Genomic DNA, 133,939 nt, shown 5'->3' with positions numbered 1-133,939 from the left:
AACCACAGCAGGTAAGGCAGCAACTGAGGAGGAGAGTCGACGTTTCGGGCATGAGCTCTTCATCAGGAAAGATGTGTGGATGGACAAAGGGGCCTCAGCGTCCTTCGAAACCAGTTACTGCCAGTTGTCAGACAGGTGCAGCAAGCAATGAGCAAAGCAAGTGATATATTAGCAAGAGGAATTGAGTTCAGAAGTGTGGATGTCTTTCAGCAGTTAGGCCGGTCATTGAATGTATTCAAGGCTGAGTTCATTTGACTTTGATGAACAAAGAAGTGGATGGTTTTGGGGGAAGGCAAGAAAATGGTTTTAAGACCAGTATAGAACAGTTACAGAGATGGAAATGTGTTGCTGGAAAAGCGCAGCAGGTCAGGCAGCATCTAGGGAACAGGAGAATCGACGTTTCGGGCATTAGCCCTTCTTCAGGAATGGCCGAAACGTCGATTCTCCTGTTCCCTAGATGCTGCCTGACCTGCTGCGCTTTTCCAGCAACACATTTCCATCTCTGATCTCCAGCATCTGCAGACCTCACTTTCTCCTAGAACAGTTACAGAGTCATACAGCACAGAAACAGACCCTTCAGTCCAACTAGTCCATGCTGACTATATTCACAAACTAAACTAGTCCCACCTGCCAATGTTTGGCCCATATCCTTCTGAAACTTTTCTATTTGTGCACTTATTCAAATTTATTTTAAATGTTGTTACTGTACCTGCATTCACTACTTCTTCTGGACATTCATTTGACACACACTCCACTCTCTGAAACGAAAAATGTGCTCCTCCTGTCTTTTTAAAAATTTTCTCTTCTCACCTTAAAAAGATTGCTCCCTGTTCTTGAAACAACAGCTGATATTGACCTCATCTATGCCCCTCGTGATTTTATAAACCTCAATAAGGTCACCTCTCAACCTCCGATGTTCCAGTGAAAAAGTTCCAGCCTATTCACCTAGATGTAAGTAGATCCATATTCAGTTATGATCTGTTCAATGCTTGTGCAGGCTTGAAAGACCAAATGGCCAACTCCTGCTCCCAATTCTCTCACTGTGGCCAGGACAGCAAGAGACCATAAGACATAGGAGCAGAAATTAGGCCATTCAGCCCATCAGGTCTGTTCATACCATTCAATCGTGGCTGATAGGTTTCTCAACCCCATTCTCCTGCGCTCTCCCTGGAACTCTCGATCCCCATGATACTCAGGAACCTATCTACCTCAGTCTTAAATATCCTCAGTGACCGAGCTTCGACAACCTTCTGTAGAAATGAATTCCACTGATTCACCACTCTTTCACTGAAGAAGTATCTCCTTATCTGCGTTCTAAAACGCCTTCCCTTTACTCGAAGGCTGTGCCCTCTGGTCCTAGTCTCTCCTACCAATGGAAACATCCTCTGAAAGTCTACTCTGTCCAGGCCATTCAGTATTCTGTATGTTTCCATTAGATCCCCCTGAGTGTGGGCCTGTTAATCAGCATGAAACAGACCCTTCAGGATGAGGTACAGCAGGGATTAGGTTCAGCAATGAGAGAATGGAGGGAGGTATGTGGGACAGAGATTTTCAGCTTCTAGGGAATAACAGAGGAAAGAGAGTTTAGCATAAATTAGAATTGATTGGATGGGCCAAGGAGTAGCAGATGGGGTTTAATTCAGAGAAATGTGAGATGTTGCATTTTGGTCCAGCAATCCAGGCAGGACTGACACAGTTAAGGGGAGTGTTGCAGAACAAAGAGACCTTAGAGTGCAGGTTCATAGTTCCTTGAAGGTGGAGTCTTACTTAGACAGAATAGTGAACAAGGTGTTTGGTATGCTTTCCTTTATTGGCCAGAGCATTCAGTATAGGAACTGGGAGATCATTCTGTACAGGACATTGGATAGGCCACTTTTGGAATACTGCATTCAATTCTGGTCTCTCTGATGTAGGAAAGATGTTATGAAACTTTGAGAGGGGTCAGAAAATATTGAGAAGGCTGTTGCCAGATTTGGAGGGTTTGAGCTGCAGGAAGAGGCTGAATAGGCCAGGGAGATATTTTCTTTGGAGCATCAGAGGCTGAGTGGTAACCTTTAAAGAAGTTTATAAGGGGCATGGATAGGGTGAATACCCAAGGTCTTTTCTCCATGGTAGGGGAGTCCAGAACTAAAGGGGCAGAAGTTTAAGGTGAGTAGGGAAAGGGACCTGAGGGGCAACATACTTTCAGACAGAGGGTGGAACGTGTATGGAACGAACTGCCAGAGGAAGTGGTAAGGCTGGTACAATGACAACATTTAAAAGCCACTGGATGGGTACTTGAATAGGAAGGATTTAGAGGGATGAGTCAAATGCTGGCAAATGGGACTAGATTAGTTTGTGATATATAGTTGGCACGGATGAGTTGGGCCAAAGGGTCTGTTTCTGTTCTGTATGACTTTAATCATCTTCAGTGAAAGCAGAAGTGTTGTTGTAAAGACTGGACTTTCAGAGAAGCTTTCAAAAATGTTTTGCCCTTACTCAGAGCAGAAGAAGTTATAATGAAATCTTTCATTTGTGAGACAGCAACTGAGTGAGTACATCTGGGATTTGGTGGAAAGTGGGAATTCATTGCACTGTGGGGATGAAACCCTACCCTATCAGGTCATTTCTGCTGGTAGATAAGACTAGGCCCCAAGATTAGGGAGGTAGATTTAGGACAGAGATGAGGAGGAACTGCTTTTCCTGGAGAGTAGTGAAACTATGGAAGTCTCTGCCCAAGGAAGCAGAGAAGGCAGCTTTGTCAAGTATATTCAAGACACAATTAGATGGGTTTCTGCATAATTGGGGAATTAAGGATAGTTGGGACATTGCAGGGAGGAGGAGCTGAGATGATGGATAGATCAGCCATAATCTTAATGAATGGCAGAGCAGGCAGGACGGGCCAAATGGCTGACTCCTGCTTCTATTACAATGAACCTATAACTCTGCATTTCCCATGGCTAACCTAACTAACCTGCACATCCCTGAACACTATGGGCAATTTAGCCTGGCCAATCCAAATCAAGGCTGGTGAGCAATGTCGTGATGTGGAAATGAACATCAGAGAATGATAGAAAGGGACAAGGAGAGTAAATACACCAGCAATCAAAACTGGATTCAGAAGATCACAAAAACTGAAACTAAAAACTGAATGTGAGCTGCATTGTAACAGAAGTGAATGAATTGACTGAACACATTGAAGAGAATAATTATGATCTGAGACTCCTTACAGGGACATGACTTCAGGATGGCAAGGACTGGATCCTGAATATCGAGGGGGTAGTCAAATGGGAAGCTCAGTAAAGGGAGAGGATTGGTGCTGCTCATCAAAGCACTGATCACAGGGTAGTCTGGTGTCAGCTTGGATTTCAGGTCCGGATTTCTCTGTCCTCTGTTGATCTCCCTGTTCCCACAGAGTAAGATGTTGGTCTGTTCTCAGCTCTGCTGGATTTCTGCTGAAGCTTTAATGCCCCCTTTTACACGTTCGGGAAAAATAAAACATTTATTCAATCGAGACCCAATCCATAATCTCCCAGACTGTCAACCAGTCCAAGTAAATCTGAAGTAGGGGTCTCCCAGGATTCTGATAGTGCTCTACCTGAGGAATTCTCTCTCTCCCTTACATCTAACTATTAATATCCAGCTATGATTTACAATCATACTTGCACCAACAAAACTAAAGCATCTGTTATCAAATAGACATATGGATATACAGCATGGAAACAGGGTTTCTCTATTACACACACAGAACCACACTCTCCATGGGGATTAATTTGAATTTGCAGCATTACATTTGCAGATACATTCTATTTTGCTCAAAAATTCTAAATTTGACGGTGTTAGGCAAGAACTTTCAAAAGCTGATTGTGCGCCAATGTTTGCAGGTAAAGGGACGGCTGGAAAATGGGAAGCCTTCAGAACTGTGATAACTCGAGTCCAGAGAAAGTATATTCTTGTTAGGGTGAAAGGAAAGGCTGGTAGGTATAGGAAATGCTGGCTGACTGGAGAAATTGAGGGTTTGGTTCAGAAAATGAAGGAAGCATATGTCAGGTATAGACAGGACAGATCGAGTGAAGCCTTACAGTATAAAGGGAGTAGGAGTATACTTAAGAGAGAAATCAGGGGGGGAAAACAGGGGACATGAGATAGCTTTGGCAACTAGAGTTAAGGAGAATTCAAAGGATTTTTACAAATACATTAAGGACAAAAGAATAAGTAGGGAGAGAATAGGGCCCCTCAAAGATCAGTAAGGTGGTCTTTGTGTGGAACCGCTGGAGGTGGGGGTGATACTAAATGGGTATTTTGCATCAGAGTTTACTGTGGAAAAGAACATGGAAGATATAGAATGTAGGGAAATAGATGGTGACATCTTGAAAAATGTCCATATTACAGAGGACCAAGTGCTGGATGCCTTGAAATGAATAAAAGTGGATAAATTCCCAGGACCTGATCAAGTGTACCCGAGAACTCTGTGGGAATCTAGAGAAGTGATTGCTGGGGCTCTTGCTGAGATATTTGTATCATTGATAGTCACAGCTGAGGTGTCGGAAGACTGGAGGTTGATTAACGTTGTGCCACTGTTAAAGAAAGGTGGTAAAGACAAGCCACGGAACTATAGACCAGTGAGCCAGACGTCGGTGTTGTTGGAGGGAATCCAACTGAGGGACAAGATGTACATGTATTGGAAAGGCAAGGACTGATTAGGGATAGTCAATATGGCTTTACGTGTGGGAAATCATGTCTCACAAACTTGAATGAGTTTTTTTTGAAGAACTAACGAAGGGAACTGATGCGGGCAGAGAATAGATGTGATCTATATGGACTTCAGTAAAGTGTTCGACAAGATTCCCCATGGGAGACTGGTGAGCAAGGTTAGATCTCATGGAATACAGGGAGAATATGCCATTTGGATACAGAACTGGCTCAAAGGTAGAAGGTGGTGGTGGAGGGTTGTTTTTTCAGACAGGAGGCCTGTGACCAGTAGAGTGCCACAAGGATCTGTGCTGGGTCCACTACTTTATATCATTTATATAAATGATTTGGATGTGAGCATAAGAGGTATAGCTATAAGTTTGCTGATGACACTAAAATTGGAGGTGTAGTGGACAGCAAAGAAGGTTACCTCAGATTACAACGAGATCTTGATCAGATGGGCCAATGGGCTGAGAAGTGGTAGATGGAGGTTAATTCAGATAAATGTGAGGTGCTGCATTTTGGGAAAGCAAATCTTAGCAGTACTTATACACTTAATGGTAAGGTCCGAGAGAGTGTTGCTGAACAAAGAGGCCTTGGAGTGCAGTTTCATAGCTCCTTGAAAGTGGAGTCGCAGGTAGTGAAGAATAGGATAGTGATTGGATAGTGAAGAAGGCATTTGGTCTGCTTTCCTTTAATAGTCAGAGTATTGAGTACAGGAATTGGGAGGTCATGTTGCGGCTGCACAGGACATTGGTTAGGCTACTGTTGGAATATTACATGCAATTCTGGTCTCCTTCCTATCAGAAAGATGTTGTGAAACTTGAAAGGGTTCAGAAAAGATTTACAAGGATGTTGCTAGGATTGGAAGATTTGAGCTATAAGGAGAGGTTGAATAGGCTAAGGCTGTTTTCCCTGGAGTGTCAGAGGCTAAGGGGTGATCTTGCAGATATTGATAAAATCATGAGGGGCTTGGATAGGATAAATGGACAAAGTCTTTCCCCTGGGCTGGGGGAGTCCAGAACGAGAGGGCATAGGTGTAGGGTGAAAGAGACCTCAGAGGCAACTTCTTCACTCAGGGAGTGGTATGTGTATGGAATGAGCTGCCAGAGGAAGTGGTGGAGGCTAGTCTGGATGGGCATATGAATAGAAAGAGTTTGGAGGGATATGGGCAAGTTGCTGGCAGGTGGGACTTGATTGGGTTGGGATATCTGGTCGTCATGGATGAGTTGGACTGAAGGGTCTGTTTCCATGCTGTCCATCTATGACTGTATAACTCTAAATGCACAATGTGCTGGCAGTCAATGCAGGCAGCCAATACATGTAATATTTTGTAAATTTCCGAATCTTGAGTCAGCGGGCTGACTCAAGATTCGGATACAGACAGACTCTGACCTCACTCCTTTCATGCATTATGTGAGCTGAGATGTCACATTTTCTTATAAAACCTTAAGTTATCTTGAGAAGGAGCCTGACAGGAAGTTCTGGGACTTGCGTATTATTGATACCTGCAACCCATTCTAAAAGATGAAAGACTTAACAATCCAGGTTTGTTCAGTATATAATTTCAGTGGCAGGACACTAATGTTTTTCCATAAATTCTGTGTCTTATGATCTTGTACTCCACAACCAACTGAATAAGAAGCAGCACTCCGAAAGCCGGTGCTTTTAAATAAACTTGTTGGACTGTGACCTTTTATTATGTTATATGTAACTTTGTCCAGGTTGGGGTGGATTCGCCATGTTAAATGACCCATAGTGTTCTGTTTTGGATGGGTTCAGGTGGATTGGCAGTGTTCAGTTACCCATATCGTCGAGGGATGTGCAGGTAAGGGTGGATTGGCTGTGCTAATTTACCCATAGTGCCCAGGGATGTGCAGGTTAGCATGGATTGGCCGTGCTCACTTAACCTACACACCCCTGGGCACTATGGGTAAGATGGATTCACTGTGCTAAATTCACTCTTTCATTAAGAGAGTGGTGCATGGAAGGAATGAGCTGCCAGAGGAAATGGTGGATGCTTGTACAATTATGACATTTGAAAGGCATCTGGATGGAACTATAAAATGGAAGGGTTGAGAGGGATATGGGCCAAATGCTGGCAAATGGGTCTTGATTAATTTAGAATACCTGGTTGGCATTGACTAGTTGGACTGTTTCCATGCTGTATATCTCTGACTCTGGCTTGCCACATCTGTACGTTCAGTTTCTCCCTGGTGTCGGCGTTAATGCCTTTGATGTCTCATTTTGCTCTCTCCTTTCCAGGGATGTTAACCACTTCATGTCTGGTTGTTCCTCAAGAACTTGCATTGCAGGTTCACCCTGAACTGACACTATTTTTTGAGCTTCCCAAAATCAGACCTGCTCACTCTCAGCAGTGGAGTTATCCAAAATTCAGAGAGATGTCAGTCTTGAAGGTTTTGCTGTTCTGCCCCTGTAAGATCCTGAATCAACACCTTCAGGAGAATTAGCTAGAGCGGTGTGAGAACAGAGGGGGAGAGAGAGTGGGATGGTGCTTTCAATTTTCAGTGTGGAAAAACAAAAGAAAAGAATGTTCTGCAGAAAGTAGAATTGCTTGTTCTGAATTTCTACCTTGCACTGACAGTCATGACTTTTGTAATCTCTTTTTACAAAGCATTTGATGATCTGAAGATGGAAGTTTCAAAATCAACAGATGAAGGGCTGATGCCTGAAATATCAACTTTCCTGCTCCTCGGATGCTGCCGGACCTGTTGTACTTTTCCAGCGCCGCACTGTTCAACTCTGACTCTCCAGCTTCTGCTGTCCTCACTTCGACGTCAATGTCTGACAGTCACTCAATCCATCAGGACTGCAACAATTTTTGACTGTGATTCTGTGAGAAGGAGCAAAGCCTTTTGCTTCCTGTTGGAGCACGTCTTCAGCATCAATGGGACTGGATGAGAGACCCTACTGTTGCTGCGCACTGATTGTGGAACCTGAAGCAATTATACGGTCTGGAAAGAGGAATTCACGGCAGGGAGGGGCTGTACATGCGTTTGTGTGCAGCTGAAACTTCAGCCATGGAGAAACCCAATGGATCCCGCCCCGTGCAGAAACCGTGGAAGTGTGGCGTCTGCGGAAAAGGCTTCTGTGTCCCTTCTATCCTGGAGACTCATCAGCGCAGTCATACTGGGGAGAGGCCCTTCAGCTGCCCCGAATGCGGGAAGGCCTTCAGCAATTCCTCTGACCTGGTGAGGCACCAGCTGCCCCGAGTGTGGGAAATGCTTTAACCAGGCCTCCATCCTGCTGGCCAACTGGCAGGTGCACACTGGGGAGAGGCAGTTCACCTGCTCTCAGTGTGAGAAGGGCTTTACCCGCGCTTCCCATCTGCGGAGGCACCAGCGAATTCATGTTCCATCGCAGGGGGATTAAAGGAGGGATAGCCAATTGCCTTATTAACTGGACTATCAACCCAGTTCCAGGGACTGCCAGGTTTGAATCCTGCCAAGGCAGATGGTGGAATTGGATTTTGGTCAGAAATCTGGAGTTCAGAACCTCATGAAGAAATGATTGTTTGGGGGACATCACCCATCTGATTCACTCACATCCCTTTTTAGGGAAGGAAACTGCTGTTGTAGGGAAGGATTCACTCAGTTGTCCCAGCTGCATCCTTTACCCGGTCTGGCCTACACATAACTCCAGACCCACAATAGCATGGTTGACTCTTCATTGCCCACCACTGCCACCGGTCATTGAGTGGGTAAACACTTTCTTGTTTGAAATTGCTGAGTGAGGCAATACTTCCTACAGTTAAGGCTGTACCAAGGATCCAATTACAAACTGACAACTCGGTGATGACCATAGTAAAGAAGGTGAGGTGGTGTGGGGTGAGGGTGTACGCTTTGACGTTGAGCTATTTAAAAAGCAGCTACTTTTTCTACACCTTTATGCTGGGGGGGATCTGAAGCTGTAACAACGTTGGGTCACAATAAAGGTTACCTGAACTTATCGCCGGGTTCAGACTCTCATTGAAGGCTTTGAGCTCCAAGAGGTTTTTGGTTTAAAGTTGCTCATTTCATTTTAGCCTCCTGCACTAAGTTTCCAATGTCATGTATCAGATGGAGCAGTGAATGAGTAGCTAGTATCGTTAGAAGTTGTAAATTTTTCAGAAGTGCAGGTACTGCACCGTTTCATCAGCATTGTATAGTTTACTGGCAGCAGCGGGAGATGTGGGCTGCATTCACTGAAAACGGTGTGGAGGTGCCGGTGTTGGACTGGGGTAGATAAAGTTAAAAATCACACAACACCAGGTTATAATTGTTTTAAAAAAAATTCTCAAGGTCAAGGACCAGGCTCGCAGGAAAGTAGTCTGACACAGAACAAACAGCCAAGAGGCGAGTCTGCTAGAATATAAGTGTTTTATTCCCCGCAGCGTCGCCACAACCAGGTCTCGTACTTACAACGGGTCTGGTTTATACTCACTCTACGTGTTACCGGAACTGGGAGCCGTCAGTTCTCGTCGAGCGGTTGCCAACAACCCACGCTCGGCGGTTAAACGCAACCCCAGAGCAGACTCTACCGAACTGGAGACTTTTCCAGCTGATATACTCTTTTCGAGATCTAAACATTCATGTGAACAGCAGAGCAAGGCTGAAAAACACATTCCATTCTGGTCACATGCAGATAAGAAGATTCACACGGGAAGGTGTGTAATAAGATTCACACGGGACTAAGCGACACCTTCCATTTTTGGTTAGATTCACACATGTATTGGGACACAATTTTAACCCTTTCACCACATTCCACTGCTTGGCCCAATACATGTGTTACATTATGATTCACACATGTATTGGGACATAATTTTACACCACATTCCACTGCTTGGCCCAATACATGTGTTACATTATGCCCATATGTATTCTTTCTAACAAGCGCCTACGTACACGCCAAATATACAAGCAAGTCAGGACATTACAGCATGTTAAAATCACCAGGACCGCTACCAGGATCGACAAGTGTGGGAACAGGAATGTCCCCGCAGTGGAGGACATACCACTCAATATGTCCCACCAATGATGAGCTGACTCCACGTCCACTACACGGGCAGCATGTACTACCTCCTGTCCATGTATAAAGGTAGACACCGTAACCTTGGTGACATTGGTTTGATGCTTTCGTAATATCTGCTTAAGCTCCTCTGATCGGTCCAATGCTCGCTTAAACCGATCCAGGGAAATGTTCCAAGGATTCATCAGCACTTTCCACTGCACCTTGGTAAAGTGGCGAGCACTGCTATAAGTGGTCAACAGATAGGTCTGATTCTGCCAGTGCCACTGATAGACATTTGAGAGGCATCCCGAGAACGGTGCTGAGGGAAGCATAGGATGTGGATTATTGGTAGCCACACAGAGCGTGTGTGGCCCAATCTGCCACATCATGTCCCTTGGAGTTTCAACAGTCCATTCGCACAGGGCCGTTCCCTTAGTCAAGCAAGGGTCCCGATACCTGTCCATCAGTAGGCAAGTTTTCCCCTGATCAGTCTGTTCACAAGCGGACAGATCATAGGTAATATTGGTATCTGGGCTAAACCACTGTCCCCTTGTCTTCAGAAAATAATATCCAGAAGATGTAATCACTGGTAATACATAATATCGACAGACCGTAACAGTGTGGGTTACATTCATGGTAACAAAGTATCCGTTACACATAGTTGCGTTACACCATGTTCGTTCTGGATGGGTTATCATCCACAATTTCTCAGATACATTCCATATTCCCCTCCACGCTTGTACATTGGGGGATGTTACCACACGCAAAAAGCGTTCTTTCTGTATTTGAGCATGCAACATTTGAATATGACAGGCAGTCCAATTTAACTGAGCCGTAATGTTCTCAAACAGTTCCTGAGTGGCACCCCAGACATCCAGTTCCCATTGCAGAGATCGTATCATTATTTCAGCTGTCTCTCCTTGAGTCATCATTACGGATGGCATCCACCTTCCAATAGTATGTAGTCCTTGTGAGGTGGCCTGTCCCGTGTTAGATAATTTAGTACGGGTTACCTCAGAGTCAATGGCATTCGAGATACCCATAACAGTTCCTGCGCCTCCCAGCAGGGTGTCGTACCACGCTCGTCGCCGCCTCTTGGTATGACACTCGGGTATGAGGGGCAACTGTACCCGCCAATGAACATCAGTGTGCAGTACCGCCCGGGCCATCTGTTGACAAGTTGACATAATAGGGGCCAACTGTGTTCGATGCGACCGCACGCCCCCCGTGGCACCCCTCTTCGGTGCTGGCCCGCCCCGCGTGGGGTTTAATAACGCCTCAGACGGGGCGTTCGTCGAGGGCAGTACCATTATTAACCACATGAATCGATGACGATTTCGAATATCGGTGGCATTGCGCAGCCACAGATCTTCCCCCTGAGCTGTGATGCTCCAATGAGTCCCCGTTGTCCCGCATGTCTGGGTGCGTCGGTCCCACAAACACGTCTTGACTTGGGCATTCACCACCAGGGTGCAATTAGGCGGTATGAACGATATGTCATATTTTTCCCCATCCCGGCGCATGTAGCACTGTGCACACGTATACAATTGACAGTCGCTGGTGAGAGTCAGAACAACGCACTGCTGACCGGGTTCACATGTAAAATTGTCCTGCGTCCGTCGCTGGCTACTGGCCTCCCACCGCACCTCATGGCGGGCGACCGGTACCAGCGTCCAGGCCGTGATACCGATGCCCTGGAGTGGCCATCCGATCGCGAACATCGCCAATAGGAGTCGCAATCCCCATGACCACCCCATGTTCAAGGCGGAGGGCCAGCCTGCGGGTGCATAGCAATTACAACATTATTTAGGTCTCACGTAAGTAGCACTGGTTCGCCGGGACGTTTGCCCAGGTCGGGTCCCCGGGGTACATAATGGTGACCAGACTGTCCTTCCCCTGTGCTATGATTTCGGCCGGCCTGGGGGGGCCGGTCGTCTGGCGCACCCATACCTTGGCCCCCTTAGTGTCAGTAGACCCAAATCCCCCCGTCCCACGCTCAGTAACCGTAACGGGAGCTCCCGTCTCTTCCACCGTTGTAAGGTTACATGGCTTAATGACCAATTGCGCTATTCTGTCCCCCTTCTGTATCACGTAAGGTTCAGCAGTGATGTTGACCAGGACCACCCCCAACTCCCCTTGGTAGTCCGCGTCAATTACGCCTGCCATCACATCAATCCCCTTTAGTGACAGTCCCGACCGCGGGAGGATATGCCCATAGGTTCCAGGGGGACAAATCAATCCTAATCCGGTCTTAATCACCGTAGGTTTCTGTTGGATCAAAGTCTGGGCAGTTAGTGCTCGTAGGTCCAGTCCAGCCGAAGCCGGCGTGGCCCTTACGGGAATATCAGCTTCCTCAGCGAATCTCCACATTTTAATAGGCTGAGTCTTTGGGGTATCACATACTCGTATCATCCTATTCAAGGGTGTTACCCCATTTCCTAATGGGCGGTTATTAATTTGTTTCACCACCCGAATTAGTTGCTTCTTCCAACCTGTTAAGTCATTGCAACCTCCTGCTTTTCGTAGTGAGGACTTCAGAAGCCCATTCATTCGTTCTATAAGTCCCGCAGCTTGTGGGTGATAGGGTACATGATAAACCCATTCCACGTGGTTATCGTGACACCACTGCTTTACCGCCCTTCCTGTGAAATGGGAGCCATTGTCACTCTGGACCTGTATGGGCAATCCATAAAATTGTTCAATCAAATCTAAACATCGCAAGGTAGCCTGTTGATTGTTGTGACGACAGGGATGGGCTACCAAAACCCCAGACATAGTGTCCACAGCTGTACATATGTGGTTACATCCTTGTGAGGAGGGTAAGGGACCCACAAAGTCCATTTGCCAGCTCTGTCCCGGACCATCCCCCCGATGGATATGTCCCATCATGTGTTGGGGCACTCCCTGCCGCTGATGTTGACACTGCTCACACTGGTTTACTGCAGTCTTAACATCATCTACCATAAGATCTATTCCTCGGTCTCGAGCCCATTGCAAGGTTCCTTGCACTCCCCAGTGCCCAGCCTTAAGGTGTGCCCATCTAGCTAGGTCCACTGAGGTGCCCCTTTGCACAATCATGGTTCGGACGATACCATCCACATATCGGTTATGTAGAGCTTCCACATCATTTCGAGATGTATGGGCATCTACGTGGGTGATGTATATGACCAGGTATTGAGCTTTCTCCCATATATCTTCCCATAACTGTTTACCCCATACTTCCCTATTCTGGATCATCCACTGATTGGCCTGCCAAGTTGGCATCCATTGTGTCATGCCGTTAACCACTGACCACGAGTCAGAGAACAAACAAACTCCCATGACCCCTGCTTGCATGACTACCATATGCACTGCTTTTAATTCTGCCCACTGACTACTTTTTCCCTCCCCTAATTCTTCTAGGGTAGTGCCTTGTTTTGGGTTAAAGGCGGCAGCTTTCCATCTACGCTGTCCCGCTTTCCATTGGGCTGACCCATCTACGAACCAAGCCGTGGCTTGTTCATCCGGGGTCAGTTCATCATACCGTTTTCCCATCTTAACGGGTGATTCCTTGTATTCAATCACCTCAAACCGTTTTTCCCCTTCCTCAGGGGCCTCCGCCACTTGCTCATGTAGGACTGACACTCCTTTCTGTCCAGTCCGCACTCTCTCCGACACATACCATTTCCATTTAATGATGCTGCTCTCTTGGGCAGTTCCTATTCGGTGGGTAGTGGGGTCACTAAGTACCCACGGAAGAATAGGGATAGCTGTTCTCATGATCACTTCATGTCCAATGGTCAGGGCTTCGGTTTCCACCAAGCCCCAGTAGCATGCTAATAACTGTTTCTCAAAGGGGGTATACCGTTCCCCTGCCGGGGGTAATTTTCGGGACCAAAATCCCAATGGCTTACGGGTTCTTCCCTGTTTTTGCCATAAGCTCCAATTGGCATAATCCCCCTGTGCTGAGACTTGCAGTTCTACAGGTCCTGACTGTATCTTTCCCAAGGATACAGCTTGCTGTATCGCTTGCTTGGCCATTTCAAATGCAGTTTGATGGACCTCCGTCCATTCGAACGCTGCCTTTTTCCTCGTAACTCGATACAAAGGTTTTAAAATTTGTCCTAAATGGGGAATATGCTGTCTCCAGAATCCGAATAACCCAATAAATTGCTGCACGTCCTTCTGGGTGTGAGGGACGGCAAAGACCTGAATCTTATTTTTAGCTTTCGCAGTGATTTCCCTTTCCCCCTTGTTCCACACGATTCCTAAGAATTTTACCGTTTGTGAGGGACCCTGGATTTTGGCTGGGTTGATCTCCCACCCATATCCTCGCATATGTTGAACCAGTTGGTCCAGCAATTCCTGAACCTGCTTCTGACTTGTCCCCTGTATCATCATATCGTCAATATAGTGCGAGATCATCACTTCGTCAGGCACTTTAAAGGCAGCCAAGTGTTCTGCAACTATCCGGTGGCAGATAGTAGGGCTATGCAGATATCCTTGGGGCAATCGCGTGAACGTGAATTGTCTACCCTCCCAAGTGAATGCGAACTGTTCCTGCCTATCTTCGGGAATAGGAATTGTGAAGAAGGCATTAGCCAAATCAATTACTCCGTACCACACCCCTGGATGATGTTGGATTCGTCCTATAATAGTGACGGCATCCGGGACCGCTGCCGTCAAGGCCGGAGTGTGACGGTTTAGTTGCCGATAATCTACCGTCATCCGCCATGACCCATCGGCTTTATGTACGGGCCATAAGGGGTTATTCCACGCCGTGGTGCATGTCCTAAGCACTCCCGCTTCCAAATAATCCTTAATTGTGGCGGATATTTCTTTATGTCCGCCGGGAATCCTATACTGTCTAAGACTTATTACGCGATCGGGATGGGGAAGGGGTCCATTTTAACCTTTCCCACTAACACCGTCCTACAGCGCAAAGCCATTTTCGTGATTCCAAATTCAAACTTCCCTTGTTGGAGGTGAAGTGTTAAACCGGCCAGAATGTCCATTCCCAGGATCCATTCTCTAACTGGTGTAATGATAATTGAATAAGTTTTAATGGGCATTGTACCTATCTTTAGGGGCAATTGTACTGTTTTTCCTTCAATCAGATTACCTCCCAGCCCAACCAGCGTGACTGGGGTTCCTTTAAACTTATGGGGCGTCCCATAGATTAAGGTGGCCTCCGCCCCTGTGTCCACTAGAGCCATAACGGTTTGGACGGATTTGCGCCAATAGATAGTCAATGATACATGAGGTCGAATGTCGTCTGCTGACCATTGGCTCGCTCGTGGGCAAACCCTTGGGGCTTGGCCCGATTCCTATTGTTCCTCCCATTCATCTTCCCCAGACAGCACTGGGTAAAGACGTTTGCCTCGCCCTTCTTTGTTCTTGCCTTTCTTACTAGGTTTCCGGCCACGCCTATCCACTTTATAACACTCTCGGAGGGGAGGCCGTACCTCCTCCTCCTCCTCGTCCTCCGAGGATTCCCACCGCTGGGAAGTGGAAGTTCTACCCCTTCGAGGCTCATTAACAACCGGACCCCGTGTCTGACATTTTTGTGTTAGTAATTCCACTAGGTCTTCCATAGTGGGTCGGGACTCCGTCTCTACCCGGGACACCTTCAGTCCCTTTCGTCTGCATAAGTCTTTTAATTCCGGTGTAGGTAGGCCATCAATCTCCGATGCTGGGACCTGCGCCCGTATCAAAGCTTGCCACAAAGCACGCCGTGAGGGGCCTTGGTTACTTCCTTGATTAGGGTTTACTTTTCCCCCTGCCCGAGCCTCAGGGCGACGCCCCTCCGTGCCCCCCTGAGAAGCACGGGTTGTGGGTCCCCAATCCCCCAAACCACCCATCTCCCTCATCATACTACGGGCATCTCCTAGGGTTTCTCCCCGTCCACTCAACATTATGGTTAATAACAGTGGTTTATAATGGGGGGGGGCAGTCTTCACTAGGTGGTCTCTAGTCTGTCTACTAACATTTGTGTTATCTACCTCGTCCAGCACTCCCAGCAACAGGGCATCCCGCACACACAAACGGGTTAGCCTCTGAACCCCTTCCTTAATTGTTGTCCAAGTTCCTTCCAAGGGGGGCCAATCGGACGGGAAGGGATACTGTTCGGCCACTGCCCTGGCATACATCCCAAATAAGGTCCCCATACTGCGATCTATTACCATATCCTTGGCTTGTCTGCGGTACCCCAGGTCTATGGCAGCATCCTTTGCTAATCCACCAAACTTGGGAGCATCCTGATAGTCTACCTGCACTTGTTGCCCCCCTTCCTCGAGGAGCCGAATTAGCCATAGCTCTAACGGCTCCCCAGGATTACGTCGGGTTTTCTGGGTGATAAACAGCACCTCATCGGTAGTGAAGTCTTCCGTTAATTCAGAGAATTCTGCAGGAGGCTGAGCCCGCGGTAATTCATGCATAATTGCCTCCCCTTGTTCATTCCGTATAGGGTTTCCTTCCTCATCTAACATTACCTCCCGTTGCACTGGGAGACGTCTCTGAACCTGCTTTCTCCTAACCACTGGTTTAGCTTGGAGTACGGGTGGGTCCTCTTCGTACTGATCATCTGAATCTCCCCAAATGTTCCCATCCCAATGATCGATATCCCACCGATCCCCGTTATTTAACTGGGCTACAAACGCCCGTACTTGTACTGGGTCCGGGGTTCGAGGGACCTTCCTTTTCTCTTTCCGTTTCTTAGCAGACAGATACATAATAGTTCGTCCTGCTAGTTCAGTAAATGCTGTCAATTCAGCTTTTAACTTCATAATTTCCTGCCTCAACATAGAGGCATCTCCCGAACTGAGTCCCTGCTCATGTTTCAGGAGGGCTAATTCTGCTTCAGCTTTTTGGCGCTTGTCTGACTGTTGTCTACAAGCCGCCGCACAGGCCCACATCCTACGCTGTACCCCAGGCAAGGGGTTCTTCGGCAGGACTGGGATCCTCTCAAGGGTGGACAGCAGCGACCCTGGGGTTCCTACGCCCTCGGCCTCCCAGTTCTCCGGTCGCCCCCCACCATTTCTCAAACAAACTGCCACGCCATGCCACGGTCCATGCCATCCCGGGACGGTCGGGACCTCCACAGTTTGTTCCTCTGGTTTCTTAGCCTTTTTCCAAAACATTGTTCTGTATCAAAATCTTTCCTCAATTGCGATTGATCCTGCCGACTACGCCAAAATGTTTTAAAAAAAATTCTCAAGGTCAAGGACCAGGCTCGCAGGAAAGTAGTCTGACACAGAACAAACAGCCAAGAGGCGAGTCTGCTAGAATATAAGTGTTTTATTCCCCGCAGCGTCGCCACAACCAGGTCTCGTACTTACAACGGGTCTGGTTTATACTCACTCTACGTGTTACCGGAACTGGGAGCCGTCAGTTCTCGTCGAGCGGTTGCCAACAACCCACGCTCGGCGGTTAAACGCAACCCAGGAGCAGACTCTACCGAACTGGAGACTTTTCCAGCTGATATACTCTTTTCGAGATCTAAACATTCATGTGAACAGCAGAGCAAGGCTGAAAAACACATTCCATTCTGGTCACATGCAGATAAGAAGATTCACACGGGAAGGTGTGTAATAAGATTCACACGGGACTAAGCGACACCTTCCATTTTCGGTTAGATTCACACATGTATTGGGACACAATTTTAACCCTTTCACCACATTCCACTGCTTGGCCCAATACATGTGTTACATTATGATTCACACATGTATTGGGACATAATTTTACACCACAATAATCCAACAGGTTTATTTGGAAGCACTAGCTTTCAGAGTGCTGCTCCTTCATCGGGTAGCTGTTGGCCGGGGAATAATACACCGATTGTATAGCGAAAGATCACAGTGTCATGCGACTGATAGGATATATTGAACAAACCTAGATTGTTGTTATGTCTTTCATCTTTTCGAATGGGTTGCAGGTTTTGGTTCATTAATATGTAAATCCCAGAACATCTTTAAAGTCACGTTCTTGAGATGACTTAATGTTTTATAAAAAAAAAGTGACATCTCAGCTCAGACAATGCATTAAAGATGTGAGGTTCGAGTCTGTCAGTATTCCAATCTCGAATCAGACTGGTTCTATTTCCCAAGTAGGAATTTATAAAATATTGCATGGATTAACTGCCTGCAGATTGTGGGCTTTTTGAGCAAAATTGAAAGTATCTGCAAATATAATTCTGCCAATACAAATTCACTCCATAGAGGTGTGTGTGTGTTTGTGTTTGAGTTTGAGTGCGTGCATAAGAGTGAAGTGTGAGTGTGATGGAGTTTAAGCCTGTGAGTGTGCGTGGGGTGTGTGTGTGTGTGTCTATGAGAGAGGTATGAATAAAAGTGAGAGGTTGCATTTTGCTAAACAAGGAAGGGCTGGACATAGTGAGTTTTGAGAAGATTTGTAGCTCAGGTTGAGTTTTTGGATGTAGGTTTGCTTGCTGAGCTGCAAGGTTCATTTCCAGACATTTTGTTACCTACTGGGTAACGTCTTCAGTGGGCTTCAAGCGAAGAATTTTCAGCTTTGCTATGTATAGTTAATGGTAGGTCCCTGGGTTGTGTTGTAGAACAGAGACACTTTGGCGGTGGCGGCGGGGGAGGGGGGGTGGAGTTAGGGGGTTCAGGTATATAGTTCTTTGAAAGTTGCATCACTGGTAGACAGGTGGTAAAGAAGGCATTTCGCACCATTCCCTTCACTGTCCACCCCATTGAGTACAGAAGTTGGGACATCACGTTGAGGTTGTACAGGATGTTGGTGAGGCCACTTTCTGGGTACTGAGTACAGTTTTGGTGGCTCTGTGATAGGAAGAATACTATTAGAGAGGGTTCCGTAAAGATTTACCAGGATGTTGCCAGGACTGGAGGGATTGAGTTATAAGGAAAGGTTGGGACTGTCTTCATTGGAGTGTCGGGGGTTGAGGAGTGGAGGTAAAGTGAATAGCAAAGAGGTCTTCCTTAAGACCATAAAACACAGGAGTGGAAGTAAGTTCATAAGTCCACTCCGCCATTTAATCATGGCTGACGGGCATTTCAAATCCACTTACCATACTCTCCCCATAGAGATACCAAGATTCCTTGCGATACCAAGAATTTATCAATCTCTGCCTTGAAGACACTTAATGACCCGGTCTCCACTGCGCTCCATGGCAATGAATTCCACAGACCCACCACTCTCTGGCTGAAGAAATGTCTCCTCATTTCCATTCTAAATTGACCCCCTCTAATTATAAGGCTGTGCCCCTGGGTCCTAGTTTCCCTGCCTAATGTAAAAAAACTTACCAGCATCCACACTTTTTAAGCCATGCACTATCTTGTAAGTTTCTATTAGATCTCCCTTCAACCTTCTAAACTCTAATGAATATAATTCTAGGATGCTCAGCTGTTCATCGTCTGTTAGGCCTATGATACCAGCGATCATCTTGCGAATCTCTGCTAGACATGCTCCAGTGCCACTATGTCCTTACTGAGGTGTGGGGCCCAAATTGGACACCGTATTCTAAATAGAGCCTAACCAGAGGTTTATAAAGTCTCAGTAGCACATCGCTGCTTTTACATTCCAACTCGCTTGAGATAAATGACAACATTATATTTGCTTTCTTAAGCACGGACTCAACCCGCAAGTCAACCTTTGGAGAATCCTGGACTAGCAGTCCCAGATCCCTTTGTACTTTGGCTTTATGAATTTTCTCACTGTTTAGAAAATAGTCCATGCTGTATTCTTTTTTTCCGAAGTGCAAGACCTCACATTTGCTTACATTGAATTTCATCAGCTATTTCCTGGAGCACTCTCCTAAACTGTCCAAATCTTTCTGCAACCTCCCCACCTCCTCAGAACTACCTGCCTGTCTGCCTAACTTTGTATCATCAGTGAACTTCATGGGAATGCCCCCAGTCCCTTTATCCAGATCATTAATATATAAAGTGAACAGCTGCAGCCCCAACACTGAGCCCTGCGGGACACCACTTGTCACCAGCTGCTATTCCGAAAAAGAACCTTTTATGCCAACTCTGTGCCTTCTCTCAGGCAGCCTATCCTCAATCCATGCCAGTAGCTCAACTCGAATACCATGGACCCTCACTTTACTCAGCAGCCTCCTATGAGGCACCTTATCAAAGGCCTTTTGGAAATCTAGGTAGATAACATCCTCTGGGTTTCCCAAGTTTAACCTACTTGTTAACTCTTCAAGTTTGTCAGGCACAACCTCCCCTTGCTAAATCCATGCTGACTTATTTTAATCCAACCATGCACTTCCAAGAATTTAGAAATCTCATCCTTAATGATAGATTTTAGAATTTTATCTACAATTGAGGTTAGGCTAATTGGCATATAATTTTCCAGCTTTTGTCTTGATCCTTTCTTGAACAAACGACTTACAACAGTGATTTTCCAATCATCTGGGACTTTCCCTGACTCCAGTGATTTTTGAAAGATTACAACCAACATCTCTGCTAATTCTTCAACCACCTCCATCAGAACGCTAGGCTGTAGCCATCAGGGCTAGGAGAGTTCTCAATTTTTAGACCTATTAGCTTTTCTAGCACTTTCTTTTTTGTAATGGCTACCATACTCAACTCTGCCCCTTAACTCTCCTTAATTGTTAGGATATTACTCATGTCTTCCACTGTGAAAACTGACACAAAGTATTTATTAAGTTATTCAGCTATTTTCTTATCTCCCATCACTAACCTTCCTGCATTAATTTGGGGTAGCCCAATTTCTACTTTTGCCTCTTGTTTTTTTTGCAATACATAAGAAACAACTTTTACTATCATTTCTAACATTACTGGTCCGCTTACCTTCAGATTTGATCCTCTCCTTCCTTATTTCTCTATTTGTTATCTTCTGTTTGTTTTTGTAGTCTTCCCAAGCTTCTGATTTCCCAGTGGTCTTGGCCACTTTATAGGCTCTCTTTTTCGTTGATACATTTCCTGACTTCCTTTGTCAGCCATGGCAGTCTTCTTCCACCCCACGCTGCCTGATAATCTTTATTTTTTGGGGGATGAACCGCTGTACTGTGTCCTCAATTACACCCAGAAATTCCTGCCATTGTTGCTCTACTGCCTTCCCCACTAGGCTCTGCTTCCAGTCAATTTTTGACAGTTCCTCCCTTATTGCCCTTTATTTAACTGTAACACCATTACATCTAATTTTGCCTTCTCTCTTTCAAACTGCACACTGATCTCTACCATATTATAATCGCTGCCTCCTAAATGTTCATTTGCTTTAAGATTTTTAATAAAGTCTGGCTCATTACATAGCACTAAGAATTGAAAGATGCTCAGTTAGGCCACAGTTGAGGACAGTGTGTAGGGGGCGAATGGCCAATCCTAGCCTTTTGAAATTGGTTCTGGCTCTGTGGAAATAGAACCATTGAGTTGTAGAGCACAAAAAAATCAATCCTTCGGTATGTGCCAACCATATAGCCTAAACTAATCTCATCCCATTTGCCAGCACTTTGTCCATTTCCCTCTAAAACTTCCTATTCATGTACCTATCCAGATGCCTTTTAAATGTTGTATTTGTACCAGCCTCCACCATTTTTCCTGGCAGCTCATTCAGTTCACACACCAACCTATATTTGAAAAAGTTGCCCCTTGGGGCCGTTTTAAATCTTTCCCCTTTCACCCAAAAACTAATGCCCTCTTGTACTGGACTCCCCCGCCCCAGGGAAAACCTTATCTTTTTCTCATATCCATACCTGTCAAGATCTTATAAGGTCACCCCTCAGCCTCCAATGCTCCAGGGAAAATAGCCCCAGCCAATTCAGCCTCTCCCTGTAGCTCAAACCCTCCAACCCTAGCAACATTCTTATAAATAATTTCTGAACTCTTTTATGTTTCACAACATCCTTCTTGTTTAGTGAGTAATAGGCTGTGAACAATCTATTTTGTTCAGGTCGTAAGAGGGGGCTTTTCTTGAGGCGAATTAACTTTCACTTTTTTTTTAATCCTTGGGTTCCTTTTAAATCTTTCCCCTCTCACCCTAAACCTGTGCCCTCTCGTTTGGGATTCCCCCTCCCCCTCCCCCTCCCCCTCCCCCTCCCCCTCCCCTACGGGAGAGACAGGCAAAAGGAATGAGATGTGCAGTCACAGGGGAAAAGAATTGTGGCTCCCGCCTTTTTTAATCCCAAATTGGCAATTGGACACAATCTCTGTCAGTAACAACCAGCGCCGGTAGCCATTGGTCATGTGGAGTAAGGTGCGCTCTGATTGGGCGGAGCGTGGATGACGCGCGTCACAGAAGGAGGAGACGGAAAGAAGAAAAACAAAGATGGCGGCGCGAGGCTGCGGTTTTCTCATCGAGTCAGCGGGCGGTTTCTGACGGAGGGAGGGGGGCAGACAGGCATCGTTTACCTCAGAAAATACCTTTAAAATACATTTCACATTAAAGCCGGAACTTTTCAAACAAAAGTTGTGAAGAAAAGGAGACAGTCCCCGGTGGGGTTTATTGTTTATTTGTGTATAATTCCCGGGGCCCGGGAAGGGGGAGGTGACGGTTACGGGTGAACGAGAAAACAAATTAAAAATGTCGGCGGTGGAGGAGAGAGAGCCGGCGCCCGCGGCTTCTTCGGCGGCGGGAGGTGGAGGAGCGGCGGCGGGGGGTAAAGTCCGGTGGAACACAAGCTGGAGGAGAGGCTGCACTCGGTGCTGTGCTGGACCGTGAGCCTGGAGCTACCCGCGGCTTCACTCTACCAGGTACCGGGCTGGGCTGAGGGGGAACCCGGGGGATAAGGCGGATCGCCATTAGCCTGGAGCCACAATCACTCCCATTCCTAAAACAAACATAATTTCTATTAGAATCACCATCTAATCCTCCATACACCTTCTATAATCCATGTAGGAGGGCAGGCTGTACCATCTGACTGAACTGTTCCGATATTCAATTGTGTATAATGTATAGATATCTTTTTTTTATAAAATATACAATGTTATTTAACACATTGGATATGAAATACTGTCATCATGGGATTTGCAGCACTTTACAGCGCTGTAGAAGGTCACAGGCAATATTGTGTACGAGAGCCTGTGTAAACCTCTATGGTTATGTTTTATAAATGTGATTTGAGGTAATTGCACGTAAAATGTGGTCACATGCAGTCATTGGGTAGGATTGTGTGTGTGTGTGTGTGTGTGTATGTAGGTATATTATTTAGATCCGAGGGTTTTGTCTTGTCCAGTGATGATTCGGCTGTGGAGGGAGGGGAGTGGGCATACTAATTAATCTTTCTACCAAATTCAGCATTTTGAAGACCGTCACTTCTTTGCGATTGTTATCTTCCAAAGAATCAACCTACCCAGTATTTAAATGGACATGTGCATATGTATCGTTGTGCCTGAATGCTAGAACTCTTTAAAAAAAAATCCTTTAGTATATTTCCTGTGCTCCATGCATGCCAATGGACGTGTTTGATTTTTTTTCTTACAAGTGTTGTGAAAAGTAGTCTGATCATGTAAAAGTCGACCCTAGTTCTTCAAAGACAAACAGACCAATATTTGTGAGTCAGTGATGGCCGTCATGTTCCACTCCAGCTTTGTAGTCTGTCGGTTGTTCGGCTCTGCTCCCGTCTTGTCAGTATGTTCCACTCAGTTTTCAGAATTACCATAACTTTTTTTTTGCTTTATTCATCATTTGAGCTTCTGCTTATGATACGGTATGAATCTTGACAGGCATGAATTTCAGCCCCTCAAGTAGTATCCAAGTAACAGTTGACCCCCTAAATTTAACCTTGAAAAGTAGTCAAAACTTTAACTATTATTTGAGTATATACAATATAAATGAATTAATGTTCATTGCTTCTTCACTTTACGCTATTTTGCCTTATGAAAGGTTTCATATGAACGCTCCACTTTCGGATAGTGGGGAAAACCTGTATCAGTACAATACAGCACAGTCACAAGCCCTTCTTATTTGGTTTAGGCACCCCTGTCAAGCCTGTGCCAATTCTTAATCCTCACTTGGACCTGCTATTTATTGCCCATGTGCGGTTTCTATCCTTCTGTTCATCTCGCGTTCATGTGTCTATCAAGATACACCTTAAACATTGCTAAGGTGCTTGCTTCCACCACCCATCACCCCTCTGTGTGAAAAACCTTCCCCTCCACTTCTCCTGTAGACTGCCCTCTTCTTGCCTTGAACCTGTGCCCTTTTGTAGTTGACCTTTTCACCCTGGGGAATTAAAAAAAAACCTCTGAGTAACATAGAATCCCTAGTGTGGAAAAGACCATTCGGCGCAACATGTGCACACTGACCCTCTGAAGAGTAACCGACACAGACTTATTCACTTACTCCTATTATGCAACATTAGCCATTGACAAAAGCACCCTCTCCCAGAGCATCCACATCCTCCTGATAGGATGGTGACCAGTACTGCATACAATATTCCGAATGTGGTTGAAATAGATAGCTGTAACATAACTTGCCAACTCTTACACTCAGGGAAGGCAAGCGTGCTGTGTGCCTTCTTGACCATCATACCCACCTCTGTTTCCACTTTCAGGGATCTATATGCCCAGATTCCTCTGCATGCCAGTGCTCCTAAGAGTTCTGTTATTTATTGTACAGTTCTTGTATTTCTTTCTTCCTTGTGTCTGTATCCAGCTTCCCCCTAATTCTACTCCCCTCTTGATCTCTTTGCCCACTCATCACCTCTCCACACATCAGCATATCATAAGACCATAGGAGCTCAAATTAGGCCATTCACGCCATTGAGTCTACTCCACCATTCAATCGTGGCTGTTAACTTTCTCAAGCCCATTCGTCCCAGAACCCTTGATCCCCTTTAATACTCAAAAACATTTCTGTCTCCATCTTAAATATGCTCAATGACCTGGCATCCACAGCCTTCTGTGGCAGTGAATTCCATAAATACACCACTCTCTGGCTGAAGAAGTTTCTCCTTATCTCCCAACTAAAGAGTCTTCCTTTTCCTCTAAGGCTGTACCCTCGGGTCCTAGTTTGTCCTAACAATGGAAACATCTTCCCAACATCCACTTTCTCCAGGCCGTTCAATATCCTGTAGGTTTCAATTGCAACCCCCCTCATCCTTCTAAACTCCATATAATCCCAGAGTCCTCAAAAGTCCTTCATATGTTAAAAGTTTCATTCCTGGGACCATTCTTGTGAACCTCCTCTGAACATTCTCCTGGGCACATCCTTGCTAATGGGAGGCCCAAAACTGCTCTCAATGCTGCAAATGTGGCCTGACCAGAGCCTTATAGAGTCTCAGAAGTACATCCCTGCTTTTGTATTCAAGTCCTGTCAAAATAAATGCCATCATTGCATTTGCTTTCCTAACTACTGACTCAACCTGCAAGTTTACTTTGAGAAAATCCTGGACTCGAACTCCCAAGTCTCTTTGCACTTCGGATTACTGTATTTTCTCCCCATAATCCTTCTGTTCCAACAGTGGCTGCCTAGTGATTTCCTGACATATGGATTGTATTTGGGGATACCAAGGAATGTCAGGAACTGCGAGTATCTCGGGAGCAATCGTTATTCCTGGGGGAGACAGAGAGGAATGTGATGTGGTCCTGTAAACTCCAGAACTTTGATAACTTCATGAGTCAGCAATAACTCTTTCTGGACCAAGAAACGAAAGGGCCAATGAGAAACTGCTACAAGGGAGTTAACAAATAACATACATTAACTATCGCTGGGAAGAAGGAGGCAAAACAATGAGCTATTTCTTTGGACAGATGAGATAATGATGTTTAATAACTGTGTGACAAAAGGACAATTAATTCTGCCTGTAGAAGGAAGGCCTTGGCGTAAAGGGGTTAATTGCAGGACAGGCTGTTTCAAACAGGTGGAAAACCCTCAAGGATAAGAAGGTAAGCTACAGACCTGAGGTCTCCAGAAGTGTAGGGAGGTAGTGTCAGAATCTAAAGAAACGTTACACCACAAATCTGAAACTGACGGAACTCCACCAGAATTCAACTCCAGAATGATTTAGCAGCAGTACTTGGAAGAACAACACTGCATCAAACCCCTGTCAACTTCCAGAGATGGGCACTGTTGGTAGAAATAATGTTAAATTCCGCCATCACTTGGGCGATAGCCAAGATGGGGGGGGGCGGTGGGGGGAAGAGGCTGAACTTGCTTACTTGAGGGGTTTTATTTTTTGGTTGCTACCTACAATAAAGTGTAAATCATTGTTTCAACAGTTGGTTGTCTGTGCAGTTTCTGTGTCAGTATTCAAATTAAAGCGATTCACTCACAATCAGAGTGAGGGGCTGGGATTAATAATGACTCCTTTGCATTCAGCAGGACGGCACATCAATACTGTTATAAAGCGAATGCTGAATCCCCTCTCCTCTCTGAGATCTCAAACCAAAACACCAAAAGAGGAGCGCGTTGCCCTATAATCTATAAAATTAGTGTGAAAAGTGGTGTCATCTGCTCTAGTCTTAAAAACAAAACTAAACCCTGACACTTTAAAATCAACAAAAAGCAATTTTCATATCCAACTTGAATGGTGAACAACTGAACTAATTTATTAACAAACCGAATAAATCCCTTCGAACTACTGACAATTCTGGCATAAAACAGGATTTTTGTCATATGCTGTTCCAATAAATACAAGACCCACTAATATAACAAGAAATAGAATTTAGTCTCTCTGATTACAGCCAGGTTACATGTCTTCCAGAATATTCTGTGCATCCTTCTATTGAATCTTTTGTCAGGAATGTCTCCTCCAATTCCTGCTCTTCTGGTTTTTTTGTAAATGATGCTCTCTCATTCACAAATGACTGTCAGGGCTGATTTCTCTCTCTCGTGCTGAGGACTCTTAGCTCTAGCAATGGGGAGTTAGCACTGGGGCTCTGTTCAACTGTCCCCTTTTATACCCTTGATGCTATATTGAGTTTTTACAATAGGATTGGTCCTCTGTTGTCAGATTTAAACTTAATAGGTTTTAGTAGCCAAAGGACCTGATTTAAATTAATTGGCTAAATTGAAAAGTCATTATCTCGGCCTGCTAACTGTACGACCTTTTGATAGAAATGTTTCAGCTTGTGTGCTCTCTGTTGTGATGATGTTACTCCTTTAAGAAGATTATGTTGTTCTTGATTTTTTTTCCCCAACAGGGGTTGTAAAAGGCAGAGGGTCTGATTCATTTGGGCTAAGGGACTTCACTAATGGCCAACAGATATTGGCAAAGGCAACAAAGGTTTGAGATTTTTTTTCTAAAACGCTTCTACCGCAAAACCATCTGCAAGGTCACCCCTCAGCCTTTGACCCTCCAGGGAAAATAGCCCCTGTCTATTTCAGCCTCTTGCAGCAGCTCAAACCCTCCAACCCTGGCAGTATCTTTGTAAATCTTTTCAGAACCCTTTCATGTTTCACAACTTGTTACAAACATGTCGACTAATTCAGAGAAGCCTCTCAATTACAGCTGTAAATGGAGAAAGTGTGTTTAATAATGAGTCATGAATAAAGGCTGCATTAATCTTTTACCATGAAGTTTTACTCCTACATCTCAAAACAGAGCATACAAACCTGGTCAAAAGCAGTCTATGGGATTTAAGACACTATTGGCGGTTTTCCAATGAGGACTGACTTTGCACAGAAACCATAGATATTTTAAATGAAGGGGTACCATTCGTTTTAAGGTCAGGTAAACTTGAGTGGCACTGCATTGGTTTAGAAATGAGAGATCCTTGACACACACAGCTGAAATCATCACCGCACCATTATTAACAAATTGGAATCAAGGCTGGAATGTTTTCCCTTTGGAGCAGAGGAGGATGAGAGGCGAAGTTTATAAAACCGTGAGGGTTACAGATAGGGTTAAGGATTGTTGTCTCTTCCCAAGTATGGCGGAATTTCAAGACTGGAGACACATTTGTATGGTGAGAGGGAAGAGATTGAAAAAATATGTGGGGCAAAAATTTTAGAGTGTGGTTTGCGTATGGACTGAGCTGCCAGTGTAAGTGGTTAAGGTCGGTACATTAACAACATTTAAAATGCATTTGGTCAAATACATGGAGAGGAAAGGCTTAGAAGGATAGTGGCCAATTGCAAGTAAATGAGGTTACTTTTGATGGACATTTTAGTCGGCATGGACCAGTTGGGCCGATGAGCCTGTCTCCGTGCTGTAGCACTGACTCGTGTCTTTTTGTCGCTCCAACAGTTTTGAGTTTTCAGATGAGCATCTCACTTAATCACACTGAATAAAATCTGATCTCATTAGTCAACTCTGATGTGGAAGTGCTTGTGTTGGATTGGGCTGGACAAGGTCAGAAGTCAAATGGCACCAGGTTAGAGTCCAACAGGTTTATCTGAACTCACGAGATTTCGGAGCACTGCTCCTTTGTCAGTGAAGTGACGAAGGAGCAGCATTGAAGAGGAGCAATGCTCCTAAAGCTTGTGATTTCAAATAAACCTGTTGGTCTGTAAGCTGGTGTTGTGTGACTTCTGATGTCTTCAGCTGTGGGTTTGTGTCGAACTTAATGGGATATTTTGTCCAATACGGCATTTTTAAACAGTATCATTTGGAGGGATTCATTTGAAACCTTTCAAGAGGTGAGTTCAACAAGACTGAACTATTCAAAGTTACTTGGACTCCATTGTAAAACTTACATCAGGACCGGTCGACATAGAGACTTACAGCACAGAAACAGACCCTTTGGTCCAACTCATCGATGCTGACAAGACATCCTAAATTAATTTGGTGCCATTTGTCAGTATTTGGCCCATATCCTTCTCAACCCTTCCTATTCATGTCCGAAACCAGATGCCTAAGTGGTATAATTGTACCAGCCTCCACTTTCTCTGGAAACTCATTCCATACACACACTACCCTCTGCGTGAAAACATTGCCCCTTACGTCCCTTATAAATCTCTCACCCAGCCAAATAGCCTCTCCCTGCAGCTCAAACCCTCCAACCCCCGGCAACATCCTGGTAAATTGTTTCTGATACAAAAGTCAATGTTTCGGGAAGAACCCTTCTTCAGTCCTGAAGGAGGGTTAATACCTGAAATGCTAACTTCGTCTCTTAATGCTACCTGGCTTGCTGCGTTCTCCCAGCCTCCTGCTTGCCTACTTTGATTTCCAGCAACCACAATTTTTTTTTGTTTCTAACAAATGGCGGAGCAGACACAGTGGGCTGAATGGCCTAATGTCTGCTCTTGTGGTCTTAGCTTTCTGTGGATTGTTTCAGTGGGAACGTGCAGTCCCAGACTCCGAGTAGCGTTGCCCACTGGAAGCAAAGTTTATGGATCACAGAATCCCTCCAGAATGTAAACAGGCCCTTTGGCCCAACAAGGCAACACCAACCTTCCGTAGAGTTACCCACCCAGACCCATTCTCTTAACCCTATTACTTTACATTTACTTGGAGAAAGTGAGGACTGCAGATGCTGGAGATCAGAGTCGAGAGTGTGGTGCTGGAAAAGCACAGCAGATCAGGCAGTATCCGAAGAGCAGGAGAATCAATGTTTCAGGCATCATTGCTGAGGAAGGACTGATGCCCAAAACGTCGATGCTCCTGCGCCTCAGATGCTGCCCGACCTGCTGTGCTTTTCCAGCACCACAGTCTTGACCAGTCTACATTTACCCCTGACTAATGCACCACGCTGACACATCCCTGAACACTATGGACAATTTAGCTAGGCTAACTCACCCTAACTTGTACATCTTTGTATTGTGAGAGCAAACCGGAACACCCTGAGGAAACCCACGCAGACATGGCAGGAGAACGTACAAACTTCACACAGACAGTCACCCCAAGAGTAGAATCAAATCCGGTCCATGGCTCTATGAGGCAACTGTGCTAACCACTAAGCCACCATGCCGCCCTGAGCCACTGTGGGGTTGCAGTTGGGGGTGCGAGGCAGTGTGCAGTCCAGAATTTTTTTTTTAAAAAAGCCCACCAACTTTCCCACTGCATCCATTGCAAGAATGGGGCAAGATTTAGTCCACAGTAGCGTCACTGACTGAATCCGATTGTTGGGAGCACTGGTGCCCCCGCTGGTGTCTTCGCAAGTTGCTGGAAAATGTGAATCTCTTACCACACTCAGGGCAGCAGAATGGCCTCTCCCCTGTGTGAACCTGCCGGTGGGTCAGCAGATTGGAGGAATCGCTGAAGCCCTTGTCACACTCTGGGCTGCTGAGTGGCCTCTCCCCTGTATGGACCCACCAGTGCGTCAGCAGAGCAGAAGAATTGCTGAAGCCCTTCCTGCACTTGGCAATAGAATGGCCACTCTCCCGTGTGGACCCGCCGGTGGGGCAGTAGGTGGGAGGAGCGGTTAAAGCGTTTCTCGCACTCTGGGCAGGAGAACGGCTTCTCCCCCGTGTGGACCTACTGGTGGGCCACTAGGTTGGCGGAGACCGCAAAGCCCTTCCCGCACACTGAGCAGGATAATGGCTTCTCCCCAGTATGGACCCGCCGGTGGGTCAGCAGTTGGGAGGGCTGGGGAAAATTCTTCCCACACTCAGGGCAGGCAAACAGCCTTTCCCCAGTGTGGACCCGCTGGTGTGTCAGCAGGAAGGAGGAACTGCTGAAGCCCTTCCCACATTCAGGGCAGGGGAACGGCTTCTTGCCTGTGTGGACCCACTGGTGCCTCAGCAGGGCAGAGGAATCGCTAAAGGCCTTCCCGCACTCGGGGCAACTGAATGGCCTCCCCCCCCCCCCCCCCCCCGCCCGTGTGGACCCGCTGGTGCTTCAGGTCAGAGGATTTGCTGAAGGCTTCCCACAATCAGAGCAGGGGAAGGGCCTCTCCCCGGTGTGGACACGCTGATGCGCCAGCAAGTGGGAGGAGTGGGTGAAGCTGTTTCCGCACTCGGGGCAGGTGAATGGTCTCTCCCCAGTGTGGACTTGGTCCAGCAGGTGGAAAGAGCGGATAAATCCCTTCCCACACTCTGGACAGGAGAACGGCCTCTCCCTGGTGTGACTGCGCTGATGAATTTCCAGGGCAGATGGGACACTGAAGCCTTTCCCGCAGTCACCATACTTCCACGGTTAGTCCATGGGGTGAGATTCCTCTGGTTTCTCCGTGGCCAAAGCTTCAGTTGCACACAAACGCATGTACAAACCCTCCCTGCTGTGAATTCCTCTTTCCAGGCTGTATAATTGTTACAGGCTGCACATTCAATGCGCTGCCACAGTAGCGTCTCTCATCCAGCTCCACTGATGCTGAAAGCGTACTGAAACAGAAACCAAAGAATTTTGCTCCTTCTCACAGAATCATAGTCGAAAATCGTTACAGTCCCAATGGATTGATTGACTGTCTGTCATTGACATGAAAATGAGGACTGCAGATGCTGGAGAGTCAGTCAAAATGTGTGGTGCTGGAAATACACAGCAGGTCAGGCAGCATCCAAGGAGCAGGAGAGTTGCTGTTTCGGGCATAAGCCCTTCAACTACTGAATTTGAAACTTCAGTCTTCAAATCTTCAAATGCACTGGAAAAAACAGATTATGAAAGTTATCACTGTCAGTCAGGGTAGAAATTCAGAACAAGCAATTCTACTTTATGCGGAACATTTTTTTCTTTTGTAATTCCATGAAATTGAAAGCACCATTACCCTACTCTGATTGCTCTACATTTACACCTGATTAATGCATCTAACCTACACATCCTGGACACTACGGACAATTTAACATGGCTAATTCACCCAAACCTGCACATCTTTGGATAGTGGGAAGAAACAGGTGCACTGGAAGAAATCCGCCGCAAACACCAGACGGAGAATGTGCAATATCCACACAGACAACGGCCCCGAGGCTGGAATTGTATCTGGCTCTCTGGTACCGTGAGGCAGCATCACTAACCACAGACACCGCACCTTCCTTTTCCAGTCCCGCCACCAAGTCACTCAGCTTGAGCTCAAGCAAAGCACTACGTTTAATTTTCACTTCACACACACTGAACTTTCGGCCCGTCCCCACTTCCCTTACAGGAAATGCAAACAGCTGGGGGGTTGCCACATCGAATCCCTACAGTGCGGAATGAGGCCATTTGGCCCAACAACTCTCCATTTACCTCCGACTAATATACCTAACCCACACATCCCTGAACTCTATGGGGCAATTTAGCATAGCCAATTCACCCTAACCTGTACATCTTTGGACTGTGGGAGGAAACCGGAGCATCTAGATGAAACCCACACAGCTACACGGGGGGGAGGGGGGGACAATGTGCAAACTCCACACAGACAGACAGTCACCTGAAGCTGGAGTCAAATCCTTGTCCCTGGTGCTGTGAGGCAGCAGAGCTAACCACTGAGCCCCGTGCTGCCCGTGTGTGCTGAAAGAGATGCAATGTGGAACTTTATTGACTGTACCGCACAGTGGATTGTTGAGTAAGGTTGAGTCTCAAAGGATCTGGAAAGAGGTAGCCAACATTTAGGAGCGCATTGCGACAGATGCTGGAATCCGTCCTGAAAACAACAAATGCTGTAGATCACAGCTGGTCAGACAGCGTCCACATAGAGAGAGCAAGCTAACATTTCAGGTCTTCTTTGAGATTTATAAAATCTTGCTGGATACAGAGAAGATGAATGCCAGGAGTCATTTCCCTGGAATGAGGGATTTCAAGACTGGCAGACATATTTTTAAGGTGAGAACAGAAAGATTTAAAAACAAAATAAGGGGCAACATTTTTACACAGAGTGCTTCACGTGTGGAATGAATTTCCAGAGGAAGTGGTAGATATGCCTACAGTCACAACATTTAAATGACATTTGGATAAATACATGAATGTTCAGAGGGATATTGGGCCAAGTACATGTAGGTGGGACTAGTTTAGTTTAGGATTATGGTCAACATGGACTGGTTGGACCGAAGGATCTGTTTCCGTGCTGCGTGACTCTGACTGGATACAGTGGATGTGGGGAAGATGTTTCCACCAGTCGGAGAAACGAGAACCAGAGGACGCAGGCTCAGGGTGAAGGAATGCCTTCAGAACTGAGATGAGGAGGAAATTCTGCAGCCAGAGGATGGTGAATCTGTGGATCTCATTGCTACAGAGCGCTGTGGAGGCCAAGTCGTTGAGGGCATTTAAGACAGGGATAGATAGGTCTTTGATAAGTAAGGGGATCAAGGGTTACGAGGAGAAGGCAACAGAATGGGGTTGAGAAACATATCGGCCATGATCGACTGGTGGAGCAGACTCAATGGGCCAAATGGCCTCATTCTGTTCCTGTATATTGTAGTCTTAAAACTGGGCAGATTACTGAAGTGGTTTTCATCAACAATTTCAGAGTCCTGAAGTAAAGTCGTAGAGGTGTACAGCACGGAAACAGACCCTTTAGTCCAACTCGTCCATGCCGACCAGTTATCCTAACCTAATCTCGTCCCATTTGCCAGGACTTGGCCACTATCGCTCTAAACCTTTCCTATTCATATACCCATCCAGATGCCTTTTAAATGCCTTAGTTGTACCATCCTCCATCACTTACTCTGACACTCATTCCATACATTCATCACCCTCTGCATGAAACACTTGTCCCTGAGGTCCCTTTTAAAATCTTTCCCCTCTCACTCTAAACCTATGCCCTCTAGTTCTGGACTCCACAACCCAGGGATAAGACCTTGTCTGTTTATAAAATCATGAGGATTATGGATAGAATAAACGTGTCGAAGGTCACCCCCACCCCCACCCACAAAAGCTTCTGACGCTCCAGGAAAACAGCCCGAGTCTTTTCCTCCTCTCCAGATAGCTAAAATCCTCCAAACCTGGCAACATTCTTGTAAATCTTTTCTGAACCCTTTCAAGTTTCACAGCATCCTCCTGTTAGGAAGGAGACCAGAATTGCACACAATATTCCGAAAGTGGCCTAACCAGTGTCCTATACAGCTGCAACGTGACCTCTCAACCTTCCTACCCAATGCTCTGACCAATAAAGGAAGGCAATACAAATGCCTTCCTCACTGTTCTATCTACCTTCGACTCTACTGTCAAGAAGCTATGAACCTGCACTCCAAGGTTTCTTTGATCAGCAACACTCCCTCGGACCTTACCTGATTTGCTTTTCCAAATGTAGTACCTCACATTTATCTAAATTAAACTCCATCTGCCATTCCTTAGCCCATTGGCCCATCGGATCAAGATCCCATTGTCATCTGAGGAAACCTTATTTGCTGTCCACGACACCTCCAATTTTGGTGTCATCTGCAAACTTACTAACTATACCTCTTATGCTCACATCCAAATCATTCATATGAATGATGAAAAGTAGTTGAACCAGCACCAATCCATGTGGCACAACACTGGTCACAGGCCTCCAGTCTGAAAATCAACCCTTCACCACCACTCTCTGTCTACTACCTTCAAGCCAGATCTGTATCCAAATGGCTAGTTCTCCCTGTATTTCGAGATCTAACCTTGCTAACCAGTCTCTCATGAGGAACCTTGTTGAATGCCTTTCTGAAGTCCATGGAGATCATGTCGACTGCTCTGCCCTCGTCAATCCCTTGCTGCTTCTTCATAAAATTCGATCAAGTTCGTGAGGCATGATTTCTCACGCACAAAGCCATGCTGACTATCCCTAATCAGTCCTTGCCTTTCCAAATACATGTAAATCCTGTCCCTCAGGTTTACCTCCAACCACTTGCCCTCCGGCAATGTCAGGCTCACTGGTTGATAGTTCCCTGGCTTTTCCTTGCAATCTTTCTTAAATATTGGTACCACGTTAGACAACCTCCAGTCTTTCATCACCTCACTTGTGACTATCGATGGTACAAATACCTCAGCAAGGGACCCTGCAATCACTTCTCTAGCTTCCCACAGAGTTCTTGGGTACAACTGTTCAGGTTCTGGGGATTTATCCACTTGCATGCATTTCAAGACATCCAGCACCACCTCCTTTGTAGTATGGACATTTTTACATTTTTCAAGATATCATCATCTGTTTCCACACATTCTATTTCTTCCATGTCCTTCCCTACAGTAAACACTGATGCAAAATACTTGTTTATTATCTCCCCCAACTCCTGCAGCTCCACACATAGGCTGTCTTGCTGATCTTTGAGGGGCCCTGTTCTCTCCCCAGTTACCCTTTTCTCCTTAATGTATTTATAAAAACCCTTTGGATTCTCCTTAACTCTACTTGTCGAAGCTATCTCATTCCCTTTTTGCCCTCCTGAGTTTACGCTTAAGTATAGTCCAACTGCTTTGTACTGTCAGGATTCACTCGATCTCTCCTGTCTATACTTGTCAGATGCTTCCTTCTTTTTATGAACCAAAAGCTCAATTCCTCTAGTCATTCAGCATTCACTACACCTACCAGCCTCCCCTTTCACCCTGGGTTCCAGATAAGAGTGGTGCTGGAAAAACACAGCAGTTCAGGCAGCATCCGAGGAGCAGGAAAATCGATGTTTTGGGCAAAAGTCCTTCATCTAATCTAGAATCTCGTTTCCAGCATCTGCAGTCCTTGTTTTTACCTAGTTTTTCCCCTTTCACCCTAACAGGAATATACTGTCTCTGGACTCTCAGTTTCTTATTTTTGAAGGCTTCCCATTTTCTAGCCATCCCTTTACCTGCGAACATCTGCTCCCAGTTAGCTTTTGAAAGATCTTGCCTAATACCAAGTTAGCCATCCTCCAATTTAGATCTGGTCTATACTTTATCATCACTCTTTTGTAGCTCATAGAATTATGGTCACTGGCCCCAAAGTGCTCCTCCACTGACAGCTCAGTCACCTGCCCTGCCTTATTTCCCAAGAGTAGGTCACGGTTTGCACCTTCACTAGTCAGAACATCCACTTACTGAATCAGAAAATTTTCTTGTACACATTTAAATTCCTCCTTAACTCTACTTGTCGAAGCTATCTCATGTTCCCTTTTTGCCCTCCTGAGTTTACTCTTCAGTATACTCCAACTGCCTTTGTACTGCCTTTAAACACTATGGCAGTCCCAGTCTATGTTGGGAAAGTTAAAATTCCTGACCATAACCACCCTATTATTATTACAGATAACTGAAATCTCCTTACAATATTTTTCTCAATTTCCCTCTGACTATTCGGGAGTCTGTAATAAAATCCCAATAAGGTGATCATCCCTTTTTTTATTTCTCAGTTCCACCCAAATAAGCTTCCTGCATGTATTCCCAGGAATATCCTCCCTAAGCACAGTAATATATCCCTTATCAAAAAAGCCACTCTCCCTCCTCTCCTGCCCCCCTTTCTATCCTTCCAATACCATGTGTGTTCTAGAACATTAAGCTGTCAGTGCTGTCCATCCTTGAGCCATGTTTCTGTAACTGCCATGATATCTCAGTCCCAAGTTCCTCACCATCATCTGCCTTCCCTATTCGGCCTCTTGCAATTGAAATAAATGCAGTTTAATTTACCAGTCCTACCTTGTTCTCTGCTTTGTTACTTCCTGCTCTGATTGTTTAACTCAGTCCCTTTCCCAACTGGACCAGTCACAGACTGATCTCTTTCCTCACTATTTCTCTGGGTCCCAGCAATCCCTGCCCCCCACCCACCCCTACCTTACTAGTATAAATCCTCCTGAGCAGCTCTCGCAAATCTCCCAGCAATATATTAGTCCCCTTCCAATTCGGGTGCAATCCATCCTTCTTGTCCAGGTCTTTTCTACCCCAGAAGAGATTCCAATATTCACATTTTTGGATCCTTTCTCCCATGCACCAGTTCCTCAGCCACGCATTCATCTGCCCTGTCCACCTATTCTCACCCTCACTAGCAACATTCCCCATTAACTGGTTAAGTCCTGGATTGCTTTCCTAAAATGCAACACCTCACGTTCGTCTAAATTAAACTCCATCTGCCAATCCTCGGTCCATTATTCCATCCGATCGATTATAATTTATAGCAAACTCTCTTTCCTCCCTTATTCCCTAAAAGCTGAAAATCTCCATCCCACACACTCTCCTTTCATTCTCATTTTACTGAACCTAATCCCTGCTCTGCCTCATCCTGGAAAGTCTGGTTCATGCTGATTAACAGGCCTACACTCAGGGGGGATTTAATTGAAACATAAGAATGCTGAATGGCTTGGACAGAGTGCATGTTGGGGGAGATGTTTCCAGTGGTAGGAGAGATGGGGACTCGAGGGCACAGTCTTCGAGTAAACGGAAGATCTTTTCGAACGGAGATAAGGAGAAACTTCTTCAGCCAGACAGTGGCGAATCTATGAAATTTACTGCCACAGAAAGCTGCGGTAGCCAAGTCACTGAGTATATTTAAGACTGAAACAGATGATAGGTTCTTGAGTATCAAGGGGAGAAAGCTGGAGAATGGGGTTGAGAAACTTATCAGCCATGATTGAATGGTGGAGCAGAGCCAGTGGGCTGATTGGCCTAATTTCTGCTCCTGTGTCTTATGGTCTCTTGCTGTTCTGGACACAGTGAGAAAAACTTGGGAGCAGGAGTAGGCCATTTGGTCTTTCAAGCCTGCACCAGCATTCAACAGATCATGACTGGATATTAATCTACCTACATCTAGGTGGATACACTGGGATTTTTTTTCACTGGAGCATAGAGGTGACCTCACAGAGGATTATAAAATCACGAAGGATAGAGATGTCCTTTCGCTCAGATGTGAGCATCAAGATTAGGGAGCACATTTTTAAGGCGAGAGGAGAAAGTTTTTAAAAAGACATCAGAAGCACCCTTTTTTAAGTTTGTATGTGGAATGAATGTCCAGAGAAAGCCCAGAGGTCAGATCAGTTTTCCTTCGTGTGAATCCAAGGAAAGCGATGGGATCAGACGTAGGACCAGGCCGTGCACTCAGAGCATGGGCAGATCAACTGACAGAGGTCTGGTATGGCAACTGTACCATTCAAGATTGGAGACGGTTACAGAGAGTGGTGAACTCAGCCCGGACAATCACAAAGGCCAACCTCCCATCTATAGAATCCATCTACCAGGCCTGCTGTCAAGGGAAGCCGCCAGCATTCTTAAAGATCCATACCACTCTGGCAATGTTTGTCTACAACCTCTACCATCAAGGAGAAGGTACAGAAGCCTGAACAAACGCACCAGCCAGTTTTGTAACAGTTTCTACCCTACTGTTGTTAGAACACTGAATGGACTCTCAAACTCTCAGGATTTGCCTGAACCTTTGTTTTTGTTTTTGCCACTGTTTACCTATTATTTACTATGCTACTTAACTATGTGATCGCAAGACAACGCTTTTCACTGTGCCTCAGTACATGTGACAATAAATAAATTCAATTCAGTTCAAGTGGTGGATGTAGTCCAGTTAAAAGGGTTAAAAAGCATTTGGATCAGCACATGAATAGGAATGGTTCAGAGAGATGTGGGCCAAACACTGGCAGGTGCAACTAGTTTAGTTTGAGAACATAGTCAGCATGGACTAGTTGGACAGAACAGTCTGTTTCTGCACTGTCTGACTGTCTAACTGTTCTATACTGGTCTTAAACCCATTTTCTTGCCTCCCACCATGACCATCCACTTCCTTGTTGTCGAAAATTCAAATGAACTCAGCCTTGAATATATTCAATGAACCCCCCCCAACTGCAGGAAGACTGAATTCCTCTTGCTAATGTACCACTTGTCTTGCTCATTGCTTGCTGATATAGAAGGACGCTGAGGCCTGTTTGTACATCAACACATCATTCCTGATGAAGGGCTCAAGCCTGAAATGTCGAATCTCCTGCTCCTCAGATGCTGCCTGAACCTGCTATGCTTTTCCAGCGCTACACTTTTCGACTCTGATCTCCAGCATATGCAGTCCTCACTTTCTTCACATCCCAATATATCACTATTTAAGGAATGCGTCTCCTTTCTGTTTTTTTTTAAAAACAGCAAATGCGATAACTTCACATTGTGCTACTACATTTGCCATGTGTTTGCTAACTGAGACATAATCTTGGACCAACTTTTCCAGACTCTCTCCCCTCGCCGGGATTCACTCCCTTTCCTTTCAATTGCTGCAAAACAAAAATTGAACCCCAGAATGAAAACAAATGGAAAAGGGGGTAAGAAAAGAGAGTGCCGTACTCACAGATGTTCGACAGAGGAAAGAAGTTGCAGTCTAGGGTGAAGCTCAATCTTCATTCAGAGAGGAACAACAGCAGTAGCAATTTCAGATGCTCCTGGGCAAACTTCCGTATTCAGACAATAGCAAGGCTCTGATTGACAAAGGAACCAGGCTCCTTCCGGTCATCCCGAGCTCCCCATTGGCCCATCAGAAGAAGGTCGCGGTCCGTAATTGCGGACAGCGTGGGGCATGCGCAGTTCTTGTTAACGCCGCCGAACATGCGCAGTACTTACTGACACCGAGGCGTATGCGCAGTGTGGTCTGTGGCGATGCTGGTGTTGCTGACAAAATTTTGTACCCGAATGTCAAATGTCAACAGGAGTTTAAAAAAAAGCTGAAGCCACATTTTTTTAAACCTGTAGCTCGACATTTTATTGCGTTTGCATTTTGTGTGACTCCTCAACTTTTGAATGTCTTTTCCCCAGGGTAGGGGAGTCCCAAACTAGAGGGCATAGATTTCGGTTGAGAGGGAAAAGATTTCAAGGGACCTCAGGGTCAGAAAAAAACACTTTGAAAGTTAATTCCCCTCAACAAATGCCCCCTCTTATGCCCTGAACAAGATAGATTGTTCACAGCCTATTAATCATGAGTAGCAATGATGTTGTGAAACTGAGAAGGGTTCAAAAACGATTTACAAATATGTTGCAAAGGTTGGAGGGGTTCAGTTGCAGGGAGAGGCTGAATAGCCTGGGGCTGTTTTTCATACAGCGTTGGATGCTGAGGGTTTATAAAACCTTATAGAGATTTATAAAATCATGAGGGGCATTGATAGGTTAAATACACAAGGTCTTTTCACTGGGGTGGGAGAGTCCAGAACTAGAGGGCATTCATTTTGGGTGAGCGGGGAAAGATATTAAAAGGACCTAAGGGGCAAATTTTTCACGCAAAGGGTGGTGCATGTATTGAATTAGCTGCCAGAAGAAGTGGTGGAGGCTGGTACAATTACAAAATTTAAAAGACATTTGGATGGGTATATGGGCCAAGATTAATTTAGGATACCTGGTCAGCATGGACCGACGGGTTTGTACAACTCTATGGTTCTATTTCTGCATAGTCAGAATTAATTTCACAAGACTAGGCATAGGCCGTCCACAAATTACACCCTGTCCTCAACTGTGGACTAACTGGACATATTTGAATGCAAGTTTCAGAAAGATGTCTGCAGCTTTTCTATAAAGTTGAACATGCTTTCATGATATTTCTGAATATATCATTTTAGCTATTCTCAATTTTAAAGATCAGTCATTTTTCGTGCAGCCGTGTCTACCAGGTAGAGTCATCAACATCCATTCTCTTTCTCTCTTCCTAGAAGGGTTTGACACAGCGATCGAAGAGGGTTTGAGGCATCCGCAAGGACAGGGAGTGGGTGGAAGAGAAGGAGAGAGAATGGACAGAGGGGGACAGAGGGTGGGAGGATGAGAACACTGGGGGGAACAGAGAGTGATGGGAATGGAGAAGGTTGTGGGGACCGATGGTGAGGGAAAGAGAAAGACTGGTGGGCAGAGGTGGGGAGGAAGAGAATGCAGGGCAGAGGGTGGGGGTTGAGAGAGAATGGACGGGGACAGTGGGTGAGGAGAGATTGGACAGGGGGGCAGAGGGTGGGGGGGAGAGACTGCCCAAATCCCACCTTCCCCAGGACCGGTGTTGATATCTGACGAACTGGAACCCACTCCTCCCACAGCAGACCTGTGTCAATCATTTCTCAATATATACGTGGCAAAAGCAGTAGAATCATAATTCTGACAGGCCATTCGGCCCATCGAATTCACACTGACATTCCAAATAGCATCCCACCCAGACCCATCTGCTGACCCTACAGCCCTGCAGTTCCTCATGGCTAACCCACTCTAATCTGCACACTTCAGCATGGCCAATCCACCCTAAACTGCAGATCTTTGGACTGTGGGAGGAAACCAGAGCACTCGCAGGTAACCTACACAGACACAAGGAGGAGGATGTGCCAAAGTCCACACAGACAGTTGCCCAAGGATGGAATCAAACATGAACCCCTGGCACTGTGAGGCAGTGGTACTAACCACTGAGCCACTGTGCCGTCCAGAGTTAGCTTCTAATTTTTCACGCAGCCTCAGCAGAGGCTCTCTCCTGACATTTGTGGACCACACCTGCTGTAACCTCCCTTTCCCACATCTTCAGCCCTGAACACATTGGTTCCCGAATCCTGGCACCAGATAGACACCGATGTCATCTGGCCTCCTGCTACCAATTGCGGAGACCGGAGACAATCCCTGTCACTATTCTGTCCCTTACCACCACCTCCCCAATGTTGTTCGTACTCCCAGCACCCAGCCAGTTCGCTCTTCCACTCCCTTGCAGCCCTCTCTCAGATCCCCTTTACCTGCCTCATCCACGCTCACACCTCCTGAGTCAGTGGACAGGGTCAATCAGAAGGGTCTGTCCGGAGAGGAATGACCAACTCCTGGAATAAAATGTCTGGTTATCTTTTTCATAAAAGGTCTGCAGCCTGGCTTTCAGCTCCATTCTCTGAGCCAAATGTCCACCAGCATGTGTTTGCCCTGGATCACAGCATCCAGAGCCTCCCACCTTCTGCAAATCAAAAGACAAGTCCCACCTTACACTCTCCAATGTGTGTTGTGTAACTGCTTAATCATTTCTGGTGGCCGAGCAGAGGCTAAGTTCTACTTGGATTCCAAACTTGGGTATCAATAGCCATGAGGATGGCTTCAAATGGACCTTGGGTTGATGTCACACTACATGTGACTCCACTACACTATACAGTCTCTCTCTCTCTCTCAGACACACACACACAGACACACACACACACACACTCATACACACACACATGCACGTAAATCAATAGGGTGAATTTGCGGAATTATATTTGCAAATACATTGTATTTTGCTCAAAAAGTGCACAATCTGCAGGCAGTCAATGCATGTAATAATTTTATAAATTCCTACTTTGGAAATAGAACCAGTCTGACTCAAGATTAGGATACTGACAGACTTGAACCTCACACCTTCCATGCATTGTCTGAGCTGTCACTTCTTTTTATAAAATAGAGTCATAGAGTCTTAGAGATGTACAGCATGGAAATAGACCCTTTCGTCCAATCCGTCTACGCCGACCAGACATCCCAACCCAATCTAATCCCACCTGCCAGCACCCAGCCCATATCCCTCCAAACCCTTCCTATTCATATACCCATCCAAATGCCTCTTAAATGTTACAATTGTACCAGCCTCCACGACATCCTCTGGCAGCTCATTCCATACACGTACCACCCTCTGCGTGAAAAACTTGCCCCTTAGGTTACTTTTATATCTTTCCCCTCTCACCCAAACGGAATGTCCTCCAGTTCTGGACTCCCCGATCCCAGGGAAAATACTTTGTCTATTTATCCTATCCATGCCCCTCATAATTTTGTAAACCTCTATAAGGTCACCCCTCAGCCTCCGACGCTCCAGGAAAAACAGCCCCAGCCTGTTCAGCCTCTCTCTATAACTCAAATCCTCCAACCCTGGAAACATCCTTGTAAATCTTTTCTGAACCCTTTCAAGTTTCACAACATCTTATGGGCGGCACAGTGGCACAGTGGTAAGCACTGCTGCCTCACAGCGCCAGAGACCCGGGTTCAATTCCCGCCTCAGACTGTGTGGAGTTTGCACGTTCTCCGCATGTCTGTGTGGGTTTCCTCTGGGTGCTCCAGTTTCCTCCCACAGGCCAAAGATGTGCAGGTCAGGAGAATTGGTCATGCTAAATTGCACCTAGTGTTAGGTAAGGGGTAAATGTAGGGGTATGGGTGGGTTGTGCTTCGGCGGGTTGGTGTGGACTTGTGTAGACCAGAATTGCATGCAATATTCCAACAGTGGCCGAACCAATGTCCTGAACAGCTGCAACATGATCTCCCAATTCCTGTACTCAATACTCTGACCAATAAAGGAAAGCATACCAAACGCCTTCTTCACTATCCTATCTCCCTTAAGTTATCTCGAGGATATGACTTAAAAGAAGTTCTAGGATTTGCATATTAATGAACTGAAACCTGCAACCCATTCTAAAAGATGAAAGACTTAACAGCAATCTTGGTTTGTTCAATATATCATTTCAGTTGCATGATACTGATCTTTTGCTATAAATTCTGTGTCTTATGATCCTGCTCCACAGCTACCTGATGAAGGAGCAGCGCTCCGAAAGCTAGTGCTCCCAAATAAACCTGTTGGACTATATCCTGGTGATATGTGATTTTTAACGTTGTTTCTCATGAACACAGCCACAACACTTCCTGCTGCTGCCAGTAAACATTACAATGCTGATGAAACGATGCAGTACCTGCAGAGATGAAAATCTTAACAGTTTCTAACGATACTTGCTACTGATTCACTGCTCCTTCTGATACACGACTTTGGTAACGTTGTGCTGGAAGCTGAGTGAGCAGCTTTAAAACAGAAACCTGTTGGATTTTAAATATTTCAATGTCTGAGTCCGAATTTAGGTAACCTTTATTGCGACCCAACTTTGTTACAGCTTCATGATCTCTCCAGCAAAAAAATTACAAAAAGTAGCTTTCCTTTTCTTCAACAGCTGAAGCTCAAAGCACACACACACACCCCTGACCTCCCCTGATACCCCAGTTGCTTTATTATTGGTAAGCACTGAGGTGTCCCTTTGTAACTGAATCCTTGATACAGTCTTAACACAGAGGAAGTAATGCCTCACTCAGCAATTTCAACCCATATACTGTATCCAAGTAAGTTTCTCCCCACTCATTTTCCGGGGGCAGGGGTGGGGACGGGGTTTAAAGTCGACCATATTGCTGAGAGTCTGGAGTCATGTGTAGGCCAGACCGGGTAAAGGATGCATCTGGGACGACTGAGTGAATCCTTTCCCACAACAGCAGTTTCCTTCCCTAAAAAAATCATGAGTGAATCAGATGAGGATGTTTTCCCCCTGAAAATGGTTTCATCATTAGATTCTGAACTCCATATTTCTGACCAAATTCCAATCTGCCATGGCGGGATTCAAACCCGGGAATTCCCCAAAGTTGAGGTAGGAATCCAGTTGATAATACCACTCGGCCATTGCTCCTTCGATCCCAGTGATGGCACATGAACTCACTAGTGCCTCCGGAAGTTGTCCACCGAACTAAATCCCTTCCTGCACTCAGGGCAGGAGAACAGCCTCTCCCAGTGTGGACCCACTGGTATGTCTGCAGGGTGGATGAACTCATGAACCTCTTCCTGCAGTGACAGTAGGTGAACGGCCTCTCCCCAGTGCGGACCCAAGGATGTTTCAGCAGGCCAGGAGAATTGACGAATGTATTCCTGTACTTGGAGCAAGTGAATGGCTTCTCCCCCGTGTGAACATGCCAGTGCATCAGCTGGTTGCACAGCCAACTGAATCCCTTCCCACACACAGAGCAGGAGAATGGCATCTCCCCTGTGTGAATGCTTCTATGAGTCTCCAGCACTGACGGGGAAGGGAACCCTTTCCCACAGTCCCCTCATTTCCACAGTTTCCCCATGGGGAGAGCTTTCCTTGTGTCGCTCTGGGTTTGAAATTACCAACAGAATGGGTACACAGTCTCTCTCCACCGTGAGGGGTGAGACTTTGATTCCCCAAACTGAGTAACTGGTTTCAAGCACTTTTCACAGTCAGTGCACTGAATCTCCCTCACTTGGGTGTCTCCGTATTCTTCCTGCCAAAGTGTCCAAAATCTCTCAAGCAAACATTTCTTCTCAATTGGAATGGTTGCTGATATTTAAGTCCCAATGAATCAAGTGGCTCTGTCAGAAGTTGATGTATCATTTGCTTTCAGATTTCTTTCTACATGTCTTCCTGCAAAAATAAATTCACAAAACACGTGATCACAGTCAATACTGTTAAATGAACATAACATAGGTGACAATTCCTGTAGTTTGCCAGATGCCTGATCACATATTATCCAGGATACAGAAACCTGAAAACCCTCATGCAGCCAGATAGCCTTAAGTGTGTATGGAGGAAATCTTCATTTCGGTGACAATAACCTGGAACAAGCTGCCGACAAAGGCGCTGGAAATGGAGCTGAATCAAGGACAATGAAAATGAAATGTCAAGGCTTTTTGAGAAAAATAAACCAGTAAAGTTGCTGAATGACTTTCTGCTGTCCTATTCAATAAACAAGATGACAAGAAATACAGAACATCACTTCAGTGCTAGATTAGAATGTGAAAAATAATAGCCACAAGGCTTTTATAACAGCGAATAATATCAGATATACACCATATGAAGCAACATATGTCTACATTTTATATCAACGTGCCAATCCCTTAGATTCTGCTCCATCCCATGAGTAACTACCCTTTTAATTCTGAAGCTATCTTTTACCACAATGCAAATTGTATTTAAATAAACCTATCAAACTGAGGGGAAAAAAATTAATATACCGTTAAGAAGGACAGAGAGCATCTGACACCTTTGCAGAGTCTGCTCCCTCCCTGGATTCACTTCAGTTGCTACAAGTGAATAGTGTTTCCTCCCTCTCTCTCTCCCTCCCAGGATGAGGAATGGAAAGGGCAAAGATATTGGCTCTCACGATTTCTCCATTATGTGGGAATCCTTGTCTCTCTCCAGCTTTGACAATTGGTTGAAAGACCACTCATGTATGGAACGTGTTCCATCTATTGCTGTTGCAAATGGGGTGTTGCTATTTCAGGCTGTGTTCCCTCTTAAGGCTCTTCCCACAGTCAGTTCATTGGAACACTCTCACTCAGGTATGCATACCTCAGTCTCACTGATGTTTGAAACCTTGTGAAGCAGACAGGACAGGAGAGAAATAAAAAAATTCTACTAGATTCAAAGGCCGATGATATTCCCGTGCCAATGAATTGATTGTCTCTATCAGATCTTGTTTTGAGATTTCTGGCTGTAAATCCTCCCTTTCTCGTATCCTGTAAAAGGAGATTACAGAAGACATTGCTGTCTACACAGTATAGAAATTTAATACAGACAATTCTGGTTTCTGTGGAACATTCTTTCTTTTCTCCTTCCCTCAAAAATGTGAATCGTAATGCTACAGTCTCCCTCCATTCTTACTCTACTGTGGCTATTATCACCCTCATTCCCGTTCTCCTAAAAATGCTGAAAAATGTTGACTGACAGATCCTGTGGAACCCTAGGTCTGAATATCATACATAAGTTGAAGCATTTTATCCATATCTCCCCTGTCAAGGTCCCACAGGATGTTTATAAGCCCTTCGGCCAAAATAATCCATTCACCCCATCGAATCTGCTCCACCATTTATTACCATAATGATTAATATTATAATCCAAAAATCCACATTCATGCCTTATTATTGATTCCCCTATTGATTAAAATTCTGCCCAACATCTGCCTTGACTATACTTAGTGACTGAACTTCAATAGCCCTGTCATTCATTACCCTCTGAGAGAAGATATCCACCTCATCTCCATCATAAATATGCAAACACTTAAGATTAGAGGCTATTCCTTCTGGTCTGAGACTCTCCCACAAATGAACACTACCTTTTTGGCAACTAACCTTTCAGGCCCACTAAAATTCTGATATTTATTCATTCAGATCTCCTCTCATTCTTCCAAACTCGAACGAATGCTCAGCTAAGCTACTCAACATTGCATCATTAGCAAACACGTCAATTCCCGGGATTAATTTTGTGAACGCTCTCTCACCAGCTTCCAATGTTTCTGTCATCTCCTCTACTTCGAGGGACCAGAGTGCAAAACACGCAAGTTACAGCATAATAAAAGAATGATAAATAATAGACATTTTTCTAGCAGAAATTCGAAAATGTGCAAAAATAGTCAGATGGAAAAGAGTCCAATCATGTAGTGGTAAGGAGCCTGATGGCTTGGGGGAAGAAACTGTTGCCTAGTCTGGTCGTAATAGATTGAATTGGGAGGTGGGTGTGAGGATCTAAAGTTGGAATTTAGGCAACAAAATATGTACATTTTTATTTCAACAAAATGGCTTCTCGATTTAAAAGAATACTACAAAATGGCCTGTGAACCATACTGCTGAATCGCAGAATTAACTTGCAGTTCAAAGATAAGAGGACAATAGAATTTTCATAAGATGAATACTGACACATTATTTGACCATTTGAACTAACCTTGAACTAATACATGGCATGACACTTTATGTAAATTAGATATCCTTCTTAAAGAAAATATATTGGATTATTTTGCTGTAAATCATGTCACCTTATTATATGTGATTGGTCTTTCTCGTAATTAAGACTACTATTTCTTTAAAAATATATAAATCATGTGCAATTTTCAAATGTAATTGTGCAACTTCATCACGGAACACAGAAGCTTCAATCTCTGTGTTGCTGGATAGAATTGCGTTAAGATACCTTAATTCAATAAACTAATGAACCTTGCTTTTCGAATACACCGCATTTGTCGATTCCTTTAACCGATCTCGAACCAAGAGGCCCCTCTTGAGGAGACGCAGATCTTCATTTTGGTGCCCTGGCACGTTTCGGCTCGGACAGATTGTGAACAGCAGTGTACGAGTTAAATGTCCCTCACTGTTGAGTGTTGAGGAATTCGGCCTGCCAGACGTGATTATTTAGAGAACGTTTGGTTTTCCTGTCAGTCAAGTGGTGTCTAACGCGACCAGTCCAGCCCGAAAGGATCGATCTTAGCAATGGTTGAGTCTGGGGGACTTGTTAAATGTTTAAAAAGGGGGGAGAGATTAATTGGAGTTGAGGGTGCTTTGGTACTTACGGATAGTGTTCTTCGAAAATTGCTGAACTCTGAGGGGAGGGTTGAAATCTGAATTCCCAAGCTTTATTAATTTTTGGTTTTTTAAAAAAATTCTTTCTCCCGAGCTTCGTTGCTTTCAGAAATAAAACAAAATCAATCTCCAGAGATTGGTTATTTTCTGGCGTTATCTTTTTAATAGAAAAAAATTCGATCGCTTAAACTTCATTTATTTTCGGTTCGGGTTGTGTTAACTTTGTTAGTTTTCGGTTTAAAAAAAAACTCCTATTGCCTAAACTTCGTTTATTTTCGGGTTCGTTTCATTTGAACTTCGTTATTTTTCGGGTTGTAGCTTCGTTTATTTTGGGGTCGCGTCACTTAAACTTCGTTACTTTTCGGTTTAAAGAAACTCCGATTGCCTTCGTTTATTTTCGGGTTCGCGTCGTTAAACTTCGTTATTTTTCGGGTTTTAAAAAAACTCCGATTGCCTTGATTTAGAGATGCCGCTGTTGGACTGGGGTGTACAAAGTTAAAAATCATACAACGCCAGGTTATAGTCCAACAGGTTTAATTGGAAGCACACTAGCTTTCGGAGCGACGCTCCTTCATCAGGTGATAGTGGAGGGCTCGATCGTAACACAGAATTTATAGCAAAAATTTGCAGTGTGATGTAACTGAAATTATACATTGAAAAATTGATTGTCTGTTAAGCCTTTCATCTGTCAGAATACAGTGATAGTTTCACTTCTTTCATGTGTAAATCACAAAACCCTTTTTTTAAAGTTGCATTCTCGGGTTAGGTGTTAACAGTGGCGATAGCTAGATAATATTTTGAAGGAGTTAGCCCCCTGTGTTCTCTGTCTATGACCTGATGTTTAGATTGATTCTAATCTAAAAAGTGATATAACAGAGTTTTACATAAATTCATACAGTTCTACATGAATGTATGCAGTTTTTGAGCAAAGTACAATGTAACTCTGCAAGTACAAATTCACCACACAAAATCGATGTGTGCATGTGGGTCTTTGTCTGTCTGTGTATGTGTGTCTGTCTGGGTTGGGAGTTGAGAGTGTGAGAATGTGTGTGTATGTATGAGTGTGTGTGTGCGTGTAGTGAGTGCAGAGTGTCTTAAGTCTGTGAGGGGGTGCATGTGTGAGTGTGTGTGTCTATAAGGGTGTGTGTGGACGCCTGTGTGCACGTCTGTGTGTACCTGTGCCCGTGTGTGTTTGTGTAGGAATATATGTGTGTGTGTGTAGTGCAATGGTGATCACCTGTAATGTGACATGAACCCAAGGTCCCGGTTGAGGCCCTCCCTATGGGTACCGAACTTAGCTATCAGCCTCTGCTCGGCCACTTTCCTCTGCTGCCTGTCCCGAAGTCCACCTTGGAGGATGGTCACCCGAAGGTCCGAGGCTGAATGTCCTGGACCACTGAAGTGTTCCCCAACTGGGAGGGAACCCTCCTGTCTGTTGATCGTTGTGCGGTGCCCATTCATCCGTTGTCGTAGCCTTTGCTCGGTTTCCCCAATGTACCATGCCTCCAGGCATCCTTGCCTGCAACGTATAAGATAGACAACGTTGGCTGAGTCACATGAGTACCTGCCATGCACAAGGTGGGAGGTGTTCCAACGCATAATAGTGGTATCTATGTCCACAATCTGACACGTCTTGCAGCGTCCACCGTGACAGGGTTGCATGGAGTTGTCCTGAGAGCCGGGCAGTTTGCTACGAACAATGATCTGTTTGAGGTTTAGCGGTTGTTTAAAGGCAAGTAGTGGAGGTGTGGGGAAGGTCTTGGTGAGGTGCTCATCTTCATTGATAATGTGTTGCAGGTCACGAAGAACATGGCGTAATTTTTCAGCCCCTGGGAAGTACAGAACAACGAAGGGTACCCTGTCAGTTGCAGCATATGTCTGTCTCCTAAGGAGGTCATTACGGTTCCTTCCTGTGCCACAGACTCCCCTACCCTGGGGAAAAGACTTTAAGTACTCACCCTATCCATGCCCTTCACAAACGTCTATAAGATCACCATGCAGCCTCCGATGCTCCAGGGTAAATATTCTCAGCCTATTCAGCCTCTCCATGTAGCTCAAACCCTCAAAATCTGGCAACAGCCTTGTCAATCTTTCGAAGTATCACACATGTTTCCTACAGCAGGGAGACCAGAACTGAACACAGTATTCCAAAAGTGGTCTGACCAATGCCCTGCACATCCACAACTTAACCTCCCAACTCCTGTGCTCTCTGCTCTGACCAATAAAGGCCAGCATACCAAACGCCTTCTTCACTATCCTGCCTACCTGCGACTCCAATTTCAAGGAACTATGAACCTGCAGTCCAAGGTCTCTTTGCTCTACAACACTCGCCTTAACTGTGTCAGTCCTGGCTGGATTCACTTCTCCTTATCAACAGCTCAAGGCCAGGAGCCTGGAACATTTGAGGTCCTTTTCATGTATGGAGTTGTTTTTCTTATTCCTTGACTGTTGATATGGTAGTTTACTGGCCTTGTAAGTCTGCTGTTAGGTCGGTTTAACTTTACATTTTTTTTCTGCCTGTCTCCAAAGTCAGGCCCTTATTTCTTTGTTTCCCTGTGCTTTTATAGATTTCACAATAAATGTTAATTTTCCATTACACCAGCTGGGTACCTTTTAAATGCTGTAACTGTACCAGCCGCCACCACTTCCTCTGGCAGCTCATTCCTTACACGCATCATCCTCTGAATATAGGAGTTGCCTCTTCGGTTCATTTTAAATTTCAGTTAATTCATTCACTTTTGTTACAATGCGGCACACATTCAGACACACCATGTATCGTTTCAGTTTTTGTGACATTAGTATCCAGTTTCGATTGTTGGTCCATTGGTGACGCTGTTGCTTGGTGACGGTGAGGCTCCCCCGGCCCCGCCCATCCCTCCGTGCAGACGTCACGCGGGGGCGAAGGCGGTTGGGAGGACAAGTCGCTCGAGCGGGGAAGCGGCGGGAGGGCGGCTGTTAGGAAAATGGCGCTGCGCGGCCCAGGGCAGACACCTGTCACTAACCTTGTACTTGTACTTTTTATCGTCACTGATTTTTTTTAAAATCCTTGTACTTTTCACCCTTGCGGACTAATCTAATTTATAGATTAAGGTGTAGGTTATGTTGGATTAGCCATGCTAAATTACCCATAGTGCCCCGGGATGGGCAGGCTGTGGTGCATTGGTCATGTTAAATTACCCATAGTGCCCTGGGATGTGCAGGTTAGGGTGCATGAGCCATGGGAAATACAGGGTAAAAACAAGGACTGCAGATGCTGGAAACCAGATTCTTGATTAGAGTGGTGCTGGAAAAGCACAGCAGTGCAGGCAGCATCCGAGGAGCAGGAAAATTGACGTTTCAGGCAAAAGCCCTTCATCAGGAATAGAGGCAGAGTGCCTGCAGGGTGGAGAGACAATTGAGAGGAGGGTGAGGGTGGGGATGGGGGTGGTGGGAAAGTAGCATAGAGTCCAATAGGTGAATGGGGGTGGGGATGGAGGGGATAGGACAGGGAGGAGGGTGGGGGGAAGGTAGCAAAGAGTATGATGGGTGAATGGGGGTGAGGATGAAGGTGATAGGTCAGAGAGAAGGGGGGAGTGGATGGGTGGAAAGGAAGATAGGCAAGTAAGACATGTCATGGGGACAGTGCTGAGCTGGAATTTTGGAGCTGGGGTGAGGTGGGGGAAGGGGAAATACAGAGTGAGGGGATGGATATGGGTGGGACACTCTTCAGAGGGCCAGTGTGGAATAGATAGGCCGAATGGCCTGCTTCCACATTGTTGGGATTCTATTGACTCTCCCCAAAAAGGAGCATTTTATCGGCATCTATCTTATCAAGCCCTTTTCAGAATTCTATTGGTTTCAATAAGATCATAGACGTATACAGCACAGAAACAGACCCTTCGGTCCAACTTGTCCATGCCGACCAGGATTCCCAAACTAAACCAGTCCCACTTGCCTGCATTTGTCCCATATTTCTCTAAACGTTTCTATTCATGTACCCATCCGAATGTCGTTTAAATGTTGTAACTGTACCTGCATCTACCACTTCCTCAGCAAATTCATTCCACACACAAACCACCCTCTGTCAAAACAGTGCCCCTCCGGTTCCTTTTAAATCTCTCTCCTCTCACCTTGAAAGAATATGCCCCCTAGTTTTGAGCTCCCCTACACGAAGGAAGAGCCCTTTGCTATTTACCGAACTTCACTCCTTATGATTTTATAAATCTCGATGAGGTCACCCCTCAACCTCCTTGTGCTCAGTGAAAGATGTCCCGGCCTCTCCTTATAACTCAAACCTTCCAGTCCTGGCAATGTCCTAGTAAATCTTTACCGAACCCTCTCTAATAGTCTTCTTCGTATTACAGGGCCACCCGAACTGTACCCAGTACTCTAAACCACCCTGTCTACCAGTGATACAACTTTCAAAGAACCACATACCTAAACCCCACCTCCCCATGTCTCGGCTTTGGAGAGATACGGGCCGGGTGCTGGCAGGTGGGACTAGATTGGGTTGGGATATCTGGTCGGCGTGGATAGGTTGGACCGAAGGGTCTGTTTCCATGCTGTATATCTCTATGACTCTATGTCTCTCTCTTTTACAACATGACCCAGGGTCCTACAATTAACTGTACACATCCTGGCCTTTCTTGTTTTAGTAAAACATAAAGCCTTGCGTTCATACCTGTCTCATACACACATACACCCACACTCTCACAGACTTATACTCCAACACACTTTCACTTTACCAAGCATGCACACACTCTTACATGCACACTCACGCACAAACTCACATGCACACAATCACAGCAATCTAGGTTTGTTCAATATATCCTATCAGTTGCATGACACGGTGATCTTTTGCTATAAAATGTAATGTCTTTGATCCTGCTTCACAGCTACCCAATGAAGGAGCAGCACTCCAAAAGCTGGTGCTTTCAAATAAACCTGGTGTTGTGAGAGTTTTTAAATTTTATCCACCCTAGTCCAAAACTGGCACCTCCACATCTAGTGAACACAGTCCCAGTGCTGCCAGGAAACTTTACAATGCTGATGAAATGACGCAGTACCTGCACTCCTGAAAAATTTACAATTTCTAACGATACTAGCTACTCATTCACTGCTCGATCTGAAACACAACATTGGAAACTCAGTGCAGGAGGCTGAAAGAAATGAGCAGCTTTAAAACAAAAACCTCTTGGAGCTCAAAACTTTCAATGAGAGTCTGAGCCTAGCAGTAAGTTCAGGTAACCTTAATTGCGATCCAGCTTTGTTACAGCTTCAGATCCCCCCCCAGCAAAAATGCAGAGAAAAAGTAGCTACTTTTCAAACAGCTCAAGACCAAAGTGCACGCACATCCCCCCACAACCACACTTTCCTTAGTATTGGTCACCACCGAGTTGTCCCTTTGTAGTTGGATCCTTGGTACAGCCTTAACCTGTGGGAAGTATTGCCTCACTCAGTAATTTCAACCTGTATCCAAGTAAGTTGGATGGGCAGTGTCGAGTCAACCACACTGCTGTGGGTCTGGAGTCACGTGTAGGCCAGCCTGGGTAAAGAATGCAGCTGGAACGACTGAGTGAATCCTTTCCCACAACGGCAGTTTCCTCCCCTAAAAAGGATGTGAGTGAATCAGATGGGGGTTTTCTCCACCCACCCCCCCAACAAAAAATGGTTTCATCATTAGATTCTGAACTCCAGTTTCTGACCCAATTCCAATTCCGCCATCTGCCGCGGCTGGATTCGAACCCAGCAGCCCCGAAGCTGGGTTGACAGTCCAGTCGATAATGGCATTCGGCCGTCGCCGCTTAAGTGCGTCCACAGTTGGGAGGAGCAGGTGAACGGCCTCTCCCTGGTGTGGAGACACTGGTGGATCAGCAGCTTAAATCGAGCAGGTGAACCCCGTCCTGCACTCGGGGCCCCTGAAGGGCCTCTCCCCCTAGTGGAGCCGCTAGTGCCTCTGCAGGTGGCTCACCTGACTGAACCCCTCCCCAAACTCTGAGCAGCTGAAAGGCCTCTCCCCCGTGTGGATCTGCCGGTGGGTCAGCAGGGTGGAGGCCTGGGTAAAGGTCTTCCCGCACTCGGGGCAGCTGAAGGACCTCTCCCCCATGTGGATCCTCCGATGCCTCAGCAGGGCAGAGGCCTGGGTAAAGGCCTTCCTGCACTGGGGGCAGCTGAACGGCCTCTCCCCTGTGTGGACCCGCCAGTGCGTCAGTAGGTTGGAGGAATTGCTAAAGGCCTTCCCGCACTCTGTGCAGGGGAACGGCCTCTCCCCAAGTGGATCCGCCGGTGCCTCAGCAGGGTGGAGGCCTGGGTAAAGGCCTTCCTGCACTGGGGGCAGCTGAACGGCCTCTCCCCCATGTGGACCCACTGGTGGGTCAGTAGATTGGAGGAATTGCTGAAGGCCTTCCTGCACTCGGGGCAGCTGAAGGGCCTCTCCCCGGTGTGGACCCGCCGGTGGGTCAGCAGGGCTGAGGAATCACGAAAAGCCTTCCCGCACACGGGGCAGCTGAAGGGCCTCTCCCCTGGGTGGATCCGCTGGTGGGTCAGCAGGGCAGAGGAATCACGAAAAGCCTTCCCGCACTCAGGGCAGATGAAGGGCCTCTCACCCGTGTGGACTCACTGGTGGGTCAGCAGGTTGGAGGAATCGCTGAAGCCTTTCCCGCAGACATAGCAGAAGAACGGCTTCTCCCCGGTGTGGCTGCGCCGATGAGTCTCCAGGACAGACGGGACATGGAAACCTTTCCCACAGTCGCCACACTTCCACGGTTTCTGTACAAGGCAGGATTCCTCGGGTTTCTCCATGGCCAACGCTTCAGCCACACACAAACGCGTGTGGAGCCCCTCCCCACCGTGAATTTCTTTTTCCAGGCCGTATAACTGCTTCAGGCTCCACACTCAGTGCACTGCAACAGTAGGGTCTCTCATCCAGTCCCACTGATGCTGAAAATGTACTCCAACCGGAACCAAAAAGCTTTGCTCCTTCTCACAAAATCATAGTTGGAAAATTGTTGTCGTCCCAATGGAGTGAGTGACTGTCAGACATTGATGTCAAAGTGAGGACTGCAGACAATGGAGAGCCCTTCATCTGTTGATTTTGAAACTTCTGTCTTCAGATCGTCCAATACTCTGTTAAAAGAGATTACAAAAGTGATCATTGTCAGTGCAGGGTAGAAATTCAGAACAAGGAATTCTACTTTCTGTGGAATATTCTTTTCTTTTGTTATTCCACAAAATTGAAAGCACCATCCCACTCTCTCTCTCCCCGTCTGTTCTCACTCCGCTCGAACTAACTCCCCTGAAGATGCTGATTCAGGATCTTACAGGGGCAGAAAAGCAAAAATGTCAAGACTAACGTCAAGATAAATCCACCTGAAAGTGGGATACTGCTGAGAGCGAGCAGGTCTGCCCCTCAGGTCCCTATTAAATCATTCCCCTCTCAGCTCAAACATATGCCCTCTAGTTCTGGACTCCCATACCCAGGGGAAAAGACCTTGGATATTCACCCAATCCATGCCCCTTATGAACATCCATCAGACAATAGATGCAGGAGTAGGCCATTCTGCCCTTAGAGCCAGCACCATCATGGCTGATCATCTTCAATCAGTATCCTGTTCCTGCCTTATCCCCATAACCTTGGATTAGATTAGATTAGATTACTTACAGTGTGGAAACAGGCCCTTCAGCCCAACAAGTCCACACCGACCCGCCGAAGCGCAACCCACCCATACCCCTACATGTACCCCTTTTTACCTAACACTACGGGCAATTTAGCATGGCCAATTCACCTGACCTGCACATCTTTGGACTGTGGGAGGAAACCGGAGCACCCGGAGGAAACCCACACAGACACGGGGAGAATGTGCAAACTCCACACAGTCAGTCGCCTGAGTCGGGAATTGAACCCGGGTCTCTGGCGCTGTGAGGCAGCAGTGCTAACCACTGTGCCACCGTGCCGCCCACAAGGATTCTACGATCCTTAAGAGCTCTATCCAACTCTTTCTTGAAAGTATCCAGAGACTTGGCCTCCACAGCCTTCTGGGGCAGAGCATTCCATACACCCACCACTCTCTGGGTGAAGAAGTTTCTCTTCAACTCCGTTCTAAGTGGCCTACCCCTTGTTTTTAAACTGTGTCCTCTGGTTCAGGACTCACCCATCAGCGGAAACATGCTTCCTGCCTCCAGAGTGTCCAATCCTTTAATAATCTTGTACATCTCAATCAGATCCCCTCTCAGCCTTCCAAACTCAAGCGTACACAAGCCCAGTCGCTCCAATCTTTCAGCATAAGATAGTCCCGCCATTCTGGGAATTGACCTCGTGAACATATGCTGCATTCCCTCAATAGCCGGAATGTCTTTCCTCAAATTTGGAGACCAAAACTGCGCACAATATTCCAGGTGCAGTCTCACCAGGGCCCTGTATAGTTGCAGAAGGACCTCTTTGCTTCTTTATTCAATTCCTCTTGTTATGAAGGCCAGGATGCTATTAGCTTACTTCACTGCCTGCTGTACCTGCATGCTTACTTTCATTGACTGATGTACAAGAACACCTAGATCTCCTTTACCTAACTTGACTCCATTTAGGTAGTAATCTGCCTTCCTGTACTTGCCACCAAAGTGGATAACCACACATTTATCCACATTAAACAGCATCTGCCATGCATCCGCCCACCCACCTAGCCTATCCAGGTCACCCTGTATTCTCCTAACATCCTCCTCACATTTCACCCTGCCGCCCAGCTTTGTGGCATCAGCAAATTTGATAATATTACTTTTAATACCTTCATCTATATCATTAATGTACAATGTAAAAAGCTGCAGTCCCAGCACTGATCCCTGCGGCACACCACTGGTCACTGCCTGCCATTATTCTTACTTTCATTATCACTATTCTTTGTTTCCTGCCAGCCAACCAATTTTCAATCCATGTCAGTATTTTGCCCTCAATACCATGTGCCCTAAATTTGCTCACTAACCTCCTATGTGGGACTTTGTCAAAGACTTTCTGAAAGTCCAGGTATACTACATCCACTGGATCTCCCTTGTCCGTCTTCAGAGTTACATCCTCAAAAAATTCCAGAAGATTAGTCAAGCATGATTTCTCCTTCATAAATCCACACCAACTCTGACCGATCCTGTTACTGCTATCCAGATGTGTTGTAATTTCATCCTTTATACTTGACTCCAGCATTTTTCCCACCACTGAGGTCAGACTCACTGGTGTATAATTCTGTTTTCTCTCTCCCTCCCTTCTTAAAAAGTGGGACAACATTAGCCACCCTCCAATCTGCAGGAACTGATCCTGAATTTATAGAACATTGGAAAATGATCACCAATGCATCCACGATTTCTCCCAGTCTACCTGCATGTTGAAATCCCCCATAACAACTGTACTAATATCTTTGTGACAGGCCAATTTCAGCCCCTTATTCAACTTACACACTACATCCAGGCTACTGTTTGGGGGCCTGTAGATAACTCCCATTAGGGTCTTTCTACCCTTAGAATTTCTCAGTTCTCGCCATACTGACTCTACATCCCCTGATTCTAGGTCCCCCCGTGCAAGGGACTGAATATCATTCCTTACCAACAGGGCTACCCCACCCCCTCTGCCAGTTAGTCTGTCCTTATGATAGCACGTATACTCTTGAATATTCATTTCCCAGGCTCTGTCCACTTGAAGCCACATCTCAGTTATCCCCACATCATCGTAACTGCCAATTTCCAAATGAGCCTCAAGCTCATCCACTTTATTTCTAATGCTTCGTGCATTCATATTTAATATTTTTAATTTGTTACTTCCCTCACCCTTCCTATCAATCCCTATTTCACTTGACCTTATGGCATGATCCTTTTCTTTTGAGTTTTCTGCTCCATTGATTCCATTGTCTTTCTTGACTTCTCTTGTTCTAACTTTCTTCTTAAACTTCCAGCTTGTCCCCACTACCCTCCCCCCCCCCCCCCCCCCCCCCCCCCCCCCCCCCCCACTATTTAATTTAAACGCAGCTGTGTTGCAGTGGCAAACCTACCTGCCAGAATGCTGGTCCCCCACCTATTAAGGTGCAACCCGTCCCTCTTGTATAATTTATCCTTACCGCTAAACATCAGCCTCTCATGCTCCAGGGAAAATATCCCTGGCCTATTCAGCCTCCCCCTGTAGCTCAAACCCTCCAACCCTGGCAACAGCCTTGTAAATCTTTTCCAACTCCTGTCAAAGTTTCACAACATCTTCCCTCTAGCAGAGAGACCAGAACTAAATGCAGTATTCTAAAAATGGTCTCACCAATGTCCTGTACAGCTGCACATGACCTCCCAACCCCATACTCAATGCTCTAACCAATGAAGGAAAGCATCCCAAAAGCTTTCTTCACTATGTTCCTGAGACTCCGCTCTCAAGGAACTATGAACCTGCAGTCCAAGGTCTCTTCGTTCTACAACTTAACATTTGTATAAGTACATGAATAGGAAAGGTTCTGAGGGATATGGCCCAATCTAGGTAGGACTAGCTTAGTTTCTGAATATAGTCAGCATGGACGAGTTGGACTGAATGGTCTGTTTCTGTGCTGTCTGACTAACTATTCTGGACTGGTCTTGAAACCATTTTCTTGCCTTCCCCCACAAACGTCCACTTCTTCGTTGTTCCAAAATCAGATGAGTTCAGCCTTGAATATATTCAATGACCCTCTAACTGCAGGGAGACATTCCCACTTCTGAACTCAATTCCTCTTGCTAATATACCACTTGCCTTGCTGATTGCTTGCTGCAACTGTCTGACAACTGGCAGTGACTGGTGTAGGAGGACACTGAGGCCCCTTTGCACATCCACACATCATCCCTGACGAAGGACTGGTGCCTGAAACATCAACTCTCCTGCTCCTCGGATGCTGTCTGACCTGCTGTGCTTTTCCAGCACCACACTTTTCGACTCTGATCTCCAGCATTGGAAATTCACCTCCTTTCTGCTTTTATTTCCATAGCAAAGGCTGTAACTTTACATTGTGGCACTCCATTTGCCATGTGTTTGCCAACTGTGGTCTTCTCTACATCATGGAGACTGAGCATAAACTTGGGGAATGGTTCGCCGAGCATCGCAGCTGGGTCCACAGAAGCCGACTGGACCTCCCAGTCGCCACTCATTTTAATTCCCCTTCCCAATATGACCATCTTTGGCTTCTTCCATTGCCACAACAAAGCAAACTGCAAATTGGAGGAACAACACCTCATCTTGTGCCTGGGCAGCCTGCAGCCCTGAGGATCAACATTGAGTTCTCCAATTTCAAATCACCTCCCTTCACCACTCTGGAAAAAGGTGGTGAGAAAAGAGAGTACCGTGCTCAGAGATGTTGGACAGGGGAAGGGCATTGCAGCCTGGGGTGAAGCTCAATCTTCATTCAGAGAGAGAGAGGAGAGCAATAGCAGCTTCAGAAGCTCATGGTCCAACTTCTGCATTTGGACAATGGGGGGGGGCTGTGATAGGCAGGAGGACAATTCCAACTCTGGACTCCTCCCGTGGGTTAAACTTGTATGTCTGATGATCTTGCTCTATGGGTTATTGACTGTGTACATTATGCAACTCACGGTGGTGCCCGTTCGGTCGCCCTCTTTCTCCTGACGGCTTGGTGGCATCCCTGCCTCCAACAACGAGCTCAAAGGGTTAGCGGCCGGTGTCTTATTTGTCAGGAACATAACCCCGGAAAAGGCTTGCCTTGCACTCCGGGTAGAACTCCCTTGCCGGAGGGTCCCTTTGAGACACTTCAACTGGACTTCATTGAGTTGCAGAAATGTCAGTGCTATAAATATGTTTAGCTTATTGTTGATGTTTTTTCTAAGTGGATTGAAGCCTACCCTTCCCCTAACACTGCTGCTGAGACTGTGAAGATTTTGCTTAAGGAAATTATTCCCTGCTTCGGTATACCTGCGTGCATTAGCTTGGACAATGGATCGCACTTTGTTGGTAACAGTAATGAAGAACTCTTGATGAAGTACAGATTTGAGACGGCCCAAGGAATTCCTTATGAACTCAACTTGTAAGCCTCTCTTGGTTCATCCCGGAGATCGTACCTTTGGTAGTCTGGAATTTCACAAAAACTCTTGCAGACAGTTTTAGTTTAATTTTAATCATCCCTTTAATTTACTAATAGCATCACTGTTACAACATAACCCTGATACCTATAATTCATAACTGGATTCTAATAACCCAGGAGAGTAGGACATTGTTCTTCCTTCAAGAGCCCTGGCAGGCTACTCTGTTGTACTATCACAAACAGACTACCTTTATAGCTGAAAACGTGTTGCTGGAAAAGCGCAGCAGGTCAGGCAGCATCCAAGGAGCAGGAGAATCGACGTTTCGGGCATGAGCTCCTGCTCCTTGGATGCTGCCTGACCTCCTGCGCTTTTCCAGCAACACATTTTCAGCTCTGATCTCCAGTCCTCACTTACTCCTAGAAGACTACCTTTATACACAAGTTTACAAAGACGATACTGTCACAAACACAAAAAGTTAACAAAAGCACTGCATGTTCTGAACTGGACAGATAATAGTGAAGGACAATAATTCAAGGGAGAAGTCAATTTGTAGCGAGTTTCATTTTGAGGTCAGAATCAAACATTGTTATTAATTTCACAAGGAACAGCCATGAATGTTATCACTCGGTGTCCTGTTTATACAGATTCACTGATGTTCAGGCAAACGTTCTTAATTGTCTTACTCTCCCTGCCTATTTTCTATTGTGCAGCAAATGTGTTGTATAATTCAAAATTAAACATTTTTAGTCAAAATGCTTAAGGATAAGTTTTCCAATACTGTATGAGCCCTCCTGCCACCTGTTTGCTGATGTCTTTTAACTCTACTGCAGGGTCATATGAGAATTGATTTAATGGAACCAGCTATGGGTGTGCATGTTCCACATAACATCTCCTGCCTATTTGAGACTTGTCTCACCCACTCCTGTAAGACAAAGGGGCCATATACCTCCTGCCCGTATAGACAAACAGCTTGTGTTCCACTGGCTGGGATACAGTAGGCCTTATGCGGCATAAGTAACTATACCCATCTCCATGTACGGAATCCTTCCCTTGCGCATTTATGGGACCTGTTTCTTTTCAGAATCTCATACTGTCACCAAGACCATTTGCAAGAGAGTTAAGGGAGAGCCTAATGGGAACAGAATTCTGAGGACCATTGTCTACCAGATGCACAGCACAGAAACAGGCCCTTTGGTACAACTCATCCATGCTGATCAGATATCCTAAATCAATCTGGTCCCATTTACCAACACTTGGCCCATATCCCTGTAAACCCTTCCTATTTGTGAAGGGCACTGCTTGTCATTGGTCACTCGGGTGTTTCCTTTCTTCCTGGTGGTGGAAATTGAATAAAGATTCATCCACCTTGTGTCTCTCACTGTGTCTCACACCTGCACACACACAACATGGGTTCTGGGGAAAAAAATAAGCACTACCGCAGTTAGGCGGTAGCATGGGGGTTAAAAGGAAAAAAATTTTTTTAAAAAATACACAGGAGTGACAGACATCCTGTTCATTCTGAGAGCTGCCAATTTAAAAAAAAATGAACCCTTCCTATTCATTTACACATCCAGATGCCTTTTAAATGTTGTGATTGTACCAGCCTCCACCACTTCCTCTGGCAGCTCATTCCTTACATGCACTACCCTCAACATAGGCATTGCCCCAAAGGTCTCTTTTAAATCTTCCCCACACCCTCACCCTAAACCTATTACCCTGTAGTTCTGGACTCCCCCATCCCAGGGAAAACACCTTGTCTATTTATCCTATCCATGCCCCTCATGATTTTATAGAAATCTGTCGGGTCACCCTTCAGCCTCTGGCGCTCGAAGGAAAAACAGCCCAACCATGTTCAGCTCAAACCTTGACAACATTCTTGTCAATCTTTTCTGAATCCTTTCAGGTTTCACAACATCCTTCCTCTAGCAGAGAGACCAGAACTGCACACAACATTCCAAAAGTGGCCTAACCTGGTGCAGCTACAACATAACTTCTCAACTCATCTACTCAATTGAAGGATGGAGAAAGTTTTCAAAACCCACAAAAGACACTGGAGAAAGAATGGAGGAACTTTTGCGGGTCAGCTTGGACATCAGGGCGGGGGGATGGGAATGAGGGAAGGAAGCTGAATGTCCAAGGTGGAGGAAGAACAGAGGATGCAAAACCGGCTTGAAGCTGCAATGAGGAATATTGCATGTGCTGTACTTGTACCTGTTGCAGTTACTGGTGGGAATCGGGTGCATTTTAAACATCAAAACAGAAAAAATGTCCACCCCTCCCCCTTTCCAATCTCTATTCTTCCGTCCCTCTTCACTGGGGTAATTAAGAAACCTACTGAGTTTGTGGAGACTGCTCCCTCCCTGAATTCACTCCAGCTGCAACAACAGAAGAGACTTCCCCGCCTCCCGTCTCTCCGGCCCTCTCAGGATAGGAGTTGCCCAGAGGGAGGGAGTGTCACTCAAACTGACAGGGCCACTTCTGTCTTGTGACGTCATTAAAGGGGCGGGGAAATGTGACGGTTAAGGGGCGGGACGAGGTGGACAGCGGGCCACCTCACTGCACCTGCGCGGCCCTGCAGCAGAAGGGGAGGAGAACCCCTTCCCTTCAGGGAATCCCCACAGTGTGGAAGCAGGCTACTCTGACCCACGAGTCCACACTGACCCTCCCAAGGGTAACCCACCCATACCTATTCCCCCACCGCTCTACATTTAACCCTGAGTAATACACCAAACCTGCACATCCCTGGCATAGCCAATCCACCCTAACCTGCACATCCCTGGCATAGCCAATCCACCCTAACCTGCACATCCCTGGGCACTATGGGTAATTTAGCAGGGTCAACCCACCCTAATCTGGACAAAGTTAAAAACCACACAACACCACGTTTTGTCCAACAGGTTTCTTTGGAACCAGCAGCTTTCGGAGTGCTGCTCCTCCATCAGGTGGTTGTGGAGAATAATATCACAAACACAGAATTTATAGCAAAACATTCTAGTGTCCTGCCACTGAAATGACATATTGAACAAACCTAGATTGTTAAGTTTTTCATCTTTTCAAATGGGTTGCAGGTATCATTACTGTGTAAATCCCACATCTTCTGTCTGTCACCTTCTCAAGATAACTCAAGGTTTTATAGCAAAATGTGACATCTCAGCTCAGACAGTGCATTAAAGATGTGAGGTCAGAGTCTTCTGTGTCCCAGTCTTGAGTCAGACTGATTCTATTTCCAAAGCAAAATTCACAAAATATTGCATGTATTGACTGTCTGCAGATTGTGCATTTTTTGAGCAAAATAGAATGTATCTGCAAATTTAATTCTGCAGATACACATTCACTGCCATGGACTTTTATGTGTGCGTATGCGCATGAGGGAGGCAGATAGATAGAAAGAAAAAGGGAGAGAGAGAGAACAGAGAGAGAGAGAGGGGGAGAGAGAGTGGTGCAGGCAGGCTGAGAGAGAGGTGCAGGCAAGCAGGCAGACAGAGAGTGTGTTTGTTAACCACCTCCTTGCCTGGTCAGCCTTTTTCCCTATCTACAATTTGCTTTTATAGAATCACCTCGCGTACATTGTTATGAATATTGTCTAATAAGAGTAGATGTATTTAGTCGATGAATCAAAACCATCCCAATGGCTGAAACAGCTGACACTCTAATGTTGGACAAGTGGGAAATATTTGCATCAGTTAACCAAAACTCTTCAGAATTCACATTCATGGGTACGCCAAGCCTCAGCATTAGGACCGGGGCATATTGGAGCTGAGATGGAAAGGCCCGTTCCTAGTCCTGCTGGGTTACCCGGTCAGCAGTCAGGGTCAAGGGGAGGCCGCATGGACACACACAACACAATGCAAACGAGCGCCACCTCCTGGAGGAACACCAGAAGACCCCGTCAGAGACACATCTTCAGCCTTCATCCGTGAATGGCTCAGCCTGATTATTCTGCCTTTCACTGCACTCTTTCTTATCTTTCTTTCACGAACTATGTTTGATTGGGCCTGATAACCTCTAGTAAACAGAAATTACAGTTTAATACTTTTCTTTATGCACAGAAGGTCAACCATTCTAGCTGCTGGCTATGTGCCCATATCCCCATCCATCCCGAACTCGTACCAAGCGAGCCCTTATGTAGTTTGAGCGACTTGAAGCTTTCTTTCCCCCTGCCTTTGGAACTGCTCGATTGGAAATCAAAGTCACCCCGCAGACAATCCTGTGCTCGGCTCAGTTCACTGTTGTGGCCCTCCTCTCCAGTGATCTCCCAGTTGCCGAGATTTCCCCTTCCTGATGAAACCCCTGATGATGATTCCCCTTCCTTGGAGCCTTCTGCCCCTGTCCTTACTGAACCCGAGGACTAACAGTCCGATCTCCAAACACTACCTCCTGACAATCCCCCTGGCTCTGGGTATAATCCCCCTTTTGCTGACACCCCCAATCTCCTCTTTTTAATAAAAAAGGAGAATTTGATCAAAATTGACACAAAACTGCGTGGAAGCCATTTTATCACAAAGCAATGTTTAGAGGAAAATGTAGCCTGTTAACATAATGCTGTCTGAGCCCTGGCAAAGGAATTCTGTTTTGATAGCCTGACCTTGTAGCTGCAGGCTGTCTCTGTTCCTCAGGCCATCATACTGTGCTGCTTCATAGAATGATGGATTGGTTCTCTCTGTCCCTTATTAGTAATTCGAGCCTAGCTGAACCTGCAGTATAAGAAAACATTCAGTTTTGCAGGCATTAGGAAGTGTAGGTCTGGACAATGTATGTGAACCTTACAACTGCCCCTCAGTTGCATAATTAATGGAGAGTGGGGCTTGTGTTTTACATAAAACTTGTAACATTCTGTATTTTATTGGAATACGTCGGATTTTGTTTTGAACTAAGAGGAATTCCCCATGGCAACGAATAAAGCTAGTCAATTGCTCAAGGTCTCCTCTCCTGACTACTTTGCTTTAAATGATTTGACACACGAGTTACTTTGCCCCAACAATACTAATAGTTACATCTAGGGAGAGAGAATTCCTCAAATAGGGCACTCTCAAGATCCTGGGAGGCCCCTATTTCTGGTTTACTTCCTAATGAACAAACATTAAGCATTTATTTATTTCTGATTTTGTTTCATTTTTCTTGTTGGATTCCCTGCTCTGACTACACTCTATATCTGGATGGGTGACAGGCTGAGATTGTGGGTTGGCTTTCGATTGACTGAATGTTTTCTTGTTCTGGAAGCTGTAAAAGAGGCGTGAAAGCTTCAGCAGAAGTCCAGCAAAGCTGAGAACAGACCGACATCTTACTCTGTGGGAAGAGGGAGATCAGAGGACAGAGAAATCAGGCCCTGAAACCCGAGCTGACAGCAGACTACTGTGTGCTCAGTGCTTTGGTGAGCAGTGCCAACCCTCTGCCTTTACCTCGCTTCCCATCTGACTACACCTCAATATCCAGGATCCACTCCTTGCCATCCTGAAGCCATGTCTCTGTAAGGAGTCTCAGATCATAATTATTCACTTCAATGTGTGCAGTCAATTCATTCACTTTTGTTACAATGCAGCACACATTCAGACTCACCATGTATCATTTCAATTTTTGTGACATTAGTATTCAGTTTCGATTGCTGATACATTTCCTCTCCTTGTCCCTTTCTGTTGTTCTGATGTTCATTTTCCACATCACGACATTGCTCACCGGCCATGATTTGGATTGGCCATGCTAAATTGGCCACAGTGTCCAGGGATGTGCAGGTTAGGTGGGTTAGCCATGGGGAATGCAGGGTTATAGTTTCATAGTAATAGAAGCAGGAATAGGCCATTTGGCCCTTCCAACCAGCTCCGCCATTCATTAAGATCATGGCTGATCTATCCATTGTCTGAGCTCCTCCTCCCTGCATTGTCCCAACTACCCTTAATTCCCAGACTCAACAGAGACACTCAGCCTTGCAGCTGTACTGCTACCTGATAAACAAATTCTTTCCTTCCATGGGAATATCCTTCTCTTTGCAAGGACCTATTGCAAATTTATCAGCTACTAACCAACACCGTCCAGACACTACGTCGCTGGGCAATGTGACTTAGTTACTCAATATCCTGCAATTAACAGTTTGCTAATTGTTAAATGACAGTCACCTATATAATCACATAACTCTTTGTTTCTCGTCGGAGTGACTTGTGACTATTAGGTCGACTTGGCTCTCCCCGTGAGCTCCCGAATAAACAGTCAATAACTCAAGGTTTGTGTGTCATGATTACTTATCCAATACTTATTGGACTACTACGAGCAAGTCACCCACAGCATAATCCACTTCCATCCCCAACATGGATCAAGAGGCCATACTTTTTTGCCAGACAAGTGAATGTATCAAGCTCAGGAAACAAAGCCTGTCAAACATTAACAGGCACAGATCTAAACCAACCTTTTCCAGAGTCTCTCCCTTCCCCTCGATTGACTTCCTTTTTCCCTCAGCTCCTACAAACCAACAGTTGAACCCAAGGATAAGAAAAGAAATGGGAAAGGGGGCGAGAAAAGAGAGTGCGGTACTCCAGATGTTAAACAGAGAAAGGAAGATGCAGTGTGTACTGAAACTCAATCTTCATTTAGCGAGAGAAGAGCTTCAGAAGTTCATGGTCAAACTTCCGCATTCAGACAATGGCGGGGGTTTTAATTGGCAGGAGGACCAGGCTCCTTCCGGTCCTCCTTGGATTCCCAAAGGTTGGTCGCACCGTCCATCAGAACGACGAGGGACGGGGCCCCATTCCGATCTCACACATGAGCACCATGAACATTGCTCACAGCCGATAGAGCAGTATCTTGGTCGCATAGGATTGTGGGTAGGACATCAGCCATGAACGAGATGAAATAAAGAGTCCCATATGCCTTCTTAACGGTCCTTTTTCATGTGGTCATGACATACACGCCAGGAGACAATCTTTAATCGATTTTCAATTGATCCACTGAGTGAAACACTACAGATGTTTAACTCGAAACTCTATTTCCAATTCAGTATCAGTATATCGCTCTTTGTCCGTCCTCAAATAAGGACCAAATCATGCCTGCCTTGAAGAAGTTTTCCTCCTCTCTCTACAAGAATCTCAGGGAGTCCCTCTCCCACTGCAACTCCCAGGTCATTTCCTCTGCCCTGAAGCTCTTCAAACTTCCAGCTCAGCACAGTCCCCATGACTTGTCCGGACTTGTCCGACCTGCCTAGCTCCTTTTCCACCTATCCACTCCACCCTCTCCTCCCTGACCTATCACCTTCATCTCCTCCCCCACTCACCCATTGTACTCTATGCTACTCTCTCCCCAACCCCACCCTCCCCTCGCTTATCTCTTCACGCTTCAGGCTCACTGCCTTTATTCCTGATGAAGGGCTTTTGCCTGAAACGTCGATTTCAAAGCTCCTTGGATGCTGCCTGAACTGCTGTGCTCTTCCAGCACCACTAATCCAGAACCAAATCAAAGCCCGACGTCTATTCCACCTGAACACTGATTTTTTTTTAGTTTGCAGATTCCAACCATTTATTAAAAGTTATTCATGGTACATGAGCTTTGCTGGCTGGCCAGCATTTAGTTCCGCTTGAAAAGGTAATGGTGACCTGCCTTCTTCAACTGCTGTGGTCCACACGCTGTACGGTGACCCATAATGTCCTTACGGAGGGTATTCCAGGATTTAGACCCAGCAACACTGAAGGAACAGCAATATATTTCCAAGTCAAGATGGTGAGTGGCTTGGAGGGGTACTTGCAAGAAGTTGTGTTCCTAAGTATCTGTTGCCTGATCCTTCGAGATGGAAGTGGTTGTTGGTTTGGAAGGTATTTTCTAAGGGTCTTTGGTGAATTTCTGTGTTGTGTCTTGTAGATCATATGCACTCCTGCTTCTGAACAGTCGGGCAGAGGGAGTTGATGTATGTGGAGATGGTGCCAATCAAGCAGGCGACTTTGTCCTGGATGGTATCAAGTTTTTTGAATGTTGTTGAAGCTGCACCCATCCAAGCTGGTGGGAGAGTAGTCCGTTATACTGTTGACTTCTGCCTTGTAGAAGATGGGCAGGATTTGGGGAGTTTCTTGCCACAATATTCCTGACCTGTTGCCTGCACTTATTGCCATTCTGTCTGTTGTTAGTCTAATTGAGTTTCTGGTCAATGGTAAACCCCAAGGATGTTGATAGTGGGGTGTTTAGTGACAGTAACACTGTTGAATATCACGGGGCAGTGGTCAGATTATCTCTTTTGGGGATGAGTCATTGTTTGGCATTGGCGTGGCATAAATGTTACTTGTCACTCATCAGCCCATTGGATATTGTTAAGATCTTGTTGCATTTCAAACTGAACAGCTTCAGTTTGTGAGGAATTGTGAACATTGTGCAATTATTGGTGAATATCACCACCTCTGACCTTATGATGGAAGAAGGTCATTGATGAAGATGGTTGAGCCTAAGACACTACCCTATGAATTCCTGCAGAGACGGTCCTGGAACTGAGATGACTGACCTCCAACAACCACAGCCATCTCTCTGGGTGCCAGGTACACCTTAACAATTAAGATACATAACAATTATTTTAAAACAAATTGAAGGAATACATACGAGACACCCCTCTTCTGGGAGACGCCAGTGCAAGTTTTTCTGTTCCAGAAACAATCTGATAAATGTTTACTGTCATCAACTTTTTTGATCTTGGCCAGCCACAGCTCTCCCTGTCCATTCACCCCATCACCCACAGATCCCACTGTCTATTCTCCCCTGCCATCCACAGCGCCCCTTGTCCATTCTCTTTCCATCCCCAGCTTCTTGTCCATTCTCCCTCTATACTTCAAACAGCCTGTCCATTCTCTCTCACGTAACCCTCTGCAACCCTGTCATTTCATTCCTCACCCTCTGCCTTCTGACCAGTCCTTCTACACACCCTCTGCCCCATCTATTCTCTCTCCACCACACCTTCAGGAGAATTAGTTAAAGTGGAGTGAGAACAGAAGGGGAGAGAGAGAATGGGATGGCACTTTCAATTTTGTGGAATAATAAAAGAAAAGAATGTTCTCCAGAAAGCAGAATTGCTTGTTCTGAATTTCTACCCTGGACTGACAGTGATGACTTTTATATTCTCTTTTTACAGCGTTTGAAGATCTGAAGACAGAAGTTTCAAAATCAACTGTAACGTCAACTCTCCTGCTCCTCGGATGCTACTTGATGTGCTGTGAATTTTCAAGTGCCGTGCTTTTTGACAGTGACTCTCCAGAGTCAGCAGTCCTCACTTTGGTGTCAATGTCTGACGGTCACTCAATCCATCAGGACCACAACGATTTTTGACTGCGATTCTGTGAGAAGGAGCAAAGCTTTTTGGTTCCTGTTCGAGTACATTTCCAGTATCAGTGGGACTGGATGAGAGACCTACTGTTGCAGTGCACTGAGTGTGGAGCGTGTAACAGCTATACCGCCTGTTAAGATGAAATCACGGTGCGAAGGGGCTCTACATGCGTTTGTGTGCGGCTGAAGCTTCGGCCATGGAAAAACCTGAGGAATCCCGCCCTGTGGAGAAACCATGGAAGTGTGGTGACTGCGGGAAAGGCTTCTATGTCCCATCTGCCCTGGAAACTCATCTGCGCAGTCACACCAGAGAGAGGCCCTTCAGCTGCCCTGAGTGTGGGAAGGGCTTTACCCAGGCCTCTGCCCTGCGGACTCACCAGCAGGTCCACACAGAGGAGAGGCCGTTCCCGTGTCCCGAGTGCGGGAAAGCCTTCAGCAATTCCTTCAACCTCCAGCCACACAGGCGACTCCACACTGGTGAGAGGTCGTTTTCTTGCTCCGAGTGCAAGAAGGCATTCAGACATTCCTCTGACCTGCTGACCCACTGGCGGGTCCACACGGGGGAGAGGCCCTACAGCTGCCCCGAGTGTGGGAAGGCCTTCAGGAATTCCTCCCATCTGCTGACTCACCAGCGGGTCCACACGGAGGAGAGGCCGTTCACCTGCCCCAAGTGCGGGAAGAGATTTAGTCAGGTGAGCAACTTGTGGAAGCACCAGCGTCTCCACACTGGGGAGAAGCCATTCAGCTGCCCCGAGTGCAGGAAGGCCTTCAGCAGTTCCACCAATCTGCTGACCCACCGGCGGATCCATATGGGGGAGAGGCCATTCCCCTGCACAGATTGCGGGAAGGCCTTCAGTAATTCCTCCATCCTGCTGAGACACCAGAGGGTTCACACAGGAGAGTGGCCCTTTAGTTGCCCTGAGTGCAGGAAGGGGTTCAGCGATTCCTCCAATCTCCAGACCCACCAGTGGATCCACACTGGGGAGAAGCCCTTCGGCTGCACAGAGTGTGGGAAGGCCTTCACCCGCTCCTCCCACCTGTGGAGGCACCAACGAGTTCATGTGCCATCGCAGGATGATTGAAGGAGCAACAACCGAGTGCCATTAGGGACTGGACTATCAACCCAGTTCCTGGGACTCCTGAGTTTGAATCCAGCCGCGGCAGATCACGGAATTGGAATTCGGTCAGAAATCTGGATTTCAGAATCTGATGATGAAACCGTTTTTAGGGTGGGGTGAAATTGCTGAGTGAGGCAATACTTCCTCCAGGTTACGGCTGTACCAAGGATCCAATTACAAAGGGACAACTTGGTGATGACCAACAGGAAAGAAAGTGAGGTAGGATGGGGGTGGGGGGGCGGGGGTTGAGAAGTATGCGCGCTTTGACCTTGAGCTGTTTAAAAAGCAGCTACTTTTTCTACACCTTTTTGCTGGGGGGATCTGAAGCTTTAACAAAGTTGGGTCACAATAAAGATTACCTGAACTTATCGCAGGCTCAGACTCTCATTGAAAGCTTTGAGCTCCAAGAGGTTTTTTGTTTTAAAGCTGTTCATTTCTTTCAGCCTCCTGCACTAAGTTTTCAATGTTGTGTATCGGGTGGAGCAGTGAATGGGTAGCTAGTATCATTAGAAATTGTAAATTTTTCAGGAGTGCAGGTACTGTGTTTCATTGGCATTGTAAAGTTTACTGGCAGCACTGGGAGGTATGGACTGTGTTCACTAGAAACGATGTGGCAGTGCCAGTATTGGACTGGGGTGGATAAAGTTAAAAATCACACAAGACCAGGTTATAGTCCAACAGATTTATTCGGAAGCACGAGCTTTCGGAGTGCCGGTCCTTCCACAGGTAGCTGTGGAGCAGGATCATAAGACACAAATCTTATAGCAAAATTCATAGTGTCATGCAACTGATGCCTTTTAGAATGGGTTGCAGGTTTCGGTTCATTAATATGTAAATCCAAGAACAACATCTAAGTCATGTTCTTGAGATGACTTATGGTTTTATATTTTTTTTTTTAAAAGTGACATCTCAGCTCACACAATACATTAAAGTTGTGAGGTTCGAGTCTGTCAGTATCCCAATCTTGAATCAGACTAGTTTCTGTTTTTAAAGTAGGAATATATAAAATATTACATGGATCGACTGCCTGTAGATTGTGCGTTTTGTGAGCAAAATTGAAAGGATCTACAAATATAATTCTGCCAATACAAATTCACTCCATAGAGTTGTGTGTGTGTGTGTGTGCATGTAAGAGTGTGTGCATGCTTGGTAAAGTGAGTATGATGGAGTATAAGTCTGTGAGTGTGTGAGCATGTTAGGGTGTGCATATATGAGAGAGGTATGAATAAAAGCAAGGGATTGCATTTTACTAAAACGAGGAAGGACAGGACTTGTATAGTTAAAACAGAGACCTGGGAGGGTTCAGATACATAGTTATGCAACCTGCAAAGAACTGGTAGACTGGATGGTTAAGAAGGCATTTAGCACCATTGCCACCCAGACCCACCCCCTTACTTCATATTTCTCATAGCTAATCCACCCTACCTTGCATATCCTGAACAATAAGGGTAATTTAGCATGGCCAATCCAGCCTAATCTACACCCTAATCTTAAAAACTACCTTCTCAAGAATGTGATTTAAATGCACAACATTTCTATGAAAAATGTCCATCTGACTTAACACTGGGACCCAGACAGAATTCACACCTATTGTTAGAAAATCTGTGCATTTGAATGACTTTCTTGCGAAGGTAATTAAAAACAAGTTCTGGAATTAACATGCCAAAGAGCAGAAACCCATTCTAAAAGATGAAAGATTTAATCTAAAATTGTTTAATATATCACACCTCCATGGTACTGGACTCCTTTGGCTATAAATGCCATGATCATGATCTCATTCTCCACAACCAACCTGATAAAAGAGCGGTGCTCCAATCGTTAGTGTTTCCAAATAAATCTGTTGGTTTATAACCTGGTGTTATGAGATTTTTAACTTTGTCCAAGGAAACACATGTTGTGGGACTGGTAACAGTTGTTATTTTGTGATCTGTTCCTCCTGAAATTTCTCCTCTGCTCAGGCACGGGTGAACAGTCTGTTGTTGTGCTTTGTGCGAGATCAGGCTAGCAGCTTTTAAATCCTTTAAAAGAAAACTGTAGGTTAGCAATCGTATTTCGAGAGTGGTACTTCCAGCTCTGGTAGTCCTGTTGGGTCACCAGAGAGGGAGGGGGAGAGAAGATGTCACATCTAAAAAGCAAACCGAAAAGTTGTTTTGTTTGTTCCGTCAGTTGAGTTGGTTCTGCACTCCGATGAGACTGGAAACTGATTTTAATGGATCAGAATTGAACCCGACAATGGAACACCTTAAATTTCAAGAACGTTGAAAGGGCAAATCAAACTGTAACCTTGGAGAGAGATGCTTCCATTTCTAACCTTGGGTGATCCAAATGAGACATTGTTACTGATCACTCCATTTCAGAGTGCTGCTCTTTCATCAGCTGGTCGTGGACAGTAAGGTCATGATCACAGAATTTATAGCCAAAGGAGTCCACGGTCATGGAGATGTCCTTCACTAAACAATTTTAGATTAAATCTTTCATATTTTAGAATGGGCTTCTGTTCTTTGGTACATTAATCCCAGAACTTGTTTTAAATTACCTTCAAGAATGTCATTTAAATGCAGAGCTTTTCGAACAACAATGTCAGTCTGACTCGATATTGGGATACACAGAATTCACACCTATTGTTAGCAAAGCTCTACGTTTTAATGACATTCTGAAATGACTGATCTTTAACATTGTTTCTGAATATATCAATGTAACTATTCTCATTGTAAGTATGTTCACTTTTTGAAAAGAGCTGCTGAAATCTTTCTGAAACTTGCATTGAAACATGCGTAGTTAGGCCACAGCCCAAGACAGGCTGTAAAGGATGAATGGCCTAATCCTAGTTTTGTGAAATTGATTCTGACTATGTAGAAATAGAGTCATAGAGTTGTAGAGCACAGAAACAAACCCTTCAGTCCAGACAACCAAATATCCTAAATTAATCTAGTGACCCATTTGCCAGCATTTGGTCCATAGTCCTCTGATTCGTTTTTATTCACGTCTCCAACCAGAAGCATTTTTTTTCTTCTTCAGCTAATTGAAGCTGGAGAAACCTGAAATAAACTTTTATTCAAGATTTGGCTCCGTGGTGGATTTTCTAAAGCTTTGCTATTGTAGTTTTCAATTTGTCAAAAAAAACTTTCAGTTGTTGTTGTCCAAGGCAGAGTAAATATTCATTTAAGATATAATTGAGAGATATACATTCTTTACAATATTTTTTCCATCATTACAAGTGATTGTCCATCATTTGGTACATTGAGCATCATCTTTTTGTGATTCAACAGATATGATTTGAAGTGAATTCTGCAAGATACTTTTGTATTTTATCTAACTTTGCTTTGTGTTAAAGATTTCCTTTGTGACATTTTAATTAAAATATCTCAATGTATAATAATGAAACAGCTAATTTATTCTGAAATTATTTCAATTAGTTGGTTAATTGCCAAATAATAGTTGCATAACTGTTGTAAATATTGACACCCAGGAAAGCTATTTTGTTTAATATTAGATTAGATTCCTTTAGATTAGATTCCTTTACAGTGTGAAAACAGGCACTTCGGCCCAACAAGTCCACACCGACCCGCCAAAGCGCAACCCACCCATACCCCTAACCTAACACTACAGGCAATTTAGCGTGGCCAATTCACCTGACCTGCACATCTTTGGACTTTGGGAGGAAACCGGAGCACCCGGAGGAAACCCACGCAGACACGGGGAGAACGTGCAAACGCCACATAGTCAGTCGCCTGAGGCGGGAATTGAACCCGGTACTCTGGCGCTGTGAGGCAGCAGTGCTAACCACTGTGCCACCTTTGTAAAGATTTTATAACATTGCAAATTTTATTTCATATGAAAATACAGTGTTTTATTAAATGGTTGAAAGTAACTTTGCACTTAATTGCTCCATTTGGGATTAACCAGATTATTTTTATCAAAATCATATTCACAATTTATGGTGAGTGTATTAACAAACAAATGTTGCCATTTACCATTGAATTGCCTCAAACACAATTTGAAATTCTTGAATGAGTTGAATAAGGGGTACACTGTGAATATTTATTGCGCATTTCTGAAATTCTCTGCACTGCCATTGTATTTGGTTAAACAAGATATGTATCCCTCCTTATAACTTTGTATTTCTTTGATATTTCATTTGCTATTGCCCAAATAACTTCATCAAATGCCAAAACATTTTTTAGGCTGTGAATTTTCAGTCTGGTAATGTCATTCAGTTGTGAACAATCCTACTTAAATATTGATGCTCCAATTTATATCTCTCAAAAGGTTATTGTTTGCTCCATAAATTTGTAATGGCTCTTTTGTTGAATTATTTCCCTGCATCCACATATATCTGGAATCATTTTCTGTTCAAGAATTTTGTATTAACTTTTGCCACTTACTGGTGCCATCACCCCTTCAAGACCATTCCAAATCGTAATAACTTGCTTATTTTCTTAAAAATTAAATCTTACCCCCCGCCCCCCAGCCCAAATCCCTTTTCTTATAAAGTGGCTGCACTATTTCGAATGTGGTCACGCTTTCTAAATATTACCATGTACTTTTAATTATGAGATTTCAATGTGTCTTTTTAAATATAAAAATGCCCCTTCAAATGTAGTTATGCCCTTTAAATGTGTTGTGTTCCTCTAAGCGCAATCTTGCCCCTCGTTAATGTATACTTACCCCTTTAGATATGACTGTCTCTTAAAGTGTCATTTCTACTTATAAATAGGGCAACGTCTCTTCGAAATGTAGATTCATTTTGATATGACTGCGACATTTTGCATATTAAGATATCCCTTTGAATGTGCCCACATCCCTTTGAAATGTAATTTTGTCCATTTCAATCTATTTGTAGAAATAGCCCGTTAAATGTCCATGTCCCTTTTAAAATGCAGATTTCCCGCTTCAGGTAGCAGCAGTTGTAGCGTGAGGTGGCTGTTGCTTGGTGACGGTGAGGCTCCCCGGCCCCGCCCATCCCCCCTGAGCTGACGTCACGCGGGGGTGAAGGCGGTTGGGAGGAGAAGGCGCTCGAGCGGGGAAGGGGCGGCCGTTAGGAAAATGGCGCCGTGCGGCCCGGGGCAGACACCCGTCACTGGGCACCGCCGCCTTCCTGGCGCAGCTGCTGTGTCACGGCCACACCGGCCGGCTGTACAGCAGGCAGGAGCCGGTGAGCATTCTGGAGGCGGATGTTCCTCAGTCATTGAAGGGGCAGGACCTGTTGAGAATGGTTAGTGAAGTGTGGGGTGTACTGAGCCTTATTAACATGGATATAGTTTATAATTTGTCAAAGTATACATTTTATTATTTAGAGTGGTAGAGATGTACAGCACGGAAACAGACCGTTCGGTCCAACCAGATATCCTAAATTAATCCGGTCCCATTTGCCAGCACTTGGCTCATGCCTCTAAGCCCTTCCTATACATATACCCATCCAGAGACCTTTTAAGTGCTTTAATTGGAGCAGCCTCCACCACTTCCTCTGGCAGCTCATTCCATTCACGCACCACCCTCTGCATGGTAACGTTGCCCCTTAGGTACCTTTTATTATCTTTCGGCTCTCACCCTGAACCTAGGCCCTCTCGTGCAGACCTTCACCCCCTACACAAGGGAAAAGACATAAGAAAGTTGAGCAGCCAGACAAGACGGAAAAGCCACAAAATATCGAGCCAGATGGGGAAAAAAGTTGTTCTACCACCTTTTTTTTTCTCCTATTGGCATTTGGACACTTCAAAATCTGTCAATAATACTAGCATCACCACTGAGCATATTGCATACGTTCCACTGTGTCAACAAGCATTGTGCATGTTCCTTGCTTTGGGTGTCACCCTTGTTCAGGACTGGGGGTGGGTGTTGGGAGAGCTGCAGAACAAGGGTGTGCTGGAAGCAGAGTGGTGAATTGGGGATAGGTGGAGACAGGTAGAGGGTACAAACTGGTTGGTCACTGGGAGGACGGAATCTGGTTGGTGGCAAGGAGGGGTGGGGGTGGGGAAGAGCCTGGGAAGGGATTTGAGGAGTGGGGAAAGGGGTTATTTGAAATTGGAGAACTCAGTGTTGAGTCCTCCAGGCTGTAGGCTGCCCAGGTGGAAGATGTTGTGGTGTTCCTCCAATTTGTGGTTTGGTTTGTTGTGGTAATGGAGGCGGCCTAAGATGGTCATGTCAGAAAGGGAGTGGGAATGGGAATTAAAATGGGTGGTGATTGGGAGGTGCGGTCAGCCTCTGCAGACCCAGCTGTGACGCTCGGCGAACCATTCCCCACGTTTACCCTCTGTCTCCCGAAGACCACAATTGGCAAACACATGGCAAATACAGTACCCCAATGTGAAGTTAGAACCTTTGCGGTGTTAAAAAAAAAAGCAGAAAAGAGGTGCATTGTTTAAATGGTAACATATTGGAATATGGAGAAAGTGAGGACAGCAAATGCTGGAGATCAGAGTCGAAAGGTATGGTGCTGGAAATGCTCAGTCAACATTCGATGAGCAGGAGCGTTGACGTTTCGGGCACGGGCCCTTCATCAGGAATGATGTGTGGATGTACAAAGGGGCCTCAGCATCCTTCTACAACAGTAAATGCCAGTTGTCAGGTGCAGCGAGCAATGCAAGTGGTATATTAGCAAGGGGAAATGAGTTCAGAAGTGGGGATGCCTGCCTGCAGTTAGGGGATCATTGAATATATTCAAGGCTGAGTTCATCTGATTTTTGAACAACAAAGAGGAGGATATTTATGGGGGAAGGTGAGAAAATGGCTTTTAAGACCAGTACAGAACAGTTACAGAGTCATACAGCATAGTAACAGACCCTTCAGTCCAACTAATCCATGCTGACTATGTTCTCAAACTGAACTAGTCATACCTGCCTGTGTTTGGCCCATCTCCCTCTGAACCTTTCCTCTTCATGTACTTATCCAAATGTCTTTTAAATGTTGTTAGTGTACCTGCATCCACCACTGTGTCGGGATGTTCATTCCACACACAAACCACTCTTTAAAAAAATAATGCTGCTCCTCAAGTCTTTTTAAAAATCTTTCTCCTCTCACCTTCAAAGTTTGCTCTCTAATCTTAAAATCCCCACCTGTGGGGAATGACACCCACTATTCACCTCATCCACCCCCCTCATGATTTATAAATCTCTAAGGTTACCTGTCAACCTCCTGTGCTCCAGTGAGAAAAGTCCCAGCCTATCCACCTAGATGTAGGTAGATTAATATCCAGTTATGTACAGAACTTTGTAGGAAAGTGGGAATTCACTGCACTGTAGGGATGAAACCCTATCCTATCCAGACATTTCTGCTGGTGGATGAGACTGGGCCACATAATGTGGAGGACTGGATTTCGGACAGAGATGAGGAGGAACTATTTTTCCTGGATAGTAGTCAATCTATGGAATTCTCTGCCCGAGGAAGCAGTAGAGACAGCCTCATTAAGTATATTGAAGACACAGTTGGTTAGGTTTTTGCATGGTAGGTTAATTAAGGACAGTTGGGATAATGCAGGGAGGAGGAGCTGAGACAATAGACAGTTTTACCATTATTTTAATGAATGGCGGAGCAGGCTAGATGGGCCAAATGGCCTGCTCCTGCTTCTATTACTATGAAACAATAACCCTGCATTTCCCATGGCTAACCCACCTAACCTGCACATCCCTGGACACTATGGGCAATTTAGCATGGCCAATCCAAATCAAGGTTGGTGAGCAATGTAGTGATGTGGGAAATTAACATCAGAGAATGATAGAAAGGGACAAGGAGAGTAAATATACCAGCAATCAAAACTGGATTCTGAATGATCACAAAAGTGGAAACAAAAAGTGGTGTTTCTGCACTGTAACAAAAGTAAATGAATTGTCTGCACACATTGAAGAGAATAATTATGATCTGAGGCTCCTTACAGAAACATGGCTTCAGGATGACAAGGATTGGATCCTGAATATCGAGGTGGTAGTCAAATTGGAAGCTAGGTAAAGGTAGAGGGTTGCCACTGCTAATCAAAGCACTGACCACAGGGTAGTCTGGTGTCCGCTCTGATTTCAGGTCCTCATTTCTCTGTCCTCTGATCTCCCTGTTCCCACTGATTAAGATGTCAGTCTGTTCTCAGCTTTACTGGATTTCTGCTGAAGCTTTGACCCCCACCCCCTCTTTGAATATTTTATTGTTCCAGAAGGTGTAAAGTCAGTCAATCAAAGCCCAATGCACAATCTCCCAGTCTCTCAACTAACCAGAGACAAAAGTGTCATCATAGCAGGGAATCAAACAAGAAAAATGAAACAACATGAGAAATAAATAGGTGCAAGTGCTTAATGTCTGTTCATTAGGAAGCAAACCAGAAATAGGGCTCTCCCAGGATTCTGATTGTGTCCAACTTGAGGATCCTCTCTCCCTTACATCGAACTGTTAGTACCCAGCTATGATTTACAATATTTACACCAGAAATGAAGCATCTTATCAAATAGAGATAGACACGTACAGCACGGAAGTAGACTTTCTCTCTCTCACGCGCGCTTACACACAGAAGTCCATGGGGGTGAATTTTTATTTGCAGATACATCCTATTTTGCTTAAAAATGCACAGTCTGCAGGCAGTCAATACATATAATATTTTGTAAATTTGACTTTGGAAATAGAACCAGTTTGATTCAAGGTTTGAACTCTGACCTCACACATTTAATGCATTGTCTGAGCTGAGATGTCATCTTTTGTTACAAAACCTTAAGTTAAGTTATGTTGAGAAGTGCCTTACAGGAAGTTGTAAAGTTACATATTAATGATGCCTGCAACCCATTTGAAAAGATGAAAGACTTAACAATCCAGGTTTGCTCAATATATATCATTTCAGTGGCAGGACACTGCAATGTTTTTCCATAAATTCTGTCCCTTATGATCTTATTCTTCACAACCACTTGATGAGAGAGTTTCGTGCCGAAAGCCAGTGCTTCCAAATAGCTTGGTGTTATGTGATTTTTAACTTTGTCCAGGTTAGGGTGGATTGGCCATGCTCAAATTACCCATAGTGCCCAGGGATGTCCAGGTTAGGTGCATGAGTCAGGGGTGAATGTAGAGAAATGGGGGTAGGGGAGTTACTTTCTGGAAGGTTGGGTGGACTCGTTGGGTCGAGTAACCTGCTTCCACGCTGTGGGGATTCTCTGGAGAGAAGAGATTTCTGCAAACTATGCAGGGCAGCACAGGTGTCTCCATGTGAGTTTGTGCGTGTGTGTTTTTGCATGTGTGCTTGCTTGGTGAAGTGTGTGTTATGGAGTATCAGCCTATGTGAGGGTGAGTATTGGGGATGTGCGTGTGTCAGAGAGTATGTGCATAAGAGAGGTGTGGATAAAAGCCAGCGGTTGCATTTTGCTAAAACAAGGAAGGGCAAGAGGGTCTGCAGAGGCCACCCATTTTAATTCCTCTTCCCTCTCCCTTTCTGACATGACCAACTTTGGCCTCCTTCATTGCCACAACGATCCAATCCACAAATTGGAGGAACACCTCATCTTCCACCTGGAGTTGTCTAATTTCTCCCCTCCCATCCCCCAACTCCCTTCACGGCCTCTGCCCCTCCCATTCACTCTTCCCTGCCACCAACCAGATTCCTTCCTCCCATCGACCATCAGGTTGGACCCTCAGTCTTCACCAATCCCCACTTCAACACCTTGCTCCCGGCACCCCTTTATCTGCATCTTGTTCTACACCCATCCCCCATCCGGAAGAAACACCTGAAACGTCGACCTCTCCACCACCTGATGCTGCCTGACTTGCTGTGTTCTTCCAGCCTCCTGACTGTCTATATTGTCAATCGAGACACAGACCTGGACCAACTGTTCCAGAGTCTGTCCCCTCCCTGGATTCACTCCCTTTCCATTCAGTTGCTGAAAGTCAACAATTGAACCCCAGAATGAAAAATAAATTGAAAAAGTGGGTGAGAAAAGAGAGTATTGTACTCAGATGTTGGACAGAGGAAGAAAGTTGCAGTCTGGGGTGAAGCTCAATCTTCATTCAGAGAGAGGAGCAGCATCTGTAATCAAATAGACAGAGTCATAGATGTACAGCATAGAAACAGACCCTTCACTCGAACCTGTCCATGCGGAGCAGATATCCTAACCCAATCTAGTCCCACTTACCAGCACCTGGCCCATATCCCTCCAAACGCTTCCTTTTCATAAACCCATCCAGATGCTTTTAAATGTTGCAATTGTACGAGTGTCCACCACTTCCTCTGGCAGCTTACTCCTTAAATGCACCACACTCTGCATGGAAAAGTTGCCTCTCAGAATTCTTATATCTTTCCCCTCTCACTGAAAACCTATGTCTCTAGATCCCCCCCCCTCCCCCCCGCCACTGACTCCAGGGAAACAACCTTGTCTATTTATCCTATCCTTGCTCTTCATAATTTTATAAACCTCTATAAGCCTCTGACCCTCCAGATAAAATATCCCTGGCCTACTCAGCCTTTCCTTGTAGCTGAAACCCTCCAACTCTGGCAACAGCCTTGTAAATCTTTTCTGATCCTTTTCAAAGTTTCACAACATCTTTCCGATAGAAAGGAGACAAGAGGTGGATGCAGCATTCCAAATGTGGCTTAACCAATGTCCTGCACAGCCACAACGTGACCTCCCATACTCAATGCTGTGACCAATAATGGAAAGCATACCAAACACTGCCTTCACTATTCTGTCTACCCGAGACTCCATTTTCAATGAAGTATGAACCAGCACTTCAAGGTCTCTTTATTCTGCAACACTCCCCTGTCTGTCCTGTCTGGATTGCTTGACCAAAATGTATTTCTCTAAATTAAACTCCATCTCCCATTGGCCTATCTGATCAATTCTAATTTATAGTGAACTCTTTTTCTTTCATTCCACAGAAGCTGAAAGTCTCCATTCCTTCATACTCTCCCTTGATGCTGCCTGACCTGTTGTGCTTTTACAACACCACACTCTCGACTCTGATCTTCAGCATCTGCAGTAGTCATTTCTCCAACATTTCCAGAGTCTGCCCCTCGCCCCCCAGATTCACTCTCTTCCGTTTCAGTTGCTGCAAGTCAACAACTGAGGCCCTGAATGAAAAATAAATGGAAAACGAGGGTGAGAAAAGAGTGCCATACTCACAGATGTTGGACAAAGGAAGGAAGTTAGTCTGGGGTGAAGCTCAATCTTCATTTAGAGAGAGAGGAACAGCAGCAGCTTCAGAAGGACATGGTCCACCTTCCACATTCAGACAGTAGGGGTGCTCTGATTGCCAGGAGGATAAGTTTCCTTCCAATCCGCCAATGCTCTCCTTTGGTCCATGAAGGTCGCGAGCCGTTTCCGGGGACAGCGATGAGCGTGCAGTTTTTGCTGACACTGGCTAACCCGCACAGACCTTGCTGACACCGAGGAGCATGTGCAGTATGCTCTGCAGATGCTGCTGTTACTGACAGATTTTAAGTGGTCAAATGCCAATAGGGAAAAAAAAAGAGTAGAGCCACAATTGTGTTCTCCTGTAGCTTGACGTAACCGTACATGCTCGTCGCTATTTTTGCTATTTGTCTTACCGACACCACTCATGATTTTCTAAGTCTCAATAAGGTCACCCCTCAACCTCCTGCACTCCACTGAAAAAAGTCCCAGTCTCTCCTTATAACTCAATCCCTCCAGTCCTGGCAACATCCTGTAAAATGTTTTCCAAACCCCCTCCAATAGTATTCTTCCTATTACAGGGTGACCAGAACTGTACTCAGTACTCAAAGTGGCTTCACCAACATCCTGGACATCCTCAACATGATGTCCCAACTCCTATCTCAACGGTGTGAACAATGAAGGCAATGCTGCTAAATGCCTTCTTAACCATCCTGTGTCCCAGCAATGCACCTTTCAAGAACAATGTACCTGAAAGCCACCATGTCTCTCTGTTCTACAACACGACCCAGTGCCCTACCATTACCTGTACAAGTCCTGCCCTTGTTTTAGCAAAATGCAACCCCTCGCTTTTATCCACAACTCTGTCATAAACATGCTGTCTCTCAGACACACACACATATGCACCACTCACCCCAACCAAAATACTCACCCTCTTACAGACTTAAACTCCAATCACACTCACACTTTACCAAGCATGCACACACGCAAACACACACACACAGATAATAGTCTATGGGGTGAATGTGCATTTGCAGATACATTCAATTTTCCTCAAAAAGTGCACAATCTGCAGGCAGTTAATCCATGTAATATTTTATAAATTCCTACTTTGGAAATAGAACCAGTCTGATTCAAACAAGAGTGGGATACAGACAGACTTGAACCTCACACCTTTCATGCATTATATGAGCTGAGATGTCTCCTATTTTTATAAAACCTTTATAAAACATTTGAGAATGGGGACTTAAAAGTAGTTCTGGGGTTTACATATGAATGAACTGAAACCTGCAACCCATTCTAAAAGATGAAAGACTTACTATCATTCTAGGTTTGTTCAATATATCCCATCAGTTGCATGACACTGATCTTTTGCTATAAATTGTGTCTTATGATCCTGTTCTACAGCTACCCAATGAAGAGCAGCGCTCTGAAAGCTAGTGCTTCCAAATAAACCTATTGGACTATAACTGGTGTTTTGTTTTTAACTTTGTCTACCCCAGTCCAACACTGGCTCCTCCACATCATTTCTAGTGGAGACAGCCCATACCTCCCGGTGCTGTCTGTAAACATTACGATGCTGATGAAATGACGCAGTAACCGCACTCCTGAAAAATTTACAATTTCAATGATATTAGCTAGTCATTCACTGCTCCATCTGATACATGACATTGGAAACTTAGTGCAGGAGGCTGAAAGAAATGAGCAGCTTTAACACAAAAACCTCTTGGAGGTCAAAGCTTTCAAATGTACCATTCAAAATCAGAGACAATTACACAGAGTGGTGAACTTAGCCCAGACAATCACAAAGGTCAACCTCCCATCTATATCATCCATCTATCAGGCCCACTGTCAAGGAAAGGCCGCCAGCATTCTCAAAGACCTATCACAGCCGGGCAATGTTTTTCTTCAACCTCTACCGTTGGGGTGGATAGTACAGAAACCTGATCACATACACCAGCCGGTTTTGAAATAGTTCCTACCACACTGTCGTTAGAATACTGAATGGACTCTCAAACTCTTAACATTCACCTGGACCTGTGTTTTCGTTTTTGCAGCTGTTTATTTATTATTTACATATCTTTGCTACTTAACTCTGTGATCTGCCTGTACTGCTCACAAGACAAAGCCTTTCACTGTATTGCGGCACACGTGACAATAAATCAATTCAATGAGAGTCTGAGCCCTTCAGTAAATTCAGGTAACCTTTACTGCGACCTAACTTTGTTACAACTGTAGATCCCCCCCCAGCAAAAAGGTGTTGAGAATGTAGCTTTTTCTTTTCAACAGCTCAAGGCCCAAGTGCTCACACTCCTCCCACCCCCCACTTTCTTTACTATTGGTCAGCACCAAGCTGTCCCTTTGTAATTGGATCCTTGGTACAGCCTTAACCTGTATTGCCTCACTCAGCAATTTCAACCCACACCCTCTATCCAAGTACATTGCTCCCCACTCATTTGCTGGGGGTGGCAGTGTAGAGTCAACCACACTGCTATGGGTCTGGAGTCACGCAAAGGCCAGACCGGGTAAAGGATGCAGCTGGTTTTCAGTATCAGTGGGACTGGATGAGAGACCCTACTGTTGCAGCGCACTGAGTGTGGAGTCTATAACAGATATACGGGCCTGGAAAGAGGAATTCACAGCAGGGAGGGCATGTACACAATTTTGTGTGCAGCCGAAGCTTTAGCCATGAAGAAACCCGAGGAATCCCGCCCTGTGGTGAAACCGTGGAAGTGTGGCAACTGCGGGAAAGGCTTCTGTTTTCCGTCTGTGTTGGAGACTCATCGGCACAGTCACACCGGGGAGAGGCCGTTCTCCTGCCCTGACTGAGTGAATCCTTTCCCACAACGGCAGTTTCCTTCCCTAAAAAGGACATGAGTGAATCAGATGGGGGTTTTCTCCAGCTCCCCCCACCCATGAAAACAGTTTCATCATTAGATTCTGAACCCAGATTTCTGACCAAATTCCAATTCCGCCATCTGACTCAGCGGAATTCGAACCCGGGAGTCTCAACAACTGGGTTGATAATCCAGTCAATAACGGTACTCTGTCATCGCTCCTTCAATCCCCTTGCGATGGCACATGAACTCTCTGGTGCCTCCGCAGGTGGGAGGAGTGGGTGAAGCCCTTCCCACAGTGAGAGCAGTTGAACGGCCTCTCCCTGGTGTGGACCCACCGGTGTCTCAGCAGGTTGGAGGAATCGCTGAAGGCCTTCCCACACTCGGGGCAACTGAAGGGCCTCTCCCCAGTGTGGACCTGCTTGTGTTTCAGCCTGTCTGAGGAATGGCTGAAGGCCTTCCCGCACTTGGTGCAGGGGAAGGGCCTCTCCCCTGTGTGGACCCGCTGGTGGGTCAGTAGGTTGGAAGCCCAGATAAAGCCCTTCCTACACATGGGGCAACTGAAGGGCCTCTCCCGTGTAGACCCACTGGTGCCTCAGCAGGGCAGAGGCCTGGGTAAAGCCCTTTCTGCACGCGGGGCAGGTGAACGGCCTCTCCCCCGTGTGGACCCGCTGGTGGGTCAGTAGGTTGGAGGAATTGACGAAGCCCTTCTCACACTCAGGGCAGGAGAACGGCCTCTCCCCAGTGTGACTGCGCCGATGAGTCTCCAACACAGACAGGAAACAGAAGCCTTTCCCACAGTTGCCACACTTCCACGGTTTCTCCACAGGGCAGGATTCCTCGGGTTTCTTCATGGCTAAAGCTTCAGCTGCACACAAAATTGTGTACAGGCCCTTCCTGCTGTGAATTCCACTTTCCAGGCCGGTATATCTGTTTCAGGCTGAACACTCAGTGCGCTGCAACAGTAGGGTCTCTCATCCAGTCCCACTGATACTGAAAACGCACTCAAGCAGGAACCAAAAGCTTTGCTCATTCTCATAGATCCATAGTTGAAAATTGTTGCGGTCTCAATGGATTGAATGACTGTCAGACATTGACATCAAAGTGAGGATTGCAGACACTGGATAGTCAGAGTCGGAAAGTGCGGCACTGGCAAAACACAGCAGGTCAGGCAGCATCTGAGGAGCAGCAAAGTCTGTTTCGGGCATAAGCCCTTCATCTGCTGATGTTGAAACTTCCGTCTTCAGATCTTCAAATACTCTGTTAAAAGAGATTACAAAAGTCGTCACTGTTAGTCCAGGGTAGAAATTCAGAACAAGGAATTTTACTTGCCGTTGAACATTCTTTTCTTTTGTTATTTCATAAATTTGAAAGCACCATCCCACTCTCTCTCCCCTTCTGGTCTCACTCTGCTCTAACAAATTCTCCTGAAGGTGCTGATTCAGTATCTTATAGGGGCAGAAAAGCAAAAACGTCAGGACTGACATCACTGAAATTTGGATACCTCCACCTGAAAGTTAATATCTTTCACAACAACATTGGGATATTGCTGAGAATGAGCAGGTCTGATTCTGGGGAGTAAAACAAGTGTAAATTCAGGTTGAACTTGCAATACAGCTTCCTGAGAAAAAAACAGACACGAAATGGTTAACATCCCGGGAGGTGGGAGTGGAATGAGATATTAAGGCTTTGACACCGACACCAGAGAAAGACTGAACATACAGATGTGGCAAATATCTAGTGGATAGCCAGAGTCAGAGATATACAGCACAGAAACTCTCAGTCCAACTTGTCCACGCCAACCAGATATCCCAAATTAATATCGCCCCGTTTGCTGGCACCTGGCTTCTATTCCTCTGTACCCTTCCAATTCATATACCCATCCAGATGCCTTTTAAATGCTGTAATTGTACCAGCCTCCACCACTTTCTCTGGTAGCTCTTTCGTTGCAAGCACCACCCTCTGAATGAAAAAGATGCCCAAGGTCCCTTTTAAATCTGCACCCCCATCCCACAGCCCTCACCCTGAACCTGTTACCCTCTAGCTCTGGACTCTCCCATCCCAAGGAAAAGGCCTTGTCTATTTACCCTATCCATGCCTTTCATGATTTTATAAACGTCTATAAGGTCACTTCTCAGCCTCCGGCGCGCAAGGGGAAATAGCCCCAGTCTATTTGGCCTCTCGCTATCACTCAAACCTCCTGGCTACATCATTGTAAATCTTTTCTGAACCCTTTCCAGCTTCACAACATCTTTCCAATAGGAGGGAGACCCGAATTGCACACAATCTCCCAAAAATTGCAATGGTTCTGTTGGCTAATGGCAATTTAATTCCAAAATGTTAATTCCTTCATGAGAAGGGAATAATTGGCAATGTAGCTGTGAGAGGTCCCTTGCGGAAGAGTGAAGAACTGAGTGAGAATTTTCCATTACGTTGGAGAGCAACAGAGTTGATACTGAGACTGGGGACTTAAATCTAAAGCAAGGAAATTACAGGCACAAAAAGGCTGCAACAAACGAGGGCACATTATTGAAAGAAATGACAAACATTTAGATAGCACCTGGAGCAACTGCAATAGTTGTTCCATCCTGTCTGAAAAATAAAACAAAAGGTGGCCCAGCCACAGCGAACAAAGAATATTATGAACAGGACTGGATCCAAAGAAGTGGCATACAAATTAGCTAACAAAAAGCAGCTAGTCTGAAGACTGGGAGCAGTTCAGGTTTCAACAAAAGGATTGATTAAAAGGGGAAAATGGGGTATGTGAAGGGGGGAAAGAAAAGGATTGGTGAAAACAATTACAATTAGAAACCGGCAAAGTTCTCATGTGGAACAAAGATGGCAGACCAATTAACCACATAGGTTGCTGATATAATCACAAAAGGAGGGCACAAATAACGTCCCCAAAATGTTGGGGAACACATGATCCATTGAGAGCAGAACTGAAGGAACTGAGTAGTCGTAGGGAAATGGTGTTGGAGAAATTGATGGGATTAAAAGTTTACAAATCCCCAGCACCTGGTAATCCACACCCCAGACTATGGCCCGAGATGCATCATGCAGTTGTCGAATTTAGGCTGATCATAGCAAGACTTCAACACATAATGATAAGGTCTTTGGGAGTATTGCTTAAAAAAGAGACCTTGGAGTCTAGGTTCATAGCTTCTTAAAAATACATTAGGAAGTGCAGTGGAGATGGTGGATTCATTAGTTATAATATTCCAAAGTTCTCTAGATGTGAGAAAGATTCATTGAGTTTATTTAAGACTGAGATAGGTAGGTTGTTGATTGTCAAGGTGATCAAAGGTTATGGGGAGAAAGTGGGAGAATGGGGTTGATAAACCAGTCAACCATGGTGGAGCAGACTCGATCGGCTGAATGGTCTCATTTCTACTCCTATATCTTATGGTCTTATGGTTCCAGTGGATTTGAAAATTGCTAATGTAACACCTGTATTCAAAAAGGGAGGGAGGCAACATGTGGGAAATTGCAGACCAGTTAGTTTAACACCTGCTGGTAGAATCAATTATCAAGGAAGCAATATCAGAATGTCTGAAAATCAAAACTCCATCCATCAGAGTCAGCATGGTTTTATGAAGGGCAAATCAGATTTGACTAAGTTCTTCAAAGATGTAACAAGCAAAGTGGATAATGGTAATCCTGTAGATGTAATATATCTGGCCTTTCAGAAGGCATTTGCTGAAGTGCCACACAAAAAGTTAATTCACAGGTGGGATCATATGGGATTAGGGGTAATTTATCAGCTTCAATAGGTGACTGGCTGATCGGCAGAAGACAGACAGTCCGAATCTATGGCTTTTTTTCTGGATGGCAAGATGTAACTAGTGAGGTGCCACAGGGTTGGGTCCTTGGACAATCCACATTAGTGACTTGGATACAGGGATAAAAGGCTCTTTTGCCAAATGTGTGAATGACACAAAAATAGGTGGGACGGTAAATTGCAATGAGGAAATAAGAACCTTACAAATAGATATAGATAGGTTAGGAGAGTGGGCCCAAATGTGGCAGATGGAGTTTCAGGTGGATAAGTGTGAGGTCATGCATTTTGGTTAAAAAAAAGGGAGGTGACCTACTGTCTAAATGGGGAGAGACGTTGGGGTGCTCTGGTGCAGAGGGATCTGGGTATCCTCATTAAGGAGTCACAGAAAACTAGCATGCAGGTACAATAGATAAGAAAGAAAGTGAATGCAACGTTGGCTTTGATAGCTAAAGGAACAGAATACAAAAGGTAAGGAAATGTTGCTGCAACTATACATGGCATTGCTGAGGCCGGACCTGGAGGATTGTGCCCAGTTTTAGACCCTTTTTTCCCCTTATATGGTTATGGTAGGGGATTTAACTGTCCAAACATAGACCGGGACTGCCATAGGTTTAAGGATTTCGTTGGAGAGGAATTTAAGTGTGTACAAGAAAATTTCTGATTCAGTATGTGGATGTACCTACTAGAGAAGGTGCAGAACCTGACTTACTCTTGGGAAATAAGGCAGGACAGGTGACAGAGGTGTCAGTGGGGGAGCACATTGGGTCGGCGCCCATAATTCTATTAGTTTTAAAATAGTGATGGAAAAGGATAGACCAGATCTAAAAGTTGAAGTTCTAAATTGGAGGAATCCTAAGTCTGACAGTATTAGGCAAGACCTTTCAAAAGCTAATTGGGGCGGATGATCGCAGGTAAAGGGACGGCTGGAAAATGGGAAGCCTTCAGAAATGAGATAATGAGGAGACCAGAGATGGTATATTCCTGTTGGGGTGAAAGGAAAGTCTGATAGATGTAGGGAATGCTGGATGACTAGAGAAATTGAGGGTTTGATTCAAAAAAAAGGAAGCATATGTCAGGTATAGACAGGATAAATCGAGTGAATTCTTAGAAGAGTATAAAGGTACAAAGTATAAACAAGTATACTTAAGAGGGAAATCAGGAGGTCAAAAAGGGGACATGAGATAGCTTTGGAAAATAGGGTTAAGGAGAATCAAAAGGGTTTTTACAAATACATTAAGGACAAGAGGGTAACTAGGGAGAGAATGGGGCACCTCGAAGATCAGCAAGGTGGATTGTGTGTGGAACCGCAGAAAATGGGGGAGATACTAAATGAGTATTTTGCATCAGTATTTCCTGTGGAAAAGGTTATGGAAGATATAGACTGTAGGGAAATAGATGGTGACATGTTGAAAAATATCCATATTACAGAGGTGGTGATGCTGGATGTCTCGAAACACAAAGGTGGATAAATACCTGGGACCTTATCAGGTGCCTCTAGAACTCTGTGGGAATCTAGGGAAGTGATTGCTGGGCCCCTTGCTGAGATATCTGTAAATCAATAGTCACAGGAGAGGTACCAGAAGTCCAGAGGTTGGTTAACTTCTGAACTCAATTTTTCTTGCTAATGTACCATTGCCTTGCTGATTGCTTGTTGCTCCTGTCTGACAACTGGCATTGACTGGTGTAGGAGGACGCTGAGGCCCCTTTGTACGTCCATTCCTGATGAAAGACCCATGCCCAAAACGGCGACTCTCCTGCTCCTCCGTTGCTGTCTGACCTGCTGTTTTTCTAGCACCACATTTTTCGACTCTGATCTCCAGTTCTCACTTTATCCACACCCCAATATATCACCATTTAAATAATGCACCTCCTTTCTGCTTTTTTTTTACTGCAAATGCTATAACTTCACATTGTGGTACTGTATTTGCCATGTGTTTGTCAACTGTGGACTTCTCTACATCGGGGAGACCAAGAGTAAACTTGAGGAACGGTTCGCCGAGCATCGCAGCCGGGTCCGCAGAGACTGACGGGTCCTCCCAGTCACCACCCATTTTAATGCCCCATCTACAGTTCCCCCTGCACTCTCCCACTCCGCCACGAAGAAGGTTTACACCCAAAACATCGCCTTGTCCACCTCCTTATGCTGCCTGGCTTAGTGTGTTCTTGCAGTCTCCTGCCGATGTATTTTGCCAATTGAGACACAGACCTGGACCAATTTTTCCAGTGTATGTCTCTGCCTGGATTCACTCCTTTTCCTTTCAGTTGCTGCAAGTCAACAACCGAACCCCAGAATGAAAAAAAGTAAAATGGAAAACGTGGGTGAGAAAAGAGACTACCATACTCACAGATGTTGGACGGAGAAAGGAAGTTGGAGTCTGGGGTGAAGCTCAATCTCCATTCCAAAGAGAGGAGCACAAGCAGCAGCTTCAGAAGTTCGTGGTCCAACTTCCGCATTCAGACAATGCGGTGGCTCTGATTGGCAGGAAGACCAATCGCCTACTGGTCCTCCAGGGCTTCCGATTGGTCCATCAAAAACAGGTCGCGCGCCTTTCGTTTGGGCAGCGATGAGCATGCGCACTGCGTTGCTGACACCAGCAAATATTGGCAATATACTCTTGTGGGGTTCTCGTTTTACGGACAGATTTTAAGTCTCCAAATGCAAATAGGAAAACAAAGGTAGAGCAACAGTTTTGTTCCCCCGTGGCTCGACATTTTATTGCTTTTGCATTTTGTCTGGCTGATCAACTTTTGTATGTCTTTTCCGCATGTTTGGGGGGAGGGGAGCCCAGAACTGGAGGGCATAGGTTGAGGATGAGAGGGGAAAGATTTCTGAGGATCTTAAGGGCCAACCTTTTTGCACAAAGGGTGGTATGTGTATGCAATGAAGTGGTGGAGGCTGGTACAGTTACAATATTTAAAATGCATTCTCATAGGGCTATGAATAGGAAGGATTCAGAGGGAAATGGGCCAAATGCTGGCAAATGGGTCACTAGATTAATTTAGTTTGTTTCTGTGCTATACAAATCTAAAACTCTATTTTGACATAGTCAGAACCAATTTCATGAGACTAAGAATAGGCCATTCACCCCTTACAGCTTGTCCTGAGCTGTGGCCTAACTGCGCCTATTTCAATGCTAGTTTCAGAAGATTTCAGCAGCTCTTAAAAATTGAACATGCTTTCAGACATTAATGATGTTTCTGAATGTATCATTTTAGCTATTCTCAATTTTAAAGATCAGCCATTTGTCACCCGTCCTGACTCCAAGTTGAGTCATCACCATCTATTCTCTCTCTCTTCTGAAAAGGCCTTGATACAGTAATCAAAGAGGGCTCGAGGCATGAGAAAGGATGGGGAGAAAAGAGAGAGAATGGATGAGAGGGCAGAGGGTGGTGTGTAGAGAAACAGAAAATGGACAGGAACAGAGGGTGGGGTTAGAGAAAGATTGGGGGGCAGAGGTTAGTGGGGGGGAGGGAAGAGAAAGACCTGCAGGGCAAAGGGTAGGGGGCAAAGTGAGAGAATGGGGCAGCAAAGAATGGTGGAGGGGGCCAAGGGAGAATGGGGTACAGAGCATTGTGGGGTAGAGAAATAGTGGAGTGCAGAGGGTGAGGGGAGAGAGAATAGATGGGAGTCATTGGATTGCAGGAGAATGGACAGAGGGCAGAACGTGGGTGGAGAAAGAGAATATATGGTGGAACAGAGGGATGGAGAGCAGAGGGTCTGGGGGAGAGAGAAAATGCATAGGGAGTCAGAAGATGGGAAGAGGGACTGGACAGGGATGCAGAGGGTGGGGATGAGAGAAAGAAAGAGAGACAGAATGGACGGTGTGCCGGGGGTGATGAGGGAATGGACAGGGGTGCCGTGGATGGCACGGGGGAATGGAGAGGGGGGAGCCATGAATGGCGGGGGAGAATTGATGGGGGTGCTGTGGGTGCCACAGGGGAGAATGGGCAGGTCGTGCCGTAGTTGGTGGGGGAGAATGGACAGGGTGCTGTGGGTGGCAGGGAGAATGGTCAGGGGATGCTGTGGGTGGCGGGGAGAATGGATGGGGGGGCGCTGTGAGTGGCAGGGAGAATGGACAGTGGCACTGTGGTTGGCAGGGGGTAAGGCCAGAGGCACTGTGGTGTTGGAGGAATGGATAGGTGGTGCTGTGGGGATGTTTGGGTCTTGGAGGGAGATGGTGGTGGTGAAAGCATCCCACTCACTCCCAGCATCCCCTTCTCTGCACACATGCGGTGCACATTTTTGTGAGTCTGGATGGGATGCTGTTTGGAGGGTCAGTGTTGATTCGATGGGCTAAATGGCCTGCTCCCACACTGTAGGGATTCTATGATTAGGAGAGCTGTCAAACCAACAACTTCTAATTGGTGAAGTAAAAGACCAGGAGCCAATCTTTAAGCAGTTTTCCATTTATTCACTCAAACTGCGCTTTCAATTGAATTCCTTGAATTTAATGAGTTCCGTTGTAGTTTAATTATGATCCATGAAAAGCAACATCCAGTCACATCTGTGGGCAGAACCAACTCAACTGACTGAACAAGTGTAACAACTCTTCTGTATGCACTTTAGGTGTGATATCCTCTCCCTCTCTCTCTGTTGACCCAACGGGATTACCAGGGCTAGAATTACCACTCTCAAAATACAATTGCTGATCTACTGTTTGTTTCTGCTGCTTAACATAAGGATTTAAAAGCTGCTAGCCTGATCTCGCAGAAAGCACAAAAACAGACTTGTCACTTGTGCCTGCGCAGAGATAAAATTTCATTTGGAATAGATCACAAAATAACAACAGGTGCCAATCCCACAACTCTGTGTTACACATGGAGGGAGGGGAGGGGAAGGAAAGTGTTTTACTCTCAGACGTTAGAGGGGAGGACAAAGTTTCAGCTAGTGGGAAGTTAAAATTAAACCCTGTGCTGTTTTCTGTTATAAAAACTCAAATCGCAAGGATTTGGGGGAAATAAAAAATGAAGGAAAGGGAGTTTGCAAAGTTTCCAAGCCCCCACAACACACACACACAATTCCCACTGCTCAGCCGGAGACAGTGCTGCCCCTCTGTTTAGGAGTAAACTCAGGAAAGGTGGTGGTATTGATAGTGAGGAGGATGGTCTCCGGCTACACTTTGATACCAATCAGCTGGTAAATGGGGCAGAGAGATGGAATTTAATCTCCAGGCATTCTGGGAAATGTAATAATGGAAGAAAGTAATCAATAAATAGTAGGTCCCTACAGAGTGCTGAGGAACAAAGGAACCTTGCTGTCCAAGTCCAGAGATCCCCGAAGGTATCAGTACAGATAAAACGAGGGAGTGGGGAAGGCATAGATTTGTATTTTTTTCATACAGAGGGTGTGCGTGTGTGGAATGGGCTGCCAGAGGAAGTGATGGGAGCTGGTACCATTATAACATTTAAAAGGCATCTGGTTGGGTAAATGTATTGGAAGGGTCGAGAGAGATATGGGTCAAATACTGGCAAATGGGTCACAAGATTAATTTAGGATATCCAGTCAGCATGGGTGAGCTGGACTGCAGAGTCTGTTTCTGTGCTGCATGACTCTACCCGCTTAATTCAATGCAAGTTTCAGAAACATGTCTGCAGCTTTATGCTTTTAGATTAACAATGTTTCTGAATATATCAATTCAGCTGTTCTCAATTTTAAAGATTAGCCATTTCTTGTGCTCCCCTGTCTTCCAGGTTGAGTCATCACCATCCATTCTCTGTCTTTCCCGAGAAGGGCTTGATACAGCAATCAAAGAGGGCTCGAGGTACGAGAAAGGATGGGGGGAAGGTAGAAGGGAGAGAGAATGGACAGGGGTGCAGAGGGTGGGGGGGGGGGGGGGGGAAGAGAGAGAAAGAGAATGGATAGGGGAGCAGAGGGTAGAGGGAGAGAGAGAGAAAAAATGGACAGGGGACAGAGGGTGGAGGGGAGGAGAAAGACGTGGAGACAGAGAATGGGGGGGGAGAGAGAGAATGGCTGGGCAGAGAGATTTGGTGAGTGCAGACTGTAAGGAGAGAGAGAGAATGCATGGAGACAGTGGGTTGGGGAAGTGACAGCTCAAATCCCACCTTACCCAGGAATGGTGTCAGTGTTCCATGAACTTGAACCCACTCCATCCACAGCAGACTTGGGGGCAGTCGTTTCTCAATAGACACATGGCTAAGACAGTAGATTCATATAATCCCTATGGGCCATTCGGCCCATAAAATTCAGACTGACCTTCCCAACAGCATCCCACCCACTTTCCCTGCAGTTCCCCACAGTTAACCCACCCTAGGTTGCAGATCCCTGGACACTTCAGCATGGCCAATCCACCCTAAACTTCAGATGGTTAGACTGTCGGAGGAAACTGGAGCACCCAGAGTTCACCCACGCAGACACAAAGGTGAGAACATGCCAAAGTCCACACAGAGAGCTACATGAGAGTGGAATTGAACCCATGTCCGTGGAACTGTGAGGCAGTGGTGCTAACCACTGAGCCACCGCGCCACCCAGAGCTTTGAAGTTCTGCTTTGTCTTTGTAGCTTCTGACTTCTCATGAGCCTTCAGCAGCGGCTCTCTCCTCCTGACATTGTTAGACCACGCCCGCTGCAACTTCCCTTTTCCATTTCTCCAGCCCTGAGCACACCGGTTCCCAAATCCTGGCGCCAGGCAGACACTGATGCAATCTGGTCTTCTGCTGCCAACTGCAGAGAATGGTGACAATCCCTGCCATTATTCTCTCCCTGACCACCACTGCCCCCTCCCCAACATTGTTCTTACTCCCACCACACAGCCAGTTAGCTCCTCGCTCGTACAGACCTCTCTCAGATCCCCTTTATTAGATTAGATTAGATTAGATTAGATTAGATTACTTACAGTGTGGAAACAGGCCCTTCGGCCCAACAAGTCCACACTGCCCCGCCGAAGCGCAACCCACCCATACATCTACCCCTTACCTAACACTACGGGCAATTTACCATGGCTAATACACCTGCCCTGCACATCTTTGGACTGTGGGAGGAAACCGGAGCACCCGGAGGAAACCCACACAGACACGTGGAGAATGTGCAATCTCCACACAGTCAGTCGCCTGAGGTGGGAATTGAACCCGGATCTCTGGTGCTGTGAGGCAGCAGTGCTAACCACTGTGCCACCGTGCCGCCCGTTCTGTCTGATTTGTGCTGACATCCTCCTGACCCTGTCCACTGACCCAGTCAGAAGGCTTTGTCCGTAGAGGAAAGACCATCTCCCAGAATAAAGTGTCCAGTTAACTTTCCCCTTTTACCCCAACGTGTCTGCAGCCTGGCTTCCAGCTGCATCTTTCTGAGCCGAAGGTCCTGTGTTTGCCCTGGATCACAGCATCCAGAGCGTCTCAACTTCCGCAAATCGAAAGACAAGGCCCATCTTGCCCTCTCCAATGTGTGTTGTGTTACTGCTTAATCATTTCTGTTAGCTGAGCAGAGGCTGATAGCCAAATTTGGAACCCCATGAGGGTGGTCTCAACTGGGACATTGGGTTCATGTCACACTACAGGTGACCCCACTACACTATACACTCTCTCTCTCTCACTCTCACACTCTTGCTCGCACTCAGACACACACACACATGCACACACCCTCTCACAGGCTTATACTCCATTACTCTCACACTTTACCAAGCACGCACATACACAGACACACACATCAGTCTATGGTGTGAATTTGCAATTGCAGGATTTTAATTGCAAGTACATTCTATTTTGCTCAAAAAACGCACAATCTTCAGACAGTCTATCCATGTAATATGTTATAAATTCTACGATGAAAATAGAACCAGTCTGACTCAAAATTGGGATACAGACAGACTCTGACATGAGTGAACCTCAAGGGATTTTTTTTCCCAGAATATGGTTTCATCATTAGATTCTGAACCCCAGATTTCTGACTGAATTCGAATTCTGCCATCTGCCACAGTGTGATTCGAACCCAGGAGTCCCCAAAGCTGGGTTGATAGTCCAGTCGATAATGGCACTCGGCTGTCATTCCTTCAATCACCCTGCAATGGCCTCCACAGTTGGGAGGAGGGGGTAAAGCCCTTCCCACACTGACAGCAGGTGAGCAGGCTGTCTCCGGTGCGGACCCACTGGTGCGTCTGCAGGCTGGAAGAATCAATGAATTTCTTCCTACATTCGGAGCAGGTGATTGGCCGCTCCCTGTTGTGGACCCGCTGGTGAGCTTCTAAAATCTCAAAACAAATAATCAAGAAAGAACCCACTCTATTCACTACCGCAGACTTACAGCAAGGTTACACATTAAAAACTATGCACTTATCTGTTTCTGTGCTGTGAGCTCTCCCACACAGATTCCACCAAGACCAGTTGTGAATTTTGTGTTTGTTAATTTTTCCTAGACGCACTCCAATGTCCAGAGATACATGATTTCAAACAACAAAGGCAGTAACTACATAGATTCACTGCTGTGTCAGCTAGCAGTGTAGGATTTTCTCTCTATCTCTCTCTTTCAGACCATGTGCTCGCTGCCATTAGCTGATTTTTTTACTCCAAAGTTCCGAAACAATGCAACAGCATATAAAACAGTAATTGCTGCTCCTGGAATTCAAGGAAATCGCCTCCAACACTGAAAATATCTTTAAAAAAGAGCAGCTCTTACAGCCACAAATTTTCTCAGCCTCCATCTTGGATTAGTTCTTGGTGAACATTCCCATCTCCCAGGTTACAGTTATTGAAATAATCTGCTTTTCTATTTTTACTACCAAAGTGGATAACCTCACATTTATCCCCACTAAACTGCACCTGCCATACATTTACCCACTCACTCAGCCTGTCCAAATAACATTGCATCCTCCTCACAGCTCACCCTTCCACCCAGCTTTGTGTCATCTGCAATTTGTGATATATTCCAATTAGTTTCTCATCTAAATCACTGACATATACTGTGAATACCTGGGGTCCTAGTCCCAATCCCTGCAGTTCCCCAATCATGAATCATTATACAACATCGATCTGACGGATCCTCCCTGACTGACCGTACAAAATAGCAGATGTTAGCCTTATACATGTAATTAACAGGACTAAGACCATTTATAATGCTGCCTCCCAAGACCTACATCACCTCAAAATTGCTGACTTTTGCCTGAAAAATGGGCGAGTTCTGAGAAATTTTACAAGGTAATAATCATACCCAGCCTGTAGTCCGGCACCCAGCAGAAACTATCAGATTGGATTATTACCTGTCTCCACCAAGCAGTGCATCGTGTAGTTGGTGTGGGTAAAGTCTTAACATGTAAACCTAGCTCAGGCGAAGAGGCTGAGGAGTTCCTTACCCGTTTTAAGGAATGCTATGGTGCTTCCTCTGGTGACGCTAACTACCTACAAGGGTGATCATCCCAATTTAATGCCCTATGTATGACTCTCTTACCTGATCAGGTACAGAAAGCTATTAAAACCCACAATATCCACTGGCAAGATGTTGAGATTGCACAATTCAGCTGATAGATTTGGTACTTCTGAGAATGAAAGGATCCCAAGAGTAAGACAGAACTTGCCCAAACTACAGTGGCTAAACTTAAACTCAGGATTCAAAGTAGACCTTTTCGTCTGCAAGGTCAGTCAAGCTTGCAAATGAAACCCTCATACAAACGCCCAGTATGGCAGGACAGTAGAAATGGTACTGTGTATTCACAACATCCCAATGGACCTTGCGGTCCTCCTATGTATCCTTCCCCAACAGTCCATGATGCCTCTATACATCCTCTCATTACTCTTCACTGCCTCCCCCACCCCCTAGAGTCCCCCAACAACTACACCTTTGTTTCAATTGCAATGAACCAGGACATTGGTCCAAGAACTGCCCTTTCCATAGGAGTCCCTGGTTCATCACTGCAGTAAAAACAACAGACAATCTCCTGGTCTCCCTCCCCAGTGACCTCAGCAGGTTGCCCCTTTTACTGCACAAAACCCTTTTCAAAATGACTCCCGGATAGAGAGCAGCTTCCTGCTTTGAATTTTCCCATACTTACCGCTAGCCCAGAAGATGGACCTATGCTAATTCTTAACTGTAATGGCCATAATATTGAATTTATGTTTGACACAGGAGCCACTGTTTCATCACTTCCCGTCCATCTTGCTAATGCTTTTGATTTTCAAATCTCGGACGATGATGAAATCCTGCAATGTTTTGATGGTTCCTCTAATAAACATGCATACGCTGTCCCTCTGACAGTGGTGTGGAAAAATTGTGTCACGCTCCCTTTTTGCTTTGTTGTAACTAATGGATTACGTATCCCTCTACTCGCTAGAGATCTCCTCTGTCCTCTAAATATTACTATTGAATGTCGTGATGATGGTATCCTGATTCAGGATCCACCTCATTTTGTTCAATGCATCAAAACCAAAGCCTCCTCGATGGTGGTCATTTGATTTGGATCCTTATTCTTTTGATCCTATTTTACATAACGTCCCTCACCCCCACATTTACTTTAGCTTATGATCTCAGGCTTGAACACACTATAATCCCTTACTGGTCACTACTCAGCACACTTGGGTGATTGGTGAGATCAGGTCACCAGCTGGTGGCGTTCTTTTCGTGTCAGTTCCTCTTCATAGCTGGATAACTGGCCCTCTCATTTTCCCCTGTGTCACCACTCACTTGAACCCCAAACACAAAGCCCAAGAAGTAGGTTTTGACGCTAAGACTCTTTTTGACCATGCTCATCAAACTTGCTGTGAAATTCAGCTGCTCACTGAGATATCAATCCTATTTTATGCACAGCCTTAGTCAATTCACGGCAGCCTTCATCATCATTATGCCCACCCTCACCTGCAGGACGCAGTATACCCTGGAGTCTGGGTGGACTCTAAAACACAAGTGGGCCTTGCTAAGGTCCCACCCATCTCCATTCTGAACAAACCTAATTCTGTCCTCCTGTCTATACCTCAATACCCCCTGAAACCAGAAGGTGAAGCTGGCATTCAACCTGTCATTGATTCATTTCTACAGCAAGGCCTTCTAGTCCCATGCCATTCTTCTGTCAATACACCTATATTTCCGATCCCTAAACTGGGACGTCCTGAATGTCGTTCACGACCTTTGTGAAGTAAATAAAATCATTGAGGCTCATAATCCTCCAGTTGCCAATCCTGCTCCTATCCTCAGCCAAATTCCAGTTGATGCCAAGCTCTTCACTATCGTTGACCTCCAACATGCATTCTTTTGTCTTCCTTTGCATCCAGATAGCCCAATATATTTTTGCCTTCTTTTAAGGGCCACCAATATATGTGGACTTGCCTACCTCAAGGGTTTATTCAGTCGCTGACACTCTTTTCAGAGACTCTTCACGCCCAGCTTGAATTATTTGAATTTCCTGGAGACGTTACCCTAGTTCAATACATCGATGACCTCCTCACTAGCCCTGACAAAGTGTCCAATCACACTGACTCCACTACCTTTCTCAACCATCCACACCAATGTGGCTATATTGTACCCCCCAGCAAAGTTAAGACTAATCAGAAAGAAGTTAAGTTCCTAGGTACTCTCATTTCTGAATTCGATCGGTGCTTGACACGTGAACGTATTGATCCTATTCTTTGTATTGTCCCTCCAACCACTCCTAAACAGATTCTTGACCTCATCAATTATTGCCGACAATGGATTCCTAATTGTCCCTTCTGATCAAAAATTATCTCCCCTATCCTCGACTAATGTGCCTTAATGGTATGAACTCACCCCATAACAACTACAAGTCTTTACGGAGCTTAAAACTACCCTCTCTTCAGCACCCATGCTAGGCCGACGTTTGTATGACTGCCACTTTCATCTTTATGTTGCCATCCTTGATACCTGTGCTTCAGCTGTTCTCACCCAGCAGCATGGCTCTTCTTGGCGCCCTATTGCCTATTTTTCTACTAAGCTTGACCCCATTGCTCAAGGTATGCCTTCCTGCACCCAGATTCTCTCTGCCATCCATACTATGATAGTGGCTACCTCTAATATAACTTTACATCAAAATGTAGAAGTCTGTACCTCGCATTCTGCAGTATTCTTGCTGATTTCTAAACATAGAGGAGAAAATGAGGACTGCAGATGCTGGAGATCAGAGCTGAAAATGTGTTGCTGGAAAAGCGCAGCAGGACAGGCAGCATCCAAGGAGCAGGAGAATCGACGTTTCGGGCATGAGCCCTTCTTCAAGAATGAGGAAAGTGTGCCCAGCAGGCTAAGATAAAAGGTAGGGAGGAGGGACTTGGGGGAGGGGCGTTGGAAATGCGATAGGTGGAAGGAGGTTAAGGTGAGGGTGATCGGCCAGAGTAGGGGTGGGGGCGGAGAGGTCAGGAAGAAGATTGCAGATTAGGAAGGCGGTGCTGAGTTCGAGGGTTGGGACTGAGACAAGGTGGGGGGAGGGGAAATGAGGAAACTGGAGAAATCTGAGTTCATCCCTCGTGGTTGGAGGGTTCCTAGGAGGAAGATGAGGCGCTCTTCCTCCAACCGTCGTGTTGCTATGGTCTGGCGATGGAGGAGTCCAAGGATCTGCATGTCCTTGGTGGAGTGGGAGGGGGAGTTGAAGTGTTGAGCCACGTGGTGGTTGGGTTGGTTGGTCCAGAAGTCCCAGAGGTGTTCACTGAAACACTCCGCAAGTAGGCCGCCTGACCTCTCCGCCCCCATCCCCACTCCGGCCTATCACCCTCACCTTAACCTCCTTCCACCTAACGGGTCAAAGATGCAGGGAAGATACCTGCCCAACTGTCGTCTGATTCATATGGATGGAAGTTCACTTGCTGGCTATGATCGCTGTGTGGATGGATCGTGTGGATTGTACTGATAATCCTTGGTCTCATCCTAGGAATATACACTGTCGTCCGGTTATGCATGAAATGGACTGTACATTGTTTTTCACCTCAGCCGAAAAGGAGTCTGGTTAATTGACCCTTGTCTACCCCTCTCCCTCCATGCCTGAACTTCCATGCTGAAATCCAGTATCTTTCAGACTCTGCTCCTCTGGACGATGACCTGGCAGAGGAGGCAGTTGACTTATTTGAAAATACAAATTGACTGAATGGACTAATTATAGTTACAAGCTAAGTAGTTTTCATGAAATAACAAAAGGAGGAAATAAGAAAGTCTATAGCCATAAAACCTGTCTTTAAACATTTAAACTAAAATATAACATTGAATTATAGAGCACATTTGCTGCACACTAGAAAATAGACAGGCAAAGAGGCTTGGTAAAAGGGGAGAACTCAAGGTATGCAGAAGATAACCAAGTGATAACAGTAATAAGGCAATTAAGTACATTTGCCTTAACAGTGAATCTGTGTAAATAGGACACAGAGTGATAACATTCATGGCTGTTCTCTTGTGAAATTAATGACAGTGTTTGATTCTGACCCCGAAACAAAACTTGGGATTCCCTGAGCCGTCTCAAATCCCTACTTTAACACTCCAACTCATCCATGTTGACCAGTTAGCCTAAACAGACTAGTCCCATTTGCGAGCACTCGGCCCATATCCCTCTAAACCCTTCCATCCAGATTCCATTCAAATGTTGTAATTATACAAGCTTTCACGACTTCCTCAAGCAGCTAATTCCATACCCACACCACCCTTTGCATTAAACAGTTGTCCATTAAGTCCCTTTTATTTCTTTGCCCTCTCACCCTAAATGTATGCCATCAAGTTCTAGACTCCTCCCAACACAGGGAAAAGAACTTGTCTGTTTATCCTATCAATGTCCCTCATGATTTTATAAACCTCTATAAGGTCGCCTCTCAGCCTCCAACGCTCCAGGGAAAACAACACCAACCTATTCAGCTTCTCCCAATCGCTCAAATCCTCCAACCCTGGCAACGTCCTTCTAAATCTTTTCTGAACCCGTTCAAGTTTCACAACAAACTTCTGACAGGAAGGAGACCAGAACTGCACACAATATTCCAAAAGTGGTCTAACCAATGCCCTGTACAGCTGCAACATCACCTCCCAACTTCAATACTTGATACTCTGACCAATAAAGGAAAGCATTCCAAACCCCGCCTTCGTTATCCGATCTACCTGTGACTCCACTTTCAAGGAGCTATGAACCTGCACTTCAAGGTCTCTTTGTTCAGCAACACTCCCTTGGATCTTACCATTAAGTGTATAAGTCCTCCTCTGATATGCTTTTCCAAAATGCAGTGCCGTATATGTATCTATATTAAACTCCATCCTGTTATCCTCTGAGCTAAGCATCTTCACTGTCCACTACACCTCTAATTTTGGTGTCATCTGCAAACTTAGTAACTATACCTCGTATATTGACATCCACAGCATTTATATAAATGATGAAAAGTAGTGGACCCAGCACCCATCCTTGTGGTATACTACTGGTCACAGGCCTCCAGTCTGAAAAGCAACTCTCCACCACCACCCTCTGTCTTCCTACCTGTGAGCTGGTTCCGTATCCAAATGGCTAGTTCTCCCTGTATTCCATGATATCTAACCTTGCGAACCTGTCTCCCTTGGGGAATCTTGCCAAACGCCTTACTAAAGTCTATCTAGTACCCTGGCAATTAAGTCGTCAGGCCCAGGGGACTTGTCTGCCCTCAATCCTAATAGTTTGCTGTGTACCTTTTCCCTCTCAACGTTGATTGTTTAAGTTCTATCCTTTCTATCACCTCTGACTTGCCCGTTCCATTAGGAATAGCACTATTGTCCTCCAGCTTGAAAACTGAGGAAAAGAATTGACTTAGCATCTCTGCCATTTCAGTGTTCCTCCTATTAACTCACTGGTTTCATTTTCCAAGGGACCATAGCGACTCTGTTTCCTTTAGCATGTCAACAGAAGCTTTTGCTATTCTTTTTGATATTTTGTGCTAGGTTTCTTTCGTAATTTATCTTTTTTTTAGTATCCCTTCGTTTTATGTTTGCAAGTTTTCCAATGTTTCAGCCTTCGAGGTCTTGAATAACATTACGGAAAAGACTGAAAATTTTTAAAAACAACGTTAAAACTTAAAGACAAACCCACCTTTCAGGTGGCTGGCGAGGGGAGCAGGGAACACATTGGCCCCGCCCCCATTGTCTCCGATTGGTTGGATGCCTCGTCGAACCGCGCCCACTACACGCGGGGTGACGTCACGGTCTGGTCACCCAGTCCCTGATGAGTTGGCGCATGTGCAGTGTAGGTCATGTAGTGAGACAAAGGCAGTGTTACTGAGTGTGGGAGAGGAATGGCGCCGGTGGCTTAAGGAACAAGAACAGGTACCGCTGGAAAAGCTGAGCAGCCCTGGCTGCATGTGTCAAGAGAATCCGAGGAAATGTTACGGGCCCAGTGATCCTCCTTCAGAACAGAAATAGGTTTCGGAAACATCCCGGAGAGGTCGCCAGGCCTGAGCGCCCGGGGAGAGGGGACAGTGAGTACCTACCTCGACACTGTCCTATTCCCCCCGAGTCCAGGAACTCCCCACATCCGTTCAAGACACCACCCACGCCCTCCACCTCCTCCAAGACTTCCGTTTCCCCAGCCCCCAACGCCTCATCTTCACCATGGATACCCAATCCCTCTAACCTCCATCCGCCATGACCAGGGCCTCCAAGCCCTCCGTTTCTGCCTCTCCCGACGTCCCCAACTCTCTCATTCATCTGGCTGAACTGGTCCTCACCATTAACAATTTCTCCTTCGAATCCTCCCACTTCCTCCAGACCAAAGGGACAGCCATGGGCACCCGTATGAGCCCCAGCTATGCCTGTCTCTTTGTTGGCTACGTAGAACAGTCCATCTTCCACAATTAAAACGGCACCACTCCCCACCTCTTTCTCCGCTACATTCATGACTGCATTGGCGCCATCTCGTGCTCCCGCGAGGAGGTTGAGCAAACTTCACTGACACATTCCACCCTGACCTTAAATTTACCTGGACCATCTGACACCTCCCTCCCCTTCCTGGACCTCTCCATCTCCATTAATAATGATCGACTTGACACCGGCGTTTTATAAACCCACCGACTCCCACAGCTACCTGGATTACAGCTCTTCCCACCCTACCTCCTACAAAATGCCATCCTGTATTTCTATTCCTTTGCCTCCGCCGTATCTGCTCCCAGGAGGACCAGTTCCACCACAGAACACACCAGATGGCCTCCTTCTTAAGATACTGCAATTTCCATTCCCACATGGTTAAAGTGCCCTCCAACGCATCTTGTCCACATCCCGCCCTCAGACCCCACCCCTCCAACCGTAACAAGGATAGAACGCCCCTGGTGCTCACCTTCCACCCTACCAACCTTCGCATAAACCAAATCATCCTCCGACATTTCTGCCACCTCCAAACAGACCCCACCACCAGGGATATATTTCCCTCCTCATCCCTTTCCACCTTCCGCAAAGACCGGTCCCTCTGTGACTACCTGGTCAGGTCCATGCCCCCCTACGATCCACCCTCCCATCCTGGCACTTTCCCCTGCCACCGCAGGAATTGCAAAACCTGCGCCCATACCTCCTCCCTCACCTCCATCCAAGGCCCTAAAAGAGCCTTCCGCATCCGTCAAAGGTTTACCTGCACATTCACCAATATCATTTATTGTATCCGTTGCTCCAGATGTGGAGACTGGACGCCTCCGAGCAGAGCGCTTTAGGGAACACCTCTGGGACACCCGCACCAATCAACCACACCGCCCTGTGGCCCAACATTTCAACTCCCCCTCCCACTCTGCCGAGGACATGGAGGTCCTGGGCCTCCTTCATCACTGCTCCTTCACCACCAGATGCCTGGAGGAAGAACGCTTCATCTTCCGCCTTGGAACACTTCAACCCCAGGGCATCAATGTGGACTTCAACAATTTCCTCATTTCCCCTTCCTCCACCTCACCCCACTTCCAGACTTCCAGCTCAGCACTGTCCCCATGACTTGTCCTACCTGCCTATCCTCTTTTTCACCTTTCCACTCCACCACCCTCTCCCCACATACCTATCACCATATTCCCACACCCACTCACCTATTGTACTCTGTTACTTTCTCCACACACCCACCCTACTCACATTTATCTCTCCACCCTTCAGGATCTCTGCCTGTATTCCTGATGAAGGGCTTTTGCCCGAAATGTCGATTTTACTGCTCCTCGGAAGCTGCCTGAACTGCTGTGCTTTTCCAGCACCTTTCTAATCTCGACTCTGGTTTCCAGCATCTGCAGTCATTGTTTTTACCGAGAGGAGACAGTGAGACAGGAGAGGATTGGAAACCGCGGGAGGAGGGAGACTGGGGAGTTTATAAAGTCCTAGGGGAGGCCTGAGGCCGCGAATAAAAGCTCCACAGGCCCAGTGTTAACTTTGTTTGGGGAAGGACCTCTGGGGGCAACCGGTCGCCATATTCGTGAGGGTAAGATGCATGTTGTCTTGGGGCGGGGAGCGCGAGCATCCATCTTGGTGAGGGCACCATCAACTGTCATTTCTGGGAGAGAATTCCAACTTTGTGGCAGCCTTTGTGTCAACCAGAATTTTCTCATTCTGGACGTAAGTTTGCTCGCTGAGCTGGAAGGTCATTTTCAGATGTTTCATCACCATACTAGGTAACTTCATCAGTGAGTCGAGTGAAGCGCTGGTATTATGTCCTGCTTTCTATTTATGTCTTTTGGTTTTAGGATGGGTGATATCATTTCCGTTCTTTTTTCTCAGAGCATGGGAGATGGGGTCCAAATCAATAGATTTCCAGTTGGAATGACATGTTCCAAGGAATTCTTGTGTGTGTTTCTGGTTGGCTTATTGGATAGTGGCTTGTCATAGGATGAATGTATGGTCCCAGTCAACATGGTGTCCTCCTTTGTCTGTATGTAAAGATACTAGTGATAGTGGATCATGTGTTTTAGTTGATGATCATATGTCCTGGTGGCTAGTTTTATTCCTGTTCGTCAGATGTCGTGTTTGTTACAGTCATAGAATCCCTATGTGTGGGAATATGCCCTTCGGCCCAACAGCTCCATACCGACCCTGTAGAGAGTATGCCAGCCAAGCCTATTCCTCTACAATTACCCCTGACTTATGTACCATTATGGGCAATTTTAGCATGGCCAATTCACTTAGTCTGCGTATCTTTGGATTGTGGGAGGAAACCGGAGAACCCGGAGGAAACCAACACAGACATTGGGAGATTGTGCACACTCCACACAGACAGTCACCCCAGGATGGGATTGAACCCGGGTCCCTGGTGCTGTGAGGCAGCAATGCTAACCACTGAGCCACCGTGCCGCCCCCTTATATTTCAACAGTCTTTCAACTTTAAACACATTCATCACAGTCCTCCCAGAGGATTAGACTGTTCTCTCTCATTAGAGATGGCTGGTCGTGGTTTTCTTGAGGGTCACCACACCTCAGCTGAGGGGAAAGGCCGAGAAGGAGTTCCTCACATTTCTCCAACTTGGGTGATACATAACGTGAAGCACCTTGGTATACCTTTGTTGAAGTGTGACCATCAGTATTAGCTGCTGCTATTGCTGTCATTTATTGGCAAGACTCATGTCAAGTGAAACAATTCCAGCAAGAAATTGGCAGCTGGCAGAGCTCCCCCACCCAATGCCAAAAAAGTGAATGCTTTTGTTGGTGAAAGAAAATTGGCAAAGAAAAAAAAATTAAAGTATCATGTACCTTCAGAAGGAGTGGAAGGGTTGATTTTTCAAAATAAATGAAAACAATATTTATGAAGTGGAGCAACAAACTAAATTAACAACGCAGGTTTCTTTTCACATAACTGCACTACTGCAAATGTCTGTATTATGGGAAAATGTTATGTACTAAAATATGTTCTTATTTTGTAAAGAGTCAGGTCAATAGGTTTAATTTTGTCAACAGTGATCAATAAGATCTTGATTTATACAGCATCTATGTGAGATACACTGGGAGTTAATATTTGATCGAGTAAGTCTCCACTGACCACCACAAGAACAAAGTTTTTCCCTGTCTGAACTGTCAGAAAAGATGTGCTTTCTTCACAAATTTTGACTTCTTGATGTGTTTGTATGTCTTGCAATATTTGATTTTAAAATATGTAATTTACAGTGAAAATGAATTGTTTGTGCTTTTTAATGTTGATTTTAAGGTATGCTGATAAGAAACGGTGTATGCATTTAGGCCGTCTAAAAATAGAATGCTTTTCATACTCAAAGTTGCTGTGCAAACAAAACACAATTTGGGAGGTGATGGTTGTTCCCTATCTCAAAGCCAATATAAATAATACCTGTGGTGTCAACACATGCAACCACTGCCTTTCACTCTTTTTTTTGAAAATCATTGGGAATTTAACACATCACACTACTGCAGCAGAATCTGAGCACGTTACATCGGGCTTCCCATCAGGATGCTGTAACAAACCTCAACCTAATTTGGGATGTTGGGGAAAGTGCAAAATAAATGAATCACTAGTATATACCCTGTGGTTAAAGAGCGCCACAACAGTGTTGTACGGACGTGTCAGCTGTCTTGGTGAGACCTAACTTTACTCTGCGACACCTTGATTGGTTGTCGCTGACTGCATGTAAAACGAAACATTATGGAGTAAAGACATTTTTGCGACAGAAAATGTTTTATTTGGCCTTCAGCAGTCACACCTACACTTTTACCATATATTTTGCTGCTTATTTTGATTTAACTTGATGATATATAACCTCAGTTGCTAAACAACCCTCAGTGGAGCCTCCAGCGTTATTTGAGATCAAACACAAAAGCCAATTTCTTCCGAATACAAAATGTTGCTGACGACAAAGAAAAATCATACAAAAGCTTTTATCAACACCCAGATCGATTTACCGCAAGAAATAGCAGTATTGGCCATTCTGCTCCTCCATTCAGTGAGATCATGTCTGATCTGATAACCCTCAATTCAATTTTCCTGCCTTTTCCCCAAAACCCTTGATTCCCTACTGATCTTCCTTTGACACCTTCAATTTTTCAGAGGTTTAACTTATCTAGAACTTTGAAGACTGAGACACTTGAACACACAGTAGCAACATCAATCCTTGTTAATTGTCCTTGCTTCTGTGCCACAGAAAATTGTTTTCTGGATCCTTGTTTGAGTCTACAAACTGCTCAATAAGCTCAAACAACCCTCTTCTGTTCTTCTAATGAGCCAATATCTCTGACAGCTCCATTTCAATGAAACTGAAAAAGCTTCCTATCACTTTTGGTTGCAGCCAATCGGGCCAGGATTAAAGATGATTCTCATTTTCCTAAATACTTGGAATAGATTCAATTGATTTTAAACAAACAAGTTCTGACACATGTTCGGGTTCGTTTGAGAAGTTTAGCAGAATTGTTTTTCTCAGATGGGACAATGAAACTTCTTTAGATTGTTTCCACTATTGGAGGTCTACCTCCAGTTCTTTTTCTTAGCACATTATAATGATCTTCTGAACTAGTTTTATTTCATTATATCCATCCCTTCAAACAAACCAATTCTTCCCATAAGTAAATTCATCCATCTCCAGCACATTCTAGGTGATATTGTTCCTTAAATTCCATTAAAATGTCCTATCTCTTTCCTTAAATCTATGCCCCCTAATTGCTGAAGCCGTCCACCAAGGGGAAAAGTTTCTTCCTATCTCGACCCTAAGTGTCTTATCTGTACAAACAGGTCCTCACCCATCCTTCTCTGCTCGAAGGAAAATACCCTCAGCCGATCTAATCACTCTCATAGCTGAAACCCACCAACATGCACCACCCTGGGTTAGTATTCCTTTCTGCACCCTTTCTAGTGCCATCACATCCTTCTAATAATGTGACGACCAGATCCACTACTCCAGCTGTGGCCCAACGAATGTCTTGTACAGTTCCATCATGATCTCCTGGTCTCATGTTTAATGCCTTAACTATTAAGGGCAAGTGTTTCATATGCCGCCTTAACCATTTCATCCACATGTCCTGTTGCCTTCAAGAATCTATGAACACATATACCTTTCTCTGATCTTCAGTATATTCTAAATTCTTGTGATTCTTCATGTACTCCCTTGCCTGTTGATCCTCCTGAAATGTATCATCTCAATCTTTTCAGGATTGAACTCCATCTGTCATTGTTCTGCCCATCTGACCAACCCATCTTTATTGCCCTGTAGTCTAAAACTTTCCTCCTTGCCATATATTAGTGTGGGTTCTGAATTTCTTTTGGGCCTGATTTATTTAGGTTGCATTGTGTTTATTTTGTGGGATATTTTAAGAAGATTGGGAGGACACTTGGATCCAGTATCTGTTTATACCCAAAGAAAAAACTCAAACCAGAATTTTTTTTTTTATCCAATGTTTTCCCTGGTAACATTTTCACAATGACTTCAATTCCTGAACACCATTCGCTAACTTAAACTATGTTCAAATCAAGACATTACTGAATGGAGATCATAACTTCTTGTACTATTAAATCTGTCTCAAGCAATGCTGCAAATTAGGTAACCTTGCATTATTATTTTATAACTGTGCTCAAAACCTTTTCTAAAAAGTGACCGGATGAAGATTGAAGTTGACTGAACTGCTTTCTTCATTTTATAATATTGCCAAAAAAAGTAAATGTTCAAACATATGCAATCTTTTTCTTTCTCTAAAATAGGTAATGAGGTGAAAGGGAATAATGGACAAAGCATTGAAAACAATGCTGACTCTAATTCAGCAAGTATGTTCTTTTCAATAAGTTTAATTGAATATTTACATTAATTACAGTTGTGGGTGACACAAATAACAATACTTTAAGGCTGTTACTTAAGTTTAGAAATTCAATCACACTCTGTGTAGATGGCTTAAAATCATTATATTAAAAGCTTAAAGTGCTTGCATAAAACACGAAACCTCAGTTATGTTTATTATTTCCCAAAATGGGTTATCAAGTAAAAGTATTATTGGAGATTTGATGACAGCGGGCAAAAATGGCAACTCTAATTTCGCAAGTATGCAAGGTTTAAGCTTAAAATGCATGACAGGTTTATTTATCCAAGAAATAAGCACCTTTACTCTCTCTAATATTAGCTCCAATTATCAATATTTGATATGAAATTAGAAGATCTAGCTTGAGAAATCTACAACGTATTGCCACATGCTTGCCATAAATACGACAGGAACACAGTAAAAGTAGTGAAAATTAAGTCAGATCTTTGTGGTTACTGATCCATAAGATACAGAAGCAGAATCAGTCCATTCAACTTGTTGAGTCTGCTCCACCATTCGATCATGGCCAATGTGTCTCAACCCCATTCTCCTGCATCCTCCCTGTAACCCTTGATTTCCTTACTAATCAAGAGCCTATCTTTATCTGTTTTAAAAGCACTCAGTTACTTTCCTCATTTCAGTGGCAATGAGTTCCACAGAGTCACCTCTTTCTGACTGAAAAAAATCTTCCTTATCTCATCCCAGCATTTCTTGCCACCGAGAACTATGGGGGCAGAGTCCATGTCTATACTTCCTTGCATGGTAATTTGTAAATAACATTTGTTTTTTCAGGTTCATTAGCTGCTGCTTAAGTGTGTTGGTAGATTTGTGGGCTACCATGATGCGGAGAGGTTTGAGTTGTCTGGACATCATTTCACAGATGTCTTTGATGTAAGGTAATGTGGCTAGGGTTTCTGCGCATGTGTCTGCTTTGAGTTTGTTGTTGAGAAATCAGCGGACAGGGTTTATTGGGTACCGTTCTTCTTGAATATGTTGTATAAGTATTTATCTTCTGCTCTTCGTAGTTCCTGGGTGGTGCAGTGTGTAGTGGCTCGTTGAAATAGTGTCCTGATGCAGATGTGTTTGGGATGATTTGCTTCTGCATTAGGTACTTGGGTCTGTGTATGTTGTTTTCCTGTAGACGTTAGTCTGAAGTTCCCTATTGACTGTTCGCTCTACTGACATCAAGGAATGGCACTTTGTTGTTCTCTTTTGTGAATTTTATGCCAGTAAGGATATTGTTGATGGTGTTGGAGGTTTCCTCTAATTTGTTTCATTTTGTGATGACAGGTGTCATCACTGTGGCGGACCCAAAATTTGGGTTGGAGCGTTGGGAGGGCTGTTTGTTCGAGTCTCTGCATTATTGCCTGTGCTCGGAACCTTGATATTGGTGGTCTCATGGGTGTTCTGTTGATTTGTTTGTAGGGCTTGTTATTGAATGTGAAGTGGGTGATAAGATACGGTTCCACAAGCTTGACAATGTTATCTTTGCTGATGAAGTTGGTGCTGTTTGGTGTTTGTGTCTTTGGTGGTTCTTGTAGTGTAGTCAGTGTTTCTTTGGCCACGTTGATGTTAATGGATGTGAACGGGGCTGTTATGTCAAAGGACAGCATTATTTCATCCTCTTCTATCTTGGTGTCTTTGATGTTCAGGAATTCTTGGGTGGAGTGAATGGAGTGGCATGAATCTTCTACTCCGTTTTTTAGTCTTCACTGGAGGTCTTTGACTAGTCTGTATATTGGTGTTCCAGGTAGTGAGACTATGGGCCTGAGGGGGGCTCCTGGTTTGAAGAGGAGGAGAACAACAACAAACTGCCTTTCCTAGATGTCACAGTAGAGCGAACAGTCAAGGGGAACTTCACACTAGTGTCTACAAGAAACAATACACACGGACCAAATACCTAACTACAGAAACAATCATCCCAACCCCCACAAACGAAGCTGCATCAGGAGATTATTTCAACGAGCCACCACACATTGCAGCACAGAGGAACTGCGAAGAGCAGAAGAGAAATAAGTATACGTACTCAAGAACGGAAAACCAATAAACCCAGTCCGCCGATTTCTCATTGAGGCTTCCAAGCTGACCCTCAAATTTGGTTTGTCCCTGCATTCTTTCCTGGCTGTCTTTTCTGGGTTTTGAAAACTTTCCTCTGACTGCAGATAAGAATTGGGAAGTTGTGTTGTGGCTGATAGGACATTGGGTAGACCACTTTTGGAATATTGTGTGCAATTCTGGTCTGCTCCTATCAGAATGATGTTGTGAAACTTGAAAGGGTTCAGAACGCATTTAAAAGGATGTTGCCAGGGTTTGAGCTGAATGGGCTGGTCTGTTTTTCCTCGTGCATCAGAGGCTGAGGGGTGACTGAGAGTCATTAATAAAATCATGAGAGGCATGGATAGGGTAAATAGACAAGGACATTTCCCTGGGTGAGAGAGTCCAAAACTAGAGGGTAAAAGGTTTAGGGTGGAGGAGGGCAAGATTTAAAAGGGTCCGAAGGAGTAACCTTTTCATGCAGAGGGTGGTGTGTGTAAGGAATGAGCTCCAGAGGAAGTGGTGGATGTTGATACAGCTATGACATTTAAAAGGCATCTGGATAGGTATATGAATAGGAAAGGTTTAGAGGGATATGGGCCAAGTGCTGGCAAATGGGACTAGATTAGGCTAGGATATCTGGTTGGCCCGAAGGGGCTGTTTCTGTGCTGTAGATCTGACTCTGGCTTGCCACTAACATTTGCCATGTCTGTATATTTAGTTTCTCTCGGGTTGTCTGTGTCAATGCCTTGATGTCTCATTCCACCCACCACCTACCACCACCACCACCACCACCCCCCCCCCACCCACCACAGGGACGATAACCACTTCATGTCTGGTTCTTTATCAAGAAGCTGTATTGCAGGTTCAACCTGAATTTACACTTGTTTTGCTTCCCAAAATCAGACTTGCTCACTCTCAGCAATATCCCAATATCCTGAAAGATATTAACTTTCACGTGGTGTTATCCAAAATTCGAAGGTGTCAGTCCTGACGTTTTTGCTTTTTCTGTCCCTGTCAGATCCTGAATCAGCACCTTCAGGAGAATTAATTTGAGGGAGTGAGAATAGAGGAAGAGAGAGAGTGTGGGATGCTTTCAATTTTGTGGAACAGCAAAAGAAAAAAATGTTCTGCAGAAAGTGGAGTAGCTTGTTCTGAATTTCTACCCTGGACTGACCGTGATGACTTTTGGAATCTCTTTTTTTCTAGAGTATTTGAAGATCTGAAGACTGAAGTTTAAAAATCAACAGATGAAGGGCCTATGCCTGAACCGTCGATTCTCCTGCTGTTTGGATGCTGCCTGACCTGCTGTGCTGTTCCAGCACCGCACTTTTCAACTTCTCTCCAGCGTCTACAGTCCCCACTTTCACATCGATGTCTGACAGTCACTCAATCCATCGGGACCTCAACGATTTTGAACTATGATTCTGTGAGAAGGAGCAAAACATTTTGGTTCCTGTTTCAGACCATTTTCAGCATTAGTGGGACTGAATGAGAGTCTCTACTGTTACAGCGCACTGTGTGTAAAGCCTGAAACAGTTATACGGCCAGGAAAGAGGAATTTACTGTGGGCAGGGGCCATACACAGGGCTGTAGCTGCGGCCATGGTGAAACCAGAGGAATCCCACACTGTGGAGAAACCATGGAAGTGTTGCGACTGCGGGAGAGGCTTCCATGCCCCATCTGTCCTGGAGATTCATCGGCGAAGTCACACCGGGGAAAGGCCATTCTCCTGCCCCGAGTGTGGGAAAGGCTTTACTTGCTCCTCCCACCTGCTGGACCACTGCCGAGTCCACACTGGGGAGAAGCCATTCTCCTGCCCTGAGTGTGGGAAGGGCTTCACCTACTCCTCCCACCTGCTGGCCCACCAGCGCGTCCACGCTGGGGAGAGGCCCTTCCCTTGCTCTGAATGTGGGAAGGCCTTCAGCAAATCCTCGGACCTGCTGAAGCACCAACGGGTCCACAGAGGGGAGAGGCCATTCAGCTGCCCTGAGTGCGGGAAGGCCTTCAGTGATAACTCTATCCTGCTGAGGCACCAGTGGGTCCACACCGGGAAAAGACCGTTCTCGTGCCCTGAGTGCAGGAAGGGCTTCACCCGCGCTTCTGCTCTGCTGACCCATCTGCGGGTCCACACGGGTGAGAAGCCCTTCAGCTGCCCCGAGTGTGGGATGGCCTTCAGCAGGTCTTCCCACCTGCTGAGGCACCAGCGGGTCCACACTGGGGAGAGGCCTTTCTCCTGCCTCCAGTGCGGAAAGTGCTTTACCCAGCCCTCCAACCTGCTGACCCACCAGCGGATCCATACCTGTGAGAGACCGTTCTCCTGCCCCGAGTGCGGGAAGGGTTTTGCTGTTTCCTCTAACCTCGTGGCCCACCGGCGGGTCCACACAGGGGAGAGGCCATTCAGTTGTCCCGAGTGCGGGAAGGCCTTCAGCAATTCCTCTGCCCTGCTTAGGCACCGGCGCGTCCACACCGGAGAGAAGCCGTTCTCCTGCCCCGAGTGTGGGAAGGGCTTTACCCGCTCCTCCACACTGCTGACCCACCGGCGGGTCCACACGGGGGAGAGGCCATTCAGCTGCCCCGAGTGCAGGAAGGCCTTCAGCGATTCCTCTGCCCTGCTGAAGCACCAGCGTGTCCACACCGGGGAGAGGCCCTTCAGCTGCCCTGAGTGCAAGAAGAGGTTTACGTTTTCCCGCAACTTGCGGAAGCACCAGCGGGGGCACCAGCGCTCACAACAATCAGATTCCACCGCTGACACTGCCATGAGTCCCCCCCAGGACTGATTCTCCTGACAGTGGGTGCAGTGGGAAGAGTTGGTGCACTGTATTTATTTTCCATTGGACTGCAACCCCACGGTGGCTCAGGGGTGGCATGGTGGCTCAGTGATTAGCACTGCTGCCTCATGTCACCAGGAACCCAGGATCAATTCCACCCTTGGGACGACTGTCGGTGTGGAGTTTGTGGAGTATAGGAGAATGAATGAGATTAGAAACTGCTGCCTTTCTTGAGACAAGTCTCCCGGAGAGAAGTTGCAGACTGATTGTCTGATTTGTTGATCCTCACAGTGCCCCATTGCCCTCAGTTAACAGGAGGAGGTCCACACAGATGTACCGAAGCCCCTCTTTGGACAGTGGAAGGAAACTGTGCAGACAGGGAAAACGTGCAAACTCCACACAGACAGTTACCTGAGGCTGGAATTGAACCTGGGTCCCTTATGCTGTGAGGTAGCAATGCTAAGCAGTGTGCCACCCCAAAATGTTATAAAATTTGAATAAACCTACTAAGTTGGAAATGTGTCCATACCAAGAACTTACTATAAATGTTTGGAAGCAAAAGTCCATCGGAATTGTCTTTGGGATGGATCCAAAACTTACTTCGTTAATACTTTGACCTCTGGAACTGTCTGCCAGAGAGTGTGTTGGAGTCAGATTCAATTATGGATCATTAAACTGAAAAGGAAAGCAATTGCAGTGTTCAGTGAAGAATAGTACAAGGTACTGTAGTGGATGTCAGAAAATGAGTTTCCTGATTTGGGGCTGTTCACTTGCTTCTGTTACCATTTCAGGTTGCTAACTTTTCGTTAGCATCCTGCACATGTTGGGATTTTTTCTCCTTTCTAGTATCTACTTGAGTGACTCAGTGACAAATCTAGTTTATGAATTGTTCCTATGATATCTCATGAGAGGGTTTATGATATTCACAGTGTGTCCAAGTGAGGACAAACAAACTGTTCATCTTAAATATTTGATTTTAAACAATGGAAATAAAATTAATGTTTGGAAAACACACAACTTGCTGTGTAGTAAGATCATCAGAAATAGGAATGGGAGTAAGTAATTGACCGTTGAGATGCTCTGTCTTTCATTTATCTAAATTCTCTTTCCTGCACTTGACTTCATGACTTCATCTGCTGAAGTGACTACACTCCAAAAGCTTGTGATTTCAACATAAGAGCATAAGAACTAGGAGCAAGAATCGGCCTTCCGGCCCGCTCCACCACTCAATAAGATCATGACTAATCTTTTCGTGGACTATGCTGCACTTACCTGCGTTTTCACCATATCCCTTACGTTTTTGAAAAATAAAAGAATTATCTACTGCTTCTAGTAATTGCTGAAGTAATGTTAAATACTTCCTGGGCAAGGAATTCCATAGATTAACAGCCCTCTGGGTGAAGAAGTTTCTTCTCCGTTCAGTTTTAAACCTGCTTCGTCTAATCTTGAGGTCTCAGCTACCAATGCAACATCCTACTTTTATTTCTTTCATAATTTAATATATTTCTGTAAGATCCCTTCCAAACAAACCTGCTGGACTATAACCTGGTGTCATGTGACTTATGACTAAAAACTTATTATTACGCATCCTCATAGCGAAGAAGGTAGGGACACTACCACTGCGCCATAAAAAAAACCTCTGCAGCAAATAGGCCTTCTTCTATTGAATGAATGGGGAGAGGTTTCTTCTTAACATAGGATGCAAATATTATACCCTCAGAGCCCTTTACACTAAATTGAGCCCTCTTCGGTTGAATGAATGGATGTGGAGGTGCCACAGTTGAATTGGTTGATAACGTTAAAAATCACATCTTCTCCCTGAATATGTGACACTACCGCTATAGCCCCAGAGCCCGTTGCAGTAAATTGGGTCATCTGTTGAAAGAATGAACGGGAATGAAAAGGGTGGATACACTGACATGATTGTGAAATTCCCCACCAATCCCAAAGCTTGTGGTCGGTATCGCTAATCGGAGAGAGAGTTTACAGAGGGTGGGACCAACACGACACGGAATGCCAGTTGCCATTGGTCAGGTGGTGTAAGGTGCGCTCTGATTGGAAATGACGTGCGTCACTGAAGGAGGAGACGGAAAGAAGAAGAAAAACAAAGATGGCGGCGCGAGGCTGCAGTTTTCTCCGACTCAGCGGGCGGTTTCTGACGGAGGGAGGGGGGCAGACAGGCATCGTTTACCTCAGAAAATACCTTTTAAAATACACTTCAAATTAAAGTCGGAACTTTCCAAACAAAAGTTGTGAAGAAAAGGAGGCAGTCCCCGGTGGGGTTTATTGTTTATTTGTGTGTAATTCCCGGGGCCCGGGAAGGGGGAGGTGACGGTTACCGGGTGAACGAGAAAACAAATTAAAAATGTCGGCGGTGGAGGAGAGAGAGCCGGCGCCCGCGGCTTCTTCGGCGGCGGCCGGAGCCCAGGAGCTCAACAACCCGGAGCTGGAGGAAGGTCCGAGCTCCAAGAAGCGGGGGGTCCGGCTGGAGGCTGGATTTGGTCAAGGCTTGTATCTATTAACTTATTTAAATGGTACCTACTGTATGGGGCTATGGTTTACATTAAAACCGGAGGGTCATGTCAGAGTGTTTGTTTTTCTTGAGCAGTTGTAGTTGGTAAAATACACTCCCTGGAGGAGCACCTTCTGTGATGCTGCATTTCTTGCCTTCTGCCCTTCCCCCATTTGTTATCTCCCATTTGATTTTACATTTTATTTGGTCAAATTTAATTTCATATTAATGAGACTTGGTATTCACTGTGTTATTAATTTGTTTGTTGGATTATTGTAAGAAAAAATTAATGGTGTCATGTCATTTCTGATGTCAGAGTTTGACATTGAATGTGCAGATGTGAATATCAGTAAGTTGTGAAAATAAATCAAGAACTTGTGGTTCTAACAAAAAAAGCAGTTCACTGATATTCATGGCATTGTCTCATTTGAGGAGGATGATGTGAGACTGACCAACAAACTGTTTCATGTAGTCACCCAATTTAATTAAAATTTTCTTTAACTTAATTAAAGAAAATAACTCTAGCAGGCTAAGATTTGTGCAATTTGTTTATAAGATTTATTTATAAGTCCATTGCTCTCGATGTGGTCTCTGCCACATTGGGGAGTCTGGACACCAACTTGCAGAACATTTCAGGGAACAGCTCTGAGACGCCAAAACTAAACGACCCCACCACCTTGTGGCTGAACACTTTAACTCCCCCCTCCCAATCCGTCAAGGACATGCAAGTCCTCGGCTGCCTCTCCCTCCAAGCTCTAGCTACCTGACGCTTGTAGGAAGAACACCTCGTCTTCTGCTTTGGGACCCACTAACTACATAGGATCAATATAGATTTCACCAGTTTCTTTATTTCCCCTCCCCCCACCCCACCCACCCCCACACCACACACCTTGTCCCAGATCCAGAGTTGAAAAATGTGGCGCTGTAAAAATGCCTAGAGGCCATGCCTTTAGGAATTCCCTGGCTGTTCTCTGGCATGGCACTCATCCACAGATTCTATCAACAAACACATTGACCTGGACCCAATACACCGCCAAATGCAGCGGACAGTTGGAACTGACAACCGGAAGCGGCAGAGACAAACCACTATAAATGCTGGAGGAAACATCACAGAAGCGCTTCACAAGAGGCTCCCAAGCACTAAGGATGTCACCTAGACAGGGAATGAAACGTCTGCAACAAAAATTCCCAGCTCGGCGAACAGAACCACAACAACGAGCACCCGAGCTACAAACCTTCTCACAAATTTTGAATTGAGCATAGGAGTTGGGACATCCTGTTGCAATTGTCACACATGCCACACAACACAAGGCGTGGCCCGTCTCTGACTTACCATCCCTTTGAATATCAGGGGGAAGACACCCCTTTAATTGTAACATTCAGGAAAGATGCCTTACTTCAACAAAAATGTGCTGTGCTCACAGATGTTTGGACAGAGGAAGGGAGTTGCAGTCTGGGGTGAAGCTCAATCTTCATTCAGAGAAAGAGAGGAGCAGCAGTAGCTTCAGAAGCTCATGGTCCAACTTGCGCATTCAGACAATAGGGGGACTCTTCTGGGTAAAATCTGGGAATGAAGCAATGTCTCCCCCTTTCCATTCCTTATCCTGGGAGGGAGAGAGAAAGGGGGAAGCACTGTTCATTTGCAGCAACGGGAGGCAGAGAGTATGAATCCAAGCAGGGAGCAAACTCTGCAAAAGTCAGTTTCAGTCGGCTTCTTCTGGAATATTGTGTGCAATTCTGGTCTCCCTTCTCTAGGAAGGATGTTGTGATACTTGAAAGGATTCAGAAAAGATTCACAAGGCTGTTGCCAGGGTAGGAGGGTTTGAACCACAAGGAGAGGCTGAATAGGATGGGGCTGTTTTCCCTAGAGCATCTCAGGCTGAGTGTGTGTTTTTTAAAGAGGTTTATAAAAACTTGAGGGGTGTGGATAGGGTGGATAGACAAAGTCTTTTCCCTGGGATAGGGGCAGTGCAGAACTCGAGGGCATAGGTTTAGGGCGAGAGGGGAAAAATTTAAAAGGGACCTTGCAGTCAACCATTTTTTGCAGAGGGTGATGCGTGTATGGAATGAGCTGCCAGAGGAAGTGGTGGAGGCATCTGGATGGATATATGAAAAGGAAGGGTTTAGAGGGATATGGACCAAGTGATGACAAATGGAACTAGACTAATTTTGGATATCCGATTAGCATGGACAAGTTAGATTGAAGGATCTGTTTCTGTGCTTTATGTCTCTGACTCTATGACTGGTGAAAAGCGTTGGCATTCGTCGAAACATTTATGTAACAGAAAATTATAAGAGGGTAAAGATTAGCCTCACGTCATTGATCCATGAATCCTGGTGTAGTATGGATGTATTTCCAGTAATAGAGTCAGTATGGCATGGAAGGAGTCCAAAACGACAGCTTCTTTTACAAAAAGTCACACTTAAAACTTACATTTCCAGAAGACTCAGATTTAAGACAACCGTGCGTTAATATAAGACAGATAAGTCTGGGGTATATGTTACATATTTGATGGAATGTTTATAGCTCTCAAAGCCTGATTTGCAGTTGTTGCTGGGCTCGTAATATTGTACAGCAGAATATTGTGTATCTTCAGTAAGAACGTCAATACCGCATGATAGATGTCCATTCAGCAACTTGAGTGGACTCTTCATGGAGTATGCAATCCACCACATTACCCTGCTGTATACATTTACGTAAAGATCAGCACAAAGATCTTGGGTATTAAGAGAGGAAAGAATGTTCCACAGAAACTAGAATTGTGTGTTTTGATTTTCTATTGTGGACTGACAGCAATGACCTTTGCAATCTCTTTCCACAGGAATATTACAAGAGAAGAATTTGGAGGCAGAAATCTCAGACCAAACATCACATCGAAGTCTGACAGTCGCTTGATTCACCAGGACTTGGATATTGATGGCCTTGAAATCAAAGGGGAGAAAGTCTGTCTGCTTAGTTAGGTTTTAAACGTCAGTGTGACTGGAAACTCAGAGTCTCACATACCCACACACCAGAGTAGTGACTGGAACATGCTTTACAGACTGAATGAGAGTCCTCCAATTACCAGTTCACCAGTAACATCACACCTATGCTGTAAGTGTGAGCGAGTATCAACTGATTGTTGAACCTGGAGAAATAAGAGTACACCTGCACTCGCAGAAATCATGAAAATGCAGGGAGTGTAGGAACGGTTTCCCTTCCCCGCCTGCCCGATATTCATCAGCATTTATATACTGGGCAGCGGCCAATCACCTGCATTCAGCACAGGAAAGGCTTCACTCAGTCGTATCACCTCCTAGTGCACATTGTGTAGAAACTGCTCATCTGCCCTGTATGCTGAAGCAGATGAAGGACATTTTTTTTTTATCCTGGATGGAGCATACTGCAGGTATACCTGAAATAGATACATTTGTCTCTGTCCCATTGAGTCTCCAGCACAGGGCCAGGCTCAATTGGTCTCTGTGTTTATTCTCCACCTGAGCCTCCATCCACCCCTCTTCATTGCTCCCCCATCTCCCCTCCATCTGCATAAGGGTATCCCCCACTTTTCGAAAGTCACTTTACACTACTTCACTTTTACAAAAGACCTACATTAATACCTGTTCTCACAAACCGAAAGAAATCCGAAGAGGATTGTCGCTTTTACAAAGAAAGGCATAATATAAATTAATTCATGGTAATTGCTTCTTCGCTTTAGGCCCATTTCGGCTTATGAAAGGAACACTCTACTTTCAAATAGTGGGGGAAAGCTGTATCAATACAATACAGCACAGTCACAGGCTCTTCTCACTTGGTTTAGGCACACACACCCCCTCAAGCCTGTGCTAATTCTTAATCCTTACTTAGACCTGCTATTTATTGCCCATGTGTGGTTTCTGTTCCTCTGTTCACCTCCCCTTCATGTGTCTATCAAGATACACCTTAAACATTGTTAAGATGCCTGCTTCCATTACCTCCACTGGCAGTGCGTTCCAGAAACCCACCACCTCTCTGTGTAAATTCCCCACCCCCACCACTTCTCCCCCAAACAGTCCCCCTTTCACCTTGAACCTGTACCCTCTTTTAGTTGACCTTTCCACCCTGGAGGGAAAAAACGCCTCTGACTATCACAGAATCCCTCCAGCGTGGAAACAGACCATTCAGCCCAACAAGTCAACACCGGCCCTCCAAAGATTAACACATAGAGACCCGTTCCCTTACCCCTATTATCTACATTTACTCCTGACTAATGCACCGAACTTACACATCCCTGAACATTTGGGCAATTTACATACAGACAATCCAACTTAACCTGCCTCTCCCTGGACACTATGGGTAATTTAGCTTCGCTAATCCACCCTAACCTATACAAGTTTGGATTGTAGGAGGAAGCCGGAGCACCCGGAGGAAGCCCACACAGACACGGGAGTTGGGGTGCAGGGACAATGTGCCAACTCCACACAGATAGTTGCCTGAGACTAAAATCGAACGCAGGGCTCTGGCACTGTGAAGCGTCAGTGCGAACCACTGAGCTACCCTGCCACCCCTGTCCAGCCAATCTGTGTGTCTCATCATTTTGTCGAGGTCTCCTCTCAGCCTCTGTTTTTCCAAAGAAAACAATCCAGGTTTATGCCTCCTCTGTTCGTAACAAGAGCCCTCCAGACTAGGCAATGTCCTGGTGAATCTTGTCTGTACCCTCTGCCAGAGCACCCACATCCTTCCAGTAGCACAGTGACCAGAACTGTACACAATATTCCGAATGTGGTCAGAATAAAGAGCTGTAACGTAACTCTTACACTCAAGGAAGCGTGCTGTGTGCCTTCTTGATCACCGTGCCCACCTGCATTACCACTTCCACGGATCTATATGCCCAGATCCCTCTGTATGCCAGTGCTCCTATGTGTTCTGCCATTTATCATACAATTCTTATATTTTCTTCATCACTATCGAGCTTCACTTTAACTGTCTTTCTCTCTTCATCTCTTTTTTCCCCCCTCCTCACCCCTCCACACATCAGCATATCATAAGACAAGTGGAGCAGAAATTAGGCCATTCAGCCCATTGAGTCTGCTTCGCCATTCAATCATGGCTGATACGTTTCTCAACCCCATTCTTCCCGTAACCCTTAATCCCCTTGATACTCAAGAACCTATCTATCTCAGTCTTAAATATACTCAGTAACTTGGCCTCCGCAGCCTTCTGTGGCGGTGAATTCCATAGATTCACCACACTCTGGTTTAAGAAGTTTCTCTCCCCTCTGTTCTAAAGGGTCTTCCCTTGATGCGAAAGCTGAGCCCTCAGGTTCTAGTCTTTCCTACCAATGGAAACATATTCCCAACATCCACGCCGTTCATTATTTTGTAGGTTTCAATTAGATCACCTCTCATCCTTCTGAACTCCATGAAGTATAAACCTAGAGTACTCTAATGTTCTTCATATGTTAAATGTTTCATTCCTGGACCATTCTTGTGAACCTCCTCTGAACATATTCCAGGGCCAGTCCATCCTTCCTGAGATATGGGGCCCAAATCTACATACAGTACTCCAATTGTGGCCTGACCGGAGCCTCACAAGTACATCCCTGCTTTTATATTCAAGTCTGATCAAAATAAATGCCTTCATTGCATTTGCCTCTCCAACCACTGACTCAACCTGTAAGTTTACCTTGAGAGAATCCTGGAGTAGAACTCCATAGTCTCTCCCCATAATCTTTCTGTTCCTGAGTAGCAGCAGAGATTTACAGATACCTCGATTGTTTTCAGGGATACCAAGGGATCTTGGGAATTGCCAGTATCTCGGGAGGAGGCAGAGAGGAATGTGGTGTGGTCCTGTAAACTCCAGAACTTTCCAAACTCCCTGAGTCAGCAGTAACTCTTTCTGGACCAAGAAACAAAAGGGCCACTGAGAAACTGCGACATCAGAAGACCTCAGAAGCAGAAATGAGGCCATTCAGCTCATTGAGTCTGCTCCACCATTCAATCATTCTTACATATCAAGGATTACGGGGAGAATTGGGTTGAGAAACATATCAGCCATGATTGAATAGTGGAGCAGACTCAATGGGCTGAATGGCCTAATTTCTGGTAGTTACCCATCCCTGGGAAGAAGGATGCAAAACAACAAGTTGTTTCCTGAGACCGATGAGCTAAGTGCTTAATAAGCTCATGACAAAAGGACAATTAAGTTTGTCTGTGGAAGGAAGGCACTGACGTAAAGGGGTTTTTTGCAGGAAAGGCTGTATCAAACAAACCACTAACCCTCGAGGATAAGAAGGTAAGCTACAGACCGGAGATCTCCAGAAGTGTGGGGAGGTGGTGTTAGAATCTAAAGAAGCATCGCATCACAGATTTGAAAGCGAGGAATCTCCACCAGAATGCAACTCCAGAAAGATGCAGCAGCAGTACTTGGAAGAAGAATGCTGCACTGAATCCCTGGATACTTCCAGAGACAAACTGTTGGTGGAAACTCAGTTAAATTCTGCCATCAATTGGGTGATAGCCAAGTTGTGAGTGAGGTTGAACTTGGTTCCTTGAGGAGTTTTATTTTTGGTTGCTACATACAATAAAGTGTAAATCATTGTTTCAGCTGTTAATTGTGTGCAGTTTCTGAGTTAAGAGCCAAATTAAGGCGATTCACCCACAACCACAGTGAGAGGCTGGGATTCATGTTGACTCCATTGCATTCAGCAGTACATCACGTCAATACTCTTATAAAGCGAAGGCTGACAGCACCACCTTTCTCAAACAGAGGAGAGTGTCGCCCAATAATCTGTAAAATTAGCATGAAAAGTGGTGTAACCTGCTCTAGTGAGAAGAATAAATCCCCAACACTTTAAAATCAACAATCAGCAATTTATTTATCCAACTCTCACGGTGAACAAATGAACAAAACTATTAACAAACTGGATACAGGCCAGGAGCAGATGGGTGGCACTAGTTTAGTTGGGGATCATGGACTGATTGGTCTGAAGGGTCTGTTTCCAGGCTGCATGACTCCATCGCACGGAATGAATGGGGATCCATCCCAAAGATGATAAAGGTTTCAAGCACCACCTTAGGCAAATGTGTGGACTCCCTCCAGATAACTGAGGGCAGTGGGACACTGTGAGGGTCAGTAGATCAGTCAGCCAGCCAGTTCTCTCCAGGAGACTTCTCTCTTAAGAAAGGAAGTGGTTTCCTGCCCCATCAGCCAGATTATCCAGTTTGGATTAGGTCCTATATTTCCAACAAAACAGGTAGACAGGGCAGTGTCTATAACAAATGTTATTAAACTTGGAAGAGTGCTGAAGACATATACAAGGATGTTGCCAGGACTCAAGGGTCTGTGTAAAACGGAGAGGTTGGACAAGCTAAGATATTTTTATTTAGAGCATTAGAGACGGAGAGGGGCCCTTAGAGAAGTGAAGTGATCGTGAGAGGCATGGAGAGGGTGAATGCACTCAGACGTTTACCCCGGGGTTGGGGAAGTGAGAGCTAGAGGGCATCAGTTTAAGGTTAGAGGAAAAAGAATAAAAGGGAATGTGAAGGGCAACTTTTTTTTTTATGCAGACGGTGGTACACATATGGAATGAAATGCCAGCGGAAGTGGTTGAGGTGGGTACATTAACAATATTTAAAAGGCATTTGGACAAATAAGTGGATAGGAAAGGTATGGAAGGAAATGGGCCAAGTGCAGGGAAATGGGCTTAGTGTTGATGGACAGTTTGGTCGGCATGGACCATGTTGGACCGAAGGGCCTGTCTCCTGCTGTGGGACTCTATGATTCGTGTCTCTTTGTCGGTCCGACAGTTTTGAGTTTCCAAATGAACATCTCACTAAATCAGGCCGAATAAAATCCAATCTCATTCATCAACTCTGATGTGGAGGTGCTGGTATTGAATTGGGGTGGACAAGGTCAGAAGTCACATGGCACCAAATGAAATGATGAAGGAGCAGCACTCATGAAAGAGCAATGCTCCTAAAGTTTGTGATTTCAAATAAACTTGTTGCACTGTAACATGGTCTTGTGTGACTTCCGACTTCTTCAACTCTGGGTTTGTCTCAAACTTGATGGGATACTTTGTCCAACTCGGCATATTTTATCAGTATCGCTTGGAGGAATTCTTTTTTTTAAGATTAGATTCCCAATAGTATGGAAACAGGTCCTTTAGCCCAACAAGTCCACACTGGCCCTCCGCAGAGTAACCCAGCCAGACCCATTCCCCTATTCCTATTCCTCTACATTTACCCCTGACTAATGCACCACACCTACATATCCCTGAACACTATGGGACAATTTAGATGGGCCAATCCATCCTAACCTGCACACCTTTAGACCAGGGGAAGGAAACCGGAGCACTCAGAAGTAACCCATAGAGACGTGGGGGGGGGGGGGGGGGGGGGGGGGACATCGTGAAAGCTACACACAGACTGTCACCGAGGGTGGAATTGAACCCAGGTCAGCATGGTGAGGCAGTGGTACTAACCACTGAGTCACCATACCACCCAGGTGGTGGGCTTGGGGGTGGGGGGGGGGGGGGTAGGGGATGGTGAGTCCAGCACAAAACAAAAAAAGCCCACTGCACCCACTGTCAGAATGGGCAAGAGGTTCAGCCCTGGGGATGACCCACTGCAGTGTCACTGGTGGAATCTGATTGTTGGGTGCACTGGTGCCCCCGTTGGTGCCTCCGCAAGTTGCAGGACAATGTGAACCTCCGCCCGCAGTCGGGGCAGGCAAACGGCCTCTCCCCGGTGTGGACCCATTGGTGGGCTAGCAGTTTGGAGGAGCGGGTGAACCCCTTTCCACACTCAGGGCAGCTGAATGGCCTTTCCCTGGTGTGGACCCGCTGGTGGGACAGCAGGTCAGAGGAATTGCTGAAGGCCTTACCACACTCAGAGCAGGCGAAAGGCCTCTCCCCCGTGTGGATTCGCCGGTGTCTCAGCAGGTCGGAGGAATTGCTGAAGGCCTTACCGCACTCTGGGCAGCTGAAGGGCCTCTCCCCCGTGTGGACCCGCTGATGGGCCAGCAGGTTGGAGGAATTGCTGAAGGCCTTCCCACACTCTGGGCAGCTGAAGGACCTCTCCCCCGTGTGGACCCGCTGGTGCCTCAGCAGGTTGGAGGAGTCGCTGAAGGCCTTCCCGCACTCTGGGCAGCTGAATGGCCTCTCCCGCGTGTGGACTCGCTGGTGCTTCAGCAGGTTGGAGGAATTGCTAAAGGCTTTCCCGCACTCGTGGCAACTGAAAAGCCTCTCCCCTGCATGGATTCGCTGGTGGGTCTGGAGGTTGTCCACACCAGTGAACCCTTTCCCGCACACGGAGCAGTAAAACGTCCTCTCACCAGTCTGTATATGCTGTTGGGCCAGCAGGACACAGGAGCAAGTAAAGCCCTTCGCCCGCTCGGGGCAGGAGAACGGCCTCTTTCCAGTGTGATTGCACTGATGAGCCGCCAGGACAGATGGGACACGGAACCCCTTCCCGCAGTTGCCACACTTCCATGGTTTCTCAACGGGGAGTGTTGCCTCGGGTTTCTCCATGGCCGAAGCTTCAGCTACACACACACACACACGTGTACAACCCCACCGTGAATTCTTCTTTCCAGGCAGTAGAGTTGTTTCAGGCTCCACACTTAGTGCGCTGCAACAGTCGGGTCTTTCAACCAGTCCCCCCGTACTCAAACAGGAAGCAAAAAGAAAGCTTTGCTCCTTCTCACAGAATCATAGTTGAAAATTGTTGCGGTCCTGATGGATTGAGTGACTGTCAGACATTGACGTGAAAGTGAGGAATGGAGACGCTGGAGAGTCAGAGTCAAAAAATGCGTTGCTGGAAAAGCGCAGCATGGCAAGCAGCATCAGATAAGCAGGAAAATCAACATTTTGGACTTGAGCCCTTTATCTGTTGACTTTGAAACTTCTGTCTTCAGATAGTCTGTAAGAAAAGATTACAAAAATCATCACTGCCAGTCCGGTTAAGAATGAGATATCAAGGCATTGACACTGACACCAGAGAGAAACTGTACATATAGATGTGGCAAATGTTAGTGGCAAGCCAGAGTGATAGAGATATGTAGCACAGAAACAGACCCTTCGGTCTAATTCATCCGTGCCGACTAGATAACCTGACCTAATCTCGGCTGATTTGCCAGCATCTGGCCCATATCGTCTAAATCCTTCCTAATCGTATACCCATCCAGATGCCTTTTAATGTCATAATTGTACCAGCACCCACCACTTCCTCTGACAGCTCTTTCCTTAAACACGACACTTTCTGCATGAAAGAATTATTCCTTAGGTTCCTTTGTTAAGTTCTTTTGCTTGAGCTTCTTACACTGCAATACGCCAACTTCTGTGAACAACCAAACTTTATTAAGTACAGTACAAGTTGTGGAGAAACTCTTAACACTCTTCGCAATGCTTGAACACAACAGTACCAAAAAAAAACTCTTAAACAAAGTAAAACTGAAACAGAGGCTTACAGTTGAAGTTAGAAGGGCAGAAGGAGACAGTATTAGCAGCCTTTCTCCAGACAGCCCACTGCTTAACTCACCCAAACGAGACTTCAGCTTTCAGGACTGACCACTCCCCTTTCATTGTACAGGTCACTTCTAAAACATAAAAGCTTTGGCCTCAAGTCTCACCTGTTCACACATAACCAAAAATGCCTCTCAATACCGTTTTTCATCTCTGTACTAAACCAGTCGCTTCGGAGCTTGGGTCTTTTTACCACCCCTCTGAAAAAAAACCAAGGACACAGCATCCTTGAGAAGAAGGACCAGCTTTTAGAAAAAAGGACCAGCTTTGTGACAGAGGGATATAGGCCAAAGACTAGCAGATGGGATTAGATTAGTTTCAGAACATAGCATGGAGTAGTTGGACTGAAGGGACTGTTTCTGTGCTGTTTGACTCGGTAACTGTTTTGCAATGGTCTGAAAACCATTTTCTTGCCTTCCCCCATAAACGTCCACTTCTTTGTTGTTCCAAAATCAGATGAACTCAGCCTTGAATATATTCAATGATCCCATAACTGCAGGAAGACATCCCCAGTTCTGAACTCAATTCCTCTTGCTAATATACCACTTGCCTTCCTCATTGCTTGCTGCACCTATCTGACAACTGGCATTAACTGGTATGGAAGGACGCTGAGGCCCCTTTATACACATTCCTGATGAAGGGCTCGTGCCTGTAACGCTGACTCTCCTGCTCCTTGGATGCTGCCTCATCTGCTGTGCTTTTCGAGCACCACACTTTTTGACTCTGATCTCCAACATTTGCAGTCCTCACTTTCTCCACATCCCAATATATCACCATTTAAACAATGCATCTCCTTTCTGCTTTCCCTCCCCACCCCCCACAGGGAATGCTATCACTTCACATCGTGGTACTGCATTTTCCATGAGTTTGCCAACTGAGACACAGACCTGGCCCAACTTTTCCAGAATCTGTCCCCTCCATAAATTGAGATGAAGAGAGAGACACACACAGTAAAGGTGTTTCTGATTAGTAGGAGGACCGCGCTCCTTCCGGTCCTCCAGGGCTTCCTATTGGCCCAACAATAGATCACGCGCAATTTCCGCGGACAGTCAGGAGCACGCGCAGGTTTTGCTGACACCGGCGAACATGCGCAGTGTGTGTTGTCACCGAGGAGCATGCGCAATATGGTCTGTGAAGTTGCTGGTGTTACCGACAAGTTTTGTGCCCAAATGACAATCGGAGACAAGAAAGGCTGGAGCGAAATTTTATATTTATCCTGCGGCTCCACATTTTATTCCTTTTGCACTTTATTTGACGACTCATCTTTTCCTCAGGGTAGGGGACTCCCAAACTGGAGGGCATAGGTTGAAGGTGAGAGGGGAAAGATTTAAAAGGGACCTAAGGAGTAGAAAAAAAGTGTGAAAGTTAATTCCCCTCAAGTGCCCTCTCCAAACCTGCACATCTTTGGATTGTGGGGAGAAACCGGAGCACCAAAGGAATCCCACACAGACACAGGGAGAATGTGCAAACTCCACTCAGACAGTTGCCCGAGACTGGGATCAAACCCGGGTCCCTAGCGCTATAAGGCAGCAATGCCAGCCACTGTGCCTGTTCAGAAAAAGCAGCAATTGATTTATATTAGGGTGGGAGGGGAAAGGATAAAAAGGGACCTAAAGGGCAACTATTTTACGCAGTGGGTGGTGCATGGATTGAATGAGCTCCCAGAGGAAGTGGTGGAGGCTGGTACAATTACAATATTCAAAAGGCATCTGGATGGTATATGAACAGGAAGGTTTGGAGGGATATGGGCCAAGAGCTGGCAAATGGGCCAAGATTAATTTAGGATATCCGACTGGCACGGAACAAACAGTTTGTTTCCATGTTCCACTACTCTATTTCTACATCGTCAGAACTGTTATGACACGGACTGCACCCCCCACTAATTTAAACCCAAAAAAGATTTACCCCATGTGATAATGTGAAAATTCAAGAGGTAAGGAACTGTTTCTAAAAGTCACTATTTAAAGTTTTATTTCATGATCTAGGACACTAACTTGCAAGTGTTTAAATCTGCTGGGATTTTTCGTACTGCCAAATCTATTCAAATCTGTCTAAACTAGTTCAAATCTCAGACAAAAGCCCCCAAATTTTACAACACTGGGTGCAACCTCCCCTACCTAATTTAAACCAGCAACATAGAGAAGGTTTAACCCATGTGGTAATCTGTGAAAATTCACGAACCAAGAAACGATTCCCAAAGGTCAGTATTTAAAGTTAAAATTAACAACTTTATTTATTAACGTCTAACGGAGAATAATTAATTAACAACAATTTACAACTCCTTTCTCTAACCTATCTTCTACCTTCCCCTGTATAATACCAGTCCAATAAAAACCCCTGATTAAGATTTACCGAAAGATTCAAACTTCAAGACCAGCCAGCAGTTAAATCTTCTCTTTGTATCTTCCTCTGTAGATTTGCTCTCCAGGTCGGTGTCGATGTTTTTTCTCTGTGCAGACTCCTTCTCTGGACAGGTACCTCTCAGGAGTTCTCACTAGCAGCCTACATTTGTTGGTCTTTTGACAGTTCTCCTGTAACTGTTCAAATTTTTTTTTTGATTTTGTACTCCAAAGCATCAAATCATTTCATTGGTGTTAATATTAGATTAGATTAAATTCCCTACAGTGTGGAACCAGGCCCTTCGGCCCAACCAGTCCACACCGAGCCTCCGAAGAGCAACTCACCCAGACCCATTTCCCTCTGACGAATGCACCTAACACTACGGGCAATATAGCATAGCCACTTCACCTGACCTGCACATCTTTGGACTGTGGGAGGAAACTGGAGGACCCAGAGCAAACCCATGCAGACACGGGGAGAATGTGCAAACTCCACACAGTCAGTCACCCAAGGCTGGAATCGACCCTGGTGGTGTGAGGCAGCAGTGCTAACCAATATTCTCAAAATACTAAATTCAAATTTGATTGGAATTCAGTATTTTGGGGCAAGATTTAAATCGATTGGCCAAAATTGAGTATGTTTTTGTCTCCAGGCAACCCAGCTACTGAGCTGTTTGACCAAATGTTAAATTGTTACCTTGTTCACAACGTTTGGTGCTATGTCAGGTGGTTCTGCTCGCTTTTCAATTCTCTTGAAGGTAGAATACACCTCTACACCTTCTAACAGAACCAATTTTTCAAGACTAGGAATCGGCCATTCACCCCTAACAGGAGAAAGTGAGTACTGCAGATGCTGGATATTAGAGTCAAGAATGTGGTGCTGGAAAAGCACAGCAGGTCAGGCAACATCCGAGGAGCAGGAAAATTGACATTTTAGGCAAAAGCCTCATTCACCCCGAACAGCCTGTCCTCAACTGCACATAGTTCAAAGCAAGTTTGAGAAAGATGGCTGCAGCTTTGTCTTAATATAAAATTGAACATGCGTTCAAACTTTAATGCTATTTCTGAATATATTATTTTAGCTATTCTCAATTTGAAAGATCAGCCATTTCTCGTGCATCCCCATCTCCCAGGCAGTGTCATCACCAACCATTCTCTCTCTCTCTTCTGAGAAGAGCTTGATACAGCGATCAAAGAGAGTTCGAGGCATGAGAAAGTTTAGTGGGAGTTGGAAGAGATACAGAATGGACAGGGTGACAGAGTGTGGGGCCATTGAGAGACTGGGGGGAACAGAGGGTGGTGGGGGCGGAAAGGAAAGACTTGGGGGTCAAAGGGTGGAGGAATAGAATGAAGGGGAGAGAGAGAAAATGGGGGGCAGAGAGTTGCGGGATGAGAGAGAATGGTTGGGGGCAGTGGGTGGGGAGAGAGACAGCACAATTCCCACCTTCCCCAGGACTGGGGCAGTGTCCCATGAACTGGAACCTACTCCTCCCACAGCAATCATTTCTCAATCCACATATGGCTAAAGCAGAAGATTTATATAGTCCCTGCAGGCCATTTCACCTATCAAATTCACACCGACCTTCCACACAGCATCCCACCCAGACTCATCCACTTACCCTACAGCCCTGCAGTTCCCCATGGCTAACCCACTCTAACCTGCACATCCCTGGACACTTTAGCACGGCCGATCCATCCGAAACTGCAGATCCTTGGACTGTGGGAGGAAACCGGAGCACCCAGAGGTAACCCACGCAGACAGAAGAGGGAGAACATACCAAATTTCACACAGACAGTCATGAGAAGGTGGAATCAAATCGCTTCTAACAATTCTCCCACACCTGCAAAACCATGAGCACTATGGGTAATTTAGCAGGGCCAACCCACCCTAACCTGGGCAAAGATAAAAATCACATGACGCCAGTCCAACAGGTTTATTTGGAAGCACTAGCTTTCGGAGCACTGCTCCTTCATCAGGTTGTTGAGGAGTATAAGATCATAAGACACTGAGTTTACAGCAAAACATTACAGAGTCATGCCACTGAAATGATACATTGAAGAAACCTGGATTGTAAAGTCTTTCATCTTTTAGAATGAGTTGCTGGTGTCATTAATATGTAAATCCCAGAACTTCTTCTAAGGCTCAAGATAACTTAAGGTTTTATAAGAAAAGATGACAACTCAGCTCAGACAATGCATTAAAGGTGTGAGGCCAGAGTCTGTCTGTATCCCAGTTTTTGAGTCAGACTGGTTCTATTTCCAAAGTGGAATTTATAAAATATTCCATGTATTGTCTGCCTGCAGATTGTGCATTTTTTGAGCAAAATAGATGGTATCTGCAAATACAAATTCACCCCATAGACCTCGGTGTGTGTGTGTGTGTGTGTGTGTGTGTGCGCGCGCGCACACACATGAGAGAGAGAAAAAGTCTAGTTCCATACTGTATATCTCTATGTCTATTGCATAACAGATGCTTTATTTCTGTTGATGTAAATATTGTTATAAATCATAGCTGGGTACTAATACTTAGATGTAAGGGAGAGAGAATTCTTCAATCAGGGCACTATAAGAATCCTGGCAGACCCCTATTTCTAGTTTACTTGCCAATGAACAGACACAAGCACCTATTTAATTCTAACTTTTCACTTATTTTGTTATATTTTCTGGAATGATACTCTGTGTCTGGATGGTTTCCAGGCTGGGAGATTGTGGATTGGACTTTGATTGACTGAATGATTTATTGTTCCAGAAGGTGTCAAAGGAGGTTAAAGCTTCAGCAGAAATGAAGCAGAGCTGAGAACAGACAACAACTGTGGGAACAGGGAGATCAAAAGAGGACAAAGAAACCAGGACCTGAAATCCGAGCTGACACCAGACTACCCTGTGATCAGTGCTTTGATTAGCAGTGTCAACCCTCTACCTTTACCTCGCTTCCCATTCGACTTGAATGCCACATCTCCCCTCAATATTTAGGATCCAATCCTTGTCATCCTGAAGCCATGTCTCTGTAAGGAGTCCCAGATCAAAACCTGGAGTGCAGGTTCATAGTTCCTTGAAGGTAGAGTCCCAGGTAGATATGATAGTGAAGGCAGCATTTGGTATGCTTTCCTTTATCGGTTACAGCACTGAGTAAAGGAGTTGGGAGGTAGGTGATTTTGCAGCTCTACAAGACATTGGTGAGGCCACATTTGGAATATTGCGTGCAACTCTGGTCTCCTGCCCATCAGAAGGACGGTGTGAAACTTGAAAGGGTTCAGAAAAGATTTACCAGCATGTTGCCAGGTTTGAAAAAAATTAGCTCTCGGGAGAGGCTGAATAGGCTGGGGCTGTTTTCCCTGGAGCGTCGGAGGCTGAGGGATGACCTTAGAGGCTTATAAAATCATGAGAGGCAAGGATAGGGTAAATAAACAAAGTCTTCTCCCTGGGGTGGGGGAGTACAGAACTAAAGGTTTTGGGCGAACGGGGAAAGACATAAAAGAGCTCTAAGGGGAGCCTTTCACACAGAGTAGTGCATATATGAAATGACCAGCCAGAGGAAGTGGTGGAGACTGGTATAATTACAGAATTTAAATGGCATTTGGATTGGTCTAGAATAGAAGGGGTTCGAGGGATTATGGGTCCAGGGCTGGCAAACAGACGAGATTAGGATAACTGATAGGCATGGAGAAATTGGACCGAAGGGTCTGTTTCTGTGCTGTACATCTCTATGACTCCAATATAAAAGGTTCAGGGGGATATAGGTTAAACACAGGCAGGTGGGTCCAGTTTAGTTTGAGAACATAGTCAGCATGGACTAGTTGGACTGAAGGGTCTGTTTCTGTAACTGACCTGTACTGGTCTTGCCTCCCCCATAACCATCACATCTTTGTTGTTCAAAAATCAGATAAACTCAGCCTTGGATATATTCAATTACGCCCAAACTGCAGGAAGGAGTCCCCACTTCTCAACTCAATTCCTCTTACTAATATACCACTTGCCTTGCTCACTACTTGCTGCACCTGTCTGACAACTTGCATTGACTGGATTAGAAGGACGCAGAGGCCCCTTTGTTCATCCACACATCATTGCTGATGAAAGGCTCGAGCCTGAAATGTCAATTCTCCTGTATTTGCCATTGAAAAAAAGACCTGGACTAACTTTCCCAGAGTCTGTCCCCTCCCTGGATTCACTTCGTTTCCCTTCAGTTCCTGCAAGTCAACAGCTCAACCCCGGAATGGAGAAGGGGGCGAGAAAAGAGTGTGCTGTACTCACAGATGTTGGAGAGAGGAAGGAAGTTGCAGTTGGGGTGAAGCTCAATCTTCGTTCATAGAGAGAGGAGCAGCAGCAGCAGCAACTTCAAAAGTTCATTGTCCTACTTCCGCATCCAGACGATGGGTTTGCTGTGATTGGCAGGAGAATCAGTCTCCATCCGGTCCTCCAGAACTTCTCATTGGTCCATCAAAACAAGGTCACGGAGTGTTTCCGCTTGTTGTGTGAGCATGCGTAATGTCTTGCTGACACTGTGGAACATGCGCAGTGCGTTGTTGACACCGAGTAGCATGCGCTGTATGGAGATGTTGGCATTACTGCAGATTTTCAAAGTTAAAAATCACACAATGCTAGGTTATAGCCCAACAGGTTTATTTGGAATCACTAGTTTTCGAAGCGCTGCTCCTTCATCGTTGGTTGTGGAGCAGAATCATAACACACAGACTTTATAGC

The 133,939-nt window shown here is 45.5% G+C and overlaps 2 protein-coding genes across 9 annotated transcripts; one reads left to right on the top strand and one right to left on the bottom strand.

Annotated features, from left to right (window-relative positions):
• Nucleotides 1-68,434: 68,434 nt before the first annotated feature.
• LOC148144045 (uncharacterized) lies at nucleotides 68,435-122,966 on the top strand. 8 transcript variants are annotated; one of them, XM_087974567.1, is made up of 4 exons: nucleotides 102,735-102,839; nucleotides 104,485-104,800; nucleotides 109,007-109,069; nucleotides 112,342-114,421. In XM_087974567.1, exon 4 carries the CDS (start codon nucleotides 112,737-112,739, stop codon nucleotides 113,910-113,912), a length of 1,176 nt encoding a protein of 391 aa, XP_087830693.1. In that variant the 5' UTR covers nucleotides 102,735-102,839; nucleotides 104,485-104,800; nucleotides 109,007-109,069; nucleotides 112,342-112,736; the 3' UTR covers nucleotides 113,913-114,421. The 8 variants fall into 8 exon arrangements, 6 of the variants coding, with proteins under 6 accessions (XP_087830698.1, XP_087830693.1, XP_087830696.1 ...); XM_087974572.1 differs by lacking the exons at nucleotides 102,735-102,839; nucleotides 104,485-104,800; nucleotides 109,007-109,069 and adding exons at nucleotides 68,435-69,656; nucleotides 70,711-70,712 and having other exon boundaries at nucleotides 112,782-114,421; XR_015751372.1 differs by lacking the exons at nucleotides 104,485-104,800; nucleotides 109,007-109,069; nucleotides 112,342-114,421 and adding exons at nucleotides 119,238-119,385; nucleotides 122,625-122,966 and having other exon boundaries at nucleotides 102,712-102,839.
• A 2,016-nt stretch (nucleotides 122,967-124,982) lies between these two features.
• Nucleotides 124,983-133,675, bottom strand: LOC148144044 (uncharacterized). The gene is made up of 2 exons (XM_087975293.1): nucleotides 133,490-133,675; nucleotides 124,983-126,297 (listed from the first exon to the last, which is right to left on the bottom strand). Exon 2 carries the CDS (start codon nucleotides 125,904-125,906, stop codon nucleotides 124,983-124,985), a length of 924 nt encoding a protein of 307 aa, XP_087831419.1. The 5' UTR covers nucleotides 125,907-126,297; nucleotides 133,490-133,675.
• Nucleotides 133,676-133,939: the final 264 nt, after the last annotated feature.

This window comes from Chiloscyllium plagiosum, unplaced genomic scaffold, assembly GCF_037043375.1.
Source record: "Chiloscyllium plagiosum isolate Xiang-an unplaced genomic scaffold, Cpla_swu_hap1 HiC_scaffold_27, whole genome shotgun sequence".
Lineage (NCBI taxonomy): Eukaryota > Metazoa > Chordata > Chondrichthyes > Orectolobiformes > Hemiscylliidae > Chiloscyllium > Chiloscyllium plagiosum.
This window is presented reverse-complemented; position numbering and strand designations above follow the sequence as displayed.

What these genes read in the sequence shown, in the direction of transcription:
- LOC148144045 (XM_087974572.1), top strand. Translation starts at nt 68,828, where the DNA reads ATGCGTTTGTGTGCGGCTGAAGCTTCGGCCATGGAAAAACCTGAGGAA.
- LOC148144044 (XM_087975293.1), bottom strand. Translation starts at nt 125,906, where the DNA reads ATGGAGAAACCCGAGGCAACACTCCCCGTTGAGAAACCATGGAAGTGT.